At 40.5% G+C, this 105,384-nt stretch overlaps 6 protein-coding genes across 8 annotated transcripts; 1 reads left to right on the forward strand and 5 right to left on the reverse strand.

The window, feature by feature from the left end:
- Positions 1-3,549: 3,549 nt before the first annotated feature.
- On the reverse strand, positions 3,550-14,108 carry raver1 (ribonucleoprotein, PTB-binding 1). 3 transcript variants are annotated; one of them, XM_034144157.1, is made up of 14 exons: positions 13,765-14,108; positions 12,725-12,791; positions 9,921-10,390; positions 8,587-8,778; positions 8,365-8,485; positions 8,173-8,273; positions 7,519-7,597; positions 7,112-7,299; positions 6,922-7,000; positions 6,664-6,806; positions 6,474-6,545; positions 5,621-5,746; positions 5,411-5,476; positions 3,550-5,282 (listed from the first exon to the last, which is right to left on the reverse strand). In XM_034144157.1, the coding sequence occupies exons 1-14, from the start codon at positions 14,089-14,091 to the stop codon at positions 5,136-5,138; spliced, it is 2,178 nt and encodes a 725-aa protein (XP_034000048.1). In that variant the 5' UTR covers positions 14,092-14,108; the 3' UTR covers positions 3,550-5,135. The 3 variants fall into 3 exon arrangements, with proteins under 3 accessions (XP_034000048.1, XP_034000049.1, XP_034000047.1); XM_034144158.1 differs by having other exon boundaries at positions 6,664-6,803; positions 7,519-7,600; XM_034144156.1 differs by having other exon boundaries at positions 7,519-7,600.
- A 3,591-nt stretch (positions 14,109-17,699) lies between these two features.
- Positions 17,700-28,041, reverse strand: tyk2 (tyrosine kinase 2). The gene is given in 25 exon segments (XM_034142849.1): positions 17,700-19,338; positions 19,425-19,535; positions 19,660-19,777; positions 19,862-20,034; positions 20,244-20,362; positions 20,993-21,182; positions 21,267-21,358; positions 21,447-21,597; positions 21,687-21,838; positions 22,217-22,352; positions 22,761-22,888; positions 23,148-23,235; positions 23,328-23,433; positions 23,435-23,502; positions 23,606-23,712; positions 24,387-24,570; positions 24,660-24,774; positions 24,867-25,024; positions 25,309-25,482; positions 25,583-25,961; positions 26,214-26,377; positions 26,471-26,603; positions 26,684-26,801; positions 26,911-27,113; positions 27,887-28,041. Coding segments are annotated over 24 exon segments (3,489 nt in total). The 5' UTR covers positions 27,095-27,113; positions 27,887-28,041; the 3' UTR covers positions 17,700-19,197.
- An 834-nt stretch (positions 28,042-28,875) lies between these two features.
- LOC117493119 (hsp90 co-chaperone Cdc37-like) lies at positions 28,876-36,103 on the reverse strand. Its single transcript, XM_034143540.1, has 8 exons — positions 35,703-36,103; positions 34,933-35,214; positions 34,363-34,468; positions 34,124-34,239; positions 33,839-33,961; positions 30,019-30,201; positions 29,856-29,927; positions 28,876-29,741 (listed from the first exon to the last, which is right to left on the reverse strand). The coding sequence occupies exons 1-8, from the start codon at positions 35,808-35,810 to the stop codon at positions 29,601-29,603; spliced, it is 1,131 nt and encodes a 376-aa protein (XP_033999431.1). The 5' UTR covers positions 35,811-36,103; the 3' UTR covers positions 28,876-29,600.
- Positions 36,104-37,091: 988 nt separating this feature from the next.
- On the reverse strand, positions 37,092-37,976 carry cmc4 (C-x(9)-C motif containing 4 homolog (S. cerevisiae)). The gene is made up of 3 exons (XM_034143265.1): positions 37,854-37,976; positions 37,668-37,730; positions 37,092-37,587 (listed from the first exon to the last, which is right to left on the reverse strand). Exons 2-3 carry the CDS (start codon positions 37,723-37,725, stop codon positions 37,457-37,459), a joined length of 189 nt encoding a protein of 62 aa, XP_033999156.1. The 5' UTR covers positions 37,726-37,730; positions 37,854-37,976; the 3' UTR covers positions 37,092-37,456.
- Positions 37,977-38,558: 582 nt separating this feature from the next.
- Positions 38,559-59,494, reverse strand: LOC117493279 (hemicentin-1-like). The gene is made up of 21 exons (XM_034143761.1): positions 59,293-59,494; positions 57,742-58,017; positions 57,333-57,659; positions 56,467-56,682; positions 55,628-55,855; positions 55,276-55,539; positions 52,208-52,474; positions 51,953-52,105; positions 50,668-50,886; positions 49,876-50,118; positions 48,985-49,186; positions 46,981-47,060; positions 46,144-46,422; positions 45,691-46,023; positions 45,296-45,553; positions 44,880-44,922; positions 41,979-42,139; positions 40,492-40,758; positions 40,069-40,401; positions 39,147-39,401; positions 38,559-39,068 (listed from the first exon to the last, which is right to left on the reverse strand). The coding sequence occupies exons 1-21, from the start codon at positions 59,348-59,350 to the stop codon at positions 39,061-39,063; spliced, it is 4,470 nt and encodes a 1,489-aa protein (XP_033999652.1). The 5' UTR covers positions 59,351-59,494; the 3' UTR covers positions 38,559-39,060.
- Positions 59,495-84,274: 24,780 nt separating this feature from the next.
- Positions 84,275-101,948, forward strand: s1pr2 (sphingosine-1-phosphate receptor 2). The gene is made up of 2 exons (XM_034142999.1): positions 84,275-84,686; positions 98,804-101,948. The coding sequence occupies exon 2, from the start codon at positions 98,935-98,937 to the stop codon at positions 100,048-100,050; it is 1,116 nt and encodes a 371-aa protein (XP_033998890.1). The 5' UTR covers positions 84,275-84,686; positions 98,804-98,934; the 3' UTR covers positions 100,051-101,948.
- The last annotated feature ends 3,436 nt before the right edge of the window (positions 101,949-105,384 follow it).

The following is a 105,384-nucleotide window of genomic DNA, read 5'->3' on the forward strand; positions in this document are numbered from 1 at the left end:
AAGCATAACAATGTTTTGTTGTTGCACTCTGTCTGTTTTTTACATTCAAATAATATGTGCTTAAGGCAATAAACAAGGAGTTCCACCATGACTAACCTTCTTACATTTAATTATTAGATCAAAAACACAGAGAAAAATAAATGCAGGGTTCAGGGATACACGTGTTCTTACAATATGGTTTAATTCAATTGTAATTCATTCAATTGTAATCATGTACGAGACAAGTGGCAGGAAGGAAATAAGAGAGGAATGAGAGCTGTGCTCAGAAAGCGCAGGCTATTAATGACAAAGGATCTGATTCTGGACAGGAAATATGATTCAACAGGGGAGAGGAGGACGAGAGAAGATTCTTAAAGAGATGAGATTAGGTTTTTGGGTGTGGTGGAAAGATGAAAAAACTCTACATTACCTTGCTACCGCTTCGCTTTAAATGAAACTCTCAGCCTGATGCTTTAACCAGGTCCATCACACTGCTACAGTCAATGTCTGATGCTAGGGAAATTCAATAATCAAAATGAAATGTAAGCATATCTATCCAGAAAATGAGAATGACTGTATGTATAACGTTTGTTTTCTCAGTGCATCAGAACACTGTGCTGGGAAACATAGCTTTTGTTTTCCCACAAATGGTTATCTTATATTATACACTGATACTATTACACAGGGGATCGACTGGAAGAGATGAAAATGAAGAGTGTAACAATAGCCAAGCTTATTTCAGGGGGATAAGGGTACATGTTCTGGCTTGGAATGTAATTCCCTACTATAATATAATCTTGTTTGGCTGTAAGCACGAGCACCGTTCAAACTGAGTGACTTTCACCCTCGCCTGAATTTAGCAAAAGACAGCTCTCTCCTGTGCTGTGGAGATGTTTCACTGTTTTATAGACACAGGGGGAGTGGGCTGCTTTCTATGACTAATCTTGCTATAAACAGCACTTGTGACATACCCTTTTTGGTTACTCTTTGTTGCTCGTATATCGAATAAAGCAGTAATAAATCACTGCAGATGTGAATTTAGTTTTATAAAAGTAGCTTACAGTGGATGTGTTTTTTCCCATCTACATTCAAACACATGGCAGTAAAGGTAAGTCAGTTACATTTTCAACACACACAGAAAGCTCCAGAAATAAAACTTCCCCTTGATTTGTGTGTGGTGGGTGATAAATGATGCTGCAGTGATCTGCCGTCAGAGCTCTCCCTCTCTGTATTTGGGAAAATCGCATGTTTCTGCAGCATTCACCAGCAACTGTGCAGGGTGACTGTGTGGGTGGGAATCATGAAAGGCAGAAATCTAAATGTGTCTGACACAGCGTCCGCCGAGCCTCGGTGAATCCCTCTGAGAACTCTGGGTAGACTGGCTGCAGGTATGAGAACATAATTCAAGGGTGCCTGAAGAATTACAGACAAATATTACAGAAATATACCCAATGACAGGGAGAAACCCATTAATATAGTGCCAGCAGGTCTCAAAAACAACCCAGCATGTCTTCACTACGTTCTCATTTCCATTTTCCTTTAAATATTAATGATACAAAAAAAGTTATTTGTTGGGCATCACAACAGCCAAAAAATGTTGCTGGCTGAAAAATGTCCAAAACAATATCCAATGGTCAAGAAAAGGCAGACTTTTATGAGAAATGTACTGCAGCTGTGTTCCTGCCCATCAGGGGAAAGCTCCATCAGCTCAGGGCTCAGCAGGTCCACATGAATAACGACTAATAAAAACCCTTCATCCTGATGAGTGCTGAGAGGAAGAGGAGCTCTTCTCCCTGCCTCCTGCCCCGTAGCCCCTCGGTGTGAAGGGTGAGGGACGGCGATGCAAAGGGCCAATCACCCGAGCAGACCACTTTAAGCTCAGTTTGACATGCCATTACCTTCAGTCTGCTCAACAGAAAATACTGGGCTTATGAGAACATAGCTGAATTATTTCACCTCTTTTTCACGTTTAATACATTTGAATATCATCAGTCTCTAGTCTTATATGGGAAATGTACTTCACTTCTCCCTATGATATCCTATTTGCTTGTTTGCATTTCTTGAGCAGCCTGTTATCAGCCGTTATGGCTGACTGGCTGAGGCTGTTGTTAAATTATTCATTCAGGGAGCACAATGCATCCTCTCAGCAATAACTTGTTTATCATTCATACAGGTCACATTCACAGCATTAACGCTCCGATAGAGGCAGGGCGTCTGCCTGGTGACACATGTAACCTAAGAACGCAGGAAGGTCAAAGGCTATTATTGGGTTGTCATAAGGTTGTGTATTATGTACATCATGAAACACTAACAACTGTTCATTTATTTTCACATATTGGGCAACAAAATGAGTTTCCAATTAAATTTACAAGCAGATGTTTTGAGGCTTCCCTTTTGTTTACTTCATGCTGTTCCTCAACATCTGTCTGCAAGGTTGTCGAAGCATTAGTTTTACGGTTGGTTGCCAATCCAATAAAGCAAAACATCCGGCTGTGCATGCGTTCATTGTTGATTGAGAGGAGGCATATCTGTTCTGGTTCATTACTCACATAATCAGCTAAATTATGAATACGATAACCACTGTGCGCCTCTTTGTGCAGCTCAAAATACTTTGGTTGGCCTATAAATGGTTGTTCGACTAAAATGTTTTGTTATTTTCATGCCAGCATCCCTACTGAAGGATGACATGATTAAATAATAATGAGACCAAAGGCAATTTGCATTAACCAGCTCTAAACCCCATGGGGCGATTTATTTCTCTTTAACTTTTGATAGTAAGTCTACATTTAGAAAAGGTTTTGATTCAAATATTTTATACAATTGTAATGTAGCTGGCAAATATCAAAGGTTGGTAGGTAAGTTTGAGAAACCGGCTCGAGATACACTTTTTGTTATATTCCATGGAATGCTCTTAACACCCCGATAGCAATGAATATTTTAAGTGCTTTGACAACAAATCCATAAAGAAATGTCATCTGTGGAAGCCGTAGTACTGTAAAAAGCACGACCAATCATTTTAGCCGGCTCGGCTAAAATAACTGGATGGCCTACCTGCCTGTCAGCCTTCCATCAGGGCACAAACTTATCTTGTGCCCTCATTGGTCATGTGCGCGTTCGTGTGTGTTGGAGGAGGGGTTCTATAAGGAAGTGGCAGATTTTCGCCGGTTGTGTATTTTCAAATTCTAGCGATCTCGAGCCGGTTTCTCAAACTTACCTACCCCACCTTTAAGTAATTAAGATTTGTAATCTATGCAGCTGTTTGCATCCCAAGTCTCAGGGTAGACATTTTAAATCAAAATTATGTAAATCTGTTCAGGGTCACTCAAAATCAATTTGGATCCCTCTGAACTTAATTTGGAAATTAAGACTCCAAAAATGAACCTCCTAAAGGCAGTTGTGCTTCAAGAGGAAATTATGTGTTTGTGTTCAACCAAAAACAAGGGCATGTCCCTAAAAACAAGACAAACTTTTTTGGGATAAAGTACAAAGATATGTTAACCCTAAAAAGAAGATCATCATGTAGCTACCAGCTGCAGTAAAGCTCAAGCAATAAACGAAATGACAACATTATAAGTTTAAATAACATTTACTTGCTCTCATCACACACATACAGAGACAACAATGGCGGTACAGATGAGAAGATGGTAGAATCAAACTAAATGATCACACAGTACGGCTGCATCTCTTGGTCCATACACAACATGGGCGGCCTGCTGTGGCGCCACTCAGCTGTCCCACATACAGCCAAACAACAAAAACACGTGGAGCAGCAAATTCATTCAAAACACCAGACCAGAGGCAGGTATGATTTAAGAAAAACAAAAGTTTTGGACTCTGGAAAAGTATCAAGCTTTACTATTTACACAGCAAAAAACACAGAAATGGTAAGATGTAAGCCAACACAGGGCAGGATGATGTCACAGAAAACACTGTTAAGGCTCAAGTGTAGCTGCATTTCCTAGCAGAAGTCAGAGGTAATGGGGTTTTCACAATCAAACTGTCAACCAGATAGATTAAAAAAAAAGAGAGAAAAAAGAAAAACACAGACAGCCATGTCACTGACCAATCACCTGCCACCAGCTTCCATTAGTACATCTTAAGACTCAAAGGGATGGCACATGTCCACCGGCCCATCAACTCAACCAGAGGTGTGACGTTTAGACTTTATAAACCAGAACTCATACAAACACAGAAAACATTTAACTCCTGGACATACGGGTGAGAGAAGACTTAAGAATGGCATCTTATAGCGGTGAGAACAGATAGGATCGTGACCTCCAAGTGCATCACTCAACCAGTGTAGAGAACAGACTCCGCAAACAAGTTGGAGGGTGTGAATCAAAGGACAAACAACGTGGAAAAGATTAGGCTTGAGAAAATATGCCAGAAGGGTAAAAAGCTTCAGTGTCATTATACACAGGCTGGTACATACAGCTGTCATTGGTGGATGGAGAGCTGCATGTTAACCAATGAAATAAGGCCTGGATCCAGAAAGAGTTATAAAGCAAAATATACAACCCTGTGAAAGGAGAAAAAAGGAAAAACACCATCTCTATAAACAAACTACTGAACTTTTTACATGGAATTAGGAAGGCTGTTTAAAAAAAAAAAATTAAAAAAAATAAACTTTTGAATTAAAGCTTGTTTTTAAATACTACGAAGTCCCTTTACGGAAATTGTGGACAGCCTCACTTTACATTATGAAAACCAGCCTCTGGCCGCCATTGAAAACTGGCCAAACTATCTGTAGCCCTGCTGATACGGCACACTCACAGGAATAAAAATGATCAAGAAAAAATACTTCCATTTGCTGGTTAACCATTTTTTTTTTTCTCACTGTACACGTTTTTCAACAGGAAATTAAAAGTCAAATAAAGAAAATAAGGAAAAAAAGTAAAAACTTAAAATTTACCAACACACTAAAATCATATATACACAACAGAAAAAAATACAACCACCAAGAATTCCAATGAAGTGACACAACTGTCCAGATAGCAACAGGCTGCACTCCCCGACCCTCCAGGGGTCCCTCAGGAGTACAGAGACAAATCCAAGGACCACCACGCTATAAAGTTCACCAAAGGAGAGCGGAGGAGATGCCATTGTGTCCTGGCTGCTGATTGGCTACTCCTACAGCAAGAAGCATTCAGCTGTACCTAAAATATACGCTTTCGCTTCAGGTAGGAGTCTGCATAGTGGCCCCCAAGGCCCTGAGAGTGCTGGCCCACGTAGCCCCCCTCAGGGCTCGGCTCCGGAGATGGGATCAGCCGGGAGAACACACGCTTGTGGCCACCAATAGGAGTCTAGAATTTGTATATATATATAAGAAAAAAAAACATAAAATCAATAAAGAGCAGATGGGTTTAAAAGTCAAACATTTTCACAAAAAGTTAAGACTCATAACGCTTCGACAAGAAGGTTTAAATATTACCTTGGCAGCATTGCTCAGGCCTGGAGGGAAGTCTGTGGCGTGGCTCGCAGGAGGCATTCCCACAGCCTGAGGACAAACAAGCAGCCTTCAGTGGACTACACTTCTACCGAGGCTCATGCACTCAGAGTCACATTCATTATTGATCATTGGATTATTCTTCGAAAACATTTCCAAAAAGAAAAAGAGGACAGTCGGAAGCTTCAGGCTTACCCTGTTGAGATGGGGGGTTGGAAGGTTTCCGTCCTCCGGCCCCGAGCTGTAGTAGGGGGACATGGGTTCACTGGGAGGGTAACTGTAGGGGGGGAACCGCTCACTGTAGTCAGGGTGACGGGGAAGCTGCAGAAACAAAGTGTGTTAGAGTTGGGCAGTAAGCATGTCATCAAATAACCAGGGGGAAACAATTCCACCGTTTGGGGCAGAGGAGTAGCTCAATTAAAAAAGAGGAAATGTATCAGTTTTATTGTATAAACCACAACACTTCAATAACTATTAGTTAAGACGGCTTATTGATTCGTTAAATAAGAGGACAAATAGATATTTCTAACAGTTGACTTTGCCTGCAAGTAAGCCTATCCTATAATATATATATATATATGATATATTATATATATATATATATATATATATATATATATATATATATATATATATATATATATATATATATATTATATATATATATATATTTATATTGGGGTTGTTATATTCGCGTCGGGCCGAACCACGCCCCTTAGCTGTGATATAATGAGCATATACCACGGCCTGTCGTGAGCTATTGCTTAAATATATATATATATATATTTTTTTTATACTTTTATTGTCATTACACAGTAGGCCTACTTACTATGTAACGAAATGGTTTCTCTGCATTTGACCCATCCTAGTGTTAGGAGCAGTGGGCTGCCATTATGAACGGCGCCCGGGGACATAATACATAATAGTACATAATATATAATAAATAATACATTTTCATCCTGAGATTTGGTTTTGAGTTCAGAACAGTTAAACCCCCTTATAATCCAATTAAAATACTGCAGTCTTTAAATGTTTGACAAAACCCTACCTGCTGACCAAATCCAGCCAAAGCTCCAGTATCAAGGTTCTCCTGCTGTTCATACAGGTGGGCCAGAGGATCCTGAGGAGAAACACCAGATCACATACAGCACAGTGAACGAGCAGCCATGCACTAAACCCTGAATTCATAAGGTCACAATGACATCTTTTCATGGAACAAGTCTTTCAACGGTGGTTACCTGGTGGAGAGGAGGGTACTCTGGGCTGTAGGAGTCCTGGTAGCGCAGGTTGTAATTTGGCTGTAAGCTCTGATGTGTGTGATGGTTGGACACATTACTTAGAGTGGGTCTTTTCCTATAGGGGTGAGGTCTGCAGCTTTCTACTGGAGTAACAAAGTGCAAACAGACATTATACAGTATGCTGGAATATGTTTTTCTATTTATTAAGCTGTAGGAAAATTAGAACTACACAGTATTTAAAAACAAAAAGGAAATTACCTGAGGGAAAACCATTGACACCGAGGAAGGCACTCTGGGGATGGTTCACATCTTTTGGAGGGTCTCCCAGTATAGATACCTTACCGGAGGGGAAAATGGCTTTTTATTATTCTGTTATTTACATTTGGGCACAACGCTAGACACAAATACAAGAGGTAGAATACATTATGGAAATTGCTTGGGACCTCACCCCTTGTGCTGTGAGGCCATCTGCTCCCATCATGCCACCCATCAGGGGCATGGAGATGCCCTGCAGGGTGGGAGAGGAAGTCTGGGGGAAGGTGCACGTTGCTGTGGGGGACTCCTGCTCCCTTGCCAGGGATCTGCCATGTTGCATTGACTTCAGGGGGCCCATAGGATCCGTTTGAAGACCAAGACCTAAAAGACAGATTATTGAATTTACAATAACTGTGATCTGTATATATTTTTAAATGTTAACATGCATGCCATCTTGAATTGTAAGCAAAATGTAATGAGCAATTTAAAAAAAAAGGGGAGAAACTATTATTTACAAGCCCGGTGGGGATACAGATGTTAAGCATCATATGCGAAGAAGAAAAAAATATAACGTGCGGCTGGAGTCGAGGAATGTCAAACCTTGGGGCAGGTCTCCGAGCAGATGGACTCCCTGCTGGACAGGCAGAGCGGCCAGAGGATTCTCCCCGATGAGTCCTGCCTGCTGGCCAAAGGAGAGAGAGCAAAGGTCCGTGTCACAGGAGGGTCACAGCCTGGCTGCAACACTCGAGCGGGGGAGAACCGCTGCACTACACCAGCACACCTAATCAACACTGAGTCTTACTCACCACGTATGAAATGATGTCCTTGCAGAGTGGCTATTTACACATTTTGTGCACACCAATCAGATCACTCAAAAGTACGCCCCACACACACACACACACAAAACAAACCTCAATTTCCTAGCGAGAGCTTACCCACCCAGGCATCATGTTCTTCTATCACCAATCACACAAAAAGATCAATCCAGCTTACCCACCAATAGCCAAACACAAAACACCATTATCACTCACACAAGGGACTAGAGGGTTTTCTTTATTGTGCAGCACCTGAGCCCAAAGAAGATGATTTCCCAGAAAGGCTTGCTAATGGTGAAGAAGGAAAGAGCAGAGAGTATGGGGGGGGGGGGGGGGGGGGGTGGGAAAGAGAGTGTGAGTGGGTGAGGATGAATCAAAGCGAGCCGAGCGAGAAAAGGAGCCACATGTCAGAGTAAAAAAGGCAGAAAGGCTACAGTACCTGCTGCGCCTTGGCCTGGTTCTGAAGGAGCAGCTGGAGCAGGGCGGCGGAGAGGGCGGGGTTGGCCAGCAGGGGCATTGTGGGAGCTGCCCCGAGGAGGCCTGCACACAAAGAGGACATCAGGACTCACAGCTCCAGAACAAACCCGACAATTAAAAAGGCATTGATTAAGAGGAAGTGAGTCATTCTCACCTTGTTTGGGCCCCTGTGACAGCGGGTTGAGCAGCATCTTGAGGGTGGCGGGGTTATTCAGGCCTGTTAGTATCTGCATGGCTGTGGGATCAGGGAGGAGACCTTTACCCCTATTCACAGCCTTAAAAAAAAAAAAAAGGGGAGAGGACACAGAACAGGCAGTCAGCACAAAGGCAAATGTAATAGTAGCTTTTGACTGACACATTAGTTTGACTTAAATACCATGGTTTGGGCAGCGATCAGAGCAGCCAACATGCTTCTTCCAGGAGGCCCAGGGGCACAGAAGGACACCCTGATGTTTGTCCCGCCGAGCAGCCTGCCGTCAGCCAGACGCTGCGCCTCCTCTGACATCTCAGATGAGGGAAACTCTAAGACCGCAAACCGACGAAAACTTCCATCTTGTCCCTGAGCCAACTGTGTGGAGAAAAAAAAACGGTTATTCTCATATCTTAAAGGCAATTTGTTGCTAACGAATACAGTAACACCGGTACAACACTGACTGCTAGGCTTGTGGTTTTTGACCTTCACCCATATGTGCTGCACATATATCTAAAAGCACATTTAGGTAGGAAATGTCCTGTGAAACGGAAATGAACCAGAATCTTTTTATCAAAACAGATCTAGTGACTTGGTGGCATTCAGGCAATTTGATAGAAACTACAGGTTTTATAAGGCAACCTCTCATAATACTTATATTTGACTGTTCCTCAACATTGTACACAAAACAAGTTTATTACAGAGTTGCTTTTCTAAAATATAAGTTGTGAAATTTACAGGCCTTAAAATAAATCAGGCACCAAATGTAGCCTCATGATTTGAAAACACCAAGTTTAAATAGTTCATAAACAAAAGCCTATTTGCATTTTGTTAAAACGTGTCCATTAAATCACTGCATTTGCCACAATCCTTAAAAACCCTGAAACCAGCAGAAAGCACAACTATGCGTGTTAAAAAGGCCGACGCTCTCTCTTTCCAGAAGAGCCCGCTGAATGACACCACCTGGGGGAGTCAGGTGGTCATCACCATAGAAACCAGCAATGCTCACTGCTATAGAAACTTTGAGTGGCCACAGGAAAACTGGGGTAAAGGTGAAAGGGTACAGAAACACCAAAACATTTCATTTGTGTATATACACAAAAATAGAATCTTGCCATCCGTACCCCTTCAGTGGCATGGCTACAACTCGTATACACATGTCAGCACATTCAATTCAAATCCAATCTGGGAACATCAAATGGCTGATCCAAACTAGTATAACATTCATTATCTGTGTAAAATACAATCTGGATAAATCATTTTTCTAAAAATCATATCAATTTGTACCAGTGTTTTAGAGCTGCAACTAATCCTTGAGCGATCAACAGATAAATAATCACCAATAAGCATTCATTAAAGAAAGACATCACATCTGACTTTGAGAAACTGGGATGTCCTAATATTCTGACATTTTATAGATCAAATTATTACTCCACTACTTTTGAAAATGTATGGCAGTTTAATCTATGATGAAACAAAAGTTAGCTGCAGCCCCGGAGTGTTTTTGTGTTGAATCTGACCTGGCAGAAGACTGGCGCATGGGTGTCAGCCAGGGCATTGCGGAGGTCTTGGGCTGTCAGCAGGCTGGAGGGCAGGCGGTCCACACACAGACACTTGGAGTTCAGCAGTGGATATGTGAGGGAGCCCACTTCAGTCCAGTGGACGTACAGCATGCGGGAGCCCAGCTGCTTTCCCAACAGCTCCGACTTGGCCCTGGCAGCAGAGTCCTTCTTCATGTACTCCACAAAGCCGTAGCCCTTGGAGTGCCCCGTGGAGGCGCTGTACACCAGGAAGCAGCGCTCCAGGTTACCAAAGGGCCGCACCAACTCCTCAAACTGCTGCTGGGTGAAGGCGCGGGGCAGGTTGGCGATGCACAGCAGAGCGTCTGTTGGCTGCAGCTGCACAGAGATCTCCCGGTCCCGTAGCACATGCTGGTGGAAGTCTTTGATAGCACACTGCGCCTGTTCCCCATTGAGAAGTGTCACAAATGCTAAGGGGAAAAGAGGGAAACGTTAAAAGTGAGGCAGTGATATTTGTTCAGTCAGCATTCAAATAGATTCTTCATATACAGCAGGTCTCAGGGAGCCAGCCTTAGTGATAACAGTCCTCCAGGTGTGATAAAAGACAACGCTGGTGGCAGAATGTCACCACCCACATGCTTTCATGGCACTGCAACATTTATCTTATTGAGACTACAAAAGGGAGCCATCATGGCTGACAAGAATCAAAAAGGCATTTTATCTGATTATGTTCAAACCTAAAAAACACACATATAGCCCTGTTTATAGTTGACATCACCAATTCAAAGTGTATACCAATTTGACAGACTCTTGTACAACAGAGCCCTATGGTGTGATGCTCAGTGTCACAAAAACATCCTGTAACCCATGTTTTGAAAGAGAAGTGGAGGATTACAACAAAAAAAAAATGTTGCAGCCTGAAAGCCAAATTAAAATAAAAGGTTATTATAGCCTAACCTTTTCACCAGCCAACTATTTTTCTACAAAAGCACACCTAAATGTGAAGGTTATCTGCCGCAGCAGTTTGGTAGATAGCAGACATACCCAGAGTTTACCATCTGGCTTATGCTATTTCCTGCCCCATTATTATCAGACATTAAGGTGCAGTTTGCTGTTTAAGTGCTCTTGAATGTCAGATCTTCCTGACAAATTGATTTTGAGGCTTCTAAAGAAAACCTGATCTTTGTTGCAATTAGACCATTGTAAACAAGCAATTCCCCTGATTTAAGACGCAGCTCACATTTTGGGGCATACAAGGTGAATTTATACCCCTAAGGATAATTTATGACTGATTATTTTTGCATTTAGATTCACAGAATCTGGTTTCCTTGATGCATCCAAATAAGTAACTGTTGATGCGACAAGTGAGTTCAACCATATGTCAATCAAATTCACAGATTGGATCTTGCCAATCCTGCCGCCTTATAAGGTAAGGATGAAGAGGGCAAACATTAAGTTAAATGCAGAGTGGGATGAGGAAGAACTCTGGTTACATGACTTTAGAACATTGTTTTGTTTGTATGAGAGTTTCAAATATATTTTATATATTTTTTTAATCCTCTGGAGCAGAGAGAGGAGCAGTGGATTATTGTTATTGATTAATGCATCAGTGTTTCTTAGGGTCAAAAATACTAAACTCACAACTTAAAATGAAAGCGTTTAGTTTATTTAATAAAAGAGCACATGTTCAATGTGAAAAGTGACAGTAGATATAGATTAGTTGCAATTTGGTGCTATATATATTTATAAAAAAAAATGTAAACACCTTGAATTTCAGGGGGGGCGCGGGGCTCCGTTGGCGGGGCGCAGCGCCCCTCCAAGACAATGGTAGGGGAAACACTGAAATAACTTTGACATTTTCACTGTTGCCATATTGTGTCTTTTTGCAACCAGGAGTGACACGAGATTCCGAACCAACAACCGAAATGCTGAATTAAGAAAGACAAGTTACCAACTGAAATCTTTCTGTGAAATTAAAGTTCTAAGACCAAAATACAGACAAGACCTGGACAAAACCGCAGTAACGACCCGTCAATCACAATGGACATCATATTTTAATGACAATTCTACCAATTGAGACCATAAAGTAATAAAGAAATGTTTACCTAGCTAACAAATCAAGTTAGAAGTAGGATCATTTTCTCATAGACCTAATATATAATATAAAGGCACTCCTGTATTGGTTTGTTTCAGAGCCGAAGGGGGCCGCTTGTATACAGACTACAATCACACCTTGAATACAAACCAGCAGCAAACAACTAGGGTAACATTTGAGGTAGGGCTGTGCAATTAATCGTATTTTAATCGCAATTACGATTTTGGCCTGCCACAATTACGAAAACAACATAATCGAAAAAAACTATTATTTTGCTTTGCTAGGTTGTGACAGTGCACTGCAACATATTTGATCCAATTCATTTTGGTCTCATTTATTTGTATTTATATATGTTTAGTAGCTTGTGGAAGTGCGCTCCAAAATATGTGTTGATCTTGTTTATTGGTATTTATTATTTTGATATTATTTATTTAAATGTATCATTTATTTTTGTATTGGTTTTTCAGTTGAATTATACGTTCAGGGTAATCAACAGTTAAAAAGATACTGTTCAAATTATTATTTGTATTTGTTTTAAAGTTCAATAAATTGATTTTTTCAAAGTCAATGAATAATCGTATTTAATAATCGTGATATCAATTATTGACCCAAATAATCGTGATTATGATTTTTGCCATAATCGCACAGCCCTAATTTGAGGGATTTAGTTCAAGTTCATTTATTATTCATTCAAGTTAGTTAAACTAACCTGTGCCCTTGTATTTATCCACAAAGCAGTACTTCAAGTCATAGTTGCCCAACAGCTCATGGACCTCCTGTGAATGAGAAAAAACAAAAATGACATTAAGAAATCTGAATTGATACAACCATTTAACCAAGGAACCACACATAGAATATTTTACTAAAAGAAGACGTTTTTTTTATTGTAAATTGGTTAACTGTAGATAAGTATTCACATAATTAACTCATTCATGTCACTTGGAAACTAGCAACAAGTTGCACCTGTGGAGGAGTCAGAGGTCAACAACTGACTCATTGTTCTATGAGAAATTGTTCTGCGCTGCTTTTGACCATTCACAAACGAATGGCGATTCAATCTAGCATTTTCTGAAACGTTTTGTCTCTACACCTTCCACCTTTTGTTGTATTGCAACTCACATCTCGAACTCCCACTGCTCCCCCCCCCCCCCTCTCTGTGAACAATGGTTCCGCCCGCAGGCCCACCGCTCCCCACGAGTCAGGCACGTTCCAAAAAAATGTGGCATCATGAGTAAGTCACTGGCTGGTCGATACAACCAAACGCCAGCTTAAACAACAGATGGGCTGATGAATAAAGTCCCACTGCACCTGTAACCGCCATGTGGGGGAGGATAATCAACGACAGTTTTGATTTAGAGTTTAAAATAGTGAAAATAAAATCCAAATATAAAAAGTTATCAAGTTGTTGCCTACGAGGCAGGAGTGGCAGGTCATGCAGGCCACAGATGACCATTATTGACAGTTATCTGACCACCTGGCAGAAATACTAACAACCCAAACCCCGAAGTAAAACAATAATGATACTATGTGGCTACCAAATAACAGCTATGGTGTGTTGCCTTTAAAAATTCAACCAATTGCAGATTCATTAAAACAAAATATCGCACTATTCAAACCTAAAATCAGCTAACTAGTTAAATGGCTACTCGGCTAAGATAGGTAGCATGGCAAAGCAATTTGGAGCTAGGCTAACGTTAGCAATCAATCAATCATCCAATAAGTGAAACCTCCAGGACTTTTTTCTCTTACCTGATTGCTAACGTCGGAGGGTAGATTCTTTATTATTATTTTTCTACGGTTGTAAAACTCCCGGCGAGTTCTCTCTAAGCGGCTCTCTATCTCTTCGGGGCTCAGTGATGTCAGGTCCTCGTCGACCCTCCGCTGACAGTCGCGGTCCGACGGTGAGTCCTCTCCGCCGGGTTCATGATACCGGTGGTCTCCTCCGGACATCCAGCTTTCGTGACCCGCATCCACAGGGAGGTCATAGTTATCGTGAAGCGGACGAGGGGCGAAACTGAGACCTGTGTCTGTGCTCTCATCTCTGGCAGCTGTGCTAACAGACACAACGGCCGCCATCACTCTGTTTGGTGGAAGTTTTTGTCGGTCTGAAAACTCAGCCCGATTTGAGCAGTTTAAACAATACACACATGGCCCCAGCGCCGCTTCTCATTGGACGAGAGGAGGACGCATTCTCCATGACTACGACGTAACTGAGGTAGGGGGCGGGGCCACGTTAACTCAAACTGGACATGAATGCTGCAGATCCTGCAGTTCTCAGTAGAGACAAGCCAATGGGCTTTAAACGCACATACTTTACCTAGGTACAAAAAAACAGGAAAAAACTACACATTTATGTCCAAGGAATGCGCCAATCATTGCAGTTTAGGATATAGATGACAAAACCATGACCTTAAATATTAGTAATAATAATAATAATAATTATTATATTATTATTACTACTATTATTATTACTTTATATATATATATATATATATATATATTGTGTATTGCCTTTAAATGGTATTGTTTTAACTTCTCTTTACAGCACATTGAACCTCCTCTGTGTATGACACGTTTACTTTTTATAAGCAGTCTTGCATGTCAATAATTCATCAGATATAAAACTTTGGACTATAAAGATCTTAAAATCCTTCTCAGTCTTACATCAGGAGATTTATAAGTGTCAAAGAACATAATATAGGCCTAATATAATGAAACTTGAATTTAAAAAAAAAACCTTAATAAACACGTACAGCCATATGGATACCTTTCATGTTGTTGCAGTTTACTGTCTGCTTTGAATTATATGCTTACTATATTGTTTTTTGTATTTAAACATGGGCTGATTCATATTATTCTATATTTTCTTGATGTCCCCTGCAGTGGGCTGGTTGGCTTGTAACAAACAGTCCGTCTTATGCAGGGTTCGAGTTATAAACTGAGCTCTATGGGGGTCTTTGAAACTAATGCGTGCGCACGCATGCACGCGCACACTCAAACTCAAACACACACACACACACACACACACACACACACACACACACACACACACACACACACACACACACACACACACACACACCAATAATAAACATATGGACAGGGGTTACTATTTAAAAAAATTGCAAATGTATTTGGGAACCTATCCATGTGAACATATTTTGGGGGTGGACCTCAAATCCTCTAGGGGGGTCCGGGGGCATGCCCCCCCTGGTAAGATATTTTTTTAATTTTGGAGTTAAATGCATCAATCTGGTGCATTTTGAGGGGAAAATAAAGAGACTAGATCTATGGAAACACCCATATGAAACAGATGCCACATCATGTAGACAGACAGTCACCCTGTGTGAGGCAAACCCACATTTGCGCAGCATTGCGTTCACAATAGCCTACATTAAAAAAAAAAAAATCGCTAGGCCATCGGGAAACCTCCCGGCCCTCCCGATGGCCAGTCCGGGCCTGCCAGCAGCCCTCTACTTGCTACAAACTTAAATATGAAAACATAGCCGTGGGAACATGTTTCAAATGGGGGGTGCTGTGGGGATGACACCAGGGCCGGTTCTGACCAATTTGCTGCCCTAGGCAAGATTTTTGCTGGTTCAATTATATCTTATTTTATCAGTTAACATTTATTTATTCATCCATATTTTTTAATCTCTCCAGTTTTAAAGGATATTGTTGGTTTACTGTCCTATAGTATACATGTGCCAAGAGCAAGGACTGTCTTAGGTAAGACAGCTTTTATGTGCGCAGCTCCACTTGCTTGGAACAATCTTCAGCAATAATTGAAACTGAGCAATCTCATTCCTCTGCATGTTTTTAAAGCTAGGCTAAATGAAATGCTCGTTGATACTATGGGTACTTGTAAATGTCGATAACTATGTAAATGTAACCTGTAAATATAATGTATAATGTCCTTTATTGTTTTATGTTTCATGTGGAACCTATATGCTGCAGGTCTCCCTTGAAAAAGAGATCTATGATCTCAATGGGACCAATCTGGTTAAATAAAGGTTTGAAATGAAATGAAATGACATTGGAATGATTCCAAACCTGTTTTTATTTATCCTAATAATTATAAAGGTGTGCCTTGGAAATATTTGTTTACATAAATTGTGATAAAACCGTTTGAGACACACTGAGATAACTTAGACTAAAGTGAACTATCTAAACACTCAGAGTCCTTTACCTCACTGAGCCTCTCAGGGCACATGGAAAATGTAACCGGGGTGAAAAGGGTGTTATCTTTACTTAATTATGAATGTGAACATCAAGGCCAAAAATTAGTTTTTTTTGTATTATATTTGTATTATATTTCCATTTAATCTTGTGGACGTGCAGATTCCCTGTCCTCCATCAGGGGGTGCTGCAGCACCCTCAGCACCCCTACTTACCACCGCCCTGTATGAAAAGGTTCAACTACGCACACACACATCATCTCGGCTCGCGCGGCACGCTCACAGGCATAGATTGTGCAATAAAGTATTGCGCACCTTGGAGGTGCAGTGCAGGCATATTGTTATTCAAGAGATGCGTTGTTCTTTTGGAAAACATGTTTTTCTTTTAGCCTATTTACCTCGTTAAAGGTGGGGTAGGTAAGTTTGAGAAACCGGCTCGAGATCGCTAGAATTTGAAAATACACAACCGGAGAAAATCTGCCACTTCCTTATAGAGCCCCTCCTCCAACACACACGAACGCGCACATGACCAATGAGGGCACGAGATAAGTTTGTGCACAGATGGAAGGCTGACAGGCAGGTAGGCCATCCAGTTATTTTAGCCGGGCCGGCTAAAATGATTGGTCGTACTTTTTACAGTATTACAGCTTCCACAGATGACATTTTTTTATGGATTTTTTGTCAAAGCACTTAAGATATTCATTGCTATCGGGATGTTAAGAGCATTCCATGGAATATATCAAAAAGTGTATCTCGAGCCGGTTTCTCAAACTTACCTACCCAACCTTTAACGTAAATAATACTCATTACATTGACACATGCATTATTTGTGATTAAAATAATGGTTGTTGGTAATGTATTAGCGACCCCCACAGATGTATGATTTCACTGCGTCCGTGGGAGCTCAGACCCCTCCTTATGGGAGCTCAGCTCCCATTGGCTCCCACATAACTCGAAACCTGGTCTTATGGTCTCACATCCCAGAGACCCAGCCCATTGTCCTCTGTAGTGGACATTTTGTTCTCATGCATATCCTTTTACTGTTTTGAGCTACTCTACCTGCTGCATTGTACAGAGGACATCTTGGGCTTTCCAGGTTAAAATTGAATGCTGGGAAGTTCCTCTTTATTTTCATCCAAAATGGCAGGCACCAACAACATTTCATAGGAGGAGGACGTGTATGTCAGATAGTGTATGTTATTGAAATAACAGCTCTTTTATAAATGTCAGTTCCAGTGGAAATCAGGACCATCTTCATGTACTTAATGACTTGTTGTTGCAGGAAACAGAACTGAAGCAGACATATACTGTACGAGATAGTTGAGGGAGATACTGATTTTGAGCTCTCAGATGATGAGGGATGAGGATTTCACACCTGGGATAGTGGAGGGTGAAGAAGAAGAGGGAAAAGTTGCAGGAGGCTCAGATGAGCAGACATATACAGACATAGAGACAGATAGGGATGAGCAGGAAAGACATGTCCCTCTGTGGGCCAAGAGTAGCAAGTCTGTTTTATTGCTTTTTTATTGAAGTGGTGCCATGAAAAATTAGAATTGCCTCAGGAATTCAAAGTTTGTTCCTATGAGTATGATCAATTGGAGACCACATCCATGAAACAAGTCAAGATGACCCTACACCCTGTGCAGACTGGAATCCAATTTAGTGCTTTTCCCAGTACATTGACAACAAAAAACAAACTAGTTTAGTGTCCAACTATACAACAATGTTCAGATCAATTACTTATGTGAACGTATTCCTGTATTAATATCAATCTATAGGCATACTATGTTACATACTTTACATACATTACTTTTCACCAAAAAGGTCTTCAGGTTCACTACATTGGACATACTGTACAATTAAAAATGTGTTTAAATAAAATAAGTCTAAATTGCAAAATGTAATCCTATCACAATATTTTTTAATTGGAAGACACTTTCTTTCCTCGGTTCCCATGAGGAACAGTACCATAGCATGTAGGAAGAGTGTCAGCTGATGGTGTGTACATTATGGAATATTACTTACAGTACTAGACAATATACATTACGCATACTAGCCTTTGGTCTTTTCTGCACTTTATTTCCGCTTTTAGAAAGTTGGAAAGCCAATGGCAAAACAGAGAACCTTTGTAACTTTTCATTTGTATTGGATTTTTGTCTGTCCAGATCCGAACACCTGTTAAAATGAATATATTCTGCATGCCAGGACAGCTGTGTGCATCTGTCATGGATCATTTGGCCAGCTCATACCAACAATTCTATGCAGCTATCGAGTAAATCAGTAAAAAAATATCGTCCAATGTCAGAGTAGCATTAATTCTGTTGATTTTTGTTGTCGCTGTGCAGCAAGATCACAGGTGCAGGATTGCCAACAGATTGACTGGTCTGGTTCAGCCAACGGTATTGGATGCATTTAAAAGGTGAACATAATACAGGATATTTCCCAGGTCAGTTATCTGTCTCGAATATAAAAGTTAATTATAGGACATCCCTTAGGTTATGATCAATTACTTTTCATGTAACAGATATTTAGCTGTAAAGCATTCATTTACACTTTTTGATAAATAAGTTTCAGTTTTTAATAGACTGTCATGAAAAGAAATGTGTATTATATTTTGAATTTGTTCTTTTGGTTTATACATAATGAAACGAAAGTTAAAACAGACAAAACATTTAAAAAACATCAAATGAAAGAGAAATCTCACAACCTTACAGGAATTCTTAATACTTACTGTGATATATGCAAACCTATTATTATTGTAAGAGAAGGAAAGATGAAAGTTAACTCAAATGACAGGAAAACAAACACACTGATTAAGTACCGCTTGGTCACATATCACATATGAGAGGATAGCTGTTTGCTTTTATCAAAAAATAAATGTAAAGATATCTATGTAAATGAAGGCAGCAGGCATTGCACAGCGGAAACACAACTGGTTAGCCTGTAATGTGGTTATGGTGGCAGAGGGATGCCATGTGGACAAGCTGGTTCTTCACAGTCCTGTTCAGCTAATCTGAGCCGAGGAAAACTTTATATTGGAGTGGCAGTATGTATGGCGAATGGCCTCAAACTTTTCGATGAGGGTTGTGAATGATGGCCGTTGTGCTGAGTCTGCAGCCCAACACTGCTCCATTAAAATCTTCACCTGTTGGTTAAAAAACAATAATTGTTAATATATCAGTCTACTCATAATCTGAATAAAATGTCAAGAGTGTTTAATTAGTATGTTACCTCATGTGGACAGTTTTCGGGGCCAGGCAATCGGTGCTGCTTCTCCAACAGCTTTATGAGCACCATCACAGTCATGTGTTCCTTGGTGTCTTGCATCATTTCCCTGAACTTCTACAAAACAAACACAACAGAGCAGATTGTGCATCTTACAAAGGGATTCAAAATTGACTGTAATTGTCTAAAATGGGAATTTATTCTGATTAGAGCTTGTTATAAGAGGCCGGTGATGATGTACCTCTTGCGGGCTTTGGCGATGTACACAGCGGGTCAGGATCTCATACAACGTAACGCCAAAGGACCAAACATCTGACTCAAAGGAGAATTTGTATTCCTTCAAGCACTCAAGGGCATACCTATGCATACAGAAAAAAACACAGTTGAATGGTTATCATGGAACAGATCATTGAATCCATATTTTAAGTGCTGCGTGAACTTACCAGAAGACGGGACTGTCCCCCTCCTCACGGACACGATAGTAGACATCGCCTTCAGGGATGTATTTGGTCAGGCCAAAGTCTCCAATCTTCACCAAACTCTCATTTTCCACTAAGACATTTCGGGCAGCGAGGTCTCGATGGATGTATCGTTTAGAGTGCAAGTACTCCATACCCTTTGAACGTAGACAACATAAATGAAAGATGGATCTAATAAAGATAGGATTGCAAACTTTAACAGTGTAAAAAAAACTGATGAACAAAGTTTTTAAAAAGGAAACTGTTGTGGCTCATCTTTTAAGAAGTATCTCACCCACTATAGAACAGACTAACTTGAATTTGGAAATCTGGATTAGCAAAATCAACACAAAACATCTGCACTCACCTGACAGATCTGCTGAGCGAACATAAGGCACTGAGGCCTTCCCAGCTTACGTTTGGGAAGGTACTCCTTCAGGCTCCCCAGAGGAAGGTACTCCATTATCAGCTGCACCACCTGTCCTCCTGAGAATGTACAAAGCATCAGTACTCATCCTTCATTCTCCATCAAAGGCACGAATGACCTGCTGCCTACTCTAGTGCTGAAGGGGCTGTGATGCTCAGTGTGCTGTGAGATGAAGTTTATAATATTGACATACAAGGGAGACAGGGTTGCATTTTGAAAAGATTTTCAATATCTACAGAAAAAAAGCAAGGAACAAAAATCTATTCCCTGAATTGTCCGCTGACCACTGTAAGCTGAAACAGAGTAGTCATCAAGCACTTCTTTCCACATGTAGTCAATGTATGTTCATTTATATTTCAAATAGAAATGCGGTAAATGCAACTTTTTTTAAGTTTGACCTTGCATTTAAAAAAAAATATGTCAAAGAACGTTAATTGACAACATGCAAACACATTTTTGTAACTTTTTTGTAGTGGCAAATTCAATTGTATGTCACATACAAAAAGTTATCATATGAGCAGGGGAGAAGGCCAGCAGAAAAAGCCAAGGATTTTGATTTTGAAGTAGCATGCATGGGATTGAATTGCAATCTTATGCATTTTCACTTTTTCACTGATGTTTTCATAACAGATGCATCTCTAATTTCAAAAAACCTAAAGGAAGCAGTCCGAAGACAGCTGAGGACTCACCGAGTTCAGTACAACAGCCTTTGTACTTGACAATGTTGCTGTGATAGAGGGACTTGAGGATGTTAATCTCCTTCATCCAGCCTTCAAGCACTTGACTGTTCTCTTGTTTCAGAGCCTTCACGGCCACGCGCTCTCCTGTCCCATCATTGGCCGGGTCGTACTGGTAGAGAGTCACCTTCCCAAAGTGTCCCTGCAGACGGAGCAATGAGCAGGGGGATTATTCTCGAGCATACAGGAAGAAGAATACTACAGGTAATGTGGTATTGGAACTTACCTCTCCCAAGTCCCTCATCTTTTTCAGGTAGCGTTTGTGGAACACGCTCGGGTCTGAGTCAGGGAGACTTTCACTGGGGGATATATCCGGATCTGTGATCAAGAAAAACCAAGACAAATTATATATATCACCAAAATTAGACTGACAAAAAAACTAAGAGGTGAGCTAGTAAAGACCCACTTTTGATTATGATGTCTGTGAGCTCTCTGAGCACAGTGAGGAACGAAGGCCTCTCCATTGGCTCGTAGGTCATACACATGTTGATGAAGCGAGCCAGTTCCTGGGAGGATGGTTCTGCTAAACGGCCCTTTTGTTGATAAAAGCGCTCTTTCTGTTGTGGGGGGGGGGGGGGGGGGTTACATTGTTACAAATGGAAGTCAACAGGGCAGGTGCAGCTTGTGGCTGTTGGAAGAGAAATACCTCTGACAATGTGCTGCCACTCATTGGAAGATCGCCGTTGTTGCAGATTTCCAGCAAGGTAACGCCAAAGCTCCACTGGTCAGCAACATTTCCAATGGGTGCGCCGCTTTCCACACACTCGGGGGCAATCCAGGGGATACGCTCAAGACGCTCTACAGTGCAGAATAGGGACAATTAAAAGTAACAGAGGTGAAATCAATACATTTTTGTGTGCTCTGGTTAAACTTTTTTGGAAGAAAAACATAAAAACAGCAGAATTTAGACAAAACTAACCATGGTGTTTAGAAAACATATGTGAGCAGTTTGAGATTGACTGATTTAATTCTTAAATAACACATTGTGAGATAAAACTTTAAGAGAACAGGACACAAGTCAGAGGAAATGGTCTGGTAGACATTTCCTGCTTCCGAAATCAGATTTATCAGTAAGGCAGAACAGTAAAGAAGCAGAGAAGTCTTGAAGCTGACTGAGACCTTCTTGGAAAGTGAGGTTTATTAGGAGTTTAAGTAAAGGGAATTCCTGGTACTGACCTTCCCTTGAAAGGACACTCAGGGCAATTCCTGGGTCGCTCAGCTTGACAAAAGGAGAGGTGCCAAGCTCGAGACCTCGCCTTGCCACCAGAATGTTCTTAGCACAGACGTTTCCATGAAACAGCCGTTTGGTCTCCTACAAGGATGACAAACTTACTGGTAATGTGTTTTTGTGATGCGAAGTATCGAAGAAAACAAGTGAAACATAAACTATTATCGTTGTTAATCTTAAGGCAAAAATGAACCACTTATCGTTAAGTTTTGTTTGATAATAAGATAGTATCATTTCCTTCCTGCAGCTCAGACTCAAAACTTGACGTCCGGTTTAATAGCCCCACTCCCCTCTTTCTGTTAATATTTTATATATTCTAAATATTTTAGCACCTGATTGTAAAGCTTAAGACGATCTAAAGATGAATTGTACCACACTTACATTACATCACTCTCAATTCACGTTAATGACCACTTAGCTGTGGTCAATGTAAGTGAATTGTATTGAATAATAATCTGTGGCACTCAAAAACAAAGTAGTGTTTGCACTCACAAGATAATTGAGGGCAATGGCAAGCTGTTTTGCAACAATGAATTTCCACTGAGGAGTCACAGATGCCTTTTCCTTTCGAAGGAAAACATCCAAAGGCCCAAACTCCACAAATTCTTCCACCATGATATCTGTTAAGGAAGAAACAGGTTTGACAGATTGAAGGTTCCAGTACATCCCCAAAATGCATGTAAACAAGAAGCATCCTCTTTAAAAACAGAACAGGGCGAGTGTGTATTTGCATTTGCGTCACGGCTCACTTGATACAGGGATCATACATTTGACTAAAAACACAAACCATGTGTGTGATGAGGAAGTAGCAAACGAGGAAGTCACACATCTAAAAGTATAATCTGAGTTTGTGACGGTGAACAGTGTTGTTGCTCTTACTTTCAGATCCTTTGACTGACACGCCATGTACAAACACCAGGTGACTGTGGGACACCTGGCTCATGAGACTCGCAGTTTCTAAAAAACCCTTAGAGAGAAGGGAGAGAGTAAAGATTACTTCGAAAATATACATGAGTGTTGGTAACTATTGAGGCCTTTTTCAGAGATCACAAGGCTTACTATATCGATATCTTTATCACTTTGGTCCAGAATCTTGAGAACCACAGGGATTCCTTTGCGGTCAGCCAAGTTGTTGTTGTTGAACTCGTCATCCTCATCATTTTCCCCCCCCGCCTCGCACCAGCAGACGTCCTGAGTAGATGTTAGTTCTTGTCCCGCGGCCCAAATGTTGTTCCTGATGGTAAACAACATTTGCTGGTCAGTCACACAACTGAGAACAAGAACGTTAGTCCGGTGGAACAGATGGTCATATGTAGGTGGAGAGTTTGTCTTGTCACCTGTACGAGCTCTCTGTCCTTGATCTGGTGGAAGCGCAGCTGAGTTGTGTTCAGGAACAAGGACTCCGTGCGAGCACCTTGCCTCATCACCAGAAGGTTGGAGAGCTCTACATCACACAAACATAGATTATGTTAAAGGGATGGTTCACCACAAAAATATTGTTCTCCCTTGCTCAATCTAGATCATTCCGGTGTGAGTTGCATAGTGTTATCAACCCTGCAGATCTTTGCTTGAATGTGATGAAACAAAATGTCACTTGTCTTGTGGTGCTTTAAGAGACAGAACAACGCTTGATTAATTGAAAAAACGTATTGGCAATATATTTTAAATGAGCTGGTTACTTCGGATAACCCACAGACATTGAAATATTTTATAGGAACTATTCTCCTCCCACCAAACTACAGCCGCCAATGAATGAGCATAAGCCTCTTGTCCATGACTAGATGTAGGCCTTCTTCTGCACTGTAGAGAAACATTGTTTGTTCTCTGGATTATCTTCAGTAACTGGGTCAGGATTTCAATTGTTTTGATGGCACTTTGAGCACTACAAGCCAAGTTCCATGTAGTTATATAACAATATTTGAGAGAAATAAGTCATCTCTATAGTCGATATCTCCAACACTCTGCATCACATCAAAACAAGGTCGATAAACAGCGCTGAAAGTGAGAGCAAAATTATGTATTTATGATTTTAAGGTGAAGACAGAAAATCTTTAAAATACACAGTGGGCATAAGTCAGCAAAACAGATCAATAATTGAAAAGCCCAATTGACACAAACCTGCTTGTTTTGGAAAACAGCATTTCTTGACAGTAAAGCTGTCCGAACCAGACTGGAGCACAAAGGTCTTGAGGCTTTCTGTGAGCTCCTTCATACTGGAGAACTCTCGATCCCAGCCCTCCAGACAGAACTTGGAACCCTTGAGCTGAATCCGAAACTGCTTGTGGTTTGGCCTTGATCCATTCTGTGAGCCAGAAGTACATATAAACACACACATTTCCACAATCACTGCACTGCAATCTATTCAAGAGAGTAGTGTGGGTGTTGACTTACCTCATTTTTTTTCATGACTGCTAGGATGATGCGGTGATAGTCGAGGGCACTCCAGCGTACCAGGAAAGCTCCCTCCTCTGCCTCCTTTTTCAGCTTCAGCAGCACAAAATCATCACTGGAATCACAGCAGAGTTGTGATATAACACACTGTGTTTCTCCACATCCTGCTTGTATCTGTATGTGCATGTGTAAGAGGATAAAACTCACTGCATAGGTCCATGCAGTCCATTTGCTACACTCAGCACTACCCTTGGGGGAGCCACTTCATGACAAAGAAAGTGGTGGGCGAATGCAGTCAGCCGGTTGTATCCATCTAGCAGGGAGATGAAGGAACGGGCCTCCTGGCTGGAGTTCATCTGAACCTCCTACATACACGCACAGAAACACCACTAGCTTACAATCAGAGATTCCTCCTACAGACGCATTCAAAACATAATGAAACCCCTGAAGCGTACTCAAAGCTCCTATAGCCATAAACAGGTAGAATTAGCACACAGTACAGGACATTCACGCTTTAAAGATTTAACAATCTGATCAGGAGAACATCTTATATTCAGAATACCAATTAAACTAATGCATCACAAACACATTTACCAATTAAATGTATGTATTTTAGCTTTTACATAAAAGGGTAAACAAGTGCTCTCACCATGCAGTGGTTGTCCTGAGTGCTAATGCACACATTATCTCCAGTGAGGGCTATGTGCGTAATTTCAGGGAAATCACAGAAGGACGTCCATTTGTTGGGAGTGTTTGCGTTCGGTTGGTCGGACTGTTTTGTTTTCTTCATGTAGTCATTTCTGAGGTAAGTGTTTGCCAGTGCCTAGATAAAGAGACTGAATCAACAAAATGTCCACACTGGAAGAATACACAACCGGCCACAGAATGAGACCATCCAAGCTTGAAATTGCATTCTAACAAACCTTCTGACCAGAGACTTTCCTCCACTGAATCCCCTTGGTGCCTGACACCATTATCTCGTGTGTGGCGGGATCTATAAAGCTGTCTTTTGAGGCACCCTCTGTTTGGGCGGTGTTGGAGAAAGAGCTGCTTCCATCCCCGTCCTCTCGAAGCTCCAGCTGGGATACAGAGAAGGTTTCTGTTCCAAAACTCAGTGACAAGTGTTCAAGAGTAGAGATGTACTTGTACATGATTTCCTGTGCGCCCAGTCTCCCCTTATCAACAGTGTGCTGCTGGAAGGTCCGCACAAACTCTGCAAACACCCGACGGATCCTGATTTTCGTCAGGAAGTTGACTCTGGAAATGTGTTTGGCGAAAGATCTTGGAATGCATCGTAGGAAGCTGAAAGAAAAAAATACATTTCAATGTTACCTGGATCAGGTGCTTTAATTAGATTACAATAACAGTTAGATTTATATAACAGTACAACAAACACAATCTATTTATAATAAGACTAATACATATCTTTCATCAGAACATATTCAAATTCATATAGACCATTTAGTATAGAGGTTGACAGATTTACAGATTAACGTGCAATAAGTCGTTGTTACTTCTTCACTGCCCCATGTTCAATCCTTCCAAAGTAATTACCTGATTTGTTGGGCAACATCTTGCAAGGAGCAGCCTGTTTGCATTGCCTGATGTGAGAGTTGAAGCACAGCCATCCCCAAGCTCTCATTTTCGAAGCGATTCAACTTCTCCTCTGAGTCCACGTCTTCCACCTGTACCACTTCGTTCACAAATTCATATTTAGCCTTTTGGAGACAGGAGAAGCAAAGAGGTTAAGTACTTAAATAGGTTGAACCTGTGAAAATTGTGCCCTCCTATAATACACACAAATTACCAACCTGGGAGAACAGGTATTGTAAGGATGCGATTTCAAGCAAGGGAGAACCTCCCTGACCTGCCCCAGATCTGAGAGCATAACGGTAAACACTCGGCTCCTTCCCACTGAGTCCGTGCCAGTTCCGAAAGTAGAACCTAGATACAAGGAAAACAGAGAAAGATTGTGAATATGTTTCATCTGTGTGTATATAACAGTGCTATAAAAACACACTTACCTTATACAGTAGTGAAGTACAAGGCTGTTCTCTGGAGTAAACGTGTGGTTTGGACTGTACCAGCAGCTTGATTGTGGATTGTACAGCGCAAACAACACATGGCATAGAGGAGTTATACCTGGGGAATAACACAGGGATGTTACACACACTAGCCACCAGCAGGATGAAATACCACAAGAAGATAAACGTTTACTTTGGTCTGTATGTGTGTATTCGGTCACTCTCACCTACAGCCTCCGCAGCTGAGATGCACAGGTCTTCTGCTGTAACTTCTCCATCTGTATGGGACAAATATCTTTCCCCTTCCTTTGACCAGAACATGTAAACATGGATACCAGGACCCTGAGGGGGGTCACACAGGCTCGGGAACGCCCCGTGCATTGAATGCTTGGATGACCCACGTTTGGACATGATGGGGACAGCCAAATCACTAACGAACACAAAGTAAAGGAGAGTATTTGCCTGTCATCAACTGTTGCATTGGGTGGAATCACGAAGGCATTATGAAGGCTTGAGTCAACAAGGCAAGGCAAGGCTACTTTATTTATATAGCACCGTTCAACACAAGGCAAAGTGCTTTAAGCTTTAAGAAATAGTGCAGCAGAAACACATTACAAAATGGCATTTTTAAAAACAGTAATTCAAAAGCTAATATAATAAAATAAAAAAAACATAAAACAAGCTAATATATAAAATACATGAATAAAGGTTCAAATGCAGTGTAAGATATGAAAGCAACGACAAAAAGAAAAATCTTCAGCCTGGATTTAAAAGTAGTAAAAGAGTTGCAGCAGAACTGCAGGACCTGCAGGCGTTTAGAAATATCAACCTTGCGTTTTTCTCTATTTTTAGTTTCAAACTGAAAAACAAACTTAAAACTAACATGCTCTTCCCAAATGACACAACATGTAGAAATAACTTCTTAGAATATGTTGTCAGGAAATGTGTCACTAGGCCTACCGAGGAAATATTACTCGTCTAACTTGTCTACATTATACAACACTGTACAGCACCATAACAGGTATACAAGTTATTTTGTTTTAATATGAATACATTATGATATAACAGATTGCGTCATTCGGTGGCTCATAATCACGCGTCCTGAAGCATTTCACGGTGTATCCGACATCTATGACCAGGAAATATGTAAACACAATTGGAGACATAAAGCTAAACAACCGGTCTAAAAAAGAAGTATCTTACCATTGAACGTCGAACTTTTCACAGACTTATTTCAAAGCCAAAGAAGAGAAGAAGGGACAGTCGGGTTTCATTATCTTCTGAGCGTATTTCCCCTTCGCCCACACAAGTTTCTGTTGAACTGCGAAGTGTTGACTCGGCAGACCGCTGGTTCCTGAACGCAATACGGTCACTCCCTCCACCAGGCATGCGCGCACACGCACGTATACATGACTTTTCAAAATAAAACGTCGAGAATTAAAGCGATGAAATGTGTAGGTATACATTGACGTGTATAACTTCTTAGATAGATTAGATATATAACAAAGTATGCAGCACACGGGTGGAAATAGAACTCCTATTGTATACCATTCTTATGTGTAAAAGTAGCAATACTCAAGTAGACAAATACTAAATGATTAAGCTCAAAATGACTTGAAGTATCAAATACAATTATTATAAATGACCAGTTTATAATATTGTACTTCTGTCATTATTTAATAATTTCAACTGGCCACTTTTTTTCATGTGCATTTGTTTTATGTCAGGTGTTGAGATTGCATTCTGCACCCACCTTTACATAGTTAGCTATTTCATCCAGTCAGTGTCATGTCCATTTCAATAGCCTTATGTTCTTTAACCTTCTGTCAGGCTAAATGGAGGTACAACAAGTATGTGGCTCCAATCCTTTATCACATTCATTTGTCTCACCCTAAAGCTTGGAGGGATTTTGTCAGTTTGCATTGAGCATTCTTAATTAGTGATGATCAAGATGATGCTTCATTGATTTTCATATTGCCAGTTTTAACATCCAGCAAATGTCCAATTTTGCACTCTCACCTTCAAAATAAAAGCATTGAAAGTAAAAATATAGAATCCAACCACACGTACCTGGCACTGTCGGTACTGTTATTAATAGTGTTTGTCATTTAATGTGTATAGTGACGTATTAAAGGGCATAGCATACCCACCCTATTTGGCTACAGTACCATTCAATCTCTATGTAGAGCAAATGTCATTTGTAAATACCAAATGCTTTATTAGAAAACCCATGCAAAGATGCAGTCTCTCCACATTAAAAAGCAGCCGTTACCACGACAACAGGTCTTGCAGATGGATAATATTTGTGTGATTCTTTTATGGTTCTCATTTTCGACCTCTTACTTCATGATTGGAAAAGCATGTCACCCGGACCTTGCATTTATAGAGAAAACCACAACACATTGGCCTTGAGTTTTGGGATATAATTCAACCTTTAGTTAAGCAAGTTTGTAGAAAATGTCACTTTTGGGGAAATAACCATCTGAATACATGGTTGCTTGAGCCCTGAAAGTCTAACAAAAAACATTAAATGTGTAAATGACAAAAAAAAAAAATCCATCCATCATTAAGTGCACAACCTGAATATGTATAGAACGGTTTTCAACTATACAACAGCACAAATGAAGCAGGCAGGCACTCACACAAATTGATAGGTGTACACAAATAAATGTAAGAACACAGCTTATGTCTAAACAAAAAAAAGACCTAAACACAAGCAGCACTTTCTTTTCCAAGCAGGAGTTACTGATGCAATGTTGTTGTGCAGATAGGTGAATGCTAGTCTCAGCTTAATATTTAAAAAAAAAAAAGCTAATGCATTATTTCATGATTGGCCAACTAGTCATACACAAAGTGGAGCCGCAATACAGTGGGTAAGTACATTTGCAAAAACAGCACATCATAGAATCATTGTTGGTCATTCCTTCTTAGTTTCTTCCAGCTCCTGTTTCACCTCTTCATAGGTAGGATCTTCCTCTTTTTCATCCCCATCATCCATCTTGGAGTTAGGGACCCAGAGCCCGGACTCTATGCACCTCTTCATTTGAACCTTCGCCTCCTAAGCACATAAAACAATCACATTTATTAACATACCCAAAGTAGGACAAAGAAGACACACGTGAATCAGGTAACTTTACATTTACATAACTGAAATATGAAATAAGAAACCTACCGTTGGGTCCATTTTGCTAATAGCCTCTTGTAACATTTGGATGTCCTTATCATCAAAGCATTTCTGCATCTCCTGCAATTAAGAACATGTTTTGTAAGGCATTTTAAACTTCAGAAAAGAGAAAAGAGAAGAAAGTGCACATGCGTTTTGTAAAAGGACTCACAGCTGGCAGTGACTCGTACACCTCCACAGGATCTAGCCCTCCAGGTCCCATGCGTTTCTTCCGCTCCTCTTCCTCATACTCTTTCATTGCCTTTTCGATGCGGATCTTTGCCCTGCCCCGAACTCGCTCCTTGAACGACTCTAGCTCGTCGTTGAAAGCTTCCTGGTACTGCTGATCTGCTGTCTGTGAGTGGACACATAGTTTTGTGTGTTGGCAGACATAAACATGAGCATTTAATTCAACATAAAACAGGTATTTTCCTCGGTTTTGGTGTTTCTAAGAATGTTTTGATAAAGTTAGGAACCTAAAGAGTATGTTAACACCTATGGAAAGTCTTGATTTTGCTGACCTCCAGTGGTTTAAAGATTCAACTCGCTGCAGTGTTACAGTACAGGTGTACTCCAGTAACTGTGACATCACTACTACTGTAGGTCTGGTCAGAGTTGAAATTCTCAACCATGATGAAATCAGAATCAGAATACCTTTATCAGTCCCACGGAGGGAAAATGTGCGTAATTACAGCAGGAAAAATAGCCACAGACAGCTTAATGGGGAATAAGGGATAGTGGTGGTCTAATGGAGTGGTTCCCAAACGGTGTGCCGTGAGGCAAGTCCGGGTGTGCCGTGGGATTTTGTGACAACCATACGTTATTATTGCAATATACAACTACACAAAAATAATTATTTTTTAATTTACTATATCAGTACTTTGTATGCACTCATTTCATAATACAGAGGCGGAGAGGTGGTGCGCCAGGCTGGCTTACCTCGCAGACATATTTGGGCATCTCAACGAGTTAAACGCCAAGCTTCAGGGCAGGAATGAAAACATTTTATCATCCACAGACAAGATTCGGGGGTTTATGGGCAAACTTATCCTGTGGCGCGAGGCTTTGGAACAGGGCTCCATGGACATGTTCCCGCTGGCATCAGCTGCGCCGCAGGCAGCTAGGGAGCGCGCTATATATGCCGAACACCTTCAGACCTTAAAAGAGAGGTTTGACCGCTATTTTCCACGTGTGGCTGACATCGAGGACTATGACTGGATCCGAGACCCATTCCACCAGGAATTCCCAACAGAAAAGCTCACTATGAAAGAGAGAGAGGAGTGCGCAGAGCTCCGTGTGGACCGCACACTGAAACTCAAATTTAGTGAGCTCCCACTGGATCAGTTTTGGTTGGCTTCTGCATCGGAGTACCCAAGCATCTCCCACCACGCGATTGAGCAACTTCTTCTTTTTCCCACTACCTACCTGTGTGAGTTGGCGTTCTCTACTCTGGTTTACATGAAGAACAACAGGAGGTCACGGCTCTCTGTTGAACAGGACTTTCGAGTGGCCCTCTCCTCAGTGCCACCAAGGATTAAAAAAATCTGCGCGCCCCGACAGGCACATGTATCTCACTAATTTGTAAGTCGGCAAAATATTTACAATAGCACATGTTTCAATGCCGATTGCTGAAATGTTACATTTATAATTTGTAGTTCAGGACCATGGAGTGTGCAGCTTCCTTGCATTGACAGTTCTCTGTGCTGAATTTCTGCTGAGTTTCCTTTGCCTCATTTTTTATTTTGTGACCTGTCTGGTTTAAATGAGTGTGTTGCTGCTTTGATGAAGCCTAATTTGATAAAGTTTCAAATTAATTTCTGAAATATTTCATGAGTAATATAGTTGTCTGTCACATTTTATTTGGCATTAGTAAATAATTATGCACATTTACAGATATTTTACATGATATGAGTGCGAGGTAGACTTTAAGTGAAACACTCTTGAATACAATAAAATGATTTGATCTAATAAATGCATTCCATTTACGTGTTATAAGCAGGTGTGCACATAACTTTTTGAGTGAGTTACTCAGATGAGTACCAGGAGACAGCGTTTGGTACTCACCCCACATGAAGCGTGGTGTTAATAAGTGCAGTCTTCCTCACTGTCCTCCTCAGTGTCTCCTTCACTGTCCTCTATTTACACTTCTTGCATGCTAGATGATGAAGATGATGAAGATGCACCTCCCTGTCTCTTTGTAAGCCTCCGATTTGCTTTCTCCAAAACTTGTTGCCAAAACTGTGAAGTCCTTGCATTTCCTGAGGCCAAGTTGAAGGATCACATACTAAGAAATTATCACATGACTTGAAGTCATATCTGATTTCAGAGGTGGGAAGTAACAAAGTACACTTATTCAAGTACTGTACTTAGGTACAATTTAAGATACTTGTAGTTTACTTGAGTATTTCTATTTTATGCTACTTTGTACTTCTACTCCACTACAGTTCAGAGGTAAATCATGTACTTTTCTTCCACTACATTTATTTAATACCTTTAGTTACTTTACAGATGTGGATGAATGATGTGAAAATATAATCAAGTGTTAAATCAGACTTTAGTTCCACCTGGAGTAAATCCACAAGCTACCCTGCAGTATACAAAGTCATTCAAACTAATTTTTAAACACTTTAATGATCAATAATTATAAAACATATCATATACATTATTATGAAATGGACCAATCTGCAAAATGACTACTTTTACTGTCGCTACTTTAACTAGATTTTGATGATAATACTTTTCTAATTTTACTTGAGTAACACTTCTTCCACCTCTGTCTGATTTCAAACTCTTCCATTAACAGCCTGAGTAAGTTTGCAGCTGTGTGTTTTACTCCACTTTGTTGTAAATAAAACTGCAGCAGCTTGACCACAGAGCGTGAACGTTGTGATCAGCTGATTTTGCGCAGTTCTCCAGTGTGTGCGCGGGGCACAGAATGTGCACAGGGGAGTCTCCCACCGCAGCCAGTTGACGTAGTTTTGGTACAATTCTGTTGTACACACCGACGTTAACAGCAGCTCCGTCTGTGCACACGGCGACCAACTCTGTCGTCCAGTGATCTAAGCCTCTGCCTCCTGTGAAGCTTCACAGGTCCGTCGGTTATGTCCTGCGCGGCACGGCCAGCACCCAGTTCAATCAGTCATAGAAAGTCTGAAGATTTTAGCAGGGAGCGAAACGGCAAAGTGGCTGCTTAATGTCTTTGTTTTTTTTGGACATGTCTAATAATTTACTCCACTGAGTATTGACAAGAAACATGTGTAGGCGAAATATGTGTTTTGTTTTGATGACCTATCAGGTACGCAAAGGCGCGTTGTGACACAAGTGACGTTACGCATTTCAGATTGTTGCCGCGCATGCGTACCTGCGTACCAGTTATGTGCACCCCTGGTTATAAGGGCTATTTTGCACAATAGGTGTGCCTTGAGATTTTTACTTGTCCTTTGGTGTGCCTTGGGCACAAAAAGTTTGGGAACCAGTGGTCTAATGGATAGTGAGGTGGGCTGAAGATCGGAAGGTTGTGAGTTCAAATCCCGCCAGGAACACCACCATTAGTGTGCCCTTGAGTAAGGCACTTAGTCCTTAGTTACTCCAGGTAGAATGTCCCTGTAATTGGTAATTGTAAGACGCTTTGGATAAAAGCGTCAGGTAAAGTAATGTAATGTTAAATATGTGACATGCATTTAAAAAAGTACTAAGTTATGATATAATAAAAAATAAAAAGTTACATAATTTAAAAAAATACACATCCTGTAACAGTTCTTAGGATTTAGCAGCCAGGTATATATTACACAGTTATTAACGGCATCTATAATGTGTAAAATAATAAAATTGGGTTTAAGACACTGTTGTTTTTTTAGCATCACTTGACTTATTTGCCGATGTCAAAAACTTTAGTTCCTAGTTTAGGGTCTGAGTTTAGCTCCATAGTACCTTGAACTTTTTTTATCAAAAAAGCTATGAATTATTTTATGGACTTTGTGGCAGTTACTCACCTTGATCTTGGCAAAGAATTGCCGAAAGCAGCCGCGGGGATCCACCTTGAGGCTTTTTGCCAATTCCAAAATGAACTGCATGACAATGGTCTGATGAGCCACTTGCTCCATCAATGAGTGTTTCTACAAAAAAAAAGGAATTTAAGAATAATGTACATATTTTCAAAACACTATTGCTGGTGCATGTTAAAGTATCACAATGTTACAGCCCATAAAACAAACTGTAAGTACCAATTCCCATGGAGCTAAATGTTAATAAAAAACATTCTGTTTGTTAGTTTTTACCTCCTCAACTTCAAGGTCAATGCACATGATGACCAGGTAGTTGGCAGTCTCTTCACACACTAGATGAGAGTTGTCAGAGAGGTATTTCTGGCTGTCATCCCAACGCCGCATCATGCCTGTAGTAAAGAAGAAGATAAGAAGAAGATGGACCTTTATTTTAAAGACAGCAATGAAAGGCCAGCTGTACTTTCTTTATATACCAACACTCTGAAAGATGCATAGATATCAATAAGAATTACCAAAATGCTTGATCTGCTTCTCGTTTTTCTCCACAAAGGTTTTATGCTTTGTCTCCTTCTCTTCTTCAGTCTCTTCAGTGGCATCAGGCAGGACATTGACGACGCTCTGAGGAGGACAAACAGGGGCAGAAAATCATCATTACAGACTATGTTTCTGATAAGGACAGAAGCCAATTTATTGTATTATATAATTTTTTTTAATTTTATTTGGATGGATAAATAAAGATATAATTAACCAGATTGTTGCAAAAGGGTGTATATATTTTTTTAGCATAGACCATGCAAATAAATCATCTTTAAATTATCTGAAAAAAGGATAGATACGACCAAATGTACTGTTAAAGTGCTATTGAGAAGTTACTTTTATAATTATTAGACTAAAGACAGAAAAACACGACTCAATATATTCTAATAAATATAAACTTACCAAAGGCTGATATAGTTTATTATTTAGTTTGTTACTTTTGTACTATTACAATCTTCTTAACCACATATCATTTTGTTGAAATAGGGACTTGTAGTGAAAATATAACTATCTGATGCCAATCCTAAATCCAAAATCTGCCTCACCTTGCTGAAACCCTCCTTGCTGAGCGTGTCGACGTTCCATGGCATCTTCTTCTCTTCCCGGTTGTGTTCTGCTAGCTTCTTATCTATATCCCGCTCCTCTTTTTTCTGTTTCTTCTCCTCGGCCTGGGCTTTGCTCAGCTCTGCTTTGGCATCATCGGTTGATGAAGCGGACAGCTCTTGTACTTTCTTTTGTGCCTCTGCCAGCTTACGACGGCTCTCATTAAGTGCCTTGCTTATGTCGTCACCCTTTTTGTGGTAATCTTCCATTCGCTCCACACGTGCCTGAAGAACAGAAATGATAACAGTTATACATAAGTCCACAGCACAGGTACAAGGGTTTCATGTTGTCTTTAGGGAACTGGCTGAAGCCATTGGAGGCAGCTTCTCCATCAGTAATGGTCAGAGATGACAACTTATACCACTGATAGTGACAATATTAGATACACACATTATCTAGAAAATGTGTTGTGATCATTTAAACTAATTAAAATGGGTAATATGATACTTTAGCACCAGCAGTAATGGTAAGACCACAATATATTACAATAACAGTGGGGGTCAGTGTTGCAGAACAAATGCCAATGTAAAAACGTGAAGCAAGCTGTAGTCTGTTTAGCCAAAAATAAATCTGGTTTGGGTCCTTACCCCTCTCAATGATTTATTGAAGTTATGTGCAGTCGTATACATCACCAAAGTGAGAACAGGACAGTTATGAAACGACGTATACATGTAAATACGTACTGTAAATATACAATTGTTTAAATCTGTACCTGGTGTCTCCATCTGAAGAGGCTGGGTGTGTCGATGTTCGGGTGGGTGTCATCTTCATCGTCTGACACCTCGATATGGTCCCACACGCTGTAGTCTATCCTAGACATTATACCAGTACGAGCCAAACAACGTTAGCTTCGGATATGACTCGGCTAAGTTAGGAGGCTAAACTAAGCTATCCTCAATCTCCAATCTAATAAAAGCCGATGAAGCAAACAACTCAACACTTTTTACTAAGATGTTTTAGTAGTCGATGCAGTGGTTGGCTGTTTCTGGCCAAGGAAAACTTAGATGGACCTACACCTACCTAAGGCGGGCTAGCGAGAAACTGCTACAGATTTCTAGAAAGAATCGTTGCTGCACATTTCCGTTTGGCGTCACTGCGTCATTACGTCACTGCGTCATACGCACGTACGACGCCGGAAAATAAAAAAAAGACGACTGTTGTTGTTGTTGACAGTTAAGTGCTAATCAAACTCAAATAAACTGTGTTTCATGCACATGGTTACTGCTTATGTTCTGCAAAAAAAGCGTCAACAATATTTTTGCAACATTTCTGACAGAACACCACTTTTATTTGAATGTATATTTAGGTGATGTAAATTATTCCCAGTAATAAGATGTGTTATCAGAGGCCCGACTGTATTTTCAATTATCATAGATGAGACCTCTGCTTACGTTAAAGATGTGCTAAGTTATATTATTGTTTTATATATATATATATTTAGTATTCAAATTGTTATTATTAATAATAATAATAATATATTAGTATGCTGCCTCATATGGATGTTTCCTTATTTTATATTTACTACTTATGTTGTACATGTCATCTCCAATAACCTATGCCTGTCTGTTTTGTTTGTATTTTAAAAATACAATTTCATGTAATTCATCCAATTTATTTTGTTTATTTTGTATTCTTGAAAATCAATAGATGTGCTGCGTTATACTGGTAATTATGTTAGGTCAACAGAGTCAGTGTACTATTTAACTACAAAAAAATGGGTCAGGCAGGTGTCAGTAAAGTAGTCTGTACACATTCGATCCTGGGAAGAGGTATAATCTCTTCATATACAGTCAATAGGTCTAATCAGTCAACATTATATTCAAACACAACTGATTGGTTTACCATGAGTGATTGCAGGCCCTTAAAAAGTCACATCTGCATTATTTTTTTATTTAGCCTTTATTTATACAGGTGTAAAATCTCATTGAGACACAAGGTCTCATTTCCAAGAGAGACCTGTCAGTGGTAACACTACCACACAAAGTTACAGACAGACAGACAGGACACTAGGACACATTATGAATGTTTCAGTAGCTCAGGGGCTGACATTGCACAACAGTGTTCCTTTGAATTTGATGACATGAAAAGCCACAGAACACAATTGCAGAAAACAATTATTTTTAATAAATAGTCAGTTGACAGTGTACATTATACATTTCCACAAGTTATGGTGTGCCAGAGAGGTAGGACATTCTGACTGGTTGAACACGGGTTTAATTTAATAACAGTACTAGTGGTTACACTCCATATAGCCTACTGTAGGTGTGCCAGCCCCAGGGCTCAAGTGCCTTTCTGCAAAGACATGTCAAAATGTTTGCTTCGAGAAAGGCCATTTCACAATTCTTCAAAGACTATTTAAGTCACTGTACTTCGCTGTTGCAGGATAGAGACAATGTGACAGTAAATAAAACATTGATACAATGTGACTTTTCACCATGATTCCCATCGAAAGCATCCCACAGGGAGCTATGTGTTACTTTGCTTTTCCGTGGGTTTTGAGTCCTTGAACCCGGAGCAGCAGATCGAGTTTCGGGCCTCACAGCAGCGCCGCATGTCCCGGATCACATCCTGACACATGCTCTCCACGTATTTGTTAGCTGCAGGAGGAGTTAGCAAAGGTTACTGTGGGGTTAATTTAAACAAAACATAATTGCATTCAAATGACTGTTTTGTGTACCTTGTAAACAGTGTTGAATTGCACATGCTTGCTTTTGACACGGATCTTTCTGTGGCATACCTCCTGAAGCGGACCGAAAAGGGACCATTTCAGAATATGTTAAAATACATCAGGCACTGCATTACAAAGGACAGAACATCACTCATAGATATATAAAACAGTTTCGTTGTATATTCTTGTCCCCACCTTGTCTTGAATCCGGGTAGATTGCAAGGACGTATTTTGATGACGATTTAGATTAAAGGTCGTATGTTGGTGTTAGCCGCTAAACTAATAGCACTTCCTTCAGCGAGACAATGTTTTGATCACGTGACGTTTGGATAGAATTTCAAATTATGATGTGAAAGAGTGCAGCAGCGACACCTGGTGGTGCGTAATGAATTACATGCAGACATTAAAACAATACAAACTGCTATTTCTGTTCTTCAGAAAAATAGTCTTACCTCTATGAATTTATGGGAAGACCTTTGCTTATTTTTCACATATCGTATTTGAAAGACTTTACACAAAGTAAAGTGGTGTTTGGTTAGTTCGTTAACACAAAAAAGGCATATAATACATATCATAATAATGATGGCAACAAGGGAAATTAAATGTAACTGAAGGATTTTGACCAATTTGTGAAAATACTTTTTATTATGTCAATTTAAACCTGTATTATAATAATTGTGTCTATAAAACTCATTGCTCTGTGGTTGTTACTGTCATATCCATATTCTTGTAGCCTGATTCTAAACATTATGTTTTTTGACTTGTTAAAGGTAATTTTTATTCAAAATCACTTTATGTATGTTCTTATGACACTTGACCCACAGCCAACAGTAACACATTAATTTTGATAATATTAAATCTAGGTAAATCTAGGTGTTAAAAAAGTGAAAATCAAAAATGTTTTCATTTAACTTTTATTCATAAAGATAAGAAAAATTAACAATTCATATTTACAGTAATGGCCGGGTGATCTTTAACGTTCCCTAATTAATTTCCAGCATACATTAATAATAATGTCGTCATCATTTTTATATCAAGAGTAGCTACACATTGGTAAAATTACACGATAATTTCATTAATACGAAAATAGATCTAGCAAATATATAAATTAGAGAAAGGATATCACATTGAAAGCATAACTATATCCTAAATAACCAATCTATCTCACGAACACTTTCATGTTAAAATACTGACAGTTTAAACAACAGTTACCGAACAAAGTATATCAAATATATTGTTTTTAATTGAGATCTAATCCTGCCTGATAGCAAGATCCTCATAAATATCTGTTGAGTCATGAAGGTCATTTCCATCTCCAAAGCAGCAGCAGTAAAATCCCCATTGTTGGATTCTCCTTGTATGTCCATTGTTGTCATCTGAGCCCTTCTCAGGATTTCCTGTTTCAAACACCTAAGTGAAAGCATGAGAAGATGCTGATTAAGAGGCAGTGTGTAGAGACTACATGTGCACTTCAGAGTCCCCTCATACCTTTGGTCTTGGCCTTGATGATGAACTGCTTGCTCTTCTTCTCCAGTGTATTGGAGGCTGTGCAGGTGTAGGTCCCTGGCAGCAGTGAGGAGGAGGTAAGAGCTGCTTCATCGCCCATCCCCTCGGGAATGGGATTGGAGGATTGCCAGCTGTACACAGGCGTAGGGTTCCCTGTGGCGGTGCAGTTTAAGGTCATTGCAGCACCTACTGTAAGGTCCAAGACCGCTGGTACCGGATCGAGGAAAGTAGGAGGAACTAGAGCAAAGATCACAAGGATTAAATTCAGCATTTTCAATTGAGTGAACATACAATTCTATTGAATTTGAAGTATGTATACAGGGTAGCTTGCGAATTTCACCAAAGGATCATAAGAGTGTTTTTTTAACATGTAATATTACAAAATTGATGATTTGTTGATTTTATTTTGCATTATTTAATAGAATTTTTCTAAATCTCCAAAGCTGTCCTATAAATGTAAAATGTTGCCCCTCAAAATTCTAGTGTAGTAGAAATATACAGTATAGTCGCAGGAAATATAAATACTCGTGAAAAAGTTAGAATACTTTAGTAACTGTATTATATACACAACATTGAAAATATGATAAATATACATGTAGACACTTTTTCCGCTGCTATGACAGTCTTGCACTAATGTACATTTTCACAGATTTTGAAGTGACTGTTATTTTGTATATAAATTGATTGTTGTGCTTTTATTTATGTCTTAATGTGTGCATAATGTATAAATGTGTCTGTTGGTTGTGTATTTATAGGTATATACATATTTGTATACATATTTTTATAAATATTTGTATTTTGTATTCGGTATTTCGATCTCTCTTTCTGTACACACAAACTGAAAGATTGACAATAAAGTTGACTTTGATGATAACTGTTTTTGCAGATAAGCCTCAGGACTTACAGTACACAGAGGCATTGAGAGGCTCCGAGGTCACAGTGGGGGGGGGCTGTGGTCCCTCTGGTCCGAGCTCCAGCTCCGCTACGCACCTGTACTGTGCTCCATTCTCGGCTTTTGTTGGTGTGACCATGAGGATAGAGGACACTTGGACAGGTGAGGATGATGTGAGTTCAGTGAAGGAGTGGTTGTATACCTCAGTCTGCCCCTTGTACCACCTCAGGGTGAGGTATTGAACCGGAGCAATGTTTTGAACCTCGCAGAGCAACTGGTACTCTTTTCCCTCCACCATGGGGCCAGAGTGGTTCACAGGCCTGATGGAGACACTATCTGGGGTTTCTAAATAAATAAAAAGTTCAAGTCAAACAGGTTCATGTAAGTCAATAAGATCATTTTCTACACTGTGTGTTAAATAAAGGGTTGACTCACTGTAGAGGACAAGGTTGAGTTTTTCCTCACACTGTCTGGGAGCTGTGAAAAACACACCATAACAGATAGGCTCCTCTATCCAATCAATGAGGCTGTCTACTTTCCACTGGACGGACAGGTCCTGTTGAGTGTGTGCAGCACTGATGACAGACTCCCAGCCCAGGACCCGAACCGGGCGAGTAGCTTCACAGCTGACCGACACCGGCTCCCCAAAGCCCACCACCACCCTGGAGGGCTTCAGGACGAGGGAGCAACCTTCACCTGACACTGGGACACAATGGGTGGAAGTATCAGCATCAAACTTACAGAGTAACCACATTTAAAACAGAATGGCCTATTCCAGAGTAATATTCCATTATTGAGTATAGTTATTGATGCATTGTATTCATTTTGCAGCTGGCAAAGGAGGAGCTTATTTGAATGACTATACGACTGGGTAGCTTAAAGGTGGGGTATGTACTTTTGGAGAAACTAGCTCGAGTGCGCTAGAATTTGATAATACACAACCGGAAAAAATCTGCCACTTCCTTACAGAGCCCCTCCTCCAACACACACGAACGCGCACATGACCAATGAGGGCACGAGATAAGTTTGTGCACAGATGGAAGGCTGACAGGCAGGTAGGCCATCCAGTTATTTTAGCCGGGCCGGCTAAAATGATTGGTCGTGCATTTTACAGCGCTACGGCTTCCACAGATTACATTTTTTAATGTATTTATTGTCAAAGCATTTCATATATTCATTGCTATCAGGATGTTAAGAGCATTCCATGGAATATAACAAAAAGTGTTTCTGAAATAAATTACATACCCCACCTTTAACCTATAATATTAATGCATCAAATGTATTTTCTTTATATTAATAATCTTTACTGGAAAGTATCTAGCTGTCAAATAAATGTAATGGAGTAAAACATAGGCTACATACATTTTCTAAATACTCAGACTTAGTTACTTTTCACAAATGGACACACAGCAGCAGTCACCGTCTATTTAGCCTGTCATCTCCCCCAGCTTCTTTTCACTTGTTGCACTCGGCCTCTTTTCGTATGCAGGCTGTAATGTTACCGTGTAACAACCAACAACACAGGAAATCAACGCAATCGCCTGTGTATAATTACATAGAACTACATTGATTATGATGTATTTGTATGCCATGTCAACAACATGTTTACTTTGTGGGCCCTCTATAAGGAATTAGGCCTACAGCTTAACTGTCAGCCCGTCATAATTGCACTTGTGAAACATACTGCAGTAATATAAATACTAACAGGCATATTTTCACGCTACAGAGATCAACAATCCTAATTACAATATAATTAGTGGTTCCGCGAAGAATAAATAAAGCAATGCTTTAACGTTTTGTTGCTCTGATTGTCGGTCTCACATTCATTTTTATCACAGACTATATGTCATCGTTTTCCAGAACATTTCCGCACCGAACGCCATCTATAACCCCAACAAGTGAGAAAACAACAAAAATCTTACCGGAGTAAATCATGCAAAGTGTCAGAATCCATCTCAAAAATGTGTTTCCCATGTTATCTTGTGCACTGAGCCGTCGATTCAGGGACGAGAGAGAGAGAAAAATTCCAACTTGTACAAGCTTGGCAACTCTGCAGGGAACTATGTTGGAACAAAAGGGCCCCCTTCATCCCAGCTGACTTTGGGGGTGGGGGGTGGGGGGGGGTGAAAGGGAAAGAGGGAAATTTAACAGGTGGCAGGCCTCTGAAAAACACAGCGAAATCCTTTGTACTGCACTGCTCTTATATAAAATGCATTATAAACAGGACATTGCAGGTCCCACCTTAGACATTCATATTACATCACCGGGAATAATATTGTGCTGAAAGTATTTATGATGAATATATCAATTTACAATATCCGTTTAAAACCCATTATGGTGTTCATAATGTTGTCAATTTTGAAATATACCAATACATCTTCAATGCATGTATAATAATTGTAATACATTTATAGCATGTTTTAGTTAAAGCAATTAATCTATTCCAGCAACCAAACTTTCCCAATATCTTTAAACTGAAATAATGCACATACACATATTTACAAGAATCTGAACTTTATTTAATTTAGGTCAAGGGGGGATGTTTTGTTTTTATACTTTCTACATTCCAGCCTTAGGTGTGACCATGTTCTGCTTTCCAACCAGAGATTTGATCTGTTGTTTCGGCCATCATGACTGGCTGTGAACAACAGCCTGTTTTCAGTTCTGCTTGCATTCTTGTATCCTCTTGCTTCTGAACTCCATGCTTTGTGAAATCCCAGCAGGCAGGAGTATTGGTACAGCATGTAGCTTGTAAGCCTCACACTGTGACCAGAATGCAACACAGCATATCCGCTCTGACCGCAACTGCAGTGCAAGTGAGCAAGTAATCGGATGCTCTTTGGTGTGAGAGCACAGCTGGGAATCTCAATGTACAGATTAAAGTTCATGCTTCACTTTCAATATGCTGCTCTCTCTTCAAGTTCTCTAGAGAATTATGTTCAGCTTGTGTTTCTATCATAACCTTTTTTTAACTCCTTGACAAATTCAGCAATATCCACTCTGCCAGGTTGTTATAGCAACACAGTCAGAGCATACACAAACAGTGCTTTCTTGCAAAACCTTTAGTGAAAATGACAAGGACTGAACATAAGGAACATGCCTTCAGAAAAAAATAGGTTTATATTGGCAACCGTAGGCAGGATAACAAATGCTCTCCTTTACATTCACTTTGTGCAATACTGATTAGTATGGCAGCCTGATCACTGCATAATGTAAGCCAAAGAGAGAGACAGAGAGAGAGAGAGAGAGAGAGAGAGAGAGAGAGAGAGAGAGAGATCCAGGGGATTTCCGTCTATCCCTCATTTAGTATTCTGCCTAAGGATTTGGGGAAATTAACATTTTGGATCATATAATCAGTTATTTTCCCTTTAAAACCCCTTGGATCATTCACAACGTCCCTTTTTTGAAAGAATTCGTCTTTGATAACAGCAGTTAACAATGAAGAACAGTCTTTTGTTTTATTTCTAACCGATACATCAGAAAAATAGTATATCTGACACAGGATTTAGTGGCTCATAATCACGTAATTTTATTAAAAAGCATCTGTCCGCATGTCTTTTCATATAAAATTGAAGGAAAGTTACAGAAATTGCATGGTCAGCCTTTTCAGTGCAAAAATAAACCAACATTCCAGAGCTGGACCAGCGCATATTTTAAAGAAACATTTGGTAACAAATATTTTACATAACATGAAATAGCACAATTTATTCATAAAAATAAAACTGCCCAGTTGCAGTACGCACTCTAAAGTAATTACTGTAACAATTGTAGTGTCTGGAAAGTATGTAGTGACCATTGACCTGAGTGGATAAAAACATCATGGAGAATAGATCAACTCAATTTTTGCTTTGGTTAGTTGAAAAAAAGGATAGAAAACAAGCGATAATGCTTGTAATAAGGCAACAATGGTTGTTGAATCAGTACCATTCAGTAGTATCCATTTGTGCAATCTTATCATTAGACATTTTGTTTAAGTTATAAGAGATGAGGGCTGCAGCTCCTGACTGCCAAAAGGCAAAGCGGCCACTTGGAGGCAGAATAACTCTATAACAATTTGACACACCCACTTTGGCCTTATACATGTAATAGTGTTTCTAATATATATTCTTCTATCAGCTCTATGCAAGTCTCCAACATACAGTCTATACTCCTTTCTTAGAAAAACTTTTGTCTCTTCCATGCTCAAATTCCTTCCCCATGTTGTTGCTTTGTTGTTAGACAAGTAGCATACAGTTGGTTTACCAGAAATGTTGCTGGAAAAACCTTCCTGCTGATAAAAGGTGGCTGAGAGTTACTAAGACAGAAACATACAGCAAATGTTCAGGCCACAAAACCAAAACAAAGAGCTTAAGGAAGTTAAAAAGCTCTGTAGAGCTGCAGAGTTGGGTGTTAATGCTCCGTTGCGGTTGCATGCACCTAGTAAATAACCTGGGTTAGAGTCAGCTTTCGTGCAGGACACAGACTTCAGACAGGAAAAGTGTATCTCTGACAGCAGAGTGGGAAGCTGAAAGGGGAGATGTGTACCAAATATATCCCTGGTTTCTCCAAGTAACCTGATGTCTTGAGCGCATGTAAATGTGCCGTTTGTTAATATAGCAATATTGATTAGTTGAGCTTTACAGACAGCTGAAGCGATGCAATGTCAAAGCTATAGCACCCAAGCATGATAATGACGCCACAAAATAGCCGAGCAAACTGATTATACTTCTAGGCCTTTAAGAGACATGACAATATGTTAATCCAAGCACCAACAAATGTAAAAAATGTACTACTTACATGGTAAACCCATGCAAAATTGAATACAAAAAAAGTTGGCCTCATACAGGTCCTGATGAGGCAAGCTGTCCTTAGAGATAGCCGACTTTGCTGAAAGAAAACGTGCCATCAGGTTTCACAAAAAGAAGACCGCCAATGAAGAGCACGGCTCCCAGGAACACAAATCCTCCAACCAAGGCTGCAAAGGTAGTGCGGTTCCCTGTGGGAGACGGGAGTTTTTGTTACATTCTGTCTCAGCTCATCTGTTCAGACTCTCTGGTCATGCAGCAGAAGAGTTTCTCTGTTTGTGATAAACTACACATCCCAAAATAAAGATTATTGCTAAGAACAAAGCAATTAAAATTCCAGCAGTGGTTCCAGGGTGACTACCTGATGGAAAACAATAGCATTAAGCAATTATAGAATTATCAAAACTGCAAGACAATAATAGAGTTGCTGTAACATTTTAGGAAAAATATCTTACTTGGAGCTTCGATGACTGTGAAATACTTGGTGCTGGAGCCCTGGGTATTGGACGCTGTGCAGTTGTAGGTCCCTGGAAGCCGAATGGATGGGGTCAAAATGAGCTGACTGTCATTCTTCTTCGTCTGTTGTATTGGGTGAGCGAATCCCCAGCTGTATACCGGCATTGGGTTTCCTGTAGCAGTGCAATTCAACATTATTTTATTCCTAGCTAAGAGTTCAAACGTCTCATTTTCGGGCTTGGTGAAGGTTGGCGAGTCTGAGAAAAAATGTGTTGAAAATACAGACAGAGAGAGAAAAACAGAGATTAATTCAGACGCAAAACAAACACCATATTCTCTTTAAAAAAACATCTAGAACTGTTATGGCTAATTCAAGATTGCATTAAAAACTTACACAGTACAATTAGTTTCTGAGGCTTGGACTGGATCTTGGGAAGGCTTTGTACCGGTGGCGAAAATAACATCTTTGCTTCACACCAGACCTGAGCTCCGTTATAGCCTCTTTGAGCAATCAGATTTAAGACAGATGAAGCATTGACTGGAAATTCAGTGTCACCGATAAATGAGTCACTGTCAGAATGGAATATACTATTTCCTATGTGCCAGTCCACAAAGAGGTGTCTTATTGGTGCAACATCTACAATGTCACACTGCAAGCGATACTTTTCACCCTCGACCATGGGGTCCATTTGACTTGGCTGAGAGATGAAGGCACTGTCCGGCATTTCTGTTTTAAAAAAAAAAAAGGTGACAAATTGGCAAAATAGTCAAAAAGCTATCCAACATCACAAGTACTGAATGATCAAAAACACCATTATTGATTAACAGAAAGTTAAAAGCTACTTACTGTAAACGGTGAAGTTTAGGGTTTCTGAACACTGATCACCATTTACGAGATTAACGAAGCACTGAGGTTCCATTTTCCAGTCCTTCACAGAGTCTATTTTTAAGGCAACAGAAGATACCCCATCCTGTAGTCCTGTACCTGTTCCGTAAATAGCCTCCCAGCCCATTGAATCGATCTGGTTGGATGTTGAGCTGCAGATGAGCGAGAAGGGGTCTCCAAATCTCACCACAACTTTGGGAGGGCTGAATTCAATTTCACAGGAGGAACTCACAGGCTTTCCTAAAAGTACAGGGTAAATATAGTTTACAGTATACACAGTAAAAAAAGTAGAGTTTTAAACAGCATTATTTTTAAAAGATAGGTTTTTGACCAAGCAAAAGCTGATGGGACACTTTGAAAAGGTTGCAGTGATCATTGTTGGAAAAATAGTAGGACTTCACATCACAGATGACATTGTGAAGAATTTTTTTTTTACAATTGTTACAAGAAAAAGCACGTTTTAACTGTAAAAGTGTTTACATTAACAATACGTGGTGCCCTGATCGTTCTGATAGTTGAAAACGTTTTTAAATCATTCCAAGTGTAAACATTAAATACATGAATAATATTATTTACCAAAAATAGGTCATATATTTTACGCCACATATTCGTGTCTTATGTATGGCTGCCCTGATAATGGTTCAATTTCGACCCCCTGTGATAAAAAGCAAACCATTTGAGTCAGATCAGCCAAGAAGATAAAGCAAACAATGGGCGGAGGTCAGCCGGTGGAGTCGGCGCTGCAAAATACAAAAACAAGTTGGTCTTCTAACTTTGTATACAATGCAAAACACTTACCTGTACACGCTATAAAGACGCTTAAAACGAGGAACAACTTCATGATTTCTCCGTCGTACAAACCAGAAGCACTTTTAGGACTAAATAAGATTAAAAAATAGTACAGTTGATTAAATCCGAGTCCCTCGAAGCTACTTTCTCTTTCACTTGGTGACCGTGTAAGTGACCGAGTGAGATGAGATCACATCGTAAGCATAGACTGTATGATCGTAAATCACCAAGGTAGCCTACTGTAACATTATCCATGTGTGATGCATTGACGTGCTCCTCGTAATTTCCAAATATTAGCCTCTAGAGTAGCATGTGTTGGTCGGAAGTAATCAGTGTAAATAGTCAATAGGCGGGGACTGAACGCAGGATTGAAGGAAGGATGATTGATTGGTTTAGTCTGCTTGATCGACTGATGTATTAATCAATTGAATAACATCCGAAAATTCGCGTTCCAGATAAACCTCTCCTCTCAAACAGGAAGTGTTTCTTGAATAACAACAATATTTCCTACAGCATTAGAAGGCAGCAAATATAGGCTGCAATCCAGCTCGTAAAACCGGCTGGCTTCAGTTAACAGCACCCTCCCGTGGAGTCGGTCCAGCAACACGTTCAGACTTGGAAAGTGTGTGCTTTGTATGGAGCCAGTTAGCGAGACAGACCAGTTTTAGAAGAGCAGTCTGCAGGATAGATAGTGCTGCTGGAGGAACACGGATATGCACGCCCCCTCTTGGTTAGCTTTAATTAGATGTTAACTCTTTAGATTTATTGTTTGTTCCTCCTTCCAAATATACAGACAAGACATTTAAAGTGTGGGATTTCTCACGGGTCTATACTCTGAAATAGATTTACCAGGCACGGATACATTTGCAGTTTTGGATATAAACAACAGTATTGCACTATATAATTGTTGCTTGAAGACACAACAAAAAGAGTGTTATATAGCTTTATATCATACATTTATACACATCAGATGTATTCATGCATGTATCCAAGGTTTCGGTAACAAAACAATCTGTTTGAAAAGCCATTTTATTATTAAAATACAGTTTTACATCAGTCACAAATATTTACAGCTTTATTCACAAATCTTTTCATGTCCCTCACATTGAATTTACATTTAAACACCGGACTGTTCTCTATGTTCAGTACTACATTGTTTTACCTTAGCTGTTTCTCATAAATAAATATAATTGTTTTGCATTTACATAAAACATCCGGAATCTAAAATTGTAATAGGCAATAAATGCCTGCAGTCATTCATACAAAAGCATTAAAACTGTGGCACAAGACAATTTGTCCCATAAGGCCAAAGCCAGACACAATAAGGCACAATGGAGCACCTGGCACAGAGAAGGATACACACTCAGAAAGAAGTGCAGAGTGGCTTACAAAGAATAGTCAAGGGACAATGGGGTCAATGAATAGTATGTACAAGCAATACTGTGAGAAGAGCTGATTCAATGTCACACCTTCTGAGAGGCGAAAACACTGCAAACTTCCTGTTAGTAGAAATGAAAACCACAGCAGTTTCAGGGTCATCACTTCCTATGTGCTTTACAAAATCATGTTTGGTTTTTTAAAACAATTTCACACAGAGATCTGAGTTTGAGTGAATATTAAGGGGGCATAATGAGAAGCACAAGCGTTGGTGAAACCAATGTGGACATAAAACATTGATAATCATACTTAATATGTTCTATAGTGAAAATACATTAAAACAGTTTTCTTGGCATTTTGAGCCCTTGCTCCTCTTCTTCCTTTCCAGTGAAAAGGTACAATCCAGTAGTAAATATAAAAGTCTACATCTCAAGCCAAGGTTCATTATTTTGTATGATTAGATTATTCCATAAATGGTCAAATACTATTGTATGTGGGAAAATAGATGCAGGCTTGTCCAGTGTGAGCCTGCAGGCTGAGTGGTATTCAGGCTTACTCACACTTTAGTTTCTGGTGGCAGAGAGATGCATTCAGAGTGGTCAGCTGTTCAGTCTGTGCTACCCATAGATGTTCTGCTAAGATAGTTTAGTCATAGGAAACTGCATGTCACATCCGTAGTGGGCTACGTTGCCACTTTGAGTGTCAAGTTTGGCATTTTTAAGACTGTAGCGACGCATCTTGGTGTTCTTGTAGTAGATTGAGTAGATGAAGAGGAAGACGATGGAGATGGCAACTACTGTGACAGCCACAAATCCAGCTATGAGCGGAAGGTAGTCCTCTGTAAGGAAATCAAACAGGCAACATATTAACATTTATGAATATTAGAATTAACGGCTAAAAATACAAGTGTCAGATATATTTCATGCTTCAACACATGCATATTACATTTATGTGAACTTTTATGCCAGAAATATCATAATGGTTTCTACTGCAGGATAAATAAAGATGCACTTTGCTATTAGGATGAAAAACTGAAAAATAAAAGTGTAATTCTAAATATAAACTTACAATTTGAACGTAAGATTAAGGCCAAGACAGGAAGACAGGCTTATTGGGTTTATAAAATCAAAAACATGGAACATCTATAATGATAAACTATTACAACAGCAAGCAAGTCATTGTAAAAAAATAAGCTTAACTTTCCAACAAACGTACCTTTACCTCCATCCATTCCTCCGGCAAATCGCTCAAAAAGATCACACGGCGGCATTTTGTTATGGATTTAAATAGGTGGACAAAATCGTCCTTGAACCTTTATGTATTTTTGCTCTGCTCCTTAAGGTTAACCCCTACTCATGAAATATATTTTGCGAATAAAGGCTGTCTAGAGCAAAATTGTAAAATTGATCGAGTAAAATAAAGATTTGAGCAGCAGAAACTCATGAATATTAGTTTTTTAATTTATATAACGTTTTATATTTACTTGCTTCAACCCTTTGCAAGAGATCTGTTTAACTACAAGTTTACCTTTTAAAATCACTTCCACCTCATGAGAGGTGGAATCCACTTCATTCGTGGCGTTGCATGTGTAGCGGCCGGCTTCATACACGATGAGTGTGTCTCCAGACTCGTGGGGCACTTTGTCTGCGCTGTAGAGCCACTTGATCTCCGGAGGGGGGTGACCCTCGGCTTCACAGACAAGCTCTTCAGGATAACCTCTGAACACTGGGATCCTCTTTGGAAGCTTTGTGGTATTAATGCTGGGCTTATCTGTTGAGAAATAAAGGGCAAAAAACATTATAATTGTGCACTTTTACAATTTCTTCCTCAAGGAAATTAACATGAAATCAACAATACTTGTTGTATTGAAAATAGGGGGAAATGGACAGAATTAACATTGAATTAACACAGGATAGAATAACATAATCAATGGAAAATGTAAAACTGGATCATAATAGTAAACATGGCATAAAACTCAAAAATAGGATAAAATAAAATACATAACATAAGAGGGAAAAAACCCCACTAAATAATAATAAAATAATAAAGTTACAAATATTAACATCTGCCTATATTTGCATGATGCATCAATACACACTGCAGAAGCATCACAATGTCTCCATTCTCTTCACTCTGCTCTTTTCTACATCAGTTAAGGATGTTTGAATCTTTAATAGGAAAATAGAATTTCGTATTGAGAGCACTCTCCGACAACCTCTCTTCATGAGTTTAAGTATGTAATTATCATTGAATGTCCATCATCACTTGATCTTACAGTGATGATGATCTACTGAGCAGCAAATGTAAGTGTGATCTTACAGTAGACAGTGATGTTCAGAGGACTGGACATCATGCTTGGAGGAGGCTTTGGTCCTTCAGCTCCAAGATCCAATATCGCTTCACATCTGAACTCTGCGCTCTTGTCATTTCTGTCCAGAGTGAAGCTGATGGTAGACGACACGTTCAGCGGGGACCGGACAGCATTGATGTCACAATTTGTGTTGTTCTCAGGCAGGCAGCCACTCACTCGCAGTGAACCTGGACAATTGGGGGGGAAATTAAAAGTAAGTTGTTTGATTTTACATTTACACAATTAAAGTCTCTTAAACAAACACTTAAACCTTGCACATGGAACATGGATGCAATGTTTTTGTCCTAAGGTTGTAGAAACATACAAACAGAACAAAATAAAAAGTGGTTTGCAGATAGTATCATGAAATGAGTCAAACATAGATGCAAAAATGAGATAAACTGGTAAGAAACTAGTCATATCATGTCTAATAAAAACATGATCACTTTTACAAATGTCCCTCACAGTCCACACCACTTTCCTTTCCACTAATAATGCTGGTTGTTTAATGAGCAACATCTGATTAAAAAAGGAAATGAGGCCTATCATCATTAGGATAACTAATGAATATGAAGGCTAATTACACATGTTCGGGGCTGTGTAGGATCTGTTGTCATTAATCCTGTAAATACAAGTCCTAATTTGTCTTCCATAATAAGTTATATTAATGTATGCTGAATAATTACTTCATGTGGGCACATGTCTGTTTAAGCCCCTACACAGCTTCCCCTCAAGAGGCATTGTCTTCTGCCAGGTTGCCATTGTAAATAAGTTACCTGTAATGCTATTTATCAATCTAGATTGCCCACCGTCCCTTGTTGTGAGAAGTATATGTAGGAACTTTTTTTTTCTTTTTATTGCATTACAGCGCAGAAGGAAGCAAACACCTACTCATGGCTGACCTGTGTTAACTTACGCTAGAGTTAAGCAGAGAAATACACAATAATGTTTACATCTCTCATCCATGAGTAGGTGTCAATTGTTTTAGCATGGTTATACGGTTTGTGGGAGTAGTTCAGTAGAAAAAAACAGTTCCTACATGAAACACTTTCGGAACAAGATCTGTGGATTATCTTGAGTAACTGGGTCATTTTAGGGAAGTCATGTCTTGAGATTTTCAAAAATATTTACGGGCGCTGAGTGCCAATATCTCTAACACTCTGTAACTAACACCCAAAACAATCTAGATTAATACATAATCCTAATTGGTAACATTTTGATTTTGGGGTGAACATTCCTAAGAGCATTCCTCACCTTTTGATATGGTTTTATTCCCTCGGTACCACTGCACGACAAGGTTCCCTGCAGGAGCAACGTTGGTAATGTCACACTGCAGCTGGAACTCCTTGTCCTCCACCACTGAGCTCAAGTTATCCACAGTAGAAACTGAGACACTGTCTGGTGTTTCTGAAGAGAGGAAATCACAATTTTAAATCAGGATTCTTCCGACATTTTAGAAACATGTTAAAGGTTGATGAAAATTAAAGTCCAAAAGTTAGAAATACATACTGTAGAGGGTGAAGTTTAAATGTTTCTGGCATATTCCTCGTACTTTAAATATTGCAGTACAAACAGGCTTTGGGTCCCAGTCGTTATGGGTGTCAACAGACCAACTCGAGTTGTCAATTTTGACACCAGGCAGAACCTGCCAGTAGATTTCGTTCACATGAGGGTGGTCGGTTGGTGTTGCATCGCATGTCGCACGTTGCTCTGTGTCTTGGTATTGTACCACCATCCTCTCCGGAGTTATTTCGATGGGGCATTCTTGCCCGGCACCTGAGGAATGTAGAAGGGGCATGAAATGTTATTCAAAGTCTACACACATCCATTATCTTAACACAACATTTCCTCATCAAGGGTTGTGTTGAAATGTTGTGGAATGACTGACGAACAAAAGCTGGGTCTCAGGAGGAAACAGGAAAAGGCTCAGGAAGGATATACCCCCCTCCCATAGGAACGGTCTACACTTGCTTTCCTCCATTCTTTATGTTGGATGTTATATCATTATCTCAAGATATATGCGTCAAATTCCCAAATCCCATTTGCAATTCACTGTAATCTAAGTTGGAAATGTACATACAATGTTATCAGCTAACTGTAATATACACAGGATGTGAGAGGAGGCTTGACACATTAGATTAGATGGACAAAAGGTCATACTCATACTAACTAATTATTACACCCCTAAAGCACTTGTTTTTCCATAATCCTTCACACAAACACACACAATTATTATGTTTTCCCATTCAAAGCACATGTAAATAATACATAACAACAAAATCTGAATAGCCCGTCTCTTTTTAACTAGCTAAAATTTACTGTTGCTTTAAATTAGCTCCTCATCACTCAGCACTCTACATAAATAGACCAATACAATCCCGCGTTTCGTTCCATATAAATCTACCAGCCTAATGGAGCCACTTTAATCTCGACACAAAAGAAAACATGAGGTCTATAACTTCACTCTCAACTTACTCGGTGTCCCGTTAGAAAGCGACAGCAGCTCTAACGCCAAGAGGACTGAAAGTAGGCGAAGAAAGTTTAAATCCTCCATTAGAATAAAGTTTCTCCAGCTGCGGTCGACCCTCTTCCGTTAGACTGAGCGCCTCTGAGGTGTATCTTGCTTCCCCTCAGCTACATGGGACCAGCCGGAGGCTACTTGTTGACTTTTTGGAAGAAAGCTAAGCTAAGCTATGATTGTAGGCACTGCTCCCAGCTCTACATCACGGCAGAGGAAATTGGGAAACAGCCCTCCCCCAGCACTGGGCACACACACACGCACGCACGCACGCACACACACACACACACACACACACACACACACACACACACACACACACACACACACTGCAAGCCCTCACACCCACGCTGTCTATAAATGTAACTATGAGCGGTGCCAGTTGGCTACTGTGAGGCGTTAGCTTGTTTTAGCATTATGATAAAAATATGGTTATAAAAGTGGTGAATGTATCCAAATGAGTCCCTTTAGAGTTCATTGGGTTCAATTAAAAGTGTTTAGTAAATAATATGTCGTAAAGGCTTACATTGACAATAGGTTTAAAACAATAAATATGAATTGTACACATTACAAAATGAGAGCCTTGATAGCTGCTCTCTGTGTCTGTAGCCTACTTTAGGCCAACATGGGTTTGTTTGGACCCTTTTCATAGCAGACATTTTGACTTATCATCGGATGTTGAGCACAGGTGAACTTGATAACCATAATTATGACTCAGTTCCAAAAAGGGTCCCCGTTAATATTACAGTGAGTGAACCAGCATGCACAATACCAAGGGCCTCCCCAAGGCAGCCATAATTTTGTAATACACCTGTGATTTTCATACTATGACATGCCAACTAATGAACGATTATTTTTACCATGTTCCCCAACTAAGTTAAGTGTGTTAAAAAAAATGTGTTTGAGTTTTAGAAATATTTAGTTATCCAGAGTCTCTTTTTGTAATACCAGTCCAACAATGGGACAGGAGAGCTAGTGGCAGTGAAGGCTTTGAAGCCGTCAAGTGCCTAAGGGCTGGATGAAGGAGATCGACATACGGAAATCCCATAATCACAGCAACATTTCAAGTACAAAGGCTGTTGTACTGAACTGGATAAGTCCTCAGCTTTCCTCGGTCTTCAAATATGAAAATACAGTGCATGCATGTGCAAAGCAGTGCTCCATAAGTACTCTCTAAGTTTGTGGTGCTTAATAGATTTTAAGCAATGGATTTTTGGTCTCTGCCCTTCCTCTGTTAGTATTGAAAATCTATTGTATGTCAATATTTTGAGCTTCAGCAAACAGCAAACTGAGCAACACAGCCGCCTCAATAACAAGATAGCCAACAAGCCATTGTTGCCTTCAAAAATCAAGATAGGAGGATAGGTGCTGTTGCATTGTGATTGACAGGGGGACAAGTTATGCAGCAATAATGGAGTTCCTTCCTCTTGGTAGCCTTAAAGAGGACCCTCCCAACATGAACTGGGAATGCCCCTATTGTGTTCGCTCAGCTAATCTGTCTGGTGAGTTCAAGTGGTTTCGTAGGACCCTCCCAACATGAACTGGGAATGCCCCTATTGTGTTCGCTCAGCTAATCTGTCTGGTGAGTTCAAGTGGTTTCGTACTGTGAACTTGTAATCAATTTCAACTTGTTTTATACATTATTTCTAGTGATGTGATCGGTGTTATTCCATGTTTATTTCATGATTTTCTCCTTTAAAATAAATGTTTGTGGTGTACTGGTTTGTCATGTAAGCTCTTTGAAGTCCTGGCTAAAAAAAAAACTACTTATATTCGCCTATTCAGCAGCATTCTTTTTATTGTGCAAATTATTCAGAGCCGATAGGCTATTTATTTCTGTTCTTTCTTTGTTTCCCTTCACAAATTATTGTTACTATTTGCCAAAAAGACAAGAAACGCACAATAATGTTAAAAATGAATTAGACTGACAGAATTTTAGTTTTTGAACAATTCTGTAGATATGGCCAATATATATTTTTGGGGAATTATTTTGGCATCATAATCACATAGGGGAAATCTGATACTGTGACAGCCTAGTATACATAATATTGACCCATACCTTTTACCGTGACTGTGGCTGTTTTAGAGACATTTCCTCTGTCATTCCAGGCGTGACATGTGTAGGAGCCCTTGTTGTATACAGTAGCGTTATGGATGTGCAGAAGGGACACTCCATCTTCATTTTCCTCCACCACATTGGCAGTCTGATAATAATCCCAGAGATAGTTTGGTCGTGGGTTGCCCGTTGAGGAGCACTTCAACCACACATCGGAACCAACATCAACTTCTGAGTCTTCAAGCTCGACTATCTGGGATGGTGGGTCTACAGACAACAGTGAAACAATATAAGTCATAGAGAAAAACGCTCAAACGAAAAGTAAATATTGAGGATTTTCATCAGAATAACTTACATACGACATTTATCTCCACTGTGACGTTGATACTTGACAGATTGTTTGAAGCTGTGATCACATACTGCCCTGTATCACTTCTTGTCAAGCTTTCTGGAAGGGTCACCTCGTCTTCATCTTTAAACCACATAACCTCAGGTTTAGGAAAGCCCTCAGCAGTGCATGAGAGGTTGTGAGGAGCGTCCTCCAGTGCAGTGTAATTGCTCGGACACTTAAACTCTGGTTTATCTGGTAACAAAAACACTTGTTCTTTAGTATACAGTGGATTGACAATACAACAGCTAGCAAGTGGTGTTCATAGTTCACTACATTTATCAGACATTTATATAAACAGACTTTTATGTGAATTACTTTCCATGCAGTTTAAAGTTTTGTAAAGTTTTCATCTGTTCTTATTTGAATTACTTGTCGGTGTGTTGAGTTGTTTAAAGTTGTTAAAATGACCGCCATCTCAAGCAGATACAATAGTAAAAGTCTATTTACACATTAAGGGATATGTAATAGTAACCAAAAAATATAATAATGTAACAAGTTGGGCATTCTGCATGAAAAGTACTTTGAGTTTTATACCTAAGTATATTAAGATGAACAGACGTCTTTACTGTTACTTGAAGCCTTGACACTTGCAGTAGAATAATTTGTATACTGTAGTATTGCTTTTTAAACTGAAGTAAAACACTACTACAGATTAAAGGAACAATCCTGACAACAGGAAAAGCAGAACCCAGAATCTGTGTAAAATATATGTGCAAAATGTTGTAAATATACAGTAACCCCACCACTAATATTGTCTTTATGCTCATGTGGTTGCTGTTTGTGCTGATGACTGTGATACTCACACCACACATCAATCCGGTGTTGCGTTGTGGTTGATTCAGCGCCTTTAGCTACAGCGACGTACATGCCTGCGTTCTCCCTGCTCAAAGGCTCGGTCGGTTCTATGGATGTTCCATTTTTCAACCATGTGACCGTCGGTATAGGATATCCCGTTACAGAGCATCTTCTTTCCAATGTTTCTCCTTCCAGTACAGCAGCACATTGAACCTCTGGTCCAACTATACAGAACCAAAAACAACAAGAATTTATACTATTGTACTTTTATTTAACAGAGAAAAATCATTTTAGGCTTAAATGACACTTCTCCTTTTAGACATGCATGTAAGATAACTCAGGGCTGTAACTTGTGATTATATTCCTTTTTGATTAATCTAGTCATTATTTTGTTGAATAATTTTTTGTGTGTAAAATTTAAAAAGGGAAAAATCACAAATTGCTACAGCTCAAGGTGACATCACAAAGTGTCTTGTAGTCCAATAGGTCAAATGTTTGGTATTTCTTCTTGACAAATGACAGGATTAATAGTTTAAACAGTTGCTTATACATTTTCAGTTGATCTAATTATTGCTTTATTGACCTAGCATTGGCTCTTCAAGTGCCCTTTTATTTTTGCAGACCTCTCAAAGGGCATTTTAATTACTTAACAATAATGTAATGGGTTCTTTATTGGCCCATGCCATACACCCTTCCAACTGTATTCATGTAAATCAGGTCTGTCTCTGTAATCCGGCTGAAGAAAAACAAACCTTGATGGAGATAACACATGAAATAACAATCTAAATACAAAATACAATTGACAGTTTTCTTAAAGCCTATATAACTTAAATAGGCTTTCAGATTGGTGAGTGAGTATGCATTATATACTTACAAAATACTGTAATATTATACTCTTGTGAAGATGCATTTAGTTGTGGACCCTCAGGTCGGAGGTCCAAGTGTGCCTCGCATCTGAATGTTACTCCGTTGTCTTGTCTGGTCGGTATGAAGCTAAATATAGATGACTGATCCACTGGTCCCTTACTGGGATCTTTAAAAGTGTCTTCATAGACCATTTCATCTCCTTTGTACCACTTTACGGTGAGATTTTGAACAGGAGCTATATTCTGGATGTCACATGTGAAGTTATGTTTCTCCCCTTCAGACATCTGCATATGTGGGCCACTGCTGGAGCTGAGACTGATGTTTTCTGGGAATGCTGGAGAAAAAGTAGATACATTTTTAGACATAGTATCAGACAGAGTATCATTCTGATTTCACTCAAAATGAGCAAGACTTACTGTAAAGTACAACTTTAGGGTTCTTGGAGCACTGGGGAAAGGAATTCTCCGGGAACGGGTTGATGTAGCATGAGGGAGAAATGGTCCATTCTGTTAGCTTCTCCACTGTCCAGGCCATATGGGTGACATTCTTTAGACTTTTGCCTCCTTGTGTAGCCTCCCAGCCAATTCCATCAAACAGGCTCGTCGATGTGCTGCAGTTGACTGACACCGAGTCTCCATATCTCACCACAACACTGGGGGGGCTCAACTCAATGGGACAGGAGGTAAATACACCTGCAGCATGGGACATATTGTAGCACATTCACATAATTGTCACAAGAGAAACATTTTCTTGCATTTTTTCCTTTTGTGTGTTGTATGTAAGGTGATTAAAATGCATCAACAACTGCTTCCTAGTTGGTTTTTGAGTGCATGCATAATGTACGTCAATAATAGCAGCTAAATGGGGTAAAAAATAAACTTAAGTGTTTCAATTACCCAGTCATTTCCCTTAACTTGAATTTATCAAACAAGGTTTTTGGGCGCTGTGGATTTCTCCAGTAATAACTGTGATTGAATGAGAAGATATAGGAAACAGTGCAGGGCTGTTTATTGACACATCCTGGATACAGATTAGATATCCAAGAAGGCGTTGTTTCTTTGGAGGTTTAGAAGTTGGAAATAAGTAGAATGAAAAGCAGTTTCACTTTTAGTTTGAGCAGATGCCATCAAAGAATGGGCAGGAAGTCCCTGTCTCGATGCTTTCCCCAACTTTCCCAATTAGTCACCAAACGCCCTTTACTTTTAAATACTGTTTTAAAACAACTTTATTAACAAAAAACTAACAGTTGTCAAACACCAAACGTTAGAGAAATTGTATTTGTGGACTTAAGCCATTTAAAATGCAGGTAATTAATTATTGAGGCAAGCTCTCTGTATCCTCAGCTTCTTCTAAATCTTTTCAAGATCTCACTTTGGTGTACATTCAGAACTGTGAAATAAATGTCGGCTGTTTTTCAGCTCTCCTTGGAGATGTGCAGCTTTAGTCAATGCCAGTACATTGAGCAACACTGTTACATAAATAGGCTTATCCTACTAAACACTTTTCATTTGAACAAATTAAGTAACGGGCCGGATTTTAAGATATTTATATTCCATGAACCTTTGTTTGTGACGGCTGGTCACAGGCTTTTAATTTTCTTTGAAAGGTATTATTCTAAAAGAGTCTCAGATTAAAAGCCATTTTCTAATAACCCAATGTGAAGCTCTTTGTTTGCCCTCCGTGCACAATGCGCTGGCAGTCCCTTTCTATATATACACCGCCCCCTTCTGGTTAAAACTAAGTTGTGCACCCATCACTTACACCTCACACTTTTACCTATTTTACATGTTATTGTTGGCGCTTGGTTTATTATAGCAGTTGCTTGTATACAACGTTTTCGGAGCCTATTGAATACAAGCTACAGTTCATGGTTAACCATTAAATATTCCCTGTGTTTAATAACAGTACAAAAATAAAGGTAACAATATCATACATTACAAAGCCTTCTGAGCATTGTGAAGACCTACCTGTCGCACTGAGCAGGACCCCCACGAAGATTCGAATAAATGATGTACTCTCACTCATTTCCGTTGTTTAGTCATTGGATTTTAACAATGTCCCTTCTGTCGTTTATCCCAGCTCTGCTCGGCTTCTCTCCTGGGCTGCAGTGTCCGGTCCGTAATAAACCAATGAAGTACATTCAGAGGAGAGAGCAGAGAGAGGAACACAGCCAGCACACTGGTAGGTATACTCTCTCTCCCTCTCTCTCTCTCTCCCTCTCTCTCTCTATTTCTGTACGGTCGCTGGTGGTTTGTGTGTGGGAGTCAGGCGATGTTACTTAGCCTAGTTTTTTTTAGCACATTTACATAGATTGATGTTTGTATTTTATAACATGCAATTGACACAATCTGAGAATATCACATTAAATTGAGATTGGGTGGATTAAGATTTAGACCATTTAAGATTCTTTGTGTAGCACCTTTGAACAATATGGCAGTTCAAAGTGCACAAAACATAATAGGCTTCAGGGGATAATACATTTGAGCTGCTTTACACTCCCAATATACATAATGGCTCAGCAAATCTGTTTGTAAGTAGGTTTGAAACGGAAAATATCTCTGTTCAATGATCATATAACTAAATGATTGGAGTGTGTGTTGTTTTTTTATAGGTTTCAAATAATTATAATTGAAATTATAGAAATGTTTTACTGTTGTGTTTACATATTTCACATATATAAACAAAGACCCCCTGTCCCCCTGAATAATAATGCAAAAATCCTGCTGCTTTAATTCGAAATAAGAGCCATAGGGAACAGATTTGATGGCAGGAATAGCATAATGCTGCTTCTTGTTCAAGCTAAACTGTCCACATTTTTTGTACGCATAAAGGTTTAATTATGCCCAAACTCCTTAAGGTCACCAAAGCAGAGATTCACACCCACATGCGAGACAAAATGAATCTCTGCAGCCCTCCCAGCAAAGTCATTCATATTTTGAATTGTTAAAGAATGTTTTTCTTACCAAAATCTGACATGTTTACATCATTTATGGATACTTTTTGATTCCGAAACTAAATATGTTCTTCTCAGTGTTAATATCTTGGCTTGTTTCATAAGTACATTATAGTTTATTTCACTTTCACAAGAAGCAATAACAATAAGTGGAATTTCCATTCTAAACAGCATGCATGCAGTCACATCCTGTTTTTAGATGTTTCAGATTTCAGAATTGCGGGATATTCCAGGATATGAGTTCCTTGAAATGGGGAAAAGGTTGCCCTGATGGGAAGGATGTAAGGCTAATGATGATTAAGTGTGATGAATTTGTAGAAGACAAATCTTCAACAGTAAATAACAAATCTAGAGGCCGACACAGATTTTGTAGGGAGGTTTAGAGCATGTAGAGTAATCACATCCTCCCTTGGCCCTTGTGACCCACAGAAATAATTAATTGGAACCAGAACAATGTGTTTGTATAGTTGAAATTGGGAAAGTGGGAATGCTGAGAATAAACAGCTGCACACAGTAAGACGTTTTCAATCCAGCGAGGGTCAAAGTTTGTTTGAGCAGTCCATCAGATGGGAGCAGGAGGGGATGATAGGAGAAGATATTCACCAGGGGAGGTCGTGAAAGACAAGCAGGGCGCTTCAGTTAAGAAAACAAGCATTAAGATTCCAGTCGTGTTGCTGAAACCCTCCCTATTCAAAAACTAAACACAGGCAATACCAACACACTCTCACTCCCTAAGCGTCCAGGAGCGAGCGACGTGTTGGCAATACATGCACTGTCCTGCGATCTCACTCCCAGAGGTTTGGGCAACCAGTAAATCAGACCCAGGGGGTGGGTATCAGCATTCCAATAAATGGTTATTGGACACATGCCAATAGTTAGCTTTAATCTCTTGACAAGGGTTTGTTTTTTTCCCAGCAAAATAAAACAAAGGGACTCAAAATGAAACAAAGAGTGCTGCCAAACAGAACTCTAATGTTCAAGTGTGTTTGTCTAATAAATGTTATAAAGCTTGCAATGGGATAGCTATCAGTTTCATGTTCCTGTTGGTGTTCACAGTGATACAGGGAACAACCTCAGAAAGCCTTGCCGGCGTTTCCAGCTAATTTGGATTACTGGTACTCAGATATTTACACAAGTGAGTCACAAGATAGCTAATGGTGTGTAAAATGGCAGCTTTAGTACGGGATGTTTCTTCTCAAGCTGAAGGGTTTCTAAACACGTGATGAAGTGACAATATTGATCCGTTTTCAGCAGCATAAAAGGTCATCTTAAGTTTGAGTTGGAAATAAAAGCATTGTGAAATCTAAAGAACAATGGACTATAGATAAAAGACTGATCTTTCCACAGAAGATAGTTATCATTGCTTTTGTTTTGTCTCAAGTCTGTCTCTCTGCCACAAGACAAACAGAGAAGTGCTCCCATGGTATTAAAAGGAAACTGGAAGTGATGGGATCAACATTTAAGAAGAAAGAGGAAAAGAACCACATGATTCCCATGAAAAAAAACACAGTTTCATTTTACTCCAACTTGGGAGAGTGCCTATCTAAATGCTCTTTGTTGACATGACGTGGGGGGTAAGTCAAAGGAATGAGCTGTCAGGATACCAGTAAAAACATAAAGGATGTAAGGGACAAAGTTACCTCTTTAAACTTTTTACTGCAACAAAAAGGAAATAGCTGTGGAAATATGACAAGGAAAAACACATGACTATATGTAAAAAAATGAATGCGGATCCAGTACCATCCAGAATCTGTTGGTACACTGATAAAGTGACCTTTATTGTTGGTTACCAGATGCTTTTTTCTCACCCTGTCGTTATCTGTGCTTAATGCTGAGTTGCTGTTTAATATTCAACCAGTGGATTTGTGTAAACAGAGAACAACCCCAGAAACTTTCACTATGCAACAATATGAGTGTTGTCCATTTACTCACTGAAGCAAAGCTTACTGTAATGTGATCATGGAAAATGCATGAGTCTAACAGAGGTCCCTCTGTCCTCCTAAGATTCCTTGTGTCTCTGCTGGCATTTTGTAGCCAGTTTCTTTATCTTGTGCAAAAAATAACTGGCTGGACACACTGTAAGCAGGATTTCCTCTCAAAGCTTTTTACTAGATAATGTTCTGTCCTTCACACAGAGTAATTGAATCTTACCTGCGGGGAATACTGCAATCACAGGCAAAGCTTAGTCATCTGGATTCCAAAGAAAATCACTTTACTCATCCACACAAGACAATACACCTCCCCACTTTCAGAAGATCCCAGGAAGTAAAACTTCATTTTATTAACCAGGTACAGAATTTAGGCCATTTATCTTTGTAGTTAGAGTTAGTTTTCTTTTCTTGTTTTCTATGCGGACCTCAAACTGCACTAACAGAGAGCTAGGATGCTGCATACCACAACATTGAGTAAGATTAATTCCCCTGCCAAGGGTTGCATTCTTCCCTTGATCATTAAACTGAGCAGAGGCCATTTCTGGAATGCATGTGTGCTTTTGGGAAAGCAATGACAAACATGTACCTTATAGCTGATGTCATGCAAACTCTCTTAGAAAGATTTATAGAGGTTGCAACATTTCAGATGCAAGCCAACTTCAACACCTATATCTGCATTCAATACTTTATATGGGTAAAATGTACCTCAGGCTGGTATAGCAATATGCGTTCTATACACAATAATACAATGTTAGCCTCTGAAGCAATGCCATCAACAAGGCTGTACTTAGATACAGTGGCGCTTCAAGTTAATTATTGACATCATCGTGCTAAAATACTCCAGATTTAGAATTTGGTAACCTACAACAAGTAGATACAAAATGTTGACATGATTATGATGCTTCATAGAGAGTCAGGGGATCAGCAAATGCAATTTAGCCTTAAGGGGAGATAAATGTAGCAAATTGTATGGCAATCCATTCCACTGTTGTTGAGACATTTTACTCAAAACAGCAAATGTAAACCTCAGGGTGGCAGTAGAGGAAAGGTCAGGGGATCACCAAAGTCATTAGGATTCACCTTGTGGGAACCATGACTATTCATAAGAAATTCCATTAAGTCGATTTTGAGATATTGCAGGTTAAGTGGCGACTTGTCTTGGTCTTCTGGAAGCACTACAGAAATATTCAGCAGGATTCTTAAATGTCTGTACCAAATGTCAGCACAGTCGTCTATTTGCAGGCCTCCTATATCCACAAAAAAGACTGGCCTCTCAAACAGTTTCCTCTTCCAAAAACGTTTTCAGTCAATTAACTACGAGGAAAAAGCAAGACACATAATAACACACATAGTGATAGAAAAGGAAAGGGTGCATGTATTGTATGCAGGAACCAGATAACAAACAGGAAATATACAATTTACTACAAACAATTCAGGAGTTTGCAAGAGACAGGAAGAGTGTTTAAATCAATGCGTGAGTTGAAGCCTCGCCAGAGACTGGAAGACTCTTTCCCTGATCTTATTTCTTATCAGATGACCTCCTGTTCTGCTTACTCATCACCATGTGTAGTGGATCCCCTTCCTCTTTCAGATCTCTGTTCTCTCTCTGTGCTAGTTCCTGATTGTATTGTATCAGTTTACTAGACATAATCAAATTCTGAGCCTGTTCCAGTATTCTCAGTTTACCTTCAACTTTGCTTATTAACAAAGACAATACAGTTGGAGTTCATTGAGTAGACTTGGATCCCTGCCAGCCAATGCGGAGTAGGCCTAGAGTGGCGGTACTAAATAAAATGTTCTCTTATGTCCCCCACCCCTTCCTTTACACAGCTGTACTCTTGTGTGCTCCTTTCTCCTGTCCCCTTTTAAATGCAACAGCTCTCTTCAGTTGGAAATGAAGGAGTGTTTCTCTTGATGGTTGTTGGAAGTCTCAGCTGAGACGGAAAACCTCCTTTCATGGTAATTTCATTGTTTTGTTATATTGTTTCGTAAAGAGAGGCTTACTCCTGTCCAGCTGAGTCATAGAACAAAGTCTCTCCAAGAACAATCTCCCCCTTCCAGCCTCAGATTCACACAGAAACTCCCAGTTGGTGGGGGATGAAGAGTTAACATCTGCCAAGTCGCCCCCTGATTTGAACTGTAGAGATGATAATACAAAACACATTTTAGATTTGTACAATGCTGCAAAGATTTCAATGGAAACTATGAATCACCTGAGTTAATTATGTAAGGAAATTATCATCTCTAGCTGCTCCTTTGCAGGAATTTCAGAAAAGCAAAAAAGACAGGTTCTGCTTAGGCTCCTTTCAGAAGGACAGATGCTTGCTGACAGGAGGGTTTCAGGTCCTCTTGTTTAGGGAGGGTCTAAATATCCTATCTGAGCATGATCGTCCAGAGAGAGGATCATTTCTCTGCAACATAAAGCTTGACATCTGCCATATGGGAATGTTTAGGGGCTACATGAGGGAGAACAGACAAAGAGCTTAAAGACAGAAGCTCTTTCCGTTTCTTCCCACTCATTCATTCTCTTTGACAATTCATTTTAGATGACTAAAGTATAGTAAATAACTAATCGTTTTTATTTTCAATAGCCCCCTTTTATTTATTTTTATCAGCAGAAAAAATGGGTTCAGGAGGGGCATGTGCTGTGTAAAAGGATTGTGAACGATGATGTCATGCATTTTGGGAGTCATAAACTGTAAATATTTTTACAGTTGAACGGCAAAGACCCTCCTAACATCATCTGGGTGTGATTGCTCTGAGGAGAAGTTCTCCAAACCCCATACATGATATCCTCCATGCCTACAAACAACATCTGTTCATGATGTTAAATACTTCCCAAGGGAGAATGAGAAAAACATACGTTAATGTTTAATCTGATAGCTCTTTGTTCTTCTGTCCAGTTGGGGATTACATTAGTGCTTGCACAGCAGAAACGAATGCATGAGTTACTGATCTCTGGCTCCCCCGCGTGTTGGATTCAACAAAGTGATCTTAAAGTAAGTCAAAAAGCAAATTCTCTTCGCTTAGATATAAACATATAAGATGCTTTTGATCTGTCAAGTTAATGTGTGCAACAGAAATTCAAGCTTTCAAGTTACTATACTTTAACTGTTTCTTTGTTGTTTTTTAAAGCAATGAATCCCTAAACTGCACCTCAATACTGTTAGTGCCCACTAGATGGCAGCACAGTGTAAAATCCACAGTCAAAGCTCCATCACACTCTCTTTAACCTTCATATGCATTTGATTTTTGGGGCAGACTTTTGGTAGAGGTGGAGGAGGGGGCTGCTGCAAACAGTTGGATATCATATGGATTTAGGAAACCTCAGCACTGGCAACCACAGCGACCGCATACACTCACTGTGAGGCCATAACAAAGCTCCTGGGGAAACCTAATTAGCAAGGTCAAAACCAATGAAGTTGAAAAGTGGGACTGCTGTTAGTCAGATTTAATTTGAATCAATCTTTTGGGGTTAAGAGACCCCACTGTGCTCAGAGGTGTCCTTGTTCTATTAATTGTAGTTACGAGAATTGTTGTTAAACAAAAGCTGCCAGTCTTACAAACTAACCTTTAACTGCACATTTGGCAGGATGTGACTCAAAGTCAGAGTTTATAACATCTGGCGTCGTTTATTCAGGTCAAGACTCTGCAAATCTAAGTTGGTCTTCTTGCTTTGTTTTATCTTCAAATAACTTACCTTTTTTTATTCAATGTAGTACACTGTGTACTTTTTTTTAAGAACTGCGTAGCCGTAAAGGGAGCATCTGCTACACTTATTATTACTGTAAGTGCTGTTGAGAGCTATTTATCCTAAGCATATGTAAAAATACAATTGCCAGAACATTTAATTGATGGTGTGTTATTATAACTTGACATGTGTCTCATTATTTTTCGTTTATCTTTCTCATTACCACCTCATTGTTTTCCTATTCTATTTTAATTGGATTGTTCTACGGATTTGTTAATGTTTTTGCTTATTTTATGTGCTTTTTCTTGTCGTACATTTTTTGTAGAATTACTTATGTCATGTTAGTTTTATTTTTCCCTTTTTTGTTATTGTTTGTTTTTCTCCTTGGGTTGAGGGGAGGTCTGTCTGTTGTATAAGCCTGTGTCATGTTGACCTCTCCTGTTACATTTCTTATTTTGTCATTTTCTGGATTTTATGCAGTCCTACGTGTGTGCAAAATAAAATGAAAAGAAAAGTAGTTTTATAATGTCACTGAAAATATTATGCATACCATTGCAATAAGTGTGAATGAGTAATGCTGTAACTTCTCCAAGGAAAATGAATGTGAAAGTTCTTTAAAATCCTATCAATAGCTTAGTGATGGCACCTGCGAAGATTTCCCAAAACCTTCTTTTAAACTTCTATGTAACAATCTTCATTCATACTATGTTCACCAGCTGTGCCCTCAGCTAGCAGTGTAGCTATATGGAAATTATTGGTTGTATTGTGGTGGGATAAACCACATAACTGACAATTTCTCAGACCTTTGAAACGATAACACGGTAATCCTCTGTTTGTAAGAACTTTAAACACAGAGAATGGCGGTCTTTCTGTGGTTTAATTTTAACTTGTTTGTTTTGGGCTGTCTCCAACATGTGCTGCAGAGAGACACTTTCTCACAGAGCTCCTCAGCCTGGAGCTTTTTCCTACTCGCTCTCTCTTCTTTGACTCTGAGTGTGGGGCTCACCTATGGCCTCAGTGGATCTATTGGCTAGACAAAATGTTCTTGGTCTTTTCACTTCTTGTCCCCTTTCCCCTGCCATGCTATTAGCTGTTGAATTGTCTATCCTTTCTGTGCTGTAAATTGCCAAAATAACAGCAACACCCCCAAGCCAGCCCTGTATCACTGACGGTTACATATCATGCACCACTAAACTCTATATGAAATGTGCATAAATAAAAATCCCCTGTAAAAGTTTCCACAGCAGCCAGATGAGCTCTATTGCCAACTTTAAAGAGGAGATTATTACTTGGAAAACATGACCTTGGGGATTGTGGCTGTCTCCAATGTTCCAGGGTGTTTTAGTGTCCGTACTGAGAAACAGATAGGGCCATAATGATTGGCCTTTTACACTTTAATAGAGCTAAGTCTGGAACATGAACATAAATCTCAGACTGTGACACACAATCTGTTGGTGAGGGTCAGGAGGAGGGGAGATGGTAATATAAACTAGCTCTTGGGAGTAGCCATTGATTTTTTACGCTATAAGCTAATGGGCCGAGAGTGAGATAAGGAAATAAGAGAAACACTGGCAGGATTGTAATAAGTTGACGAGGAGCTGCTGACACATGATACCCGAACGCCCCACCCGTGGATGCAGACAAATGAAACCTAATAGTATTTACCGCCATTACCCATCTGGATGGAGAACAGCTGCAGAGGACTTTGTTATCCTGCTTGTAAACAAACCTTCTTTTCTCAAAACTTACCAGGATGTCTTTTCCAACCACACCTATTTTCCTCATGCAGCTTTTTCGTTTGAAACCCTGCTGATCAGCGCAAAGAGATAAATAAGTGATTACCCTGTGAAAGGGAAAGGATGCAGAGGTCCTTTTGTAGGATTTGGTAAGAGCTTGAAAGCCCCCCTCTTCCCCTCCCCCATTCTGAGGCCTCTTGGGCACCATTAACACCATGAGAGAGGGGCACGGACTTCCAAGGTTTGGTAGGGCTGGAGTACATAAACATCTGGAAAGCATTACACTGCCCAAGGGTGAAACGGAGGGAGACGATGATGGGGGAGTGAGTGTGTGTGTTTTCATCAAGCTGTGTGTGTTTTACTGACTTAATTGCATTGTTTTGTGAGAGTGAGGGTATGGAACTGTGACCTCTTGAGAAATACTTGGAGTTGAATGCATTTGGGAGTCAAAACAGAGATGAAGCCAGATAGTGAAGTACTCTTTCTCGGGGTTGCTGCAGGGGTGATGTATTGGTCCTCATGCAAGCAGCCTGTATGGTTCTTTGTTCGTGCAACTTGTTTGAAGACTGGGTCTTTCACTTGGCGGCAGGATGTAGGGCTCTGGACCCTCTTGGCAACAGAGCAGCTCCATCTGAGCCTGGCCTATAACAAGATGGCTTTGTATGTGCGATCACCATCCTGCTCCTCCCTTCCTTCCCCTAACCAAAACCCTACCTATGGCCGCAGCCTCAGGCACCGTGCACCAGGTGCCCCCCCTCATTAGCCTCACAGCCGCTCAGGTCCTGCTGCTTATACAGGGCAGAAGTTACCTCATGGTAACCTGACCTTCACTGGGACCAAAGGCAGAACCCTCTTTAATCAATGGGCTGTGACATCAGCCGGGAGCCAGGCCATCTGACAGTCTGACAGGGAGCAGCATGTGATATACCGCATCGATGCGCTTTATACCATATACAGTGTAACACTCTTCCCTTTTGTGCGATAGTACTTTGTTGTGACAGCGTGATAGTTCTAAGCGCTCAATCATATGACTTGCTGAAGGCCTCATTTTGTTGGTCATGAATGAAGGCAGCCTCTAGGCTAGGGGTGTCAAACTCAAATACACAGTGGGCCAAAATAAAAAAATGGGTACTAGTCGAGGGCCGGACTGGTTCAATGTTTATTGCAAAACTTATTGAAATGAACTTATTGCACATATTAAACCTGGAACTAACAAAGCTTAAATTATTGCCTATAAAAACAACATTAAACATTAAATAATCAGTTGCATTAATTTCTTATGGCTCTATCTCCAGCTTTTCCCGAGTCATTTCTTATGATTACATTTCTCCACAGGCCAACAACAGCGTCAACAAAACTATTTCCCTCAAAGAAAAAAACAAACATGCCCTGTTGTCGTGAGAGAAAAAGTGCAGAAGGAAACATCCATGGAAACTCAGTTTGCTGCTCTGTGATGCTAGTTCAAGCCAGATACTTAGCATCTCATCTTGGGTGCAAGTTCATCAATGTTTGGGGTCAGGCTCTGAGCTCAGGATTGAGTGAAGGTGTGCGTGCAATATACCGGCGGGCCAGATCTAATAGTCATTAGAAATGATCCTGATAGCCGAAATTAAATCCACCAAGGGCCTGATTTGGCCCCCGGGCCTTGAGTTTGACACATGTGCTCTAGACGAACCCAAAGATTTACAGTCAGATTTCAGGTCCAGTCACTGCATCTAATAGCAATTACTGAATAATGAAAAACAGAGAGTTAAGTCAGACGGGAACATTCTCAGCCATTTTGTGAGATTTTCCTGGCTGTGGAGCTTTCAACACCCCCACCTCTTTTGTAATTTTTTAAGAGAGAGCTGAGTCCTCTCCATAACACGAACACATGCTGAGCTTGGCCAACTGCCTGAGGCTCACTAGAGACAGGTTCTGGATGGTCCTTTCCCCCTCCTCATTTACCCCCTCGAACCCCGCTAAATGTCCTATTCCACCTTTTCGTCCTTGCTCCCTCTCCCACCATGCCCTGCTGTCAGTCGTCTGTTTTTGAGCAGACATTTCACAGACACTCCCACTGAGACCAGTGACCTCATCAGCGAGCAGGAAGTCAGAGGGTTCAAGTTCCTCCTGTGAGAGTAATCCCACACATCTCTGCGTATTGGATTCAGGAGAGGGGATAGCGTTGGGGGGGGGCCACGGGGGTGTGGAGTCCCCACGCTTACGAGTTTCTCACTATCAGACCATGCCACATCATCATTCTCAACACATGACCATGGACTTTGGTTTAAGTTCCTCTGGAAGGAGAACAATCTCAGTGGGAAACCAGCTGGATCCAGGTGTCTTTACTTCCTCAGCTCCAAACAGATGCAGCGTGGCAGTGGAACAATGTGGAGGAAGAGATGAGTTTTGAAAAGAAAGGAGCAAGAGGAAGTAGCTTTTAACAAATGACGAATTACGTTTTGTATGTGTATGTTTATATATGACAATTAATAGACAAAGACTGCTCTGTTCCCCCATACGTCAGAGAATAATCATTAATTTGAAACATCAGGGACAGACAAACTGATTGGTGGCTTTTCCCAGTGGTGGGCCAATGACCTTGACTGTTTGTCCGTCCCTTCCTGCCAAACTTCTGTTGCCTCAACAAATGACATCATGGGGAATATAAACTAACAACTCCTGGCTGGACACGCCCATCTGGCCTTATCGAAGCAAGGATAGCATAGCACATTTTATGTCTTTGTGGTTATGTAGCAAGATCTAGATATATCTTAATTGAGATTGTAAAGACAAGCAAAGCCACATTTGATTACAGTGTTACATCGTGTGAAGAAATACAAATTCAGTTTATTGTTCTGGCATACTGCTGAACGTATTGTTCGGAGAGTTTCTTGTGCTACTGTATTGATCCATTTCCATTTCACAGAACTGTTATACGTGTGAGTACATGTTTGCAGCAGATCAATGAAGCACCAATTAAATGTACCCTGGAGCAATATCATGCACACACGCAGGATCACAAACGGCCACTCCAAAAACAACAAGAAGATCATATAAACAGTACATTAGTCCACATACCTAATATGATCCAGAACTCAAAGTTGTAAACAACACTTTCTGACTCATTTGTTTCACATCCCAAACACACCTACCTCTCCTAACCTCTTTCAGGGAGTGAGTTAAGTGAGTTGCAACATGTTTGTTACCGGCAGGTCTCAATTTGTGCTGACTCTGCATGAAAACACTTTAGTTTCAGAGAATTGCGTCTGAGCTTGGCCACTCCCGAGGTGCACTGCACAAAGACTCAAGCAAAAAGGCCAAGCGAATTACAGAGAACCCAAGAGGAGCACACAAGGCCTGGCAAAAATCGTGTGTGGGTGTGTGTGTGTGTGTGTGTGTGTGTGTGTGTGCGTGCGTGCGTGCGTGCGTGCGTGCGTGCGTGCGTGCGTGCGTGCGTGCGTGCGTGCGTGCGTGCGTGCGTGCGTGCGTGCGTGCGTGTGTGTGTCTGTGTCTGTGTGTGTGCATGCAGTGGAGGGGGGGGGGACACAGCAGCTCAGCTCATCACAGATTGTTGCCAATGGGAACATTGACGGTTTTGTGCCCAGATGTGTGGGAGGGAGACAGAAATGAACAGTCATATCTACTGTTCTCTTCAACAAATCTGCCGTACAAATCTGCCGTACTTCCAGGCACTTGGCATCAGTGATTCAATCGCTGATTCCAGCACGCACAAATAATGAGCTTTTCTGGCCTTGAACAGTTTTTGTGCACTTCTAACACACCCGAAGACGAGTAACAGAAGGAAGCGTTGACATGTATTTCTTTATCTCAGACTTCTCGTTCAGGAAGGGGAATGCTGCGATAAAGTGACAATTTAAACAGCACCACATGTCTGTGAGGCCTGCTGTCACCAGGCCGTATCACAATCAGCCCTCTCTGCATCAGACGTGCAGTCAACGTGGAGGCGTTATGTGTTTTAAGAGCCTTTTCTCCTCTCCTTCTGACTCTGTGCCAATATTCATACTTTAGTGAAACAGAACATTCAGATAGAGACAGCAGTGAGACTGGGAGGACATTCACTGATAAACTCTGATCCCTCACAATGAGAACATTCAGACTTTGTAGCCAGGGATGAGCTGCTCTCACTCAGCAACCAGCAGCTCACCATGGTGCCTCCAGGCCTGAAGTCATTCACTGGAGATCTGATTATTCTGCCTGGAATATATCTTACTGTCATAAAAAAACTGGGTCAAATTTAATCAGAGATATTCAAGATTCAAATTCAAGATTTAAAGGTTTTACTGTCATATGCACAAAGCTGTAGAAATGGCAATGAAAATCTTATGACCTGAGCTCCTCCAACAATCCAACATATATAATAAAATACTAAATACAAAATAAAAAGTAGTGCAAAAAGTCTATATACATGTAAATAGAATATGATACTGTATGTACAAGATATGGTTGAAACTGGAAAATAAAAAGTGTAAGTATTGATATGAGTCATTGGAAGTCATTGTTGTGTGATGCTTAGATGGAGGGAAATAGAATGGAAGTGTTGAGAAGTGTTAGAGTATGTGAAAGGGAGAGAAAGTGTAGCTGTGGAAATAAGTGCCGGTCGCACTAGTCTGAAGTCTCGAAGGTCAAGAGGGCCAGCGTTGATGTAGGAACGTCATGAACCATTGCTGTGTGGGAAAACTGGGGAATATTTTCAGGTCTGTTTGGGATAATTGAAGTGCGTCCTTCAGCTGGAGTGTGTGTCGGCAGAGCATTGGTCATACAGAGAGGGAGGGGAGAAGAGGAGAAGGGAAAGGGGTTTGGTCCTTGAGCAGGTCTGGTTCCCATTAGACCAGAGGCCCGGGGTCGGTTTGTTTGTACAGGCAGAACGTCCCAAAGGAGAACAGCTAGATGTTGCTCCTCCCAACCGCCATGGAGGGAGTATCAGCTGCAGTGCTTCACTCTCCCTCGTATACTTCTTCCCACCCAACCACTCACCCCTCTGGAACAAAGTCCAAACGGGTCTTCTAAACTGTTTACGGATGTTCTCTGTTTACGTGCTATTCATGAGAGCTGTGTCAAGAGTTCCTGTCAGAACCCCTCGGCTCTACTGTCCCAGAAACCCAGCCATGTGATGCTGTGTCATTCATGTGTGAACCAAACCCTGGTTATTAATCAGCTCCATGCGTCTAATGGGCATGCAGAGACAGGTCTATGGCTCACATTGGTTGGGCTACAGCACTGCAGTCACACGCTCCTTTTTCGGCATAAACACAGGCCAATCAATAAAAAGCTTTTCCACAAGAAGGGGTTGAACAATGCTTGTGTAACACATTTGTTTAGATTAGTGTGTTGTGTCATGGAACATTTTTTCAACATAAATATTGCAGCTCTGTCAGTTATTTGTACAACTTTTGCAACATGAGCTTCCCTCCAGCACACACCCCTGCAGGGACCTTTTGTTGTTTAGCCGCTGTGCTCACTATAAAAAAGCAGTTAAGAGATAGAAGTCAGTCAGACTTGACCGGCACCGTAGTGGATTGTGGGCAATAAAAGGCCTTACAACACCATGACCACATGCAGAAACACTAACAGGTAAATAAAGCATGGAGACTGATTGAAGCCACATGACTTTGACGCCACTGTGGTGTGACAGACGAGGTCGTAAAGATCTGAGTGCACAGTGAGCGACTCAAAATAAAACACAGACCTGTTGATGTTGCGGTAAAATGGTGAGGAAGTTCTCATCCGCGACTCTACGCAGCATTAACAGTCAGAGAAGGGGGGGTTCTAAGGGGGGTCGGGGGAAAGGGAAGGGGATGATGTTTCTCCCTCGGCGCTCTGCAGGGAGCGGCTGGGGAGTGGAGCTGTGATTTATGGAGCCAGAACTTCACTGCTTCTTTTCCAGGAATTCGGGGCTGTTCTGGCGGGCCGGGGGTTGGCTGAGGAAGGGGTGAGGGGGCAAGAGTGGTCCGAGGCCAAGATGAGAGCAATATTTCACTCAGGCCGTTAAATCAATTCACCTCCAGAAAGAGCCAAGCTGGAGAGCATTCTGTCTTTTCCTTTTGCGAGTCGCTTTGACGTTAGGCCTAGAGGTTAAAGGGCTGTTCTCTAAATTGGAGAGCTACAATTTTAGCCGTGTTATTGGAACTGGTAGAGGTCAGCGCCGCAGATCATTACGTGACAAACATTCGGCCCGGGTTAAAGAAGAACTGAAATTCTTTAAAACAGCAATGAAAGTCCCACATTTAGTGCATTGAGGCCTCCTGCTCTTTTCCACTGGGAGCAATGCACATTTATTTGAGCAGAGTGAAAAATGAGATCATCATCATTTCAAAGCTGACACCTCGACTATAAATGAAAGCACATTGTAGAAATAGGATTTATAAATAAAAATAGACGAAAGTATTTCCAAAACATCCCTGACACTGATTGTGTGGGTGTGTGTGGCTACAGCATCAGAGAACCATCTTGGGTCTGGATTAGTTACACTATTCAAATCTAGTAAAAACTGTGGTCCTGTTGCTTCTTTACCAGAGGGAAGAATGTCTAATTCAATCTGTTTTAGGTTAGTGAGATTACTGCCATAGAAGAATTCGTGTGAGCTGTTAATTAAAGCCACATTTCTTTTTTTGTTATCCAGCAGCAATATTAGTCAGTTTTATGGAGCAGTCTCTGTGGCAGCTGCAATGTTGCCAAATTCAGCATTTTAGGGAAGAACACTTGACACTCAGTCACACATGCACAACTCTGGCTTTATGTTTCCCATCATCAACCACCAACTGCCTAAAAACGAACACAATTGTTATGTATGTTCTTCACAGTGAAAGCTATCCCCTATCAACCCTGCAGTCTGCCAGATAATGATTCGTTCTGTTACACCATGCTCTAATGGCGTGACCAACCCAGCTGGCAAGCAGCAGCATGAGCTAACAGTCATCATGTAAAAACCTCATTCACTTACAGATGTGTGTATCTAGGGCCGACGGCTTCACTCACGTTAGGGCTCTTCCAAATGCATTCAGTGTGAAATCTAATAGAGGGCAACACGCTTTAGTCATCATGGCTCATCCTGGGCTTCCGCGGGGGAAAAAGTGACGGCAGGATGTCATTAACGAAGCGTGGTGATTATCGAGTGATGGGATATTGTATGTGGGTTGCCAGCTCTTGAGCAAGTCTGTGGAATCTGGAGCTGCACTTAATTATCTTTTAAAGGACTGTTTATATTGTGTTTCTACAGCGGTGCTTTTAATGTGAACAAAAGGGTTAACTTGCAATTTGGTTCCTTCTTCATGGTATCTGGTAACTTTTCTTTAATCGTTGAGGTTATTGAAGATTGGGCTGTGGGTGATAAATAATTTTTAACTTGATTGGATGTGGCCAGTGAGGTCATTGTGCAGCTGTATCAATATTACCAGTCTCTCTTGGCCAAGTTGTTATTTTCCTTCTCCACCTTTTAACCTGATCCCCCTTGGAGAAAGTATTGGGGAGGTTGTAGTTTCTAAAGTAACACTTTTAGTTGTGTCTTGCCTTAAAAAGTCATTTTAAGTGCAAACAACTGCCGTCCAAATGCTTTATAGCAACCTTGACTGTGTGCAGGACTTTTAATTTGACAGAGCAGTTCTTTAACAGAGGATTGTCAATGTCTAAAAAAAACTCAATGGTTAAAAAATAGAAGAGATGTGAGATGACTCATATAAAGTGACTAGGTCATCAAACTCTGTTTGTTTTTGTACCACTGAGCCCTTGTATGTGTGAAGAGCCTGTATGCCATAATGGTTTAATCACTTTATAAAGTTCTCTCTCTCTCTTTCTTTCTTTTGCACTATAAAAAAACAACCCGGTGATAAATTAAGGCAATCATTGTGTGCACGTTTATAAACTGAATGAATTTATTGAACAGAAAAGGGTTCCTGTCAAACTCGACTAGACTCGACTTGGGTTAACAGCAGTTGCCTGTGACACACTTGGAATTTGAGCATCTGACTTGAAAATGGCATTTTATTTGGTGAAGGGAACATTATGACTTGTTTAGGACTCGGGATACAAAGTTTAGGACTTGGGACTTTATGGGACTTAAGTTCAAAGACTCGGCCCCACATCTGCTTATCACTGTCATCTTTCAAATACAGAGGGGTCAGAGGTCATAGAAAACCGAATGAGTTGCTGCAGCTTAATACAATATTATTCAACAGACATGAAAGGAGAATAAATCATCTCCCATTACATGCAATGTATTGAGCATTATTATTCAGCCAAATAGATAATGAACACCAACTCAGGGACGTTAGACACATTTGATCTGAACCTGTGCAGACACATTTCTTCTTGCTGCTACAATGCTTACGTGAGTTAAAGTCAAATAGATGTGCGCTGTTCGTGCTTTGTGTGGTGTGGCTTTAGTCAGCACAACCTTGGTGGGGTGAGGTCTGAGCGACTGGAGGTGTTCCAGCTGCAGCCAATAATAAACACCGGGGAGGGAAGTGAGAGGATGATGGGAAGAATGTGTGCAGTGTGCCGATCAAAGCACCACTTCCCGGGTGGCGTAAGAAGCTTGACCACAGGGGAGGAAACAGCACCGTGCAGTCAATAAACTGGGCAGGTCTGTCTCCAGTGCAAAGGTGAGTGAGAGGGACGCAATGAAATACACATAAAACAAAATCAAAATCAAACTACTTAATTCTTAGCATTTACAGTAATAACCTACCTTATGTATCTGTTAGTTGGAAAATAATAGCTACATCTTTATGATAACCATTAATAAAGGCAAATTGTTTATTCAACTTCAGATAATAGCTATTTTGATAATGTCATCATTAGTAATTATCAGTGATGCTGTAACTCATGTTATTTTACCAGTTTTTTGGTTGCACACATTATAACAGTCTATGATTATAACATTTGATTTGTAATATTATTTTCTCATTAATAATAATAATAATAATCATTTGCAAACCCTTAAGAACTTGTTTGTAAAACATCAATAACAATTACGTGGGAAGAACAGAAATGTGTTTAGTTATGTTTTTGGTTAAACATTGGTTTGTCCACATCTTTATACATTAGTTGGAAGGCTGTTACAAAGTTACAATTGATAATTATAATACATTGTTAAATGGTTCTTTTTTTAAAGCAACTATAAACATAACTATCAATACTTTCCATCCACCTTGTTGTGCCATAGATTTTTGATAAACAATTCATTTAAAGGTTTAGGAATAATTTGATAATCTGATAAGGAAATATTTAATTTGGCATACAATTATAGTGCTGTTATGTAACTACATTATGAGTAGATGAGTCACCTATTTAAGATGATAATTTATGTTATTTTAGTATTTGAGTAGAATAGAATCAGAGGGATGAAACCCTCTTTAATGGTCACACATGCAGAGCACACCTCTCCAAGTAGCAGTCCACACTCTATATTTAGGTCTGGTCGGGGACTTGAACCGGCGACTCTACGGCTCACAGTCCAAGCCCCTACTGACAAAATAATTAACCATTACAAATAATTAGTAAACACTATAAATGAACATTGCTTGTCTGTTAACAGTAAATAACTTTTAACCTTTTTTAAAGTTTGTTTTACTATTGGTTTACCATTTATTGATTAATATAATGAGAATTACCAATGTATCTCATAAAGCATGACTGTAGTAGTACATTTAAAAAGGGTAAGTTGTTTTGTTATTCTAGTAACAACAAAATTAATGGAATATTTACAAATGATAATCAGACAGTCATAGTCATTTAGTTCTTTCCATGTGACTGTCTGGGCCACATCCAGTCCGTGATCAGCGCAGCAGACAGACGTGCTCCAGGCTGTGTCAGCAGAGTGTGAGATTTAGACCCCTGCTGCCTTCCTGCCATTTCTCCTCACACTCTTTGTCTTTCCTCTCTTTTACTATATACTATTATCTGCTATTCCTCACTACTTTGACAACATATCTGAGCTCTGTGAGGGCATTCAGAGGGGTGCGGGTCATGAGAGAGGCCGGCACAAACAGCTGGATTCAAGTAATGGTCTGACCCTGATCCTTCTTATCTGATGACCCCCAGCAATGACCCCGGCAGTCAAGTGCCCGCTTCCCCTTTGGGAAAAAGAAGATAAGTTCTGCTTGAGGAGAGAAATGTGCACCTTTGACGCATGTGTTTGCACAAACACTCTATTGTAAACACACCTTTACAAACAGAAAAAAGGACGTTCTGCCTCAAGCTAAAACAAACAGAGATCAACACATTGAGCCCAGCTTCCCTGTCTCCGCCGTACAACATGCACGCTTCTTCAGGCAAGATTCCAATAGGTGCACGCTTGACCTGGTTACTGAAAGCTTATTTTACCCTCTGTTGACCAACTTCATTTCACTTCCTTCCCTCCTCTGCTTACACACATCTATCCCTTTTCTATTTCCTTTCTTAACTCCTTTAACCACAGCCCTCCTTTGTGAAAATCTTCAGAAACGTTCTGCATGAGCAGACTCACAAGGACATGTTTGTTTTCGCTGTTGTTCTGAGTAATTCCTTTGCAACATCTGGGCACTGTAATCCTCACTCACCTCGACAGGCACGTAGCACTCTGAACAGCACTGAGGTCAAAGAACGAGAGCAGATGTTATAAAGCTACTACAGACGTGACAGAGTTGTAAACTGCAACTCATGACCATCACCGTGTCAATGTAAACTGAGAAAACATGACTGATTCTTAACCACACACACACACACACACACACACACACACACACACACACACACACACATACACACACACACACACACACACACACACACACACACACACACACACACACACACACGCACGCACGCACGCACGCACACACGCACATGCAAACCTATGACTGACCTTTTGAACTTACTTTCTGGTCAATGAATTAGCAAGACATGTCAGGATTGGGTTTCTTTTGCCGATGCCAGAGGAGCCTCTGATGGCTGCCATATGTTTTCAGATCATAACAACTGATTTTTAGCTGTGCCCTTTGTGATGCCTCTGAAGATTACATATCAGAGATCTTATCTGTGGCTCTGCTAAATGTTAAACTTTGGCTTGTATGTATCTTTGCCTCAGGAAAGACACCTCTCTAACCACCAAATGACTGTTGGACCACAGAGCTGACAGGAGGGGCATCACTTCTCCTGTAGGCTAACGGCTCCTGCTGCAATATAAAACACACAAGCCCAGCTCTAATGTTTAACGGAAAATACTCTAATAATGAGTGCGAGGATTTGAATGTGTTTTGCTAAGGGTTTCCAGCAAGGCTTTATAAACATTGTCTAAATCTGCAGGAAGCCACTAAAGTCATGACTCCCCCCCACCCCAGATAACCATGTGGGTCCCCATTACTTTTTAATATCCACTCAAACTCTTCTTGCACCAGAGGACGGTGCACACAACAGACACCCAATACGAATGAATTAATACTCCAGCACTGTAACCGGTACACAGACGGGTGCAGAAGTGGACCATGGGAATGGTCTTTTGAGGCCTGATTGTAAAAATAAGGTAACTCTATACTCCTGTGAGACGCCACAGTGGAGGGTTGGAGTGATGAAATCTTCAAAAACCACCAGAGGAAAATATATACAAATATTTTGTTTAACGGACATCATGGATTGATTTCAACACCAAAAGACACAAATAAATGGAATTTAGGCCAAATGATCACAAAATGACTGGCTATTGTCACTTAAACATGAGGCCTAGATTTCCATTGTTAAAGAAGATATAAAGTAACCTGACAGTTATCCAGACGTTATTCCTGAGCAGAGGACAGATCAGATGTGAGAAGAATCTGAGATCTTTTGTGCAGGAAAAAAAGAAGCTGCTTAATGCTCAAGAGATAAGCGGTAAGATAACACCGCTGGACAGATTTCTTCTAAACCTGTGAACAGCAGAGACATGTGGCACAGCCAGCACTTAAGCCTCCTGTTTGGGGTGCAGCGAGAGATAAGCCAGCCTGACTCCAGGCTGCACTCGTGCTGTTCGCTGCTGAGAGGAGAAACCAAACCTCCACTGCCACAAGCGCTGTCTGTGTCGATTGTATGCACAGCGCCCTGGATTATACATTTTAATTGTTCTAACAAGGCAGTTTGTTTTGCATAGCAGGTCCTGAACCATGACCTACTTTGACTTTTTTGTTTTACACCTGTTTACATCGTTCTCTCTCTATGTACAGTATATATATATCTTTATTTATATAGATATATCTTTATATATTCTATATTCTTCACTTCTGCACAATTTAATGTCATCATCTTTTTAACTTGTGTAACTTGAAACTAAAGTTGCATTTGCATTGTGTGTTACCCTTCTTTTATGCAAAGTGGTAATTATGATCAGATACAGTAGAGCAAGGAAAGCTTTTCACACTTTGCGAAAAAGTGTACAGTGAATTGTGAGTCATCTGTGTGAAGAAGTGTATGGTCAAAACATAATAAAAACAAACAAAATAAATAAAAGTTTAATCAAAGGCTTTTTTTTTTTTAAATAAAGGTTTTTAGGCCTTTACTCAGAATAGAAGTGTTTATCAGATGCAAACTGTACACAATACTTCCCATTTAACTTGTAGAGTCATCTGAGAGGCATGTCACTCAGATCACGTTTGTCCTGTGAACTTTGACGTTCATACAGAACACTTGCAGTGCTCCATATACAGATCAAACTTCAGAGCATCTGAGCAGGAAAGAGGAAGGTTTCCACACAGACTTGATCTAGAAGAGGAGGCTTTTTCTATAAATGGGAAGTGTTTCTTTTACAACTTACTTTATATGTGGTATGTTTCAATTACAATAGTTTGCTATCATCAGACTTGTATAGCAAGGGTGTCAAACTCAAGGCCTGCGGACCAAATCCAGCCTGCAAGAGCTTGCAAAGAATATAATATACAATACAATTGGTGTAATTGTTGAATATTTGCTTTCAATTATTTGCCCTAGACTTCTGCTTTCAGACGTAGTTTTTACCAGAACTGATAATAATCCAATGCACAGCCAATAATGTAATATAATACATTATTATTTAATATATATTATATATTGTCTTAACGTTAGAACCGGCCAATTGAGTGCAACCATAATGAAGCCTGAGAAGAAATTGAGTTTCACACCCCTAGTATGGCTTGATGGATTTTTGTACATAAGAAAACTCACACGTATTCATTGAGCTAGCTGCTGGAAATCAGCTCTTACGGATGCATACATATTAACAGCTGCATCTGTGGTTCAGCTTGATGTGCTCTGGAAACGTGGATAAACAAGGGATGGAATGTCCCCCATCAGATACACACCACAGAGCCTGAGAACTGTTTGCTGTTAATGATATCCCCAGTGTAATCCTGTATCTAAAAGTAGGAACATAGAATATTTAGCTGCTCTTCTAGGACGGCTTTGCCTTTTTGGGTCTTTGAAGAAAATGTCTACAGAGATGTGTAAAAAAAACAATGCGGTGTTGTGTCTTTGTCGGTCTGACCTACTTTCTAATGCTGCACTTATGTTTCTCAATCTCTGGTATAAAACCTGCTTGCTGTACCACTTCTGATGAGTTCAAACCTAGGTCTGGTGACCGCAGCGTGTCTGAATGCTCCTTTAATGAGTCAGATTTGCAGTCTGTCAATTGTGGCACGCGACAATGCTAACGAAGAGTTTGATGGAAAAGGTAGTCTATTATGGACTAGAACAGCCAGAAGAACAAAAGTTTAGTCTTGACTTTTAATCAGGCAGAATTCGATACACAGGTAATCAGTCAATGTGGCCAAGAGTTAGAAAACGTTGCGCTGAAGCAGAGTCAGAAAGGATTATTACAGAGGAACAAGGGATGGGATGCTGACAGAAACTGACAAGACAAACTGGCTCAGACAAAGGGGCTACACAGACTCAGTGCACTGGGAAGGGTAATGAGGGACAGGTGAAACTCACCAGGGCGGGGCATGTCATCACACAGGCGGGCAACACACAAGGGCCGATAGTAGAGAATCCGAAAATGAGAGACAAGGTGCCGACGAAAGAAGAAACAAGAAAAACATCACAGGACCTGTACAGAACAGATACAACATAACAGATACTGCTGTCACGTTTTTTCCAATGTAGTTACTAATCCACCTACCAGAACCTTTAAATCTGGCTAATTAACAAAAAAAAAGAAAAATATTGGTATACGATTACCCATGTGAAACAGAAATTTACCCTTTTACACTGGGAGTATTTGTTATGGGCAGGAGCAGTTGCCAGTATGGGTGTAAAACACACATTTCATCACAATACAATATTATATCTACTGCTATTTAATACAATATTAGCTGATAACACAATGTCTGCCACGATTTAAATGTAGTTCAATTCCTGTGATTGATATGAGGAAATTGCTGGACAATAAATAATTTGGCCCATAACTTTGTTCAGAATAAACAGATGAGATTGAATGTGTTATTCAGGGACAGGTTTCTGTCAAATCATCTAAATATTCGCAAAAGAGTGAATAACTAAAATGTCTAATTAATGCTTTTACATTGCTAAAAATCACTAAATACATAACAAAGCACACATTTGAATTGGATTTATTCCTGTAAAGAAAACACAGCTGTTCCATGTGAAACAATACTGTCCCAGAAAGTTTATTTTGAGGTGCATTTTGGGGCGCACATCCACCAGCACATGAAGTAATCTTCCTTGGGGGGTGGGGGGGGGGGTGGGGGGGTGGTGTGGCGGATAAAGGCGGTTGCTAATAACAGCTGCCAGATGTGCAGAGTCCCCCGAGCCCATGCGCATTCTCACAGACAATGGAATGCTTGTGAGGAGCCCCAACAGGAAGTGAGGTCAGAGCTCTTGACCCCTCCCCTAAAGGCTTAGTGAGAGACACAGCAGTGGGGCAGCTTTTAAAAATGTCCCATCATAAACCAACTGACAGTGAGAGTCCATAAAGGCTTTCTACTAACACACCCTATACAAACTGCTCATTTAACCTTCCAGCACTTCAGCACGGAATACAGAGCGTGAACAACAAAAGCTTTGAAGGTGCACCGTTAAACTGTAAAGGTTGTCTCCATCTTTAACGGTGTTATTTCAAAGTTGATGAAGTTCCCTTTTTGTATTCTTTGGAGTGAGTTTCCACATACCAGCTACTGTGGGGGCGGCAGAGATGAGTGCGGTAAGAGTGGATTGCACAATCATGAACGTATTTCTCCCAGTAAAACATCAGCAGAAACAAGATGAGTCAAAGTGGCTCAACCGTATGGTGGAAACCAGACCAGACTCATTTGCTGGTTTCTTTCCATTGGGCATGTTTCATTCACTCCTGTAGGTAGACTGTTTGATGAGTAGTGAGGTGCTTTCCCTTTGTAATTTGCTCTGATGTCATTCAGACAGGTAGTACTGCCATGCGTGAGTCTGAAGAAGAACCATCTGCCATCTGGTCACTATACAGTAGGAGAAAGAATATCTTAAAAAGAAGAGAAACCTGAGGTGAATGAGTAAAATACTGACGTCACCATGAAACTTCTCCAGTTGACTAACTACAAAAATACCTTTGTCACAAGATTTCTAAAATGTCATGTTTGAATATGGAAATGAAACCAGACCGTAGTACGTAAGCAACTAAGTGTGTGTTTTGCAAATAGCCCAAAATATAAAATTAAACAATACCTTAAAAATGTTTTGCCTAGGTGTCCAATCTTAAGCTCTTTTAGTATTTTGTCTCAACAGAAGTCCTTCATTTTCTGTTTATATATTTTCTTGTAAGCAGTTACTGTGTATTTCTGAAAAACCTTACTACAATTCCTGAGGCAAATCCACATATCTTTAGCACAGAAGCTGGAGAGCTGTTGGATGTTTTGTAAGCAATCTAATAAATCTTATAACAAGATTACACAGCTCCTTCCTCGTATCACAGACACATTACATCATCTCCACTAGGGATGACTTCGGCTTTCAGCATAATGACTGTGAAGACATTATTCGCTCCTCTGGGGGCTGTATCCAGGCAACACCTGCCCTGCTGTGTGTCTAGGTGCAGCCCTGATGACTAACAAGTCCTGACTTACCTTCACCTCACTCCTCCTCATTACACTTATACTCAGACCTTAGGGATATACGTGAAAATCACAGCAATGACTCACCAGAAACAACAAATAAGGCAGTGCCACAGAAGCAGGTCAAATACTCATTTGTTTATATATCATTCTCCTTTAACACTGTAGATTGTTTTAATTATGTGTTTTACTCTTATTTATTATGTCTTTTTTATTTTTCTGTATCTCATCTTGCTCTGTTAAGCACTTTGGGCTGCATCCTATCATAAAAGGTGCTGTATAAATAAAGTTATTATTATTAATTCCATGAAGGTTCTCTCATGGGAAATGAGCCACATGAGTTGAAAAGTGTGGGCTGGGATTTGCTTCGAGAGAGGAAGTGAAGGAGTGGAACATCTGGACTTCATTTGTGTGCTCCAGAGTGGAGAAAAGGTCCAGAAATAGGCTTAAAAGGTATTTTCCATATTAATTACTCTCCACAAACCATCGTTGTATTTCGACACTGAGATTCAAGACTCGTAATGGGCATATGACGTTTCTATACACTCTCTCTCTCGTGTGAGTGTGTGTGCGTGGGTGTGGGTGTGTGTTTGTGTGCGTACTGTGCGCGCGCCTCCCTGACTCTCCAAAGCCCCGTGGAGCTGTTGTTCCCAGAGAGCAGGAGGACAATCAGACGGACTGCTGGATTAGAGCGACAAAAGAGAAAGTGCTATTTAAAAAAAAAGTCTTCTTTGGCTCTCATCGCTCCCCGCTTTATTGTTTGCAATCGTCGCTCTTTCGAGATCTTTTGCACAGTTTCCGTGGTGGCCCATAGATCGGTATGGATTTACCAAAGACTAGACGAGACACGCCGTCTAGTGCTCCACCAAAGTTTTGATTGTCATCGCTGACTCTCGACACCGCAGCAGAGCAAAGCTGAACTTTGTAGCAGCATTAGTGGAAAGTGGTGACCGCATGTGAGGACATTTGGAGACAACTATTTTTGTCGGAGCGTCTTTTCGCTGCTCTCTATCTATATCTCTCATGGGGTAAGTACAATATATTAAGTGTGACAGATCGCCTGCATGTGCTGCAGCAGCCTAACAAAAGGATCTGATGTGTCTCTCGTAGCCTGCTACTGTAAAAAAATATGTATAGTTTTGCGAAATTAGTTTATTTAAATCTCTAACATGTAAACTCCAAGGTTTTTTTTTTACTTTGGAGAAGTCAGTCTCTTTTGTCACTCAACGTCTCCAAATGTTTCGTTGACTAATAAACATCGATGACAGCAGAATGACTAACATTAGGCAACACATGAGTTTTTTAGCTTCTCTCGTTAATTAAACACAGTGTGTGTTTTAATGAATAACACTGTGTGGTGTTAAACATTAACACGCAGGGCTACAGCTGTCAATCAAACATTGGAGGGGGGGTGGTGGGTTGAATGCATCATATGGTACATGTATAGCTGTTGTTGGAGGCTCAGACGAGCTGCGTGCATCCCGGCCTGCACACACACACACACACACACACACACACACACACACACACACACACACACACACACACACACACACACACGCACACACACACGCACACACACGCACACACACACACACATTCACAAACGCCTTTTCTTGGAGCCGTTGCGAGCCTGCTGTGACCCCCTCCTCCCCCCCCAAAACCCCCTCTCTCTGACCCCTCCGATGTTGTTGAGGCTTGTTCATCCGTCACTCTAAAGAAGGCATTGTAATGAAAGGATGTATTAATAAGACAAAAGCCCCCATTATCCCCATGTACCGAAGTTAATCTCTTGGGGCTGGAGATGTGCTCCCCAGAGGAAGGCAGCACAAGCAAGGTATTAACTGACTACCGTGCGTTGTTGTCAGACATTTATAATAATCAAAACATAAGTATATCAATTGTAATACACTGTCACAACAACAAGCATTTTTATTGTTATAGACACGGTAATTGTGGGCCATCTATCACAACTGAAAGGCTGCACTGACCAACAGCATGTTGTTTCTGTCTGAAAAAGTGAGCCTTGCAGGGAGGGATGCAAAGGTGTCAGCAGTCCAGCCATGAGGCATCCTGTTCTGGGGGAATCCTCAAATCACAGTGAGATAAGGTGATAAGGAGAAGGAACTAATGTTTATTGCCCAGATAAAAGCCCCCATCCGTCATGCTCTGGTTATGTCTGCACGGTGTTGTGCTCATTAGCAGGCTGTCTGAAACTGGAAAGGCTTGTGGTGACATTATCTTGAGGCCCAGTTGAGCTTACACGGCAAGAAACCAAAGTCTCTAATGCACACAGATGCTACAAAGCCTGAATAAAGACAAGCAAACATCTTACTGTGATAACATCAGTAGTAAGGGATGAAGAGGAAGCTCGCTCAGCAGCATTAGCAGAGGACTATCAAGTGTTGAAGGCCCTGTCAGCAGGTTCATTGATGCTGGTGTTGTGTGTAAGAGCAGCTTGGTTTGTTTGGGGGGGGCACAAAGACTCATGGACTCAGGTGCTTTTCCCAGCATGCCTTGGACGGCTTTAGACAGGCCATGATACAGCCGGACGGTCGTCTGTGTGCATCCAATGTGACCACATGGCTCATTGCACCAGGACAAAACCTGCCAACCCATCAGGCCTGACTGTTGCCAGGTTACTTCACACACTTTACCATCTTTGGCCTGGGCAAGTCGCCCCAGGGTGCTGTGAGCAGCGGCAACTTATTGGCCAGACAATGGCCAATAATATAGCTTAGGGCACACACAGTCTTTAACAGAAATGGAGCATTAGTCTTAACAGTCTATACCTTAAAATCGTCTAAAGTCCAGCAGCCCATGACATCATGACTTGTGTGTTGCTGACCCATGGTTCTGTTTTCCTGCTGTAATCGGACCCTCCTCAATAGGGTCTGCCTGGGGAAGCGTGAGAAATTAAGACACATAGATGAGTTGAATAAATAAATAGATGTATAAGTGCATGGGTGGATAAATAAATGAATGGTCATTCAGCGGTGGGAACTGGATTTGCGGGACGTTTTTTATGGAGTGGGACACTAGGGGGTTGCAGGCGGGGATGGGTGGTGGGTGGCTGGTGTCGATGCCTGAAGGATGCTCGGGTTTCAGCTCAGGCCTGAGAGCGGCCTGCGAAATGAAACAGCGAGAAGAGTTTTCCTAAGGGACACTGACTTCTCTTTTGTTGTTTACTCTTACCACTTTATTCAACAAGATGGTGACAACACTGAAAGATCAGTGGAGCGCCTTGCTGGAGGCACCTTTACTTTTACCTGGCCAAATGAAACCAGTCAGAGGATACATAACTTTCAAGAAAGAATAGGATCCTTGGCAGATCTCAGGAGAAAATGCATGTGTTTATATCGCTTTTGCGTGTCTCTCTGTGATGGTAATAGAGTTCTGCAGAGAGCCATCTGGGTTCTGCAGGCTTCAGAGTTAAGGTGGTACTCCCCCTTTAGCTGGAAAAAACACTTTCTTTGGGTGCGGCAGCTGGAGCTAAATAAACGCCTTCTGTTCGCAAGCTGCCAATGTGCAAGTCACAACACACAGCTGACAGCATGGAGCTTTCACATCCAAGAGCTGGGAGTGTCTGAGTCAGAGAAATAAATATGGTGTCCTCTGCTTTCTACCCATTTTGTAAACACAATTGAGATCATGATGTCACTAAGATCTGTCTTTGCTGGCAGGTATAGAAATGCACAAGCGCACTTACTTGCACTATTTGTCTCTCTATTTCCAAACAACCTTTCTCCGTTGCTGTCAGTACTGTTCTGATTATCACATAAACATTTACATTAGCTGGAACTCGGTGTGGACTATTTTAGGAAAGGGTTCCACCTAATGAAATAATCCATTAGCTTTAAAGTCCCCTGTTACATTCCTGCTCCACTTGAAGGACTTGAACAAACTATGAGACCCCCCATGACCAGGCACTGATGCTTGTAGCAGCATGCCAGGATTTCCTGACGCTTCCTGGGGTGGGGATAAGTCTGTTCTCCTGTCATATTTCAAGCTGCTGCCTGTTGGAAAAAATGCTGTAAATGATTTTTGGAAAGCTCTGACAGGCATTTCTATTGTAGGAACAATATATATATTTCAGAAACAATGACAAGTAGATTGAAGCAAATGTTTCTGGTTACTGCTGTGGCGTTGGATGTATCACTTTGCAACCTCTCCTTGTGTTATGCAGTGTGATTTATGAACTGAAGGGTTGCAACCATATACTGTCTTTTGAGGCGGCAGGTCAGTGTGGTCATGTTGTGGTTTTCCTGCTTTCTGGTCATACTCTGTACTCTCCCTTTAGCAACATTATGGAGCAGGTACACATGAATATGGTGTGTGTTTTTAAAACCTCCTCCTCCTGTTTCTGCTTCTCTCTTGGAAGCCTTTGTTATCCAGGCAGCTTTGTTTGTGCAGCTGGAAATCTCGACAGGATTACTTCCACACAACCCAGCTCCCCAAATCCAGGAGTAAGCTGGAGATAGTTTTCTTGGATTTAGAATTGTCCCATGAAGCCAATAAAGAACCTGTTCAAGCAATTAATTTTGTTTGGAACTGAAAGTTGATCTCCTCCCAATGAGCTCTTTCAGATGTTCTAATGACTGAACATTCAACTGTCATAGCTTGTTTTGTTAGAAATACCTATTAAGATTGTTTATCCTGTGAAGGCCTCAGCCTCAGTGTTTCCGGGCTAAAATACACGATGGAATTAACCTCCAGTCGGGTCGTGACAAAGGCCAGACATCTCCATTGCAACAGACAGATTGAGTGGAAGTGGAATCTGTTTACTTAAAACTAATGTGACAACTGCTCAAACATGTCCATTTCAGATGAGCGTTGTCTAGGCCAAAGTCAAGTGGCTGTTGTCTCTTATAGTCGCAAAAAGCACAACCACAGCAATACTCACTTCCTGTCCTGTAGGTTATTTTTGAAAATCATCACTTGGCACGCCACTTCTGACCAAGCCAAGTTATTGACAGTGGTGGCATGTTCTTTAAAAAAATGTTGTGATGTTACAAGAATGTACAACAGACATAGTATACCTCTAAAAGTCGGTAAGGTTAAAAACCCCCGGGTCTCTTTCTGCCCAGACATTGACTGGTCTTTAAATACAGGTTGTGTTGGCCGTGCACACATATTTTTTCACAGTTTAATTTACACAGTTTGAATGCCAGGAGAGTTTTTCAGAAAAATAAATGTTCTGTTGCAAGCAAGAAGTTGTTAAGAGTGTATAAAATATCGAGGAACAACTATAGATGTGTGGACACAACAATGTTCCCTCGCTAGGCAACCATGTTTTTTCTCCAAAAACCGAGTTGTGTTAAATGGATGTGTGTTTGCCAGAGGAGTCTGGAGTTGTTTTTCTTAGCTGGACCATGAGGAGAGATGGAGGGCCTCCATCAATTTATCATTTTATCAGCAGGCACTAGGCAGAAGTAATCAGGGCGGCTCAGTGCCTCTGTTTGTCAGCCTGTGCAGATGGTATCCATTTCCATGATGCTGTGCTTTGCTTTGACTACCCTGCACCTGGCATTTGATTTTGACATGATGTCCTGTGGTGATGCTCTAAAGGTCAGTGGAACAAATATGAGTGTCACAGCCACAACTAATCCTCCCCACCATCAACATTCACAATTGCATAGGCAGTGGCGAGCCGTGACTTTTATACCTAGAGGGCCCTGACAGCTCGCCACTGTGCATAGGTATATGTTGTCATGTGTCATTTGCCAAGCAACAAATAATCACACAAGCAATCTCTCACACGGGCAACCTCGCAGTTTCCCATCGCAGCAACAGAACATGAGAAGGGGTGGAGTTCAATGTCTAGCAACAGAATAGAATATGAGCAGGGAGCCAGGACAAAAGAGATCTTAAAAGAGTGTTCAAAGCCATTCATTAGGGGGAACCTCATTGTAAGGACATGGGAAGGTGTGAGAGGGGCAGAGTGGCTGAAACTTGAATCAAGCCTGCCCCATCATTCAGACCAGAGGTTTCTGATGCAGAACAGCTACACAGTAAATTTCTCTGAGTAAAATTGACTCAAATTGAAGAAAATTTTACTCTAAAAATATTACATTTGGTCCCAACCTATATAGAGTAAAATGTACTCTTTGTTCAGAGTTGTATTTTTAGAGTTCATTTTACTCTATTATGTGCTTAGATTTGACTCTGCTTAATGGTTATTTACTCTATGTAGTGTATATTAAAAACAACTCTACTGCCATTTTACTCATAATAGAAGGTAATTTTACTCCCAATAGAAGGTAATTTTACTCAGAATAGAATAAATGAACCATAATGATCTTTACAATAAAAAAGGTCAATAAACCAAAGTGCTTAAGGAACATGAGTGGGCGTGTGTGAAGCTGACCATTGAGCGGCCCAACCAAGCAAGGAGGCAGAGGCAGAGAGTTCAAATACAACCCGGTGTGGGCATTTATTCCTCTTTGTGGTACATGATACACAGCCTCAATATGACTGTCTCACGTGAACACAGTCACCAGCACCAAGGATCTCACACACACACTAACAGGAAAACAGAACCTAAATACACACAGGACTAATCAAACCAACAAGACACAGGTGAGGAGGGAGGAGAAAACACAGGGCACCAGGTGAACGCAATCATCAGCAACAGACAAGACGGGAGGGGGAACACTTTTCAAACTACAACAGGAAACAGAGACAGACAAACTAAAACATAGACAGATTGTGACAAATATATGCATAAATTACATATAATCACATGCTTCCTGTGCAATGTTTTAGCGTGGAACAAATGAATATACTTCGCCAATAATGAAGCTATATAATCCGTAACGGAGACCGAGATCAATGGCCCCAGAGATCACCTCCGTTACAGCGTGGTCATGGTTTAACTCCAATAGAATTGACTCTGCATTTTTGATCGCACTCTAGAAGCTATGAGTAATAAATACACTCCAAAATGATTAAATATCACTATTTCAGAGCAAAATAGTATTACTCTGGAAAAAATACTCACCAATATTTCCTGTGTAGGCATCATCTAACTTCTAACTGCAATATATCAGCAAGGACACGTGATCTGTGTCTGTATAAAGAACGCACTGTGGTTAACACTATCCTAAGTGTATATACAAAATATTTCACATACGAGCATGTGTGGTTTACTGCTGTTCCATATGCAGCTTGATTTCTGAGAAATGTGCATTGCTTTTCTTTTTGCTGAGCAAATCTCATGACAGTTTTCAAATTCCGCGAAACTTTCATTTTCATACAAGGTTATTTGAGAAGGATGATAATGATATTATTTCCTTTTTCTTATTTTAAGGATTATTAGTAACGCAAAACACCATACACATTTGTTCACTTACAAGAGGATTTAGGACACAGACGGTTCTAAGAAAGTCGTTTCTTAGTGCAGAGCTCCAGAGTTTCCTGAATCGAGAGCTAATTGCACACTATGTGCTGTAATGAAGTCTTTAATAGGGGACTATAAGAACATGTCTGCCCCAGATGTGTGCTAAATAAATCCTTCCTGATGTGCATTTAATCGCCTCTTTGTGGCCTTGTCTTTTGATCTCTGTGGTGAAGTTTAAAATATGAGAGGAGAGGGGGGGTGTTGGATTGAGGAAGATGTGGCTCTGCAAATCAGGGAGCAGCATGAAAGGGAAATATGCAAAATAGAGCAATATAAAATCATGAATAATCTGGAAGACAGTGACTGAAGTTGACAGGAATGGTCAGAGTTTGAAGGTATTACAGTAATTGCCTCTCAGGCGCCACCCTTGGAGATCCCCCACCCCCAATGGAGCAGACTTTGGGGGTTTTTGCTGGGGGTGGAGGGTCTGCCGGTCATGCGGGTTATGGCTCCTGAGGGTGTATGATGCCCTTTTTTACTCCACTCTTTGTCTCCAGCTCCTCTCAATGCCACACTGAGGCGCCGTTTACACGAGGAGAAAACTGCTTGTATCTGCATAGTTTCGCGTGCGTATAGCCCTATTATTTACACGAGGCCGATAGAAACTGACCCCACAAACGATAACGGGTCCCAAGGTGGATAGATTTGCAAACGAAACGCTCTGGGGGGTCAACCGAGTCCGTGTAATCACCTCTATACGAATATTTCCTGAAAAAATAGCGATAGCCCCACCTCTCCCCACCTCTCCTGCTCACTGCTGTAGCAACTATCAAAAATAGCTGTGTTAATTAAACGCACAAGGGGTTCTTGAATGAAATAATATTATAAAAGGCAAACCAGAATTGTTAACGCCCAATATACTCCTTAAACAAAATAAACAGAGTCAGATTTCATGCATTGATCCATTATATTGACAAAGGTGCGATCTCACCCGGTGTTTGTAGAGAATATCTCTCTTTCTGAGCCGTCCTCTCCACAGAGACGTGCTTCTTGGTCGGTCGATGCAATATCCACAGATTCGGTTTCTTTCAGTTAACTTCCCCGTTGCATTTATCCATATGCTGAGGAAATTACTATATCCCGCTGAATACCAGCAATCGCCACACACACTTCCTCCTGTCAGTAGCTACTGCTAGTGCTACTGCTACTGACCATGCTACAGATATTAGTGCAAAATCTACAGCTCCTCTACCACAACCATCAGCAACAAGTGGACATGGAGAATTACATGAACTACATGTTGCTAAATACACCGCGGGGCTTAAACAGAAGGGTAGCCATGGCAACATTGCCGGGGCTGCTCGGGCTGCTCTTCTTCGCGGCTTTTGGTGTATTTTGGCGGAAGTTACAGCGCCACTTACAGTCCCGGCATATGTACTACAGCGTTTCCAGCGGCCTCGTTTGAACAGACACGTTAAATGAAACGAATGCATGTGAACGGAAGACTTTTTTGAATACGCATACTGTGCATAAACGCAAACGGTCCCGTGTGAGTGGGGCCTGAGAGCCTCAGCACATGTTCAGCTGCTGTGAAAGTGATGAACGGACTGAGGAGAGGAACAGAAAACAGGACAAGTCACTTTTGAGCAGAAAAGGAAAAAAACACTTTTTGTTCCTTATTGTTCTTGACTGAACTATGTTGACAGAGTGGACCCCTCAGAAGAGGCTGTACCCAAACTGTCAAACTGTCTGACGAGCGAAAGGGTAATCCCTAATTAAAAGCTGAAACCCCATGTATTGAGGACACCCACTCCCCTAATATCTAGCAGCTTATATACAGTTTTATGAATAATGTTAGCATAATAACGGACAAAGAGAGAAGGTTTGTTTTCAGAGCTGAATTACACCTCAAACACAGAGGGAACCGTTTATTCCATTGTTAAAAGGGAACTGTTTTGTCCTCTCTAACGTAAGCTTGTGTTACTTCTCTAATTTTTTTTATCATGAAAAAGGAGGAGATTTGTGTTCGTCTGCAACATTATTTGGCTTTTACAGACATTTCTTTGCCAATTTTCATTTCCTCTGTAGAAGTTGCTGTTTCCTGAGTTCCTTTCAAAGCTAGATGCTGTGAGATATCACAGACCCCTTCTCATATCTCTCAGTCTGTTCCTCTAGACCGTGCAAGTTGCACTGTAACACTGAAACATGCTCTCCTCTTTCTTGTCTGTACTTCCCCCTTAAAACCCAGCGTTTTCATTTTCTGATGGTTTCATTTACTCCATCAACTTCCGCCCACACTTTTGTCCCCTATAGTACTAGGCTCCATTGAAATCACAGCCATAATGTGTCAGACTTTCTGTCTCTGGGGAATTTTACGACCGGCGTTTACTGACTGTCACTAAGCAGCTGTACATAGTGTGAGTTTCAATATTGAGTGTCTTGCAAACAAAACAAAGAATTGTTGCAGTGGCATTCAGTCGTGATTTCTTAAAGTGAATGCATTTGTACTTTACATACTGTAGCTTATACTTAACAACTAGGTGAGGTTGCTGATGCTTTGGTGTTTGACCTCAAACATGTGTTTTCTATGTTCTCTTCAATGTCAGCTGTGCCTCCTCACTTCGCTGTTTTGGACATTTTTGTTATCAGAGCTTGTCGGCAGAGTGGCACGTAACGAAGATAACGGCGACGGCTAAAGATAAGATCAGGGAGACATGGATGTAAGGACTGTTCTGGGTTTATTTTGACCTTACAGAAGAGACACTGCTTCCCACTTTAAAGAGTCACTGGGTGTATTTAGTCTGTGCTGTGACCAAGGTTGTATGAAGGACCAGTCATGTCACAGCGGCAACATGAATCCTCTTTATCCCAGTTAGCGAGATACTGGAAACATTATTGCTTTTTCCTAGAAATTGACTGTGGGCAATCAATAGTGTTGCTGTGCTGATGTGAAAAGATTTCACTCACAGAGCCGCGGGGCTCAGTGATGGATGGAGCAGCAGAGCAGCCACCTGCCAGCAGACACAGCCTATCCCTGTGTTTTCTGTGGTTGCACAGTGACTGCATGCAGCTACTCGATGCAACAGAAAAAAAACAAGGCTTGCCATAATGGGCCCATGTGTGCAATGGCTTGTGTGCTGGCAGTGTAAAGACAACGTAATCACTGATAAAGTTTAATTAACACAAGAAGTGTAGGAAATGACTGTGTGTGCATCTTTCGGTATAAGTCATTTTCTTAAAGCTTATGTGGTAACAGTGGTGAAACTTTGTGGTGGTAATAGTTAGATGTGTTTTCTCCCCAGTATAAACACTTGAAAGTACATCGATGTGCTTTGAATATGGAATTATTCTCAGAGTAGCGACAATTATTCTGCTGTATGAAGCCACATTTTTGACACCTTTTGATTTACGTCAGCACAAAAAGACGCCTTCGGATTAGTCATGAAATCCTGTTTCAGAGTAAACACTCTTTTTTCCCTAAAACATGATATGAGTTTATTTATAACAGTCCTGTGACTTTCACACATCTGCTATTGCCCTGGAAAACTTAAATGACTTCCTTAGTGCTAGTTGTTAGATGGTAGACAGAAGCTGGACACGACAAGCAAAGGGGATAAGGTAGGTGTAGACATATTCTGTTTACATTTTTAGAAAAGTACTCTCAGAGATATATATATATACTGATACCACCATAAACGGCTGTGAAACTGAACAGGAAAGAACAGATGCTTGCTGTGTATGGATGATGGATCACCTTGTGGCTGAGTTAGGGTCTATTCCAGGAGAAAAAGCCTGGTGTCTTGTAGAGGGCACATGAAGTCATTAAATCTCCTTCAAATGGAAAATGTTCAATTTGTATTTGTATAGTCCAAAGAAAGAAGATCAAATAGTCTCATGCTGTTGGATTAACAGTTGATTGTGTGCTGTGAAAAAATACTGGTCTGGCGTTTGTTGCCACCACAGAGACATGTAAGTGTGAAGGGCAGATGGAGAATGATGTGTTACAGGATGTTTCAGACCACACGGCTCAACAAAGTAACACGCTAAGTGGGTCTACTAGGTAAACAAACAGTTTAATAAACTGTGAATAAAAACTGTCCAAACACAACATTCAGTCACCACTCTTATCTAGTCTGCTGGAGATTGGACATGTGAGTGAGCCTGGACATTCAAGCTGTGTCAAGGGTTAGGAGCTCTGTTTTTGGTTTGAGTGCTTTCCCCCAGAGAAAGTAGAGCCAGGTTTAAGTAGTGTGACAGGTAGCAGGTGGTGCAATGGGGCGGTGTGGCCTTGGTTTTTTGTGAGCAGACGCTCTGCTAATTGGGGCTTATCAGGTGTTTCTGGGAAAAACACCTGAGGCTTTTGTGAAGCCGTCAGTGCCCTGATGGAGAGGGGAACGCTGTCTCTTGCTACGATTAGGAGGAAAACCAGAGTCATCTTTCAGTAGCTCCTTTTTAAATCTTCCTTTGGACATTAGAAAAATACATTTAGCTTTTTGCAGCTGTAGTTCCACAGTATAATTAATACATGTTTTCATGTTTGTTTGGTTGTGATAAGTAGGCATGGCTCTGAAAACCTAAACAACAGTTTGGAAGCATGTGTTTATATTGACATGCAGTACACAAGATCTTTAGCACAATTTCTCAAATAAAGAGCAAGATATGCTGTTCTGGTGATGATAAGCCTCACATAAGCTTTCTGATAGGATATCCTGTCTCAGGTGTCTTGTTTGACTTCCTTCTCAGTTATTTCTTTCATCACCTTTTCTTCCTGTGTCTGAGCTTCACTGTGAAATCCAGACAGGATATTATGCTGTTGTTCTTTCTGTAGCCTCTCTAAACCTTCACCTTCATCATAGTACTTTGACAGTTGTTTATAAAAGAAATGATTCTCAAAATGTTCCATCATATGTGTTCTTATGAAAATAGTCTAGACTATTCTAAATTGAAAAACTGAAACAACTTCAGTGTATTTACATGAAGTCATAATGAAAGAACTATTAACTCGGTACTAGTCTCTAATGTCCCAAAGTAAAACATTTTAATCCTATAATAGTAGTAGACTAGAATGTGACCTACAGATTAATTATATCTAAGTTACAGTTGGATACATATTTAAGGCAAAATGCATACATCGCAAAAGTGTATGCAGTTCATTAATAATGTCTGGTATAATAACTATATTTGAGGTTGTAGGATTGAGATTCTATAATATTTTGTTTATCATTTTAAATGTGTTCTTAAATGTCAACAGCTCATAGGATACAAGGAATATTTAAAAAATGTACTTGTAAAATTACTTTCAAACTGTTGTTATTATTGTGGTGATAAACTGAAGTATTGCCTTTAGGAGTTTGTGTTGTTGTTTCTACCCCATTGTGTTAGTAAGGAAAGCAATTGGTAGATACAGTGTGTTATGTCTATTGTTGAAGTGTGACAGGGATGTCTGGGTCGAACTCAGGGCACAACTTTGACGACTTGTCGGTCGGTCGGGAGGGGTTACATAGCAGGAAGTCTGTGCTCCTATCAGCCAATCACCGTGGAAACATCTGAATGGCACACGGCAGGTAGAGGGGCGGGGCTGCGACGAGGCGGTGCTGTAGGCAAATCTGCCCGTCAGGTTTTACACACAAAGTGAAATCCCTGTGATGACAGACTCCTATAACGTGACAGGACAACCTCGAGCTGTCACCGCATCACATATGAAAAGTGTCCACGCTATATGTGGCAAATGTGGCTGAGAGGAAAACCAAGGTGAAGCAAAAACCAGTGTGTTTTCATCTTAGCAGACTGGAGACTGTGGAGATATCGAGCTGGTCTATATAAGCTGACTTTTCCATTAATAAAATCATTATAGGCTGCAGTAATGTAACCAAATGTAATTACACTGGTGCGGCTGGCACATGTGCTCAGGCTCAAGCCTCATATTTGTGTCAATTTACGGACCTGAAAAAGAGGGGAGGGGGAGACGAGCTGCCCTGATACAGCAGTTCTGATTAGGAAGTGCTGGACTTTAAATACATTTCGGCTATGATACAGTTACAGCAGCCAAATGGAAGTGTGCTGTCCCATTATTAAGGCTGAAGGGCAATGCTATCTACACTGAAGGAGACTATTGTTCTTTGTTCCTGCTTGAGGAAACAGTGTGCTGGTTAATAACGGCAACCAATTGCAGCTGTGTGTTGAACCTGCCTGTATGAAGGTGAAGGATTTGCTGCATTACTCTATATGTCTGTCACAATTAGTCGGTGTGTTTGAAGAAAGCTATCTGTGCATGTGTAGAGTAAAGTTGTGTGCAGTTCAACACGTGACATGGATGAGTTGGTGTGTGTGGACGTCATAGTGATGTCTCAGATTCCAGCCTTTGTGTCCAGATGCCGTTCCACATGCATGCTTTCTGTCTGGCTTTGTGTCGCTCCCTCTCCATCTCTCAGTCTCTCAGGGGTTTGAGCCAAAGCCCAGCAGAACAGAGACGAGGTTCAGCCCCAGTTTCCACTAAAGGTTTCCAATTAAGAGCTAGCTGCAGAAGAGAAGCAGTGGAAGCATCAGTGTAGAGTTACCTAGCTGCTGGCCTGCAGAGGGATCGTGTTGCTTTTGACAGGTTTAAGACAGCAGCTCCACCTTTAATTACATTTACAGAGCCTCCAACCAGCCCATTTTTATTTTGGTTTGTTTATAGGGCTCTACTTAAAAAAGAGCTCTCAGAGTAATTTGAAGCCACATTAACGTTTCACAAGGTTTAATTAATTTGTTTGAATGCGTCATTATAAACCCGAACGCTTTTGTGGGTCCAAGGATTTCTACATTGTTTTCTCACTTAACTTGTTTATGTTTTCTTCAGGCTATAACGGCATGTTGAAACAAAGCAGTGTACGGCGTCGTGTCACTGTGTGTGTATGTAACCTTTTAATGAAAAATAAAACTTAAATAAATGTCATTGCAATCAAGTCTGACAAAGCTTTTTCTCAAGAAGTCTGGAAAACTCCCACCTATACTTCTCAGGTATCTTCTTGAATTGCTGTTAGCTTGTGCGAACTGGTTGGAAGGGGCGGGTCGGGATGGAGAGGTCTAGCTGATCCACAAGCTATGCTGAAGTTTCAAGAGGTAGCTCACTGGAGTGGAATGGTCTGCTCCCACAACAATGCCATGTGTTGACAGCAGAGTGCTCGGACAGGGTTAGTGGAATGTCCCCTATCAGACTGCGAGCCCTTTGTCCAAGCACCAGCACTCACAGAGTATGTATTCTTCCACCTGAAGATGATCTTTGCCTGCACAGCTTCACCAAAATAAGAAGATCTACGCATGTAATATTAAGTGAACTTAAGTTTCCCTAAAAAGTATGTTTTTATGATAAGATATGACTCCCTTGTGAATCACTGGATTATTACTTTCCATTCCTTTTGGACTGCAACAAGCTGCAACTGTCTGTGTGGGTGTTCAGTTTGAGAACAAATGAACAGTTTGTTCACAGTGTGTCGGCCACTCATTTGTCATGTGGTTGTTGGTCTTGAGTTTAATATAAATACGAGCTACTTATTTTAAAATCTGTTTATCTTATGGATCAAATCAAGGACATTTGATAATAAAGGGGGTTCTCAACTTTTGGACTTGAAATGTTAAGTTTCCACTGTGCAGACTGAGGTGCAGGTTGTTGCCTGGCTACTTTGTTTTGCTCGAGGACTTTGCCTTGGCAAGTACATTGCTTTGCTAAAATGTGAATGTTTGCTTAGTTACACTTTATTTCATTTGTGCAAAAACAATTCCCTTGTAAGTAACCCAGGCTTTCTCTTCTTCTCTGTGTTTCTGCAGGTGACCCACATAGAGGTTCATAGATGTGACGTGGGTCAGGCAGTGCCCCTCCCAGCCCGGGCCCTCTTCCTGTCCTTTCCTTAAAGGCAATGATTATCGTCTTAGACACTCTGCACATCTCCACTGTGTGAATGAATATTTGCCGTAAAGCTGCTGTGCTGTGCCACCCTGTCACCATGAAGAGCAAGTATTCCCAATACTACAATCAGAGCCTGATCCACTCCTACTATGCCTTTGCTAAGAACATGACTGCTCAGGAGCTCAATACACGTATTGAGAAGAAAAAGGAGCTGACCACCCTCAACATTGTCATCGTGGTCCTCTGCACCATCATCATACTGGAGAATCTGCTGGTCCTTATTGCTGTCTTCCGCAACAAGAAGTTTCACTCTGCAATGTTTTTCTTCATCGGTAACCTGGCATTCTCTGACCTGCTGGCAGGCTCGGCCTACATAGCCAACATTTTCCTGTCAGGGTCCAAGACCTTCGACCTGATGCCTGTGCAGTGGTTCATCCGGGAGGGAACGGCGTTTATCGCTTTGGCAGCTTCGGTCTTCAGTTTGCTGGCGATAGCTACGGAGCGCTATATTGCCATTACAAAGGTGAAGGTGTACGGCTCCACCAAAACGTGCCGTATGTTCCTTCTGATAGGAGCTTGTTGGTTCACCTCCATCCTGCTCGGAGGACTTCCCATCATGGGCTGGAACTGCATCAACAACCTCCCTGAATGCTCAGCTGTATTGCCACTCTACTCCAAGAAATACATCCTCTTCGTTGTCACCATTTTCAGCCTCATACTACTTTCTATTGTCATCCTCTATGTGAGGATCTATTTGATTGTACGATCAAGCCACCATGAAGCAACCAACTCCCCGGCCTATGCTCTTTTGAAAACTGTCACTATAGTGCTGGGTGTCTTCATCATGTGCTGGTTGCCCGCTTTTACCATCCTCCTCCTGGATTCATCCTGCAGGATACAGTTCTGCCCGATCCTCTCCAAAGCAGACATCTTTTTTGGTTTTGCCACTCTGAACTCAGCGCTTAACCCTGTGATCTACACACTGCGCAGCAAGGACATGAGAAAGGAGTTCCTGCGTGTGTTGTGCTGCTGGGGGGTGCTGCAGAGTGGGCGGCCATCTGACCGTTGTCTGGTTCCTCTAAAGAGCTCCAGCTCTCTGGAACACTGCACCAACAAATACGAACACCAGAACACACCAATCATGAAAGATTGTACCACCTGTGTCTGAGAAGCTGCACCACATCAGAGTGGTTGAGGGAATGTGAGTGTAAGGAAGCAGGTGTGTTTATATGAGATCAAAAAGAAAGGCTGTGATGTGATCAAGAGACGTAAATAAAGAAGCGACCAAACTGTGTACGTTGATGCCTGGGAAAGCTACAATGTAGACGTTTCCTTATTACAATCAGCATTAACTTGGTGGCAGCCGGTGTAAAAACACAATGCTTCAAGAGGGAGACAATTCAGTGGGGAGAACTATCAGAAATGTGAAAATAGCTTTTTCATGGGTACTCAAACTTGTTGCAAAGCATTTTGTTGTATATGACTGTCAACTTTTTTTCTACACATGTTAACCCCTATTAAAAGCCAAAAATAGACACATAACATGCAACATCAAAGTTATGGTGAGTTGTTTTGGTTGTTTCAGGAACTTCATGAATGCAAAGCTTGCAAAGTTGCACTTTGTAGATTACGTCAGATATTGTTGTCCTCAGTGAAAGGTTACCAAATGACTTTCCTCTGTTAATATATGTAAAGATTAGGCCCAGAGATCCATCTTCTATTCTTTACAAAGCTGGAGACAGTAATCAACTTGACTCAGCACTGCACTCCAAAGGAGCCAAATTAACACGAGTGCTCCCTCACCAAAACCAGGGCTATATATCCCCTATATAACCTTGCTTTAACATTTGATTAACTACGACAAACTTACATAATCTGCTTACATTTAATGCATGAAATTCGAACTTATTTGTAAGTGCTAATGTATGTATGACATATTCCAGCTCCAGCTTCCATCACTAACACCCCTTCCCTCATATGTCCTCATAATCTGTACCTCTTGCTTTTACTGTTGTCTTTTGTATCTTAACAGTTTCCTTAGAGGAAGGCCTAATCAGAAAGCACATTTCCTGAAGTGAGTTGGCACTGATGAATCTTACTCAATGACAGCTGTCCGACAGCGGCTGGACTAACTGGACCAATGTCCTGACAGTGTTGTAGCAACATAGCAGCAATGTGCTGTGTCTGTTTGTGCCTTCTTCTTAGGGAATTTGGCTGAATGTATGTATGAAGTGTTTGGGGCAGGCGCTCCATTGTTGACAGTATTATTGATCATTATTTTGAATTACCAAGTCATGACTAGCAGAGAGTGGAATGAACAGGGTAGGTCACTCACTGTGAAGTCTTAAATAGCACCATGAACAAAAAATGTGTTGTAAACATCATTGTTTAATTTGCTAGCCATATGTCTTGTGCAGCTAAAGAGGTAAACACGTCTCATATTTCCAAAGCCTTCCGTAAAAAAAAATGGGAGAAGATCCGGTTACAAATGCATGGAGGGGGGATCTACCCTCATGGGAGGTCACCTTCATCCTCATCCTCTGACATCCTACAACATGTAACTTCCTTCAACCACAGGAAGTCCTGTTTTTCATTTTCCGGTTCCTGTTGTTCAGGGCTACACTAACCGTCTTCCTGTAGCCACACAATTAAAAACTATTCTCTCCCCCAGTGTTTTATATATGGACTTTTACATTTAGACAACCAAGTAGAAATGGTGAAAAGCACTTTGGCAGCTTCAGTGATGTTTGCTTTCCCCCAGTTAGTTTTTTTCAGATGGAGAGGTTTTTTAAATCTGTGTACCTATCACTTCATTGTGTTGCTTGACTCTATGATGTTTATAATAAATACATGAATAACTATGTATGTTTGTATGTAAGTATGTATGTATTTTTGTATATGTATGATGTGTGTTGTATGAAATGTCTTGTGTGCAATAGCCTTTTGTGTCCAGTAGCACGCTGCCTGTGTTAAATCGGTACAATCTGAAACACTAATGTAGGTACATAAACTTTTTGTTAATTGCATTCCGTTTTTTTATAAAATAAATGAAATTAAATAAATCCAGTTTGTGTGTTTGACTTTAATTCTTAGCTGTAAACAATTTAATTGCAGCTGCAGCTTATCTGCAGGTCCTGAGATGTTCCCTATTGTGCCTTCATCTGAAACTTATTTAAAATGCAGCATTTAATCCAAACATGCTCTAACAAGGTTAGGAAAACACTAGCTTCAACATGAAAGTCTGAAATTGGCTGTCTTGCCTAATAAAAATGTTCAATCGCTAAAGGCTAATACAAGAGAGGGCTATGATGGGAAGCTGGGCAGAGGGCAGAGAGGGTGAATATGGGGTGTGGTGAAAAATATGTCTATTTGTAAGATGGTTTGTCTGAGAGAAGCACAGAAAAAGGCCCCGGGAGAGATTTTGGGGTAAGGGGGAGACTTTTAGTGAGGGGAGAGACTGACTTATAGTGGTCTTGGGAGAGTTGGGTTGTTTCCTGTCAGACGTCCAGGATTCCTGGGTGGGAACTTTGGCTGAATCAGCCCCAGGAGGCTGCACTGCTGGGAAGCCGGCCAAGCATTTACAGTGCCCATGCAGGATATGACATCACGCTCAGAAACCTGTAGGTGAAGTTGTATACACAAAAAAATTAAATCAGCAACAAGCAAGACATATGTGAGCTTGTCTTTGAAAACAGTGCATGGCTTGGAATACTTCATATACAAAACATTTACAAAAAACAACACGTATATCATCTGAACGAGTTTTTGTATATAATATACACATCAAACTGCCTAAACTGTCTGCAAAATTAAAATTGATCACTTTTCAATTAAAATAGTTCTATATAGATAATTTATCTGAAGAAAAGAAACTTGGCCAGGTTGAATGTGCATTTACAATTTGACAGCAAGAGGGTTTACAATCTGAAAAGACTATCAGTGACATAGCACCACCTTGTGGTGAAATGGGTATATAGCTGGTAATAATGAAGGATGTTTCCTCCATATATTCTTTAACTAGATGTCTACCCAATAAAAGCATAAAAGGGATGTTCCAGAGTTGGAGAACATTTAGACATCAAAACTTTTGAAAAAATGAACCTTTTATTTTCGAATGTTCTGTTATGTATTTGATAAAAACAGCTAGTAAACCATAAAAATAAATTATTTGGTCAACTCAGGCATCAAAGGTACACTTCTTATTAGATTTTTTTGAACTAATTAAAAAAATGTCCATTAACATCTTCAAACTATAATTGAAACAAAATTGTGTTCATTTTGAGTTAGTTGTTAAGAAAATGTGTTAATTATTGAAACCTTAACATGTTTAGGCTCCCTGGTGCCAATACAAAAGGCAGCACAAGTTCATATTCTGGGAAAATATAGTAATTCATTTGAAACATTTAGATTATGCTAAATGATACATAAACATTTAATATGAATAAACATAATAAATTGAACTGCAAAAAATACAACCGTGCAACTGTAATTATTAATCTAATTATAGTAACAGGGTTGCATACCATTGCTTATGTTAGCTTTTACCTTAGAAATAAATGCTAGCTGTAGAATGTCATGCTACCTTCAAGACAAGGACAAACTTAGATAATTAAATAAAAATAGATTTGAGATTAAATTGTCTTTTTTCTGATAATATGAATAATGGGTTTGGTTGGTTATAGTGCCACACTCAGTCAAGACTAAAAAGATAAGAAACATACAGTGCATCCGGAAAGTATTCATTCCCCTTGACTTTTTTCACATTTTGTTATGTTACAGCCTTATTTCTAAATGGATTAAATTCATTTTTTTCTCAATATCCCACACATAATACCCCATAATGACAAAGTGAAAACGTTTTAAAAACAATCAATTGAAATATCACATGTACATAAGTATTCACACCCTTTGCTATGACACTGAAAATTGAGCTCAAGTGCATCCCGTTTCCACTGATGATCCTTGAAATGTTTCTATAACTTGATTGGAGTCCACTTGTGGTAAATTAAATAGATTGGACATGACTTGGAAAGGAACACACCTGTCTATATGAGGTCCCACAGTTGACAATGCACATCAGAGCACAAACCAAGTCATGAGGTCCAAGGAATTGACTGTAGACCTCAGAGACAGGATTGTATCAAGGCACAGTTCTGGGGAAGGGTACAGAAAAATGTCTGCAGCATTGAACGTCCCAACGAGCACAGTGGTCTCCATCATTTGCAAATGGAAGATGTTTGAAACCACTGGGGCTCTTCCTAGAGCTTGCTGCCCAAACCAAACTGAGCATCGGGGGAGAAGGGCCTTGGTCAGAGACGTGACCAAGAACCCGAACAGGACAACGACCCTAAGCACACAGCCAAGATAACAAAGGAGTGGTTTCAGGACAAGTCTGTGAATGTCCTTGAGTGTCCCAGCCAGAGCCGAGACTTGTACCGGATTGAACATCTCTGGAGAGATCTGAAAATGGCTGTGCACCGACGCTCCCCATCCAACCTTATGGAGCTTGAGACAATCTGCAAAGAAGAATGGGAGAAACTGCCCAAAGATAGGTGTGCCAAGCTTGTAGCATCATACTCAGAAGACTTGAGGCTGTAATTGCTGCCAAAGGTGCTTCAACAACGTATTGAGTAAAGGGTGTGAATACTTGTGTTTATGGGATATTTGAGTTTTTTATTCATTTGCAAAAATTATTTTAAAACTTTTTTCACTTTGTCATTATGGGGTATTGTGTCTAGAATGTTGAGAAAACAAATGAATTTAATCAATTTTGAAATATGGCTGTAACATAACAAAATGTGGAAAAAGTGAAGGGGTATGAATACTTTCCAGATGCACTGTATGAAAAGTAAAAGAGAGGACTTACCTTTGGTCTGCCCATGTCAGTAGCACATGGCTTGATAATATAATGTCCTCTGTCATTTGACTTACAGTTTTTTCCTTCCTCTGCCAGGCTAAATAGGTTTCAGTATAGGGTGTGCGCATGTTGACACACTTTTAGTGTAAAATTAATGTTATTTGAAATGTGTTTATACTTTTACAAACTTCTTTGACCATTACAGGAGACATATATCAACAAAATTGTAGCAACAGAATAATAAAATAATAATATAATATAAAAAGTATATTTTAAACGTTATATTTTAGTCACCAAGAAGGAGGGACAAGAGAAAAATGCCAGTTTAGGGAGTGCTTGAGAGCCTATTGATATTTTGAATAAGATTTTAAATCCACTATTCCTTCAACTTTATTTACGTTTTGTCTAAGGACAAGTATATCAAGTGCATGTTTTAGCCTTTTGGTCATGGATTATTTTAAATGCCATAGGTGGGACTGAAAATGTCCTCCAATTCTGGAATGACCCAAAAGTTGCTTAATTTTTTATCTGAATCTACACAAAAAAAGAAAATGCTGCAGCCAGATTCTGAATGGGAATGATACATAACAGCAGCAAGTGATTAGTTAATCTTTTGACATTGTACATACATATGCTTATTAAAGT

The sequence above is a fragment of the Trematomus bernacchii genome, unplaced genomic scaffold (genome assembly GCF_902827165.1).
Source record: "Trematomus bernacchii unplaced genomic scaffold, fTreBer1.1, whole genome shotgun sequence".
NCBI classification, from domain to species: Eukaryota; Metazoa; Chordata; class Actinopteri; order Perciformes; family Nototheniidae; genus Trematomus; species Trematomus bernacchii.

Coding starts and splice junctions, on each gene's coding strand:
- raver1 (XM_034144156.1), bottom strand. CDS start 14,091: ATGGCGGCCGTTGTGTCTGTTAGCACAGCTGCCAGAGATGAGAGCACA. Junction 12,792..13,764: donor CCTCCGACGTTAGCAATCAG/GTAAGAGAAAAA, acceptor TCTCATTCACAG/GAGGTCCATGAGCTGTTGGG. Junction 5,283..5,410: donor GCCTGAGCAATGCTGCCAAG/GTAATATTTAAA, acceptor TACAAATTCTAG/ACTCCTATTGGTGGCCACAA.
- LOC117493119 (XM_034143540.1), bottom strand. CDS start 35,810: ATGTCTAGGATAGACTACAGCGTGTGGGACCATATCGAGGTGTCAGAC. Junction 34,469..34,932: donor GCAAGGAGGGTTTCAGCAAG/GTGAGGCAGATT, acceptor TGTCCTCCTCAG/AGCGTCGTCAATGTCCTGCC. Junction 29,742..29,855: donor TTAGCAAAATGGACCCAACG/GTAGGTTTCTTA, acceptor TTATGTGCTTAG/GAGGCGAAGGTTCAAATGAA.
- cmc4 (XM_034143265.1), bottom strand. CDS start 37,725: ATGCCACAGAAAGATCCGTGTCAAAAGCAAGCATGTGCAATTCAACAC. Junction 37,588..37,667: donor AATTCAACACTGTTTACAAG/GTACACAAAACA, acceptor CTCCTCCTGCAG/CTAACAAATACGTGGAGAGC.
- LOC117493279 (XM_034143761.1), bottom strand. CDS start 59,350: ATGAGTGAGAGTACATCATTTATTCGAATCTTCGTGGGGGTCCTGCTC. Junction 55,540..55,627: donor AGTGGAGATAAATGTCGTAT/GTAAGTTATTCT, acceptor TGTTGTCTGTAG/ACCCACCATCCCAGATAGTC. Junction 46,423..46,980: donor CGTCTTTATAGCGTGTACAG/GTAAGTGTTTTG, acceptor CTGTACTTTTAG/GAAAGCCTGTGAGTTCCTCC.
- s1pr2 (XM_034142999.1), top strand. CDS start 98,935: ATGAATATTTGCCGTAAAGCTGCTGTGCTGTGCCACCCTGTCACCATG.